Genomic DNA, 144,179 nt, shown 5'->3' on the forward strand with positions numbered 1-144,179 from the left:
TGCTTTACCATTAACCAAACTTCTCAAGAAAGGAATTGTTTATCAATGGACTGAAACTCAGCAGAAATCCTTTGACTTACTGAAACGTGCATTAACCAATGCCCCTGTTCTACAGTTGCCTGACTTTAATAGACCATTCTTTCTAGTTGTGACCGATGCTAGCGGATCAGGAATAGGAGCCGTACTAATGCAAGACAATCATCCAATAGCATATTCTAGTTCTAAGCTGAAACCCTCTGAGCTGAAATATTCCACTTATGACAAAGAATTATTAGCAGTTGTACAAGCATTAAAACAGTGGAAACACTACTTAATGGGTTCAGAATTCATGATAAAGACCGATCAGCAAAGCATTAGACATTTACTTAGCCAACCCCAAATTTCTGACCGTCATATCAAATGGGCTTCCTTCATTCAAAGTTTTCATCCTATCATTCAATACCAACCTGGAAAAGAAAATGTAGTTGTTGATGCATTGAGTAGAAGACCTGCAAGTCATAATATTTCTGTCATATCTTTTGATTCTTTGATTGCTATGAAAGAATCATATCACCAGGATATTACTTTTCATTGTGATTGGCATAAATTAGTTCAAAATAATTTCATTCCTGTTGATTCATTGTCATATAATGATGGATTTATGTTTTTTGAAAAGAGACTGTGTGTTACTATTCCATTCCGATCTTTTGTTTTGAATGAAATTCATTGTCCCCCATATCAAGGTCATAGAGGTATCATATCTACATTATGTATGTTAACTGAAGATTTTTATTGGCTGCATATGGATGCAGATGTATCTAATTTCGTTTCTGAATGTTTGATTTGTCAAAGAGTAAAAAGACATCATGGTAAACAGTATGGATTACTAATGCCTTTGTCTATTCCATCTAAACCTTGGGAACATATTTCTATGGATTTCATTACTGGTTTACCAAATACTAAATCTAACCATGATATGATTTGGACTGTTGTAGATAGATTTAGTAAGCAAGCATATTTCATTCCATGTAAGAAAACTTTAACAGCATCACAAGCAGCACAGTTATTTTTGAAAATTGTTTTTACTAACCATGGATTGCCAAAAGTGATTATTTCAGATCGTGATTCTAGATTTTGTAACAATTTTTGGATTACACTGTTTGCTAATCTAGGCACAAAGATTGATTTCTCATCTACATTTCATCCAGAAACAAATTGACAAACAGAAGCCACAAACAGCACCATTCTAGATCTTTTACGTGCATATACTATCTCTAAACCTCAGACATCGGACACTCATTTGCATTTATTACAATTTGCATATAACAATACACCGCACACATCTACAAAGAAAGAACCTTTTGAAGTCATTTATGGATATAGATTATCTACACCTGTTGCATCTTTGTCTAATAGAATTTAGAGTGCTGATGATATTGCTAGTATGCATAACAGTATTTTTGATGAGGTTAAAGATATGATTGCTAAAGCCCAGCAATCATATACCAAACAAGCCAACAAGAAAAGACAAGCCATGAATTTCAAAATTGATGATTATGTTTGGCTGAGAATAGAAAAACGTAGACTGCAAAGTGTAGATAGACATCCAGTTGTCAAATTAGCTCCTAGATTTTATGGACCATTTAGAATCATTCATAAAATTAATGATAATGCATTCAAGTTAGAATTACCATCTCATTGGAAAATTCACAATACATTTCACATTAGTTTATTGAGACTATTTAGAGACCAATTACCTATCCACCTTGTTTATGAAAACCCACCCTTATTAGAGGAAGAGACTGAAATACTTGCACCAGAAGCCATCATAGACACTAACTACATGACCACTAGAACTGGCCGAAGGTATTCTAGATATCTAGTAAAATTTAAGAACCATCCTGTAGAGGAAGCACAATGGATGCACGCTAGAGAATTAAATGCTTTCCCCACTCTGTTAGCTCCACATTGAGCTATTAGCAATTGAGATCAATTGCTATCCCACCCCGGGGGTATGATGCCAGGAGGCATATTTCACGGTGGATTCCGTGAGGTTTTACGGTGGATTCCGTAAACTTAGATGACCGGGGCTCATACACAAAGAGGATTCTTTGTGCGAGAAGTTGATGGGGACGCCTGTCCTTTTCGGGCGTTTCATTAATTTAGTGTGTGCATGGGTGATTCCATAGCGGGTGATTCCGCAAAATGCATATTAAATTAATAAACGTTTATGATTTTAGAGTGCGCACTCGTAATAAATTAAGGTTAGGATTTATTTCTAACCAGTTGATTTATTTTTGTAGCTAAAGACTGCTAAGTATTCACTTTTGTCGGTTTAATTGTATTATTTTACTAACGATTGTGAATGCTTCAGTTGATGTGTAGAGATAGCAGCAGTGGCGGAGGAAAGCATTGGAGTCTAGTGAGTATTCGACCTTTGGATTATATTTTGATAGGCGCCACCTATATTTTGTTATGTCTATTGAGGCATTGATTATTGATTATTGATTATTATTTTGTATGCGCCTATGCGCACGGATATGTTATTTCTATTTGGACATTGTGTTGGGCATGCCAGACTCTATGGGCACCGTCCATTAGCTTTATTTCCTATTTTTGTAGAAAGCAAACTCAAAAGCTAAAAGCTTGTCATATTTTTGTAAATTGGGCTATTATTGAGCATGAAGATGGAAATATACATAAAATACATGCTTTGTGAAGCGCTCACACAAGGCATGGGGGGAGATTGAACCCAATTGGTCTCTGGCTTCTTGTCGTTCATGCTTTTACATTGTTTTTTGTGCAAAAAGGTAGAGTTCATTGTTCTTGGGGACCTTCCGGGATTCACTACGTGAGCATACTGCGACCGATCTGCGCACCAAACTTGAAGGTGTGAACATGAGTCATCCACATCACAAGTGTCAACATCTACATGTTTTGATATTTAATGGAATTTTGATTATTTATAATTTATGGCTAATTGTTTTACTTCAATTAATTATTTTACTAACAATAACTTTCTACATTTGTGACAGCTGATGTGTAGAGCAAATTTGACAAATTGGATATCTGCAGCATGTACAATTTCATCTAAAGACTACTTCCTTATGTAGTATTTATTTAATAAGACACACCGTCGATTAGCCTATGGCATGTGTATAACCATTTATAATTATTTATTGATATGACATATTTGTTAGAGATTTTATGAATATATTTTATAAATATAGGAGGGCTCTCAATGTCAAAGAGATATGTAACTATTAGCAACCTCTAATTTAGTGAACTCGGATTCTTTTACCAAAAGAGTGATGTAAAGGGCCTACTTTGGGCAAAGCAAGAATCAATAAAAATGTTATAAATATATATGTGGAGAAGCAACCCACTCCATGTATGTGGGAAAAATTATACCCAATAGTGTGTCACTTCATTCTACTTTACTTTCTTTTGTTTTCTTTAATCTACTTTTGGTTTAAGTGAGTCATGCTATTCATTTTATGAGAAAAGAATGAGAGGGAGAGCTTATGTCATTTGCTACACATGGACCAAGCCCACATCCATGTTTTTTCCTGAAGTTGCTCTCTTGCTTAGTGCTCATACACCAAAATTTTATTTCCACATACAAGGCGACTCTTCATTCTTCGACTCAATGGCAACAAGTTCCTCTTGATCGGTTTATCAACCTAGTCATGAGCAGCCAAGATGACTCAAGAAGGATTGTCGATCAATACAAATTTCAACTCAACTTCACCACTTCCCAAGCCAATTGTGGAGCAATTCATGGATCTCCTAACCGTGCGATTGGATGAGCAGTGTCAACACAGAGCACATCTTAAGTAAGAAATCTTATCCCTCAAGTGTCCTACCTCACAAATTTCTTCTATTAACAACAATTCCATGAGTTGTACCATCAACTTGAAGCTCAATCTTTCCGAAATAAATAAAAGATAAACAAGAATATTTTCCAATTTAAGACTTATGATGATATTAAAGATAGTCGCAAGGTTTTGTCATGGCTTAGTTGGTTTGAAAAATCATATTTGGACAATGAAAAATATTCCAAAAGTAATCAAATTAAGTGAGTTTCTCATTATCTCATTGACAAAGCTTCACTTTTGTGGGATGTTGCTCTCAAGAGTGCCAATTGCCCTCTTTTGTGGGAACCATTCCATAAGAAGATCCTTATCAACTTTCTTCCTGCTCAATTTGAACTTTGTATTCAATAACAATGGGGTGTATTCATGTAGCATGAGCTAGAAATTGTTATGCAATGTACTTTGCTTCAACTACAAATGGTGGCACACATAACTGACTCAACCTTCAAACAAAATTATATGGTTGGTGTCCTTCCATTTTTTCAAGCTAAAGTGAATATGTTTAAGCCTAACACTTTGGACAAAGCAAATTTTTTGGCACATGATGCTGAGAAGAAGCAAAACAAGGATCAACGACAACCTCAAACTCTGATGGGTAACAATAATTTCCATTTCAATTCTTTCAATTTTCAAATTGATAAGATTCACAATAATCGTTGACCCTAGATGAAGAATTTCAATAATTTAGGCCACTCTGTTTCAAATTTAAATCCAAAGCCTTCCAATCCTGCAAAACCTTCTGAAGCTACAAATTTCAATTTGGTTGTATCCAATACAAATTCTAAAATGTAATTTGCTATAAATACAATCATCCTAGCCATATCATAAGTCGTCCTATGGGAAATAGTCATGAGTGGAGGAAACCTACAGCCCATCTCAACTATCTTGGACCAAATGACATCACTGATGACATGGAAGTTATGCCCAACTTTGATGAAGCAACACTCATGAGCAAAAATCTAGGCGAAGTCGATGATATTTCTAGTAAAATTTCTATTCATGCTGTGCTTAAAATGAAATGTAATATTCATAATCATGAACTAATTGTTTTACATGATGATTGAAGGTGCTATAATGGAATGAAAGAAGTGCATGGGCTTGAAATTAACATTGGGCCATATCATGAAAATCTTAAATTTTTTGTTGCACCTTTATAGTCTGTAGATTTGATCTTAGGCATGCCATGGAGACATTAATTTAATCCTAATATTGACTATAATACTCACTCTATGCATATCTAGCATGCAAGTCAATCTCTTTTTCTAGAAGGATTAGTTGATTGAATTGTTTCCATTAATTAACTAGATGCAAGCTACATGCAGTCTTAGCAAAGCAACCAAAAGCATTTCTTGTGAGGATCAATGAAATATAAGCTGTTAAGTTTGATTTAACTACACTACAACAAAATTTCCTTCATAAATTTTCTAATTGTTTTTCCTTTAACTTGCCTCTTTAGCTACAGACTTCACGACTCGAAGATCACCAAATAGACCTTATACCTTGTTAACCCTCTAAATGACACAAGGCACAAAGAAGGCTTAAGAAGGAGCATAAGAAGATAGACCGATGAAAAAAGAAGACCAAGAGGTGCAGGAAAATTTTTAAAATCAGGAACCGGACACACAAGAGATGAAGTGCATTTTAGTCCTTTGTTAAAGAGCGCCAGCTCCCTCCTATGCAAGTTGTAAATGAAAAGGCGCATGTAAAGGAGCCATGAGAATGGGAAATAATAGTAAAAGAGGACCTAGGCAAGACGACTGATCATGGAAATGGATTGGGTGCCCAAGGGGAGAAGGACATGTATAAAAGCCAAAAAGTTCATGGATGAGTCCATTCTTGGTGTATGGGCAAACTAGCCCTCCTCTTGTTCTTGTTCTTGATTCTTGCTTTGTGCATGAGAGAGGGAGAGTGTAAGTGTGTGAGAGTGAGGGACCATGGAGAAGCTCTTCTTCTCCTCTTCTCATCTTCTCCTTCTTCTCTTCTCTTTTCTCACGTGCACAACTATGGAGGTTGGAGGTTGGAGCTTGGAGCATGGAGATGGAGCTTGCTTAAGCTAGTGTCTTGAATTGTGGATCCATTGAAAGATTTGAGGAAGAGGACTACAATGGTCAAATTCAAAGGTAAGCTCACCACATCATTGTGTGAGAGCATGCATGACTATGTGAGAGGTTGACATTGCCACTCGCTTGAAACGTCTGACTTGATAAGCAGTTCGTAGGGTCTTGGTGGTTGCTAGCGATAACCACAACATTTTGGTTCCATTGTCAAGACTAATGGATTCAAGCTTGAGTGCTTCCATGCTCCAAATCAAGCAACAGAGTAGGAGTTTGTCTCCGAAAAGGCACTTGGTGTAGGTAAGAAGAGAGAGAGTTGGAAGGTGTTCAATCTCCTTTGTCAAATAGTTTAGGTTTTGGAAACTTTAGGAACATTAATGAGATCAATGATATGGTGTTTTTCATTAGTAGGATGCATTAAGGTTGAGGAAATAAGAAAAAAGAAAGAAAATATAAGTTTCTATAACAACCAAGAAGTAGGGAAAGAAAAGAAATGAGATTTTGAGTACCTTAGAAGGAAAATAGATATTAAGAGAAGAAAGAGAGAGCATTAAAAGAAGAGAAAGAGGGGGAGCTCATTTTAGCATGTGAGAGATTGAGAGAGAGAGCAGTATAAGTCAAGAGAGTAACATCAACAAAAATACGTCTTATCATCACTCTCAATGATTCCATGTATGCTTAGAACCTTCCTTGCTGGTTGAAAAATAAAGACAAGAATATCGTTGGGTGCATTTGGGATTTATTGAGTCATTGTCATCGTTTTTAGTCATTCTGCGTGCTTTCTTGTTGCTCAAACAGTGCCCTAGGCCTCGAACAACTAACCAGCCCCTCAAACGCCCAAATCACTATTGTCCTCTCAAACAACACTTGCCTCGGACTCGAATGGTCCCACTCATATAGCTAAAAGTCCACTTGTACATCTCTTAGCAGTCGGACATCCTTAGACAACCAAATTGTCCACTCGAATGCACCCTCTTGGACTCAAACGGGCACCCTTATCCTAGTCGGATCTTGCCGCTCTAATAGTCCGAATTGACCACTCAAACAACCCAAATTGTCCACTCGAATGGCCGAGTCTTACTCAAACACACAAAAACCTACAATTCAAACGTTCAATTTTGCAAACAACCCCAACTAGAACACATTTTTAGGGACCATCCAAAACTGTGAGCTAATTATTGAGTGACCCTAGTTGGATTCTACATCTGCAAGTGTGACTATAGAGCTGACCAACATTGGAATTTACCTTGACAAGCCCAAGAATCGAGCAAATCAACCAGTCACTTGCAGTTTACTTCCCAATAGAAACATTATTTGACTGCCTAGATGGACCACCCATCAAGAACCCATAGACGATAAAAATTGACCACCATGTGTGATCACAACCCGTATAAAAGAGCTACAACCATAAAAAACTAATAGGCAACGTGTGTGTGTGTGTGTGTGTGTGTGTGTGTGTGTGTGTGTGTGTGTGTGTGTGTGTGTGTGTGTGTGTGTGTGTGTGTGTGTGTGTGTGTGTGTGTGTGTGTGTGTGTGTGTGTGTGTGTGTGTGTGTGATTTCATTGAAGGTTATAAATTGCATTGTAGGCACTTAGGTGTATGAGAAAAGTTGAAAGCCTGATTGTGCATAGCTCACTTTGCATTGCACCATCCAAGTGTGTGAGTAAGCGTAAACTTGAAAAGTGATTTAATTAATAAGAAACACACTAAATGGGATTTAAGCTAAGAAATAAAGCCACCAGTAGGACTTGCAAAACCCTTGGGACTATGGAAACAAATCAAGAAACCCAACACTGAGAAGTGAAAAACCTCAAACCACTTGATAATAGAGTGAAGAAAGGAGTGAACCACAATTAGAGATATGTCCTTAGCTAATCTAATCACCCTCATTGATACGTTAGTGGTTCAAGAGACTGCCAACATCGCAGGTGCTAGCATGAATAAAGGCAACCAAGACCTTGACCTAGGAGATTTTCCAGTTGGCATACAACAACTCATATCATGATACGACCATTAAACAAAAATAGCACACCACGAGAGATCCATAAATGAAATCATAGCTAATCTCGAGGAGGAGAGGAGTCTAGGAAAAGTTGCCCTGCAACGCATAGCCAACTACAACTAGGAGCAACGTGCTTAAAGGCTACATAAGGAGATAGAGTTCAAGAAAATCCAATGAGTCCTAGTCATCACAAGTAGAAACAAAGTAGAAGGAAATGCCAATAGGGAGAGACCGTTAGAAGCGGATCTTACATTGAGTGAGATTTTTATGAAGCAACTGTTAGATAGCACTACCGCAGAGCAAAGTGGAGCAACCCTAGGAACTTCGTTTCTAGTTGGACTGGGAATCACCCCAGATGCTAAAAGCCAAACTAAGATACCTATAGTTGCAAAGCAACTTGAGAAGTATCAAGCAAGTAACAATCCTTATAACTTCATTGAGCAGTTTGAGTAAGTGTGTGAGGCAAATAGCCTCATGGACCTCGCTCAACATGCACAAGCTTTTGGACTCTATCTAGGAGACAAGGAATGAACTTGATTTACTAGCCTAAACAACTCTCAGTGCAAAAATTTCAATAGCCTAAAGGATCTTTTCATTAAGATATTTTCCAAAGCTGGACACTCACACAACCTCATTGTCTAGTTGATGAATGTCAGCCAAAAAGACAAGGAGGAAACCTAAGACTATGTCACTCACTTGAGAAGTCTGAGGATTCCAACGATGGAGCGACCCAATGAGAAAGCAGTCTCAACCATGTTTATCAACAAAATCCGAAATGAAGAACTCTATAAGGCCTTAGCTAGTGACTTGAACCTGCAAAGGGATGTGTTAGCTAGCGTCTTTGAAGAGGCAATATGCATGGACGACTTATTGAGAGAGAGAAGCTCAAGAGCCACACTGCAAGAGAACACCACCTCTAGGAACACTGAGAGAACCACAACCCTTAGTGAGTGATCAAGCCATAGCACGTAAGATAAGGAAAAAAATATTGACCAAAACCAAGAGGTAGATGACTTGAAGTTTGAGTTGGCCAAGCTACTAGAGATGTTGAGAAGGCTAGTGTGACCCCACATGCAATGTGTGCATTGTGGTGGGAATCATCACCCAGTTGAATGTCCCGACCCTAGATCATAGCCATGTGCTAGTTATGGTAGATTTGGACATGATGCAATGCACTATCGATTGCCAAGAAGGCTCCCATACCCACAACCCTATACTCAGCCCTATTGTCTAGGGAATAGGGAGCCCAACTTTGCAAGAGGAGCTCCATCAGCTCTACCAATGTCCAATGACTCAAAACCAATTGCCCCTAGGATTGACATCAACCCCACGAGAATCCCTAGGCCACCTAGACCCATAGTGACCCATCCACCGAGTGATGCTCTGATACACATTGTAAAGGAGCCACTGGAGGACAAAACGTATGTGAACCCCTATGTCTCGTATGACGAGGAGGTTAATCCTATATTGATGGACTTTAGACCAGTGCTGGTTATGGCTTTAGGCAAGGGAATAGATAGAGGTCTAGGAGAGGGCCCAAACCAAGAGCCACTATGATGTTGGACTTGTGGACATCCAGGGCGCATTTCATCTCGTTGCCCTAAAAAAGAGCAAGCAAACAAGGACAAGGCCAACTTGAGATGTATAAGTGTGCAGTTACACATTTGTACATTGATTTCCCTAGACAAAAACCCTCCACTAGTATGAAAATCGTGCCACCAATACCATTTGGACTCTTTAGTGTTGAAACACTTGATGATGAAGCCACACCAATCCCACTAAATGTCATGACTCAAGCTCAAATGAAGTAGGCCAGTATCTCATTATCTAAACCTAGCAACTTAGATGCAACATCTGATGGAAAGAAGAGCTGGAGGAGCAGAAGGAAGAGGGTGGATGCCAAGATAACACTCAAAATGGATAGTGCCACCACACTGACTAAAGGGAAATACGTTATAGATGCAGAGACAAAAACATCTACCCCTAAGATAGTGGAAAAGGGAAGTGTCAAGGTTGGAGAATACCCTGACCCAAAACACCAATTAAAAGTTGTGGACAAAGTCGAAGAGTGGGTGAAAGAAGCTCAAGCACACGTGTAGGATGCAGAGCCTATCATGGAGGATGATATTAATGAGCTCTCTAACATGAGTCCACCAATCCCCTATGCACTTGAGATCAAGAGGCATATCAACAACCCATGTAGTACCACACAAGTAGAATCTAGATGCCACGGACAGATGAACTGCCCAAGAGCATTTGCAAAAAGGCCTAGAGTTAGAGGAAAAGGAAAAGGTTAGCAATTTGATCACAACACTGATATCAACTATTGTAACCTTTCCATTAAGAGAATTGCTTAGGCAAAACCTCATGCTAAGGCAAGTGTTGAAGTAGTGGATAGAAAGACTCAACGCACATGGTGCAGAGATGCATATACCAAACCCTGAACCCATTGTCTAAATCTCTACAAATGAATGCCTTTTGGAAGGGCACAAAAATGCATGCAGTCATACATGTTGTTGCATTAGGCAATGCCACATAGAAGGGAATTGTGGACACAAGAGCATGAGTTAGTGTGCTTAGCCACGTAGTTATGCAAGCTTGGGAAAACCCACCCGTGGAAACTACACAATTTAGTGTTACACTAGTGAATGGAATGAAAGTCGTGCCATTTTGAGTGTTAAAAGATTGGTCTCTAAAGATAGTAGGGATCCAATTCTCGGTCAGCTTCATAGTCATAAAGGAAGTGGACTATGATATTTTGTTAGGTAGGCCATGGATGAGAAATGCTAGAGTGATAAAGAATTGGGGTAATGGCCTGATATTCTTGGGCAATAGAACAAAAGTTATTCAAATAGAGATGGACACTTGGAAAACCTCACTAGTTGACCTTAATGCTATCTTTGCAATACTAATGGGTGACTCACAAGAAAAGCATGAATATGGACCCTTAACTAAGTATATTCCTTTCCCCTAAGGATGAGGGTGATTGGATGCATGTATTGGCAACCATCGACTTATCATTCTCAGACACGATGAGGATGGCTATGGGCAAGCTGTAGAAGTAGCTGGTAAATCGAACAAAGTCGCAACTTCTAAGTTTTGCAAGAATGATGCTACATCATCAATACCTCTTTGCATGATGGCCAGGAGTTCCACCAACCAACCAATTCCTATAAACTACCATGCACCAACTAATAAACTTGAACTCCATAGAATTCTCGAGTACCTGATGAAAGAGGTAGTTGGTAATCAAGCTACAAACTTTAAACCTCTTAAGGATCTCATAGAGAATCCGGAGTGGCAATGGACTAGGGTGCATTACCTAAATATGTTGTACAACTAGCCCCTCATTGCAGATGAGAAAAGTCCTATGAATAGGAACCATGGGAACAATGAACAGTTTGAGTATGAGGATTTGGATGATAAGTATGAAGATTGTTGTTCCAATGGTGAGCAAAGTGAGGAAGAAGCCAAGATCATAGAGTACAACATGGATGGACAAGTAATTGAGCAAATAAGAGCAAACTCTAAACCCCAAGAGGCCAATGCTTTTAGAGTGGAAAGAGGAGTCATCAAGGTAGATTATGATTGTATCTAGTTAGAGCACTTGGACCTAGTGGGCTATGAGCGAGCTGGATTAGTTCAATTAGGTGCCACATCACTACTTAAAGTGGAATCAGTCTTGAAGCTATGACCGCCAAGGGAAACTCCTTCTTCCAGTGAAGGCTATGAGTTTAACTTTGAGTCGGAAGTCAACTCTAAGAGTGATCCAAAAATCCCACGACCATCTAAGACCGAATGCACCAAAGGGGACCTCTCAGACCATCTGAGGCACAAAAGGTCCAAGGAAGAGAGAAGGAAATAATCCAAGTTCTTATTAGAAGCTAAATGACAAAAGAAACACAATACTTACCAAAATGCTTCGCTGAGTATAAGAAGGGCGATTGCGCAATGGTGTTAGGAGGAGCCAAGTTATTGAATCCATTGAAGAACCCGCTAAAGTTAAGGAAGTCAATTTGGCAAGGGAAGGGGACGAGCCTCGACCCATGTATATAGCCGATGACTTCATTGAGCAAGAGGAGGCTAATCTCGTTAATCTCTTATGAGAGTATGTAGATATATTCACTTGGTCCTTAGAAGAGCTAAAAGGAATCAATGCGAGTATTGACTCACAACATTCCTATAACCCCCAATGCAATACCAGTCAAATAAAGACCGTATGCAATGAATCCAAAGCATAATCATACTGCGAAGGAGGAACTAGACAAGCTATTGAATGCTGGATTCATTTATGAGATTGAGCACATGGATTGGGTATCACCCACAGTAATTGTCCTGAAGAAGAGTGGGAAGATTCGAGTGTGCTTGAATTACAAAAAGGTCAATGGAGTGACAATTATCCATTACCATACACCGAACACATACTTGAGAGAGTGGCAAAGGGAAGGAAGCCTATAGTTTCTTGGATGGCTTCTTCGGCTATAACCAAGTGCAAATGCACCTAGATGACAGGCGTAAAATGGCATTCGCAATAGAATGGGGTGTGTTTGCCTACATAGTCATGCCATTTGGGCTGACTAATGTGTCTGCCACCTTTCAATGTCTTATGTGTGCTATTTTCAAGGACATGCTTAGAAAGTGGCCGGAACTACTCGTTGATGATCTATGTGTTGATTCTAGTTGTGGGAGGAGCACCTAGAAAAACTCTGCACAGTGGTCTTTCACTAAACCCCTTAAAATGCGAGTTTTAGGTAAAGCATGGGTGTATCCTAGGACATTGGTCTTGAAAAACAGCACTGCTACTAACTTTTCCAAAGTTAGAGTGATTGTCGATCTGTCGATCTACTACCACCAACCAACTACAAGGGATTTTAGTGCTTCCTTAGCCACATGAGAATTATCAACGGTTTACTGACTTTTCCAAAGTTAGAGTGATTGTCAATCTACTACCACCAATCAACTACAAGGGAGTTTAGTGCTTTCTCAGCCACAGGAGTACTATCGACGGTTTATATTGAACTATGCACTCATTGTACAACCATTTTACAAGTTGTTGATTGTATTTGAGTGGATTGAGAAGTGCCCATGTGCTTATGATGAATTGAAAAAGATTCTAATGACTGCACCTATTCTACGAACCCCAGATAGTTGGTTTGACAAGCATGTCAAATAATGCAACTTTGAACAAGGATACTTAGTGTTGTCGTACTTTGTAAAGGGTCACAAACAAAAGATCTTAAGTTCAGAGGTTTGGGACCTTTCAAAGTCCATAACATTAGTAGAGCAGGCAATGTGGAGCTTGAAACCCTAGAAGGAGAGGGTATAAGCTTTTCAATGGTAGTCGCATCAAGAAGTACTACCCTCCATCACACCCACTACACGAGCCTCCAATGATAACACCACCTATGAATGTTAGAGGAGCAACTATCACATGCATAGAGGATGAGGATGAAGAAACAATAGCACCATCCTACATGCTCATAATGGTAACATCCCAAAAGGCACACACCTTTGATGCATTGATCGACAAGGGACCTATCAACAACATCCTCACATATGATCATTCGACCCTCGTTGGTTAGCCCCAAGTGAAACCGACTAATGCTAAACTCAATCCATTTGGGATGAAATCCTATCCACTACTAGGAAAGCACAAGGTAATGGTTTCCACCAAGACTGAGAGCCTCTTGATCATCTTTTATGTATTACCTACCAAAAAAGGTGTTGGAAAGGAATCACTTTTGGTTCGTGCTTTCATAAAACTAACTCATTGCAATGTTGACTACGACTCTCAGTGCATACACCTTACCATAAGCAATGTCAAGATAGTCACAACTTTTAGCAAGGGTACTTGGCTTCTCCAAAGCCCTTGGCACCACTACTAGTTAAACCCAATGTCAACCCTAAGGAGGGGGTAGTGAACCCACACAAACACCCGGTGTGAAATACTCGCAACTCTTAGAAGCCCCAACCAAAGTTGCAATCTAAATAACCAGGTGGGTTCCTAAATGTAAATCGCAGCCTACCAAGGACACATCCACAAGATCAAATAGCTCTCGTGTCCCGTACACTAGATCCAAAAGAAAAACGTCGCATTACATGAATAGGCAAAGGACCAAACCGTGATGGGTGCCAAAATCCCTATTGCGTACCCAAGGCTTCTATGATAGCAACACCCTGGTGTGGTTGCCTAAATCCATGAATGGCACACTTGCCCATCCACTGTAGCCTCCCAACCAGCATACACACACATGTACACTAACAGGAGGTAAAAACCAAAGCAAGCAAAAAGATGCTCAATCCATGAACACTCAATGGGTCTATCACCCAAAAGTCTGACCCACTATCAAATAAGCCTTGCCCTAATACCTCCAGTGCACCACCCACTACACAAACAAAGAACCACATGCCCCTGAACCACAAACTTAATCAAATGCAATAGATAACAAGCACTCCAGTGACCACCTCATAGCAAAGGTAACCATAGCTAAGCAATCCAGTCAAGTCAAACCCATAGGCCTTAAACCATCTTATCAATGCTGATCCATTCTCAAATTAGCATCCGATATGGCCATGAAACATGAGATGACTTAGTGACATGTATCAAACAATTGGACTCAACTTTTACACTGTTTGCTAAAAGCTATGAATGCTTGGACCTAGGAAATCTTGATGAACAAATAGCAATTGATGTACACTCTTTGCCACCTTATTCTTGGAAGGAAGTTGAATTTACATTCACAAAACTCCCATGATTGCAAAAGAGTTGATTGCTATTGCAATCTCTCAAGAATATGCCTTAAACCAATGGCTAATCATGTCCTTCAAGAAAAGTAGAGTTCTAATGTCACCTGATAAACTTGATGTGTTGAAAAAGCTAGCTGAATCCAAATCCAATTTCCTACAAAAATGGTACACTCTTTGCATCCAATGGGAACAAGAGTGTTGTCAAATCATGACCAATGTCGCAGAGCAAAGACACACCATCAAGCCTTCCGAATATGACCCCACTTATGTGGCCCCAACTTTGTTTAGAGTACTCGCCATGATACAAAAAAAACCAATTAGAAGACAACGTCATGTTGAATCCATACTTAGATAGGATCCTAATAAAAGGAGAACTTCATGTTGCTAGTAGAATGAACTCAGGTGATCTCTTAACCAATGTATTGGCCTATATCACACATGTGGGCATTCACCCACAAGACATGGACTATCATGCTACATAGGAGTATAACCCAAACTTTTACGATTAGCTCTTGAAACCACTAAAGCACACCAAGAGCATAACAAATGCCCTTACCCCTTCATTATCCAATCCTAGGAAGGTTTCTCATCATTCTAAGAGGGGAGGAAGTAAGGTGAAAGGTGAATATGAATTGAAATATTATTGAACTCCAAAGAGAAGGATAATTGAATTTTCATTTAGTGAAAAATTATTCACAAATTTATTGCATGGACTATAGGGATTGATTGACATGAAAAATTTTCATTCATTGACTGATACATTTCACTATTTGATAATGTTCCCTTCTAACCACTTCACTTTTTAAGCAAAAAATATCCTTCAAAGAGAACTCATTGTGAGTTATTATGTTATGACAGGAATCCAAATGGTAGCGCTCCCATTTTTCAAGGAAGAATGAAACAAATATCGCTTAACCACGGAGATGCAGATTTTCAACTAGTTACGATATGGAAGCATAAACAACCTAAAAGAACTTGTGGCAACTGAGGATGCGCCTAGGTAGATTGTCGAGCAATGCAATCTAGCCAAATACCTTGAGAAGGTTGGCCAGCAAATAGATCATGAAAAGTGCACATAATTTATCAGATCCTTTGATGTCAATAAGAATAGTGATGCAGTGAGATGGTCAAACAAGGGGATGTAACTAAGAGTATGGAAGTTGTGCTTAGCTCAGTGTTGGTTAAGGAAGCTCTAGGGTTAGTGGACAAGCCAAAAAGAGGCCAAAGAGAGACATATACCACATGGTAGGGATGAATAAGCAACAACTGTACAGGAATGATGGAATCAGTCAAGCGGACATCCCCGAGCCCACTATCAGATTGCAAGCTAAGATGGTGGATGCTCTCTTCTCGAGCCAGAGGTACGATGCACTCACGAATAGAATAGGGGTACCACTACTCGAGAGTATTGAAACCAAGGCACTAGATGAAGAAAATATGAACTCCTATGTCCGAATCAAAATCCAAGCGTTAGCTAAGGTACTGGCATCAACTCCAAGAGCCATGGACAAAGAATCCCCAGTGTGACGAAAGCTGAGTCAGAAAGGAAAAAACCCCCATCCAAGGCATCAAAAATAGGTTTCAGAGGGGTGCTAATAGCCCTAATACAAGAGACTGGGGGGAGATGGACAGAGAAGAGGAAGCAGAGGAAACACCGGGACAATTGTCAATCCATGAGCATCATTCACCAATAATAGTGAGCCCTCCCATCTCTTTCTCTACAAGGAACCTTGGGGAAGAAGAAGCTAACAGAGTTCAGCAAAGCAAGAGACTAAGAAGAGGGAAGCTGGCCACCAAACTCAACAGCAAGAAACCTCAAGTGAGAGAACAACAAGTAGGGGAAAGCAAGGCTCAACACCATCCAGTCAAGGAGAGGGGCAAAGAACTATGCTGAGGATTCCCATCAGCAAGACTAGAACCACTAATGAAGAAAGCAAAGACTTGCAAAGGGCTAAAGAAGAGTCAAGGAAACTTGAAGAGGAATGTAAAAAGAAATAAGATGAGGTGAAAGAAAGGTTAAGACAAGAGGAGGAGGATCAGTTGGCCATTGCCATCAGAAGATTAGTAGAACAAACCTCTCAATCCCAAGAACTAGCCATGATGATCTCGACACATGAAAATGTGCCTAGAATAACTGTTGTTGCAGAGGAGGCTGAATAGAGACCAATGGTAGAGGGTAACAAAAAGGCCCCCGTGCATGCAACACTACCATTGGCCATGGCTACCATAACCACCTCAACACAAGGAGTCACTGAAATAGTAGTCAATGAAAGTAATGTGATGGCATGGGTACAATACCTACTAGGCAAAGTGCATGAGATGGCACCAAAAACATCTGAAGGGGTCCCAATGGTAGGGGCCAAGAGACCAACAGTAGTAATCGATGCAAAATCCCACCAAGGTCTTAAGGTGCCACGCCTTGAGGTATCGACCATTTCAGTACCATTCGTAGTGTGCAACACAGAGGACTATGATGAGCTAGTGAAAGAGTTTAGTGTTAGTGTGATAGAATGAATGAGAGAAAAGTTGCACTTGCCGAGCTAGAAGTGGAAAAGGATGCTTTTGTATCCTTTTGACTAGAAAATACAAGGAAAATGACAATATTCACAAGGGAAGTGATGGCGTTGAAAGAGGCCTTGAAGGCAAGACAGGGTGACAAGAATCTACAGGACCTGTACGAGGAAGAGAAGGAAAGCCGCATGGCATTAGGGCAACTATGTGCCTTTAACTCCAAAGAAAATAAACACCTGGAGTTAGAAAACAAAGAGTTGAAACAATATAGGGATGAGTTGAGACAAGGGATGTGCAGGCCACAAAGACCCAAAGAGATAAAGAGGCTATGAAGAAGATGGTGGAGCTACAGAATCAACTCCAAGTAGCACTCCATGAGCATGGTATCCTAAAGGAGCAGGTGGAACGCCAAGGCCAAGACAAAGTAAAGATGCTTGCAATATGGAAAGAGCAAGAGCAGTTAATAATCATCCTCTCACGAGAGCAAAACCAAAGGCTTGAACATATGAAAGAGAAAGCTGAAGGATGGGTGAAAAGGAACAATGCTAAAATCAAGGATTTAGCAAAGTACCTAGCGCTATCAAAAAGCAAGCGGATGATGAGAAAAAGAAAAGTGGAAGCAATAAAGACACGGATGCTAGCACAATAGCAAACTTTCTTAAACATTGTGTTGAATATCACTCAAACAAAAGGAGAAGAAACAAACAATGGGCTCAAAAGGAAATTACAACTCACAAGGAGAGCATGAAGATATGGTTTCAATGAAAACATGCCTAGGGCTAGCACCAGCCTAAGTATGGAACATATGGGATGACAATATGGATGTGTGGATAGCTTTTTGCATCACATTGCCATACAAAAGGGATAATTTGACCTACATGCCCTATCCAAGAAGATATGGAGTAGATTTTGATCCAGAGGTGCATGGAATGTATGATTTCCCACAAATTTACAATGTTAATGATGCAACCCCTAAGGAGTGCATGACCTTCAGTAAAAAGATCTTCACACATCTATTGCACACTTCCTCGAGGAGTTTTCTTCATGTCTATTTGGCACTTATCACCACTTGTAACTATCTATATCTCCTAAGAATCCTTCTTAAGCAAAAGCCCACTGCAGAGGAAGAGCGACTACCACCCCTCTTTTTTGATATAAATGCAGGCATAGATAGTTGTGTTGTGACTAGACTCATGATGAGAGCTAACCTATTTCCAGCCTTTTGTATGAACTACTAGAGGACATGAGTGATAGTCGATTCACGAGGTGTAACCACCTATTTTTTTCCACTACACCTTTGAACATGAGAGCTAACTTAAAAGGCTATATGCTAAGCTGGTCTTTTCTAAGTAAGTCATTTAAACCACCACCCAACTCTATCCTTGCAAGAGAACGGGATGCAACTTAATATCATCCCTTGTATTTTTTATTAAAAAAAAAGAAAAACAAAATTTTCTCATTTGTAATGAATGAGTGCCATGAATACTATATCTACGGACTATTAAATCCCTAGCTCCTCCCCACTTCACGCACTTAGGGCACATCAAGGGTAGGACATTGTGATAGACCTATCTCCTTGAGTCATGCGCAACACCTCCCCCTCCATGAACTAGGTCCTTAAGTGTGGGACAACACCTCAAGCTTGCATGTGGTTTGTCGACCCATCTCCTAGTTCCACCACCACTTGCACAATGCATTACACAGTAAGGCAAACACACCCCCTAGGTAGTGCACCTATTCTTCCTTTACATGTACATTCTACAACTGTGCAACTAGCCAACACCTCCAAAGGCCCTCTTTGATCAGTCAACATATGTTTAGTACCAGTAAACTCCGATCATATGTCACAAGCTTATCCTACATGACCAATTTTCCAAAAGCCCCAAGTACCATTTTATAGACTATCCTTAACCTCTCTAATCCATACCATCCAGTGTCATGGGATTGGCACTCAGCCAAGAGGGGGGTAATGTTAACCCTCAAAACAACACAAGGTGCAAATAAGGCTTAAGAAGGAGCATAAGAAGATAGCCTCATAGAAATTTTTTGTCTTGGCATACAATTTCTCCTGTCACAGTTTCTCAAATGTCAACTTTAAGTGTTCTTTGTGCTCTGTAAATGTTTTGCTATAAACTAATCTATGTAAATTATGATTAACACAACTATCTCAACCTTGTATACTCAATCCATGAATCCACAAAATGTTTTCAGCCCATTGCCAACCCCAAATCCAAGGACTGGCCATTCAAAACTTCAATATTTAGTACGAAAGGTGGTCTTTGGGGTGCCTTCTTTAGCCATGCAAATTTGGTGGTAGCCAAATCTAAGATCTATGTGGCTAAAGTATTTGGATCCATATAATCTAATTTAGATCCATATAATCTATCTAACAAAACATCCACTAAGAGCATGGATTATTTGTTTTTCATGATGATTTTATTGAGTGCCCTGTAGTCAATGCACAATCTAAGTCCTCCATCCTTTTTCTTGACAAACAACATTGGGGCTCCAAATGGTGACTTTCTTGGCCAAATGAAGCCCTACTCTTTCAACACATGCAATTGCTTCTTTAACTCCATTAGCTTGGTATAATTCATGCGGTACAAGGCCTTAGTTGGTGGTATTGCCCCTCGGATCAACTCGATCTTATGGTCTACATCTCTCTCTAGGGGTAATCCTTTGGGTACTTCTGAGGGCATCAGATTAGCATATTCCTTGAGTACTTCTTTGACTTAATTATTGCCAGCTTGGAGTTTTGGTGCTTTGATTGATTCCTCCTCCACATGCCTTATCATGCAAAGATACACCATATCCCCTTGCTTCACTGACTTGTTCACTTGTTTAGCACTACATGTCATGATGTGAGGCCTGATGCTTGTGTGCCAAATTCTTGGGTTGATTGTTTTGGAGCTCTTGGGTTATTAGATCCTAACTTTGTGGCTTGGCAAGAGGCTCCTCTTTTGCTATCCTTCATTTATACTTTTATGGGTGCTTTGGTAGGGAATTGCATTATTTCACACGGCACTAGTACATCTTCTCCTTGCATATCTAGTAGCATCTCATTGTCACCTTTCCCAAATATTGCAACAACACAATTGTTATCAAACCCAAGGCCCAAAGTGACTTCAAATTCATCCATAGGTTTCATTAGGAAATTGAGCTTGGCCTTCCATTTTTCTACTTCCATTTGTACTGTAAACACTTGTTTCACCGTCTTTGCTTCTCCTCGTGCAAAGATCACTATTAATCCTTCTAGTGCCTTAGATAGTCTCAATCCATGCTTTGCTAGGGGCATGATGAAATTGTGAGTTGCTCTTGTATCCACCATAATTTCTTAATCCCTCTCACTTAATCTTTCCTTCAAGTACAGGTGGTGCACTGCTTCTACTATTGCCATTCATTGGCGGCAAGCACTCACTGTTCCTATTTTTGGGTTATTTAGGCTCTCCTCACTCCCATTGGATATCTGCTGAATGTATGGGGGTTGTGTCTCGTCTCCTCCACAAGCACTTATGGTTATTACTTTAGATCCACTTGTTGATGCCATGTCTTCCATGAGACATCTATTCTAATAATGTGGGCCACTACACTTGAAACATCTACCTCCTATGGCTTAGGCTTGGGGTCTCCACTGTGATGTATTCGACCTTGTTGACTTGTAAGATATATTTGGAGTTGGTCTATAGTGATTATTACCCCACCTTTCGAATGCTTCCCTTGAAACCAAGGTGGATTGTGATGTGGTTAAGGTTACTCATGAGACCTAACTTCTAATTTTAGGGACGGGTTCTCTTGGGGGGTTTGGTCTCATGGTCAAAGAGTTAGTGGTGAGAGTTGTATTGAATCTAGTCCAATTCCCTTGGGTGGTTCTCCTTAATTTCAAATCTACTAGTCTCTTGGCCATTCTCATGGCCTCGGCAGATTCTTGTCTCTCTACATCTCTTCTAGCCCACTTCTACATGCCAAATAGGAATCCATGCAGCTTCATGTCTATGCCTATGTTTGGGAGTTGAAGTAACAATTGCTTATACGTGCTAACATGTTTTCTCATCTTCCCTTGTGCTTGCTTGAGATTTCTCCACTCACCCCTAATATTGAATTTTTCCATCTTTGGGATGAAGTAGTCCTCCTTAAGCTCCCCTTGTAGTTCCTCCCATGAGAAGATAATGCATCCTTGCTATTATTCCAATAGATACCAACTAGCCACATCTTTTCAAGATAGATGGTTGCCACTTTTAACTCTCTCTTTAGTTATTCTAGTATAATTCGAGTACTTATGTATCTCAGAGATCCACTTTCTTAAAATCAACCCATATCTCTCTCCATTGTACTTGGTAGGTTGTGGCATCTCGAACTTCCCGTGTTGTTTCTTGAACTCTCACTCTTCTCTCTATCATTTGTGCCTTGTCTCTTGTCCTTCTCATTGTGTGATGCTGTGCCCTCTCCTTCTCATTGTTTTTGCCTTTTTCTTCAACTTCCTTCTTTTTGTCCTTCTTTTTCCTCCAACGCTAATCTATCTGCCAATCTATCTATCTCCTTTTGTACTTTACGTCTCTTCTCCTCCTTTTCTCTTACTTTTTTTCAACCTTTCTTATCCTTTCCTCATGTTCTTCCTTTTTATGCATGCTTCTCTAGATGGAGTCCAACATGCCTTCTAACTACCTCTCTAATCCAACTACTTTCTCTTCATAAGCTTCTCTCGATTCTTGACCCTGACTCTTCTTCTTGTCTTTAATTGCCATGGGTGGGTTAGATGCATTCCTTACATTGTATCCTATGGCATTGTTGGAAGCCATACCTGGGCTTTGTGTGGTAGATCATGGGGGAGCCGTTCCTTGGCTCCAAGGTTGTTGCTACGTAAAAACTGTGTTTCGCCTTTGGGTGGTAGTTATGTTGTAGAGAAGTTGTGTCTCACCTTCAGATGGTATCTCATGTTGACGAAGTCATGCTGTGGGGCAGTATGTCACAATTTCAAGGCAATGGTTATTCTCTCTTGCTCCCGTGAGCACTCCTAACTCCAAGCAAGAGTTGCTCTAATACCAAGTGTAATGCATATGCACTCAATCACTCGCTCGACATGGCATAGAAAGGTAACATGATATGTAAGAACAAGGCATAATCTTGTATTATTCAATGAAAGAAACGATATGACATAGGCACACCCTAGGACTACACCTTGGTGACATTATACAAGCGAGGGTTTACCACGAGGTATAAGGAATCACATGTAAAGTGGAAACCAAACAAGGCTAAGAATCACTATAGGTCCATTCATAAATAAGCAACATTACGGTATACCTACAAAGCCCATTATTTTCATATAGGGAGTAGTAGTGACTTTGAGCTCTACTTGGTTTTCACTCTACATGTGATTCTTAATACTCAGTGGTGGTGAATCCTCACATGTGCGACGTCAAGAGGGTGTAGTCTTGAGATGTGTCTCAAGGTTGTATCTTTCTATATCATGAATACAAAGGATTCCTTATTCATATATCTTATGTGCCTTTTTGTTGTGCCATTTTTTAAATCTCGTGATAGGTTATGACTTGAAGTCTCGTGAAGGTCCATACCACTTGGTATCAGAGAAACTCTAGCGCGGAGCATGCTAGCTCGAGAGGGGAGTAGGCTTACGAACACAAGGGAGATTCTACCATAACACATTGCACGATGTGACGTGACAACCCTAACATGACACGACACAGTGCGACACCTCACGTCATGACCCCCCTCGTGTGTGTCTCTTGCTAGAGAACCTACTATGCCAACAAAGTTGAGAGGGAGCTATGCCATGATAAGGACGCGCAGCATACCATTCAAAAATGACTTGGAGAGGGTTGAAGCTATGGAAGGATACTTTCTTTGAAGAGGAAGATGAGCTATGTCATTAGCTCAAAATCACATACAAGAAGAAAGAGTTGTGGCTCAAATAGATAGAGCAGAAAAAAAGGAGAGAGTAGAAAATGAAAGAAGAAACACTGCACTGACTGAAATGAATGCTGAATACAATGATGTGGATTGATGAGTCTCTGCATGTAGGGCAAAGCATCAGTGAGGGCACTAGATCAGGTTGAAATGAATGGCAACACCAATGTTAGAGACGAATAGGAGATAGAGTGTTGAAATCTACAAAAGAGAGTGCGTGCATGATTGACGGTTGCTATATATAGCCCCACCCCCCCAAATCTAGACGACCTATTGGCGGCTAGCCAAAACTAGCTGACTCGCCCTAAATATGGCCGACCTACAAAAAATGCCCTAAAATGGGCTCCCTTCCACCCGAGAAGGAAATGCAAATACATACAAATGCTGAATGAATTGATAGAGCTTCTCTGTATCCTGCAAGACTTTGACAAGAGCCAGGAGATGACAAACTGACATGCTAAAATAGGCAAGCTAACACCCCCTCTTAGATCCTAGGAGAGTCTAAAGGCCCAATGAACTCATGTGATGAAGCAAAGAAGCCTTGGGCAAAGTCTTTGTGAAGAGATCAACTAATTGTCTTCCGTGGGATAGTAGGCCACCGCCAGCTCCGAATCCACAATCCACTCTAAAACATAGTGGTACTGAACCTCAGTGTGCTTTGTGAAAGCATCAAGCATCGAGTTCTTGGCCAGACCTAGGGTACTCTGGTTGTTTACTGTAGCTCCATAGGTCCTATATGTGGAAAGCCAATCTCCGCCAACATACAACAGAGCCAAATTGCCTCCATAGCAATTGAACATAAGGCCTGACACTCAGCCTCTATAGAAGAAAGGGCCACAATCACGCCACAATAGGCTGTTTCTTGCTGCTCCAAGAGATATCTCTCCTGATCTAAGAGAGAAGGTATATCTTGTAGTGGATCGTGTTGAATCCACACCACTTGCCCAATCCAAGTCACTCCATCCGGAAGGATTGACCCCCTCTCCATACATGATCCTGTAGGATCGAATCCCTTGTAAATACCGAAGAACATGCAAGGTGGCCCTCCAGCGATCATGTGTAGGAGTCTTCATGAAAGAAGACAACAAAGCCACCACAAAAGAAATATGTGATCTGTGTGGATAAGCCGCATATAAGGGATCCAACGAGACACCTATGTAACAGGTAGCATCTGTAAGGGGAACTCCAAAAGTGGCTTGGAGATGTATATGTGCTAGGAAATGAAAATGCCTCGTGTCATTTGATAGATCTCTAATCCAAGAAAGAAGTGTAGAATCCCAATATCCGTCATGTCAAAATTTTGCCAAAACTGGATGATCTACCAAAAATGCCTAAAATGGGCTGCCTACCACTTGAGAAGGACATGCAAACACACATAAATGTTGAATGAACTGATAGGGCTCATTTGTCTCCTACTAGAATTTGACAAGAGCTTACAACTAGGAGATGACAGATTGACATGCTAAAATATGCAAGCTAACCGATGAAGACCTGGAGGAGGTTGACTACTAGTTGATCATGGTGCACGAGAGAGCCAAGTTGTGGCAAGCGAAGTAGGTGCGAGACCTTGACATGGAGCTACAAAAAGAAATCATGTTGAGGTGGAACTACGAATGATATCTGGTTTAGAAGAAGCTAAAGAGCGCGCCGAACCATACTTGAAGCAGATGAGAGCTAAAAGAATCCAAGAGCTGAAGAATGGAGTAAAGGCAACCAAATAATAACCAATGAGCTAAGAAAAGAAAAAATAGGTGAAATAATAAGAATAGTTTTGGTGAGATAAAGCTGACAATGAAGAAAAGGGAGAGGATGAGCTCAGCCCAGATCTTGGAACACCTCATCCCCAACAAGAAGGAGCCGATTGCCATATTGCCCCGACTACTATCTTGAAGACTACTACCAGGAAGGTTACTTTGAAGACCAACACTTCTACAATGACTACCCTCCTGAAGAAGATGGATACTACTACCTCGAAGATGGGTACTACTATCTCGAAGATTTTTCCATCAACTTTCACCTAGAAGGAGAATATCTCTGCATCGACTATCCCTATCCCGAAGAATGCCAACTTGAAGGAGTTTAAGAAGAGGAAGAAATGATGGGGTATTATATGAAGGGAGAAGGATGGAGAATAAATGTGCATTCAAAGGTAGAAAGTATTGTGATGGAGTTAGGATATAAGAAAGAAGATGAAAATAGGTGGACATGTTAGAAGGATGAACCCTTGTACCCACAGGTTGCAACCCAATTGAAAGAGGAACTAGTGTTAGAAAAAATGGAGTTTGAGAAGGGGGAGGATAAGCTCGATCCTGACCTCCACCCATTGAGATTGAGAGTGAGGCTAGGTTGGTGCCCTCTTGTGAAGCACGGGATGCCTTTGACGAAGAGGACAATGAAGAAGTAGATGAGGAGATGGACTTAGAAGATGAGAATGAAAGGCCGAAGGCACCTTGGGTAGGGCATCCACTACATGGAGCCAACACTTCTACTTTAGAGGATGAGATCGGTTAAGGAGGAGAAAAATAAAGAGTTAGAAGATAAAGAAGAAGAGAAAGGAGAGGATGACCCAGATCTTGGAACACCTCTACCCCAACAACCCAAAGAAGAAAAGAAGGGCAAGGATGAGCTTAGCCTAGATCTTGGAACACCTAACCCCAACAACCAACCAAACCCACAAAGTTCAATGATGATAGGCTATGAAGAGAGTTGAAGGAGAGAATCATGAAAATATGGGATGAGATAGAAGAAGATGATAGAAAAGAATAAGAAAAAGATTTGTGAGATGGAGTTATAAAGAAGATCAAGGAAAAAATGAGACAATAGAAGAGAAGAAAGGAGATAGAAGAACAAGGAAAGTTAGCTAGAAAGCATAGAAGAGAAAGAAAAGGTAAAGCAAGATATGCAGAAACAAATAGAAGAAAACAAGAAGAAGAAAATTAGGAAAATGTTTGAGCAAGTAGAAAGAGACGAAGGAGCCAAGCTAAAAGAATGAGTATGGAGAGCTAGGAAGCCAAAGGAAGAAGATAAGCTAGAACAAGAAGAGTAAAAGATAGACCTAAGCAAACAAGGCAAAAAAGAGGAAGGAAAGATAGAGAAAGAGGAGAACAAGAATGAGAAGGAGAAACCAAATGCCAAGAGACAAAGGTAGGTTGCTAGAGCCAAGACGAGAGATGAGAATGAAGATGCCTCCAAAATCCCCCAAGCTAAAATTGTGGCTAAGGATAAAGCAAACCAAGCTTTCGATCCAAGGCCACATCCCATCTCAACCAACTTAGATCAAAGTAGGAACCGAGTGCACTTTAGGAATGGAGTCATTGGCTACGCCTTTGAGCCCAAAGAGGCAAACCCTTATGAGCTTGGATAAAATGAGTAAGAGAACAAAGCCTCAAAGAAGGGAGAGTACAAGGGAGTGGTTGCAATATGGTTTGATCAAGGTAACTTAGTGCCATGGAAGGGAACCTTGCTAGTTGAGTCTTGGAAAACTCTTCAACTCACTCTTAAGATGAATATCTTTGGACTATGGAACCCATTGGGACCATACTCAATGTTGGTAAAGATTGAGATCTCAGCGTTCAGGCCACAAGCAATGTAAGGAGTTGTCATCCCGATCCTCTGGATCTGTGACACATCAAGCACTCCAAATATGGGTGTCACCCCAAGAACTTCAATGATACCTCTACTTTTGCAACCCAAAATCAGGTCTAAGTGTGACGACTTAGTCCATTCCCCCCCCAAGCACTTCAACTCCAAACGAGGCTAAGAAGAGCCAAAGAGGTGCCATGCACCAAAACCGCACCTTCCATGTGAGAAGGCAAGCTAAACTAGCCAATTTGCCTTAGTTCAAGGCAAGCAAGAAAGATTTGGTAAATAGGCTAAGGAAAACAACCCAAGTTCTTGACTTGGAGATGAGGGCAAAGTGTCCTGGAAAATGAATCAAGAGACCCAAGTCCCCAAGGCCCAAGGTGATGGCGAGAAAAAAAGGGAAGAACACGCAAGGAGCAACTCAATGGATTGCTTCCCTTAAGGCATGGCACAACATGGCAACAATCGTGTCACCACACCTTGACCCTAACCGTGCGACAACTTGGGATCGCGCTTGTAAAGCTTGGCATGTAAAACCATAAGCGCCAAGTTACATAAAGTTAGGACTATGAAGCCTCCACTCCTCAAATGTAATTGAGTCGAGAGGGGATTGGAATGAAAAAGAATTAAAAGAACTAAGTCTAGATGGGTATACCCTAGCTAGCTTGATAGAAAAAGCTATGTTAAGACCCCCAAGTCGTAGTGTGGCAAAGAGATTGCAATGAAAAAGAATAAAAAGAACTAAGTCTAGATAGGTATACCCTAGCTAGCTTGATAGAAAAAGTAGTGTTAAGACCCCCAAGTTGTAATGAGTTAGAGACTGACCAGCTTGTGTTAAGCCCTAAACTAGCAAGACATTGACTAGCTTGATAGAATGAGTTGTGTTAAGACTCGAGAACGAGTTAAAAAAACCACCCTTAGATTGTTGAGGATAGCAATCCACAAAAGGAAAAAGCTAATTTCAGGATATCCTAATTCAAATAATGCTGTAGCAACAACAACAACAACAAACAACTAATTTCACGATCTCCTCATTCCAATAATGCTATAACAACAACAACAAAAAATAACTAATAGTAGAGTAATCGCATTTTTATAATAAGTACTCCCAGGTGCGCGTTTGGGTGTGCATCGTTGGCTGTACATCCTGATCGGCTTCTCTTGTCTATCTGTGTCCTGCTGCTGCTGGTATCGTCGGGGCAGCCATGCCGTCGTTCTCATCGTCCATCGCTTCTCAGATCGGCTTTTTGATAAGCAGCTTGACGAAAGCCAACTACAAGTCAGTCGTCTACGAGCTTAGCCTGGTAATAAAGCTCTTTCGTCACAGAGAGAGTAACACATCCTTCCTCGTCTTGTGCGCGTTTCTCGGGCATTGATTAACCTTCGCTCAGAGAAATTGTATTGTCAGAGAAGAAATTGTATTGTCAGAGAAATTGTATCCGTCATCATTGTTTTGAGGCTGTTGAATGTCAGAAACTGTGACAAGAAACAACCCTTACAACGCAGAAAAATTTCCACTCGTAGCATCAGCGAAGAAGGAACATCGTCATTCATACATATTATTGTGCTTATCGCATCAAATATCTTATAATGCATTGTCTGTTACACAGCATGATACCAATTCATGCCAAAAATAGTTCCAAGTTCCGTTAAGGTTCAGTGAAATAAAACCTCGAGATGCACCTGACTGGCTTGTATTGCCAGCCAACTATTTGATCTAATCTTACTAGATTGTTGTCTGAAAAATTTTCAGCTGTCTGAGTATGGGCCTGAAAGCAGTCTACTTCTGCTCCGGAGCTGTCTGGAGCAAGTAAATCTGCGCGAAGTGGAAGGTCAGAATACACCATTGAAGTTGGACCTGCTGGGCATTGTGATAAGACATTTACTTCACCAGCCAAATTTCAGTACCATCTTTTGTCAGTCAGTGAGATTTTTCCCTTTTAACGACGGTCTGTTGGAGGATTTGTCACAAGCATTGAAGCTTCCTCTGCTAGAACAAATTGGGCTAGCTTTAGCTCTTGCAGATGCAGAGGAACCAAACTGGCAACAAGAAGGTAAGGGCTACCTAATCATTGCTCCAAAATTGTTTCACTTCAAAAGGTGGTACCAAAGAAGTTAAATGCTCTGCACTGTCTTTCTTGTGTAAAACAGGAATTATGTTCTGTCAGAGAAAGATAACTGAACTTTATCAGAACCCTGACCTTGTTGCATTTGAGGAAATTATAGACCAGATTTTGTTGTTCCTCTATGAAAGCGAGGGTTTGTCCAAACATATACCTGCCTTTGTGAAGGCTCTGCCTATGTTGCAGCCAGCTGCTCAGGCATCACTATTATTGATGCCGCTTTTACAAGACAAGGCTGACGAAGTTGACTGCTTAAGGTAAGTTTGCTGAGGGTATGTAGAATGCGGTTGGTTTTGAAGTTTGGCCTTGACATCCTTATAATTTGAATGTGTTCCCCCCAGACCGTTTGATACAACTTCAAAGTCTTCATTACTGGTTTCTCAAGATGTCATGGAGCTGCTGGACAATGCTATTGAACCTGCAGATATAATGGAAGAGCTTGGCTATAGCTGTACAATGGGGACAACTCAATGCAAAGAAATACTCTCACTGTTTCCAGTATTGCATGAAAGTAATATAGCTCGCATTATTGGGATGGTTGCTCGTTCACATACAGGCTTGGAGGATTCACATGGAACTTTTGGGACTTTTTGTAGTGCATTCAGTGGGAATACCTCTCCAGATGGTTTATGGTCTGGAGGTTGGAATGTTGCCATCTTAGTAGATTCTATAAAGGATGTTGTATGTATACTTTCAACAGACACTCCCTTTGTGCCTTCGTAATGAGTTCTTTTTGCATGCTCACATGTACTTAGACGGTTTATCCCTGTTGCAAAATCCTTGTCTTTGCAGTCTGGCCTTCAAATCCATTTTGCTAACAGCTAGTTCCATCATTCTGGATGCCTGGGCAGCTTTTAATTCTTTTGTTGCTTGCTAAAGTATATGTCTTGTTGCTAAAATTGTTATATTGTGGGGTTATGTAGTGTTGAGGAAAATTTATCCCTGACTGTTTGTGATGCTTAATAGTTTCAGACCCATGAAGAATTAGTGTTTGGTTCATGCCAGGTTCCTGAAATGAAGATGTTTGTGCTGTTGCAGGCACCTCAAACCGATTGGAGGCTTGTGGTGGAGTACTTGGATTACGATGGTTTTTATTTACCTGATCAGAAAGCTTTTAACTTGTTGATGGAAATATTTGAAATGGCTTGCAAGGTAGTGATTCCTCATGATTTACTCTTTTCCTTCCTGCAAACTTTGGTGTGGAGTGTGGATTAGCTTGCTTGAGAGGTGTAAGAAACTTAGTGTTTTCTTTCAAATTTGGAGGGTATGACTCACATGTCAGAGCATGCATGCTGATGGTGGTGGTTCTTGCTTCATCAATTGAAGTATCTATTTCTAATTAGAAATTGGAGTTCTGCATATAGAAGGTCTAATCCAGTAATCATTATGGGAATGAGCAATGCGCCTGTCATTTGTTATGCATCTGTAGTAAGCGAGTCTGGAATTCCAAAGCATAATGCTGTACGGTTTGCAGGACCCATTTCCCATAGAAAAGCTCTGTGGATCTGTCTGGAAAAATGCTGAAGGACAGATTTCATTTTTAAGATTTGCAGTGTTGGCATCAACTGAAGTGTTGTCATTTGCCAGAGTGTTGCCCACCCAGGTACATGTTAATAAGGTGAATCAGAAAGGATCTATCTGGCTGTATGTTATTGCTGTTTTCTGATAATTGATGAATTTTTTACAGTCAATGGAAATAGGAGGGGATATGCTTGGGAGTGGGACATATAATGCATGGTTATCGATCCCGTTGCTAAAAGTACTTTGTCAACTTGCTGAAATGGGACATGCCAGTGCTGTCCGCTCAATGCTTGAGCATCCCCTGAAGCAATGCCCACAGATCTTGCTGTTAGGTTGTGCCCAAGTCAAGGTTAGCTTTTCATGATGTAGTGTCCATATGTTATCGTTGTGTCTACACTGGTTTTCATTTTGGGAATGGAATGCTTAGTTACTTCACAATTTACATTACTACAGACACCGTGGAATTTGATTCAAAACGAGATCTTCGCTTCAGTATTTCCCATGTGCCTTGGAGGGGGTTCAAGTAGTTTTGCTGTCTTACACCGGCTATGGGCCTTAAACCCTTTGCTAGTTGTGAAGGGTTTCTTGGAAATTTACTCAAAGGACTCTAGCAGTATCACAAAAATACTAGATGCTTGCCAAGAGCTACAGGTTAGAAGCAATTCAAGTTCGTGATGTAAATCTATGTGTGCTGTGTATAAATTGTCACATCCGAGCAAAATTCACTGGTCTTACAGGTTTTGCCTCAAGTTTTAGAATCGGCCCCTTTTCTTTTCTCTATTGATCTTGCGGTGTCTGCCTCTCGTAGAGGCTATTTGAATCTTGAAAAATGGCTTCTAGAAAATCTTAACAACCATCGAGATGCTTTTTTCCAGGCAAGTAGAATTAAAGCTGATGCATATCAGTAACATCTTTTCCCCACTTTACTTCCATTGGCATGCTAATTTGTTGTTTGTTTTATCATCAGGTGTGTCTTAAGTATTTTAAGGAGAAGACACAAGCAGATGCTAATAGTGATGGTTTTGGAGTTGCTGGGCATCGCCCTGTCTTTGCAGGTCTTCCACTAGAGATCACAGCAACCATTTTTAAGGTAAGCAGTGCCTCCTTGATGTATCATTTTTCTTGCAAGATATTTTATTTTTTTGGCTGTTTTGGCTTAACTTCAGCAACTCTGCACTTTGGCTGCAGGTTCTTCAAGCTACTTCAAATATGCTGGTGTCTAGAGATGTTTTGGAGGAAATGAAGCACATACACTCACCTACTGTTTATTCGAACTCCCGCCTCCTAAATGTGGGAGCTTCTGAGCAGCCTAACTCTGAAAGTTTCTCTAGTGACATAGAGGAAGAGGCTAATTCATACTTCAGGCAGATTTATGCTGGACAATTACCAATAGAAAATGTTGTGAAGATGTTGGAGCAATTCAAAGAATCCCATTCAAAAAGGTAACTGTTTGTGGCTTGTTTTACTTGATCTGCCTGGGATTTTAATATTACTGAAATATCCTCCTCCTTGTAGGGATCAAGATATCTTTGCATGCATGCTCCAAAGCCTTTTTGATGAATACCGGTTCTTCCCAAAATACCCTGAGAGGGAGTTGAAAATTACTGCAGTTCTTTTTGGTTAGTCATCTGTCCTATCCTTCATTGTGTGGCCTCTCTTTTTATGAAATGAGATGTGATACTTGACTCTTGGTTCTTTCAATGCAAAGGTTCCTTTGATGTCCTGCTATTCATATCAAATACAAGTCATTCAACACTCCTTTAGAGATTGTTAGGTATTTTTTGTTGTACTCTTCAAGATGTTATGACATCCAATGAGCACATGCTTTGATGAAATTGAGTGGAGGATTTTGAAATTGTAGTACAGAGTGGGTGACTATTTTGTTTTTCCTACAAATTTTGACTCTTTCTATGTATGCAATATTGTAGAGATGAGCAATGGCTCGAAAGGCATCGTTTAGTTTATGTGTTTAGGTTCCCTCCCACTTTCTATATTTCTTTTAAGGAGCAGGGATCCTCTATTTCATTGCTCCTCCTCTCCTATAGGGTTGAAGAGATTCAAGCTGTAGGGTATTTAGAAGTCTGTGGTATAAGTGTGAACATGACAAGCTTCTTGAATTTTGCATGTCATGTCTCATCAGCTACTAGTTTTTCTTTGGTTAGCAAACAAGCTAGAGTTGCACTCAAAGCTTTCTTAAGCTCGCAATTGAGCTTTAATATTTTCAAACTAGGATGCTAAGTAGGTTAGAAAGAAGAGGGCACGTGTGGCTCTTATTTATGGGAGGAGTTTAGAAATTTCACATCTTTGAAAGGATGGTTTGTTGAAAATATTCTCTTTAGAAAGGAAGGTTCACTTTTGAAAAGCAATGATTTTGTAGAGTTTTTTTTTTTTTTGTGTGAGAGCTTAAAATATCATCAGGTGCCCCATGTCCTCACTAAGAATATGAAGAATTTGAACATCCATGATTATAAAGCAATATTCTCCTTTTGAATCATGGCCCTCACAAAAGAGCAAAGAGCCAATACTCTAATGGCAAAGTAGGGGTCACTCCGACAAATATACTATACCTTTGAATACACTCATTCAATAACATACAAGATTGAAAAGTAAATGTTTGGATAATAGAGACTTTGAAGCAAGGCACTGAAAGCGGAAAGGATCTAGCCTCATACAAGAAAGGTGGGAAGGGTCCACTCTCTTGCAAGAAAAAGACAAGTATCATTTGTGTTCTCATATATTCAGTTAACTATTCCTTTGAGAGGACTAGTGATGGTGAATGTGACTTTGTAGGTTGGTGGGAGCTTGTAGTTCCAAATCAACTTTTAGTCCTTGCAGTCCCAAAGGACCTTAGTTTGTTGAATAAGAGGAGAGATTGGTGAGGTCTTGATGATACTTAGCAACAAAATGGCCTCTTGTGGGGTAGTTGTAGGCGGTCACCCCTCTCATCAAAGCACAAAATTTCTCGTGAATTTTTGCAGGGTTTTTGAAGGACATTCAGACGTGATTGGTATAAGTGGCATGAGTAGGGGAATTGTTTATCTGATAGCAATTGTGAGAATTGCCAAACTACAAAATCAGGCCAGGGCAGAGGGGCGGGGGGAAAGGGAAGGAGGGAGGGTTCTTCAAATGAAGAGTCTTTGTTTGAAGAATGCTGGTGGGTGGACTCCCTCTTGTTGCTACTCTTTCAAGATGCAGCATTGCCAATGGTTCTTTCTTCTTTTGTACAAACAACCGAGGGGACCTGTTAACATTGATTTCTCTATTGCCCAGTGGCAAGACATATATGGCCTCTTTTGTCTTAGTTTTGGTGTTATGTTCTTGGGGCATCTATGCATCCATAAGATTGGGTCTTTGGCAAACCCAAACTGACAGACTATGTGTAGGCACATTGTCAGAGTGCAGCGATGCGGAAGCGTGGGACCAAGACTGAGAGAGAGAGAACGCAGAGAGAAGAGAGAGAAAGAGACAGTGGAAGATGATCTGTTGTATAAAGTGTGCTGTATACAAAGATATGCAGATATGTACACGGGCGCAGTGCGCGGGACTGCGTGTCTCCACCTCGACGATGCAATCTGCTGTTCATCTCGAAGTCCACTGCAGTCTGCACGATCTCTAGCCCGAAATCTGCAAATAGAGATGTAATCTGCACGAATCTCCAGCCTGACACTTGCGATCAGAAGTGAGAGAGACTGTGCTGGACATCGGCTATAGATAGCCAGGAAATATGCGCCTAGAATAGACAAGTCGGCTGCATTAAATGCAGCCGACTGGTGCAGTACAGTCGGACTGCCACGTGGCAGTCCGACTGGTACGGCGAGGATCTGACAGACATCGCTAACACCCCCTCTCAGAGCCTGGACAGGGCAGAAGCCTGAGGGATCTGGCATGTCTTTGAAGTAGAGCCTGGGGAAGCGCCTTCGTAAACAAATCTGCAAGATTGTCCTCCGTCTTGCAGTATTCCACAGTGATGGTCTCATCCAGAAACTTCTCTCTGATGAAGTGGTACTGGATCTCTATGTGCTTCGTCTGGGCATGGAAAACAGGATTCCGCGCCAAGGCAATGCAACTCTCATTGTCGCATTGCAGCAAAGTAGGACGAGTTTGGGGGCAGCCAAGCTCCTCCAGCAATCTCCGAAGCCACACAGCCTCACATGTGGTGGAAGACGCGGCCCGATACTCTGCCTCAGTAAACGAAAGGGCTACCGTGGGCTGCTTCTTGCTACTCCATGAGATAACACCTGCATCCAAGGTAAAACAATAACCTGTAGTAGACCGCCTGTGGTCCACATCACCAGCCCAATCCGAGTCGCTCCAACCTGCAAGTACAAGATCTGAACCACTTGTGCCTGCTGGATAATGAATCCCTAAGTTAGATGTCCCCCTCAAATACCGAAGTATCCTCTGGGCAGCTTGCCAATGCACCTTCTGAGGTTCACTCGTGAACCCTGCCAAGAGACCAACAGCAAAACAAAGATCAACACGAGTGTTGAGGAGCCAAATCAATGATCCAATCAACTGACGATAGCAGGAAGCATCCGCCAAGGGAGAATCGGAATGTGAAGTGGCCTTCCAGTTCGGATCCATAGGAGTAGAAATGGTCCAACAATCCTCCATCGCAAAAGAAACCAAGAGCTCCTGTACATATCTCTGCTGAGAGATGAAAATCCCCCTCTGAGACTGATAAATCTCGTGGCCAAGAAGAAGTGGAGTAGACCCAAGTCCGTCATCTCGAACGCCTGATGTAAAGATGTCTTCGTCTCTTTGACCTTCTGTGCATGATCACCTGTGACAATCAAATCATCTACATACAACACAAAAAGCACACAACCAGCCTCGGAAGTGTGTACATAAAGCTGCGGATCGGCCTTGGAACGCCAATATCCCAACTGTGACTGAAGGAACGAATCAATCTTCTCATTCCATGCATGCGGAGCTTGCTTGAGGGCATACAAGGCCGTCTTTAACTTGTAGACTTGCCCATCTGAAGATCCAAAGCCAGGAGGCTGCTCGACATAGATCTCCTCCTTCAAATCACCATTAAGGAAGGTCGACTTCACATCCAACTGGTAGACAAGCCATCTCCTATGGCCAGCCAAGGCAAGAACAGCTCGAATAGTTGCCATACGAGCAGTGGGGGCAAAAGTATCATGACAATCAATCCTTGGGTGTTGTGCAAAACCTTTAGCAACAAGGCGAGCCTTGTGCTTGTCCAAAGAACCATCGCTAAGGTACTTGGTCTTGAAGACCCATTTGACGCCAATCACCTTCTTATTCGGGGGGTGAGGCACGAGATACCAAGTGCCATTCCTCTCAATAGCCTCCAACTCGGCTTCCATAGCTTTCTTCCATGGTGCGGATTGTAAAGCCTCCTTCACGGAGGTGGGCTCTCGATCCTGCATAGCACGGGTCATCAAACAATAGTTAGAGCAAACAAGCTTTGTAGAATGCGCCTGGTGCCTACGTGATCGCCGCGGACCATCCTGCGGTCCCCACTCCTCAAGGACCCCCTCGATCCCTGAATCACGGAGTGTGTCACGGGCCCAACGAGGAGGAGGCTGGACCTCTCCTCGTCGCTGTCCATGAAGACTTTGGGATATCCACCGGTGGTAACTCCTCGGGGGTGACCGGTGGAACAATAGACTTTATATCGGAAACAGAATCAGAATCAAAAGGCGCGGGCTCCAAAGGAACTGTCTCGGGAGCCCAACTCTTCCCTGGATCTCCAAGAATGGGATGCTCCTCACCCGCTGCTATGGCCGGAACCTCCACGAACCTCACATCTCGACTGGTGTACACATCCTGCTTGACGGGATCATACAAGCGATAGCCTTGGGACTGAGAGTTGTAGCCAACAAACACCTGTCTTCGGGAAGGTGCTTCAAATTTATCACGATGAGCCTTGGGAATGTGAACATAAGCATCACACCCAAAAACCCTAAAATAAGAAACATCGCGCTTAGTCCCAAAGTAAGCCTCAAAAGGTGTCATCCCATCAACGGCCGAAGTGGGGGATCGGTCAAGGATGTGGACTGCAGTAGCCACAGCCTCGGCCCACAGAAACTGAGGTGTCTGTCGGTGCTCCATTATGGCGCGCGCCATCTCGATCACACTTCGGTTCTTCCGTTCAAGAATGCCATTTTCTTGAGGAGTGTGGGTGTTAGTAAACTCCTGGTGAATACCTTTATCTGCACAAAAACGAGCAAACTCATTAGAAACAAATTCACCACCCTTGTCGGATTGCAAGGTCTTCAAGCGCCGGCCCGATCGGTTCTCCTCAAAGAGAAGCCAATCCTTGAAGCGGGAGAAAGCCTTCGACTTCAACGCCAAGAAATAGGCCCAAGTCATCTTGCTGTAGTCATCTACGATCAACATGAAGTATGAGCTTCCTCTCCAGGACTCGTTCCTCATAGGGCCACAAAGATCCATAGATACAAGCTCCATCGGTGAAGTAGACCGCCGCGAAGCTGTGGTGGGAATTGCATCCCTATGTTGCTTCCCACGAATGCAGGAGACGCATGGCTGCTGGCTCACCACTATGTCCGGCAACCCTCGAACAAGCTGTCCACGTGACGCCCTCCGAAGATAATCATAGTTGAGGTGACCAAACCGAGCATGCCATAGCTCTGACTGTGTCTGAGAGGTAAGAAGAAGAGTAGGGAGGGCGGTAGAAGACGTCAATTTGTAGATGCCGTTCTCCTCATATCCTGATGAGAGAACCTTCCTTGACCCACAATCAAGGACTCGCACTGAATCACTGTCAAATTCCACTAAAAGGCCAAGTGAACAAATCTTATGAATCGAAAGTAGATGATACCCCAAACCTGGCACATGCAAGACCTCTAAGGTATGGGTACCACCACGTCCATCTGGAATAGACTGCATCTCACCCCGTCCTGCAATAGACACCGAAGAGCTTTCTCCAATGAGAATCTGCCCACGCGAAGGTCGCAACTGGACAACACCAACTGATGACGGAGTCATGTGCCGGGAGGCACCACTGTCAACGATCCACTCTCGAGCCTGGGGAGCTGTCATCGCAGCATCAGAAGCCTTCGGTGTAGTCTTCAATGACTGCTAGATGAAGAAACGCGGCTGATGAGGGTGCAGCCACCGCTCCAGAATCCTTCGAGTCCTTCTTGTTGGTGTCCTTCTTGTCTTTGTCGGGGCAATCCTTCTTCCAATGGCCGGTCTTTCCACAAATATGGCATGTGGATTCTTTGTCCTTGTCCTTCTTTGACTTGTTGTCCTTCTTCTTCTTCTTTTGGTCCTTCTCCTTCTTCTGAGAGGCTTGACCTGTCAAGGTTTCCGACTTGGAAGCATGCTGTCCCTTCAGTTGTTCCTCTTGGTCCAGGACCATAGGAACCAACTCTTTCCACCGAAGAGTAGACTCTCGCCCCGAAGCGATAAGGGCGGAGTAAAAAGCACCGAATCGTGGCGGCAACTGGGACAAGAGTGTGATCGCCATGTCTTCGAAGGAAATCGGCTTCCCCGCATTCTGAACCTGCATCTGAAGCTGTCTAAGCTTGTTGATGTGCTCCCGCAACGAAGAAGACTTGTTCACGGACAAGGTCCGCATCTGCACCTCCAAAGAAACCCGCTTCATAAGGGTCATCCGGTTATACATCTGGTCAAGCTCCAGCCATATCTCCCGAGCCACCGTCAAGTGCTCGATGTGAGCTATCACGGCTGTAGTACAAGACAGAAAAAGAAAAGAACGAATCCGGGCATTCAGTTTGTCCCAATGAGACTGTGCCTTGGCCAACTCCGCACGAGCATCGGAAGAGAGTTTGGACTCATCTCTTATCGAGGGCCGGTCGATCTCCTCTTGTACAAGCTCCGCCAAATCGTAGGACTCAAGGATGGCCAACATCATCACGCGCCAGATGCGGTAATTGTCGCCATCGAGCTTTTGATCTGCGGGAAGAGCTGGTAAGACAGGCACCTTCCGGTCCATGATCGTCTGGAACTCCAAGTCAATCTCTATAGACATCTTCACCTATAATGCCTTTACAAACGCAAAAAGCAGCCCCCTCTGACTGTGAAAACGCAGCCTGCTAGGGCTCTTTCTTCCGCGTCCCGAACCTTCTTCACCCGCTGGAGGCGATGAAAAAGCAAAACCTGCACTTGAAAGCTGAAAACTCAGCCTTCTTCCTCTTCAGACAGCAGCAAACAGCAGCAAATTCACCAACTGGACTCCTTTCCCGCGCGCCCACGCTCGCTTCAACCTTGTTCCGATGCGCAGCCCTCCCGCTCGCCCTCGAACGCTGGAAACGCAGCCTTGTGTCGCGATGGAATCTCCTCTTCAGGTTGGTTCTTCACTCAGTCAGCCCTTCTTCACTACTCTGATACCATGTCAGAGTGTAGCGATGCGGAAGCGTGGGACCAAGACTGAGAGGGAGAGAGAACACAGAGAGAAGAGAGAGAAAGAGACAGTGGAAGATGAAGATCTGCTGTATAAAGTGTGCTGTATACAAAGATATGCAGATATGTACACGGGCGCAGTGCGCGGGACTGCGTGTCTCCACCTCGACGATGCAACCTGCTGTTCACCTCGAAGTCTGCTGCAGTCTGCACGATCTCTAGCCTGAAATCTGCAAACAGAGATGTAATCTGCACGAATCTCCAGCCTGACACCTGCAATCAGAAGTGAGAGAGACTGTGCTGGACATCGGCTATAAATAGCCAGGAAATATGCGCCCAGAATAGACAGGTCGGCTGCATTAAATGCTGACTGGTGCAGTACAGTCGGACTGCCACATGGCAGTCCGACCAGTCCGACTGGTACGGCCAGGATCTGACAGACATTGCTAACACACATGTGATGATTGTTTTCACTTTTTGCACTTTTGGGGCTGCTAGCATAATTGGACTATTTGGAATGCATTCATTTTTGATTCCCATTTTGTAGTGCACAATCATAATGGCTGCTTCAGAGCTCTCTTTTATTGACAATGTAGCATCATACAGAATGAAAGCCTCATTTCTAGGGACGATTTTCTTCTTGCATGTTGCAGTCTCTTCAATCTCTTTGTTGTACATATTATTCTTTTGTGACTCTTGTATTTAAACAGTAATTAATACAATTAGAGAGAGGTATTGGGGTTAAGGAGAGAGAAGGAATGATTGTTGGATTGTGTCTTCCAAGCATATCTTTCTAAAAACGAAGGCAGGCTATGCAACTTCCAAGTACTGTTTCCATTTTTGTGATAGTACCCAAGAGAGAATGTGACATTGCAAAGGAGCTAGTATAAGACCAAGTTGCTGAGCTTAAAAATATGACCGAGCAACCCACTTTAAGTGAGGCCATCTAGGCTCTTCTTGATGTAGAGATACAAGTATCTTCAATTGTCTTTCTTGTAGTAAATGAGGTTAGGAGTATTTCTCAGTTTTGATGTTTAAAAGAGTAGATGTTTAGAAAAGCTTAAGCCTTAGACCTAACCTTCGGAAATTTTGTAAAATCTTGTAAATGTTAGACAGCCAATAGAATAATCTCTTTGATGAGGGAAACATATGTAGAAACCTTAGAAAAATTAGAAAAACCATAAAATCTAGATAAGCACTTATGGAAATAGGGCTTAGTTAGGCAAAGTTAGACATAATATTCCAGTGAGAAAGTTAGAGAAGGTAGAAATCAGAACTATCCTGTTCATGAAGTAGCATACAACCAATGGATGTCTAAGAAGAGTTCAATTGTATTACAAAGACAAATTGTTTTAAAAAGATTACTTCATATGATATGAGAGTGGACACCTTTTGGTGTTGTGCATGTATGTAGTTGAATATTAAATGGGAAACTAAGAATGAACATAAGCTTGTTGAATGAGTGGGTGATGATGACCTCAAATTATTGCAAAGCATGGTGAATGATGGAATGGACGATGCCAGACCATTGCCAAGAAATCTTGTGTAAATCCATCTTTGGAGTGTTGAAGCCTGGTAGTGTATGATGGGTTTAATGGAGCCCTGAGATTATGGTTGGATGATGCAGGCCTAGTGAAAGATGAGGTTAATGGAGTCCTTGGATTGTGGTTAAAAGGTTGGAGTTAAAACTAATGGAGTCAACCTAATGCCATGTTGTGCTTATGCAGCTGAAACAAAGAATTAGGCAAGGTAATGGTGTCCTTGGACTGTGGTTAAAAGATTGGACTTAAAACTAATGGAGTCAACCTAATGCCATGTGCTCGTGCAGTTGAATCAAAGAGTTAGGCAAGGTAAATCAAGGTGGAGCTCAATCAAGTGCTTGTTATGAAGAAAGGGAACCCTGCAAAAGGAGTCGTATTTTGCAATGAACAATTAATGTGTTGTGACTACAAAATTGTGCAACAAACCTTGTGTTCAGGATGTTAGAGATTTGGTCACCTCCATAATAGGCACATGCTTAGGCAGGTCAGTTTTGGGCAGTTTAGGCAGCATTATTTTGTACAACGGGCAGTTTGGGCAGGTCGCACAGGCAGTTGGGTAGTGATTTGGGCAGTCCGGGCAGGACAAATGGTTGATTTATTATTCTTTTATTGCTATTTATAGCAGCCTGCTCACCAGTCATTATCACTTTTGTGCTTCTGTAGGGTGAGAGAGATCTTCGTTTATATATACTTACACGACCTTTTGTACATACTGCTTTCTGTATTCAACATTCATTCTTTGCAGTCTTCAATGTTTTATTCTCTCTCTGCCCCCTCGAAACCAACCTTCCTTCCGTGGATGGGTAGTAAATCCTTGATTACAACTTAATTACAGCAGCAAACAATAAATAATCTTCGTTTATATATACTTACACAACCTTTTGTACATACTGCCTTCTGTATTCAACATTCATTCTTACTTACACAACCTTTTGTACATACTGCCTTCTGTATTCAACATTCATTCTTTGCAGTCTTCAATGTTTTATTCTCTCTCTCTCCCCCCCAGAAACCAGCCTTCCTTTCATGGATGGGTGGTAAATCCCTAATTACAACTTAATTACAGCAGCAAACAATAAATACAAATTTACCTACTAATCTTGGACAATGCACACACTTGATTGGCCCCAAAATCGGCGCCTCTTTCGGTATTTCTTTAGCTTTATTGAAGAAGAAGTTAATTTACAATGGGATTCTCTTGATCCCCTTTGCAATCCAAACTCCCCTTGCTATCCCAAGTGACTAGCAAGTCTTCAATCTGATTTGCCCCTTAATTCGGGCATTTAATTGGCCTTCACCCACTTCATAGACGATGGAAATGCCCCAAATTCAATGGCTGGCTAGTCCTCCACCCGAATTTAGCTGAAATTCACCTTCAGCCCTGAAAAATCCAAGTCTTGGAGCTTTCAATTTTTGGCACGCTTCTCAAGGTTGTTGCTAAACCCTAATTTCTGCTGTAAATTAGGGTTTACAGTAGAGAAATTTAAATTTCTCAGCTTCTAAGGGTCCAAATGTTGAGATCTTTGAAGCAAGATGTGAAATGACTGGGAGATGAGAGAGAAAGTTGTAGAGAGAGAAAATTCAAAGTTTTGTTGCGAAGAATGATTGAAAATCAGTCAAATGCAGCTGCTGCCCTCCCACAACAGCATTAAATGCTGATACCTACAGTTGAGACATCCAAATCAACTATCACCTTGTACTTGGATGCAATCGTCCAGCTGTGGAGGATTCAAATCTGCAATCGCCTCCTCAAAACTCACTCGTGGCTGGTTGCAATGGCTGAAAATAGACTGGCCATGGCTGCTCACAGCTCTCCCACATTTGCTACAGCAAGAATGATCTCGTTTTTCCTCTTCTTTAGCCTTTTACTAGCCTGTATGGGCAAGTTTGTCAAGTGGCAGCCTTTCCGAATGGTTTTTCCCACATTATCTATCATTAAATATTAAATTTTAGCCTTTAATTATTGAAAATTAATCTAACAATTATTTCGGTGCCTAGAAATCTGACTGGCGAATAATTAAATTGGCTAGGTATCTTCCACTCCAGAGTTTCTCTGTGCCATCTTTGACCATTAGATCGGCGTTTGGTACCATTAAATGCGACATCTCTAGTGTCACCAAAACTGACACTTATGGCCAAATGAATGACCTAGGCCAACGATTGACACCAGATACCACCTAGTACTTGTGTAACATAACTTATAACAACTTTTGCCTTTGACATCTCGTGATTTTCTGGAGTCCTGGGCATGTAAATTTACTCTAACTCTAGTTGCACCTCACATGCACAATATTTATTTAATCGAGTGATTAAAAATTAATCCACATGTTAAATGAGGTTTCAAAAATACATGTTCTCATACCTCCCCCCCCCCCCCCCCCCATGTTCACTCTTTTCTTTTAGTCCAATCACATGCTTTTGTATCATTGTACTTTGACATGGTATCAAAGCAACATATAAGGGGCTCATCAATCACAGACTTGAAGAGGAGTTTTCAATGCGATACCAAGGCTGCGTTTTTAGTGAAGAGTGCGAGTGGGAGGACTATACATCAACACAAGGCTAGAGTGAGCGAAGACGCGTGGGAAATGAGATTTATTTGTTGTTTGAGTACAAGAATAGCTATCAAGGAGAAAGGCTGTGTTTTCAGCCCTTTGCAATAGGTTTGAGTTTTTAATCGCCTTCAACAGTCAAGTGAGTTTGGGATGAGTGAAGGAAGCCCTAGTATACTTCCTTTTTGGAGTGACTGTCTTCCGAAGCTAATATGGAGTTTTAGGCTATTATGAACCGCAAGGTCCTGATGCTACCAGCTCTTCCACAATATCAAAAACTTGAAAGCAACAATCTACCGCATTTGGCTAGTGATGATGTTGGCCATGTTGGAGTCTTATTATTTGGCGGAGCTTGTGACTAAGGCTATGATCAAGGATTGCTCCATACTTCCTTAGGGAAAGTGCAATTGACAAAGGTACAAGTCCATTGGGATAAGTTGATGGACCAAGTATCAAAAGATGATGTACCAGCGAGACAGTAGGGTTTGCGGGGAGGAACACGGAGTGAAGTCGGCAAACATGGAGAAGAGAAGAGAAGAGAGAAAAAACTTTGATGAATGGAATGATGAAGTTCTGAATCATGGAGTGAATGTGATACAAGGGAACAAGGGTGCTGTAGCACAAGGAAGATGATGAAGATAGCCACGAACCACGAATCACGAACCGCAATGTCCTCCTGAAGGGGTGTGAGGGTAGTGGAGAGGCTGGAGAGAAGAGGTGACGGATTGAATGAATCAGCCGTGAGGAATGAATGAGAGAGTGGCCTATAAATAGGCACAGTCAGTCTAGGATGGCGCCTCTTTTTGGGGCTGCAAAACCTAAACACAAACCCTAAATGCAAAACGCAGAAACACAAAAACACAAACTGCGGGTGAAGGGTTTCTCAACATCCCCTCTCAGGCCCAAAAAGGGGAACAAGAGAAGAGTGAGGTGGAGATGCAATGCTACATGCTGAAGAATGCTCATGCAGCAGGTGCCACTTGGACAATGTCCCTCGTGGGAAAATTGTTCACTTGCCCAAGCACCCTAGTATAAAGATGATGAAAACATGCAATGCAGAGGAGGAAGAAGATGTAGAGGATCCCTAAGATCCAAGATTTCCACTTGAAAGGTAACCTGTAGTAAAGAATAGCAGACAGAGTGAACTGGAGAACCCGAAACTCAACCTCGGGAAAGAAGCCACTAGCTCTGTGCATCCATGTTGGAAGGAATACGAAGGCCTTGTCACCAAGTCGCGGCTGAACCTTCGAAGTCCCGATCTAGGTGGTCCCTGAAGATCCTAGGTATCAGTAGAAGAGACGACCAGTAGAAGATAGCCATCCCAAGAAAGTAGAGGATGGGTGAAGAACTTCATGTGGAGTAGGTTTCCCCGCTGAGGTGGGAGGTGGAGGGGCCCCCGCTAAAGTCGAAGAAAAAGTAGATGCCCCCTTTGACGGCAAAGAAATAACATCCCCCTCTGAATCCCCCTCTAAAGTAGATAGGGAATCCAAAAACTCATGGATCACGGACTTCGAAATGTCTGATGACGAAGAAAGTACTGCCGGTCGTGTCGAAGAAGGTATCTGGGATGCTGAAGAGCTCCCAGAGGTAGCCTCTCGAACCTGAGTAGTCGAGTTTGGGGAAGGGTGGGGCTCAGAATGAGCAAGAGGTGGGTAATAATCGCTGTCTCTCAGTGGAGCGGACTGGGTAGCCGAACAAGAGGAAGGAGTCGAGCAGCCATTGTCTCTCGAAGGAGCAAACTGACAAGGAGAGGGTATCAAACAATCATTGTCTCTCGATGGAGCGGATTGCAGATCCACAGGTCATGGAAGCCACTGTACCCGAAAATAAGTGGGAGAAGACTGCCGTTGCCGTTGCGATGATCTTCAGGAGGTCGTAGCGCCAATCGATCCTCCATGTGCTCGAAAGGACTTAGTGCGCATTGGACGCGTCTTATTGCCTTGATCATAGTACTCTGATAGCCGATGTAGAATGATCTCTATGGCCCAGAAAGGAGAGATGGCACAAGGAGTGCTTGGTGGAAGACGCATATACTTCGGGGGGGTGGGGAGCAAGGGTCGATGTCAATAGTATTCTGTGGGATGACCGTTCGTGCCGTAGTAGGAACACCTAGTAGATTGGCAATCTGTCGGTGGGGACGCCATGGTATCGGTGTGGCAAACTGAAGAAGGAAGAGGTCAGCCACCATGAACCACGGACCGCAATGTCCGCCTCAAGGGGTGTGAGGGCAGTGTAAAGCACGAACCTCAATGTCCGCCTCAAGGGGTGGGAGGGTAGTGGAAGGGCTGGAAGTGAGCTGCTAGTGGGAGGAGGATGTGACTAGTAGTAAGAGACTGCAACCAGTAGAAAAACGCAAGTGAGGAGAGAGAAAGACTAAAAACGTAGGCAGTAGGAGAGAGAAACACTAAAAACGCAGGCTGGACAGCCTGTAGGAGAGAGAAAGACTGAACGTAGGCAAGACAGCCTACAGGAGAGAGAAAGACTAAAAACGCAGGTAGTAGGTGAGAGAAAGACTAAAAACGCAGAAAAAAAGAGCAGCAGCAATCAGTATGCTGAAATCAGCTCCGAATAGTGTGTGATAGGCTGGAAACAGGCGCTAGACTGTTGTAGACAGCAATGGCCAGCTTGGACTGCGATGTCCTCCGTGTCCAAGGTGTGGGCAGCAAGCTGAAATACTTGAAATATGCAAAAACGAGATTGTTTTCTGAATGGAGAGTGATCAGCAAGTCACTTTGCTGTAAACAGCTGCAAACTACGGGTGGAAGGCTGGAAACAAGTGCTAGATTGTAGATGACAGCAAGGGACAACTGAGACTGCGATGCCCTCTGCGAAAGGGGTGTGGGCAGCAAGTTGAAAACATCTGAAACCTGCAACAACGAGATTTTGATTGAACTCGCCATTGGTCTTTGTCGTCACTGGAGTGGAGGATCTTTGCTGCTAAGATGAGCAGATCCAGTTCTGATACTATTATATGATGTGGAATGTAATTTATGGGAAACACTCGAGGGATGACCGTACGGGGTTCTTGGGCGTCCGAACGGGGTCAAGGGAAGCCTAGAAAAGTAAGTGAGTTCGAAAAATAGAATAGCTCACCTCAAGTTGACGGCTGGCAGTCGAGTCACGATAGTTGGGGCCAACAATTTTCTAGGCGTGGCTGGGTGGTGAGACAAAAGTATCTCTCGTGTTGTTTATGAGAGGACGGAGGTTGGACACACAGTCTGAGGGACGTAAAACTGGTATCAGAGTCACGTCCTGTTCGGCCCGACTCTTAACGACCCGCAATTTGTCTAGGTCGTCGCTCGACTTTAGGCGACCGTACTACATTTGGGTAGTCGTCCGTCTTTAGACGACTTGTGACACGTGGCCAGCAACGTTTTAGTTTTCGCCCGTCTCCTCTTTTGGCGATCTTTAAAAAACATAGGGGCCACGTTAATCGTTGCTCCGAATATGGCCCACACTAATCGCCATGATGGCTACGTCCCGCTTTAAGACCAGTTACACTAGCAACTACTCCAGCCACGATCTGGTGACTTGTTTTGTCATTGCCTGACAGGCCTTGTTTTGTGTGCCATGCAACTTGCACATAACCAGTGCAGATTTGAGAAAAACTACATCGATCTTCGCGCTGTCTCTACCATTGAGATATAAAGGCCATCGACATTTGTCCTGCCTTTGTAATCAGGAAAGTACCTCATCTTTGTATGCAAATTTCTTATATTTGCTTTCCAATTCCAGTGTATAGATGGAGAGGAAAGAGAGAGGGGGTAACCGAAGGCTCTAGTTCTGGGGACCACCCTATGGTGGATCCCCATGAAACGGAAATACAAGAAGAACAATGGGAAGAATTTTTTGCTACATGAGAACAATTTGATGATCTAATTGCTCGTGTGCAAGCACAGGGGGTTCAAAATGGAGTTGCTAACTCAAGCACTCACAGAAATAAAATCCCAATTAGCCTTACTACTAGAAAGGGATAAAGGTAAGGTAGAGACCTCAGATATTCCATCTTCATCGAAAGATGTAGATGTAACTATGCGAGACCCTAGGGAACCCCACCAAAAGCTGAGGGATAACCCAGTGTTAAAAGATATGAAACCCCCTTAGTTTCATGGGGAGGAAGAAGACAGAAATAAAGACACTATCTTTAATTTCCTCCAAAAATGGGAAGACTTGCACAAATTAAAGAATACTCCACCACATCTTCATGCGCTGGAGGCTAGTTTAACCTTGGGGCGGAGGCAAATAAAATACCTGAAACTTGGGCTCAATTTGAATCGGTCTTTTTGAGAGAATTCCTTCTTGAAAATGAAATGGAAAGAAATTGGGAAGATTGGGATTTTGTCAGACAAAAGGGAAGACCTTTGTTGACATATTTCGAGGAGTATCGTGAGATAATCCTCAAATTGGAAGGAATAGATGAATTTCAAAAGACAAGAGGATTTATAAGGGGACTAGATAAGGCTTGTAAAAAGGAAGTGAAAAGGAGTTCACCTAAGACGCTTGAAGAGGCAATTAAATTTGCATTAATCAATGAAGACCTTTGCTGATATATTTCGAGGAGTATTGTGAGATAATCCTCAAATTGGAAGGAATAGATGAATTTCAAAAGACAAGAGGATTCATAAGGGGACTAGATAAGGCCTGTAAAAAGGAAGTGAAAAGGAGTTCACCTAAGACGCTTGAAGAGTCTCACCGACACGGAGCCCAAGACTAAGGAATTTGAGCCCTTAAAATTTGTAGGCAAATTTAAAAGGAAAATGCCATTCCTTAAGGATAAGAAACAACCCTTTGAAAAGAAACAATATGTAAGGTCGAAGTTAAGTCAAGTTGACTTTGATAAGGCAAAAAAAGAAAGGCTGTGTTCCAATTGCTTATCCCCTAACCATGTTGCTTGGAATCGCCCTCAAAGGAAAAAGGGGGAAGATAAAGGAAAGGATAAGGACAAGGGCAAGGGAAAAGAGAAACAAATCCATGTAGTGCAAACCCTGGAATTAAAGGGGCATGAAAAATATAAATCTTTAGAGGTCTTGCACAAGGATGCACAACACAGGTGTTGTATGTCAACTTCTTTGTGGCAAGCTATCTTTGGGCCACATGATTTAGTTAGAGTGCATGGATCGATAGGTGGGGAGAGGGTTAGAGTCATGATTGATGACTCTGCCGCCCACAACTTCATAAGTTATGCACTTGTCAAAAAGTTGAAACTTCCCCAACAAAAGAGTGAGCATCAATATGTTGTTCGTATGATGCAAGGTCAGGATAATAAAATATGGGATACAATGGCATCCAATTTGGAAATCGAGATCCAAGGATATAAAGATAAGCTTGATTTCCAAATTATGAATATGGAAAGAGCCGATATTGCTTTAGGGAGGGAGTGGCTATGGGGACTAAAACCATCCTTAAAGCGTAGTTATCATCATAATACACTGAAATTTGAAAGGGATGGTAAGACTTTTGTGATTCAAAGTGAACATGAAGTATCTGATAACCCTTTGATGTGTTCCCTTGAAGTTCAGAAGCTGATAAAGAAGGAAGCTTGTGAGGTATATATGTTATGGTCTCTTCCTGTACGGAACACTTCTACTTTTTGTAATATAAAGCAACAATTTTCCTATATTTGTGAGTTGAATGTAAGTAATGAATTAAGTGGTTTGTTAGATGAATTTAAAGATGTGTTTCCTTCTGATTTACCAAGTGGCCTTCCACCAGATAGGGGTGATGTAAATCACCCAATTGACATAGATAGGGATACACACCCTATTTCTAAACCACCTTATAAGCTAAGTGAAACACATCACCAAGAAATTGAAAGACAAATTAAGAATTACCTTGATAAAGGGTTTATACAACCCAACAATTCACCTTGGGCTTCGCCAATTTTATTGGTGAAGAAAAAAGATGGTTCTATGCGACTTTGTGTTGATTATAGAGCACTTAATAAGATAACGGTGAAGAATAAATTTCCTATGCCGAGAATGGAAGATCTTTTTGATCAATTATAAGGGGCAAAATTCTTCACAAAGATTGACTTAAGATCAGGCTATCACCAAGTAAGAATTAAGGCCCAAGATGTTCCTAAGACAGCATTTTGTACTAGATATGGGCATTATGATTTTTTGGTGATGCCTTTTGGTCTCACTAATGCACCAGCTACTTTTATGAAGCTGATGAATAGTGTGTTACGGCCCTATCTAAGACACTTTGTAGTAGTCTTCTTGGATGATATCTTGATCTTTAGTAAATCAAGAGAAGAACATTTGGAACATTTACGGTTAGTATTCCAATTGTTAAGAACCCATTCCCTTTATGGGAAGAAAACTAAATGTGAATTTTTCGCACAAGAGGTCAAATATTTGGGGCATATTATCTCGAAAGAGGGAATCAAGATGGATCCAGAAAAAGTAAGGGCAATTATTGAATGGCCATCTCCAAGGAACCTAGAAGAGCTGCAAATCTTCCTAGGTTTATTTGGATTTTATCGTAGATTCATTCGAGATTATGCCAAGATAGCTGTTCCAATGATGGACCAACTTAAAGGGAAAGGGAAGAGCTTTAATTGGGAAACAGACCAAAATGAAAGTTTTCAAAAACTTAAGGTAGCTATTGCTACAGCTCTAGTACTATTAATTGTGGATCCCAATAAACTATTAATTGTGGCTTAATGACCAACTGGATCTACAAGGGCGTAAAGCCAGATGGGCTGAACTCCTCCAAGAGTTCGACTATGAGATAAGGTATGGAAAAGGAAAGTATAATATAGTGGCTGATACACTCGGCAGAATGCCCATCATAAATGAATTGAGTTTTACTCAGCTTACTTCCGATTTGCTTGAATCCTTAAAAGGGAAATGCCAGGGTGATCCGGTATATTCCAATATATGGGAAGCAATAGAAAATGGGGATCCAAATGAAAGAGCCTCCACTGAGGAAGGAACATCTGAGGATGTTCAACAAGGAAATGGAGCATTAGGGGTTGCTCAAATGGGATTCAAGTGGAATAATTTTACTGTTGATAATGGTTATTTACTCTACAAGGATAGGGTATGTGTCCCGAAAGATGAAGAAATAAGGCACCATATACTTTTTGAGTGTCATGATACCTCTAGTGCAGGACATACAGGTTAATAAGACTTATAGTCTTATTAAAAAGCAGTTCTATTGACCTGGAATGAATAAGGACGTCCTTGACTATGTAGTCAAATGTAGTAAGGACTTCTATTGTCGCATTACCCAGAACACAGAGGGGGCACGACTCTGTGTGGGTGATTGTGGATAGGTTAACCAAAATGGTTAGGTTTATTCCAACTTCAATTGATGTTAAAACACCAAAATTGGCTAGATTGTTCATAGAGAACATATACCGATTGTATGGCCTTCTGGCAAATATAGTTTTTGATCGGGATAGAAAATTTGATTGTCAATTTTGGCGTGTTGTATTTAGGAAATTGGATACTAAACTTAGCATGAGCACGGCGGAGCATCCACTAACAGATGGGCAAACTGAAAGGGTTAACCAAATCCTTGAAGATATGTTGAGAGCATATGTAAGTAAAAGGCAAACTAATTGGGAAGAGTATTTACCGATAGTAGAGTTTGCATATAATAGTGCCAAACACTCTTCCATTGGATATAGTCCATTTATGCTAATGTATGGGTTTCAGCCTAGAGCTCTTCATGCAGTAGGACTGCATAAGGAAAAGGTTCAGGCAGTAAAGGATTTTTTAGAGAATATGAATAGTATGTTAAAATTTGCTGAAGAAAATATTAAGAAAGCTCAAGGTTGAGCTAGAGCTTATGCAGATCCTCACCGAAGAGACATCTCCTTTGAGGAAGGGGAATTGATCTATCTTAAGGTGCCTGAACAAACTAAAACCATGAAAACGGAAAGATGTCCAAAGTTGTCACTCAGGTATTGTGGCTCTTTCACAATACTTAAAAGGGTGGGAGAACAGGCTTACAAGCTCCAACTACCTGCTGGTAGTAAAATACATCCAGTTTTCCATGTAAGCAAGCTAAGAAAGAAGTTGGGTGATATGGATAATTTAATCTTAAATGATAACATTGAGGAGCTATTTGGTGGTCAATCTATTCCACATGAACCAAAAAGAATTTTAAATGTTCGTAACAGACGAACAAGGCATACTATTTATCAAGAATATTTGGTGAAATGAAAAGATTGTTTAGAAGAAAGCTCAACATGGGAGCGAGTAAGTACTTTAGGGAAAAGGTTTCCCAATTTACATTTGGACCTTCCAAGTATCGTTTTCGAGCACGAAACCGATTCTTAAGGGGGAGGAAATGTTATATTACGTGGAATGTAATTTATGGGAGACACTCGAGGGATGACCGTCCGTGGTCCTTGGGCACCCGAATGGGGTCAAGGGGAGCCTAGAAAGTAATAAGTTCGAAAAATAGAATAGCTCACCTCGAGTTGACGGCTGGTAGTCGAGTCACGATAGAGTTGGGGCCAGCAACTTTCTAGGCCTGGATGGGTGGTGAGACAGAAGGATCTCTCGTGTTGTTTATGAGAGGACGGAGGGTCGATGCACAATTTGAGGGACGTAAAAGATACCATGTCAAAAGATGACGTGGTAGGCTGTACGGCAGCAGGTCTGCACAGGAATAGCAGTCACCTGACTGGAATCAGCTCCAAATTGCGTGAAGAGGGCTGGAAATCAGGCACCAACTGATGGAGACAGTAATGGACAGCTTCGGCTGAGATGTCCTCCGCGAATGGGGTGTGGGCAGCAAGTTGAAACACTTGAAATGTGCATAAACGAGATTTTGATGTAGCGGAAGAAGAAGAGAAGTGGATGTTGAATCCTCCTCCGGTCTTTGCCTTCACTGGAGTGGAGGATCTTTGCTGCTAGGTGAGTAGATCTAGCTCTGATACCATATTAAAAGATGACGTACCAGCGAGACAGTAGGGTTTGCGGGGAGGAACACGGAGTGAAGTCGGCAAACATGGAGAAGAGAAGAGAAGAGAGAAAAAAATCTGATGAATGGAATGATGAAGTTCTAAATCATGGAGTGAATGTGATACAAGGGAACAAGGGTGCCGTAGCACAAGGAAGATGATGAAGACAGCCACGAACCACGAACCGCAATGTCCTCCTGAAGGGGTGTGAGGGTAGTGGAGAGGCTGGAGAGAAGAGGTGACAAACTGAATGAATCAGGTGTGAGGAATGAATGAGAGAGTGGCCTATAAATAGGCACAATCAATCTAGGATGGCGCCGCTTTTTGGGGCTGCAAACTCTAAACACAAAACGCAAAAACGCAAAAACACAAACTATGGGTGAAGGGTTTCTCAACACCAAGAAGTTGTCCAAAGAGCTTGTTTCTATTGATTTGTGTAGATCTATGTGGATGGTGTCTCCTAAGGGGAGTCTTCATTTCATGTTGATTGTGTAATGACTTTAGTAGGATTACTTGGGCCTACTTTTTGGAATTGAAGTTAGAGGTTTTTTCTCATTTTAGAGATTGGCTCATCTTCGAAGAGAACTGTTTGGAGTGGTGGAAGTTAAAGATAGCTAGACTTGATAAAGCTGGAGAATTAGTTAGGATTCTTCGTAAGTATGCCAATATGATACCCCTCAAGGGAATGGGATCTTGGAATGAAAGAATAGGAGTGTGATCAAGATGGATCATGTTATAAACTATGATGGAGCATTAGTAGATACTCTAGTGTCTATGGGTCGAAGTAGTGGTCACTGCAGTTCATATCCTCAATTGGTCACCCACCTTAGCTGTTATTGGTATGACTCCATTTGAGGCTTGCAGCCTTGCTTTGGACTATAGTTGGATGTTTCTTATTTCAAGGTGTTTGAATGTGATGTTGATGTTCACATTCCAAAAAAGACTCTAGACAAGTTTGAGTCAACTCCCAGGAAAGAGGTGTTCATTGGTTATACTTCCCAGTCATCATAGGGGTACAAAATCTGCATCCCAGACTCCCAAGATGCCTATACAAGCTGTGATGTTTGGTTTTTGGAGTTTCCAGCTATGAAGGTTAGTGAGGAGCACCCCATTCTTGGTGATAGTTGGGTGCTTTAGCTAGTGTCTTTGGAGCCTATACCTATTGAGGCTCCTCTTATTGATAAGGAGGTGCTTCTCCATTGGCTGCTCCGCCAATGGATGTTCCAGAGACTTCAATAGAGGCAAAAAGATGGGGGTAGTATCGGCCTCCTGCTCGTTGGGCACGTGATACAGTTTGTGATGCAGGGATTGAAGGTGTTTTTGACCATTGGCAATCGTAGGATTGCCCCACGATGATCTGGAAGAACTGAGCATATTTGATAGAGCTTGTTTGTACTAACCATGGTTTGATGACTCATGCCATGTAGGATAGAGAGCTAACATCCGTAAAAGAGACATTTCAGTGTGTAAAGATATGCAAAGCTTTGCACTGAGGAAACACAACATATACGACCAAGATTGAAACACAAAGACTCAGACAAGGACAATCAAAACTCAAACCCTAAACACAAAATGCAAAAACTCAAAACTCAAACATAAAGATAAAAACAGAGAGTGAATGCTGTAAATGAATGTAAGAGTGTACGGAATGCCCAAGGACAGAGCAATGCAGTGTCGAAGAGTGGTGCCAACTGGAGACGGATCCCAAGTGCTGTGACCACTAGTCGGAGTGTTGGAGTGCGTAAAATACCAAACACTGATCGCCAGCGTGTTAGGGAAGTGAGGTGACAATACGAGGGGTGTTTGTGGATGTAGATGGCATGCTAGACAACAAAAATGTAGGTACCGCAGTAGTCACTTGGTGGGAGAGATGGCAGTAGTTTGTCGCTTGGAACAGTGTGTAGTTGCCATTTCTTGGAGAGAGGCTGAGTACCGCGCAACATCTACCACTTGTGAGATTGTTTGGGTTCAGAGATTGTTAGGTGAGCTTGGATGTGAACAGCCTAGAGCCACCAAACTTCTATGTTACAATGAGAGTTGCATAGCCTTGGCACGGAATCCCGCATTTCATGCAAGGATGAAGCGCATCAAGATACACTATCACTTCATTTGTGAGGAGATCTTGGATGGGGCGTTGGGACTTGGGACCATTGACGCAACTGGGCTGCAATTTGGGCAGTCTGGGCAGGGAGGTGATAGTGCTTTATGGCAGTGGGCAGCAGGTGGTGCATTTATTGCAGCAGTCGGACCATCATGTGCTGTGGTTATTTTATTATTCTTTTCTTGCTATTTATAGCAATCTGCCCTTTGGTCATTATCGCTTTTGTGCCTGTACAGTGTGAGGGAGATCTTCGGTTGTGTATACTTCCACAGCTCATTGTACATACTGCCTTCTGTATTCAACATTCATTTTCTGTGGTCTTCATTGTTTTACAATCTCTCTCTCTCTCTCTCTCTCTCTGTCTGTCTTTCCATATTCACTCTTTTCTTTTAATCCAGTCATATGCTTCCGCATTGCTGCACTCTAACAAAGGCTTAATTAAGGAAGCTGCCTCTAGTGTGTCACAACAACTTGGTAGCATAACTTGCTTAAAAAATTAAACTGTGCAGGTGTGTCAGGTGAAAAGTGGGAGGCTATGACGTTAATGGTCGTCTTCTATGGATGTGTGGACCCAATAAGCTGGGTAGCTTTCCAAGTTTTGAGTTAGTGTTTGTTAGAATTGACAGAGTCTAGCTGTTCCAGAAGCCTAACTATTTTGTTTTTGGGATGAAAACTATGGCTGTGCTTGCTAGTTTGAAATAGGCATCAAATTTTTCTCAGCAATAGTACTTACAAACTTTAAGAGTGATACGTGGTTTATATCGCCAAGAAGTTCCAATACAGTTATGATGCATGATGCGGATCCATGGATGGGTTTCTGATTTTACCAGCACAACTGGTTTATATATTGACCTATATGAACCTTGACGACACACTTGTGAATACAGTGCTCAAAAGCATGCATTTGACTATTCATAAGGCAACGCGAGTAATTGACAGAGAGTTGAAATGATAACTTTTGTGCAGCTTGCTATACATGATGCACTGTATACTTAACTGGTTGTAGAACATTCAAATTCTTCTATTCATCAATTGGTTCAATTGCTCTGCAGGTTCGCTTATTAAACATCAGTTGGTGTCCTCACTTACACTAGGGATTGCTTTGCGCTATGTTCTTGATGCCTTGAGGAAGCCTCCTGACTCCAAGGTTTGCAGTGGTTGATTGTAATGTTTCGAAGCTTACAGCTAAACATCACTTGCACGACTTTATCAACCTGCATATGTGGTGGCTGCAGATGTTCTCATTTGGTCTGATGGCCTTACAAAAGTTTAAGGATCGCTTGGTGGAATGGCCTCTGTATTGCAACCACATTCTGCAGATCTCACACATGCGTGAAGCACATGGGGGTCTTGTGGAGTTTATTGAGCGAGCTCTTGCTCGGATTTCCGCAGAGCAGAATACAACTGTTACTTTGGAACAGAGCCAGAGCCCTTCTATGCAGACAACAACAGCTGTTTCAAGCTCAGAAAGTCAGGAGGTAGGCATGGTAGTCTCCTCTCTTTATTGTTAAAGGTAGTGTGCCTGTTTATATAGGTAATTAGGAAAAGGCAAATGAGTGGATTGATCTGATCATGATCTGACTCCAAAGTACTTAATTTTCGGTATCTGTTACAGGCTCCTGAAGGTCACACTCAGCTGCTCACTGATGGTGCAGAACTGCAGCATCAACAGTCACTGCAGCTTCAACAAAGCCAGAATCAACTGTCAGGTTTTAGTGACGAAAAGGTGAAGAATAATTCTATGCCAGCAGGTTCCGCCTTCTCAAAACCTTCTGGTGCAGCATCCAGCCTGACATCGCAGCATTCTGCATCCACCAATCAGCTGTTTGATTTTGGAAAGACTCAGAAGGTTGTTATTTACCTCAGATCACACCTTCAAAATGTAGACTTAAAGACTTACTGCTGTTCGTAGTCTCAAAAAAAATTTTCTGACTTACACTTCATAATCTCAAAGCAGGTCTCTCAACTTTATCAAGGTAGTGGCAATACAACTTCAGTGCAGAGTCCAGGTTTTCTGCGCTCGTCAAGGAGTAGTGTACCTGGTAGGTTTAGGTCAGACTAATATATCTCTTAGAAGAAAGATTTTAAACATTTATCTTGGAATAGTGCTTGACTTTTTGTGTTAAAGGGCGGCAACCTCCGTCCACTACAGGTTTTGGTCATGCTTTGAACATTGAAACACTAGTTGCTGCAGCAGAGAGACGGGATGTCCCGATTGAGGTGCATTTTCAAGCTCTGGATGCTGACATCCCATCTTTTTGTGGAACCTGTTTAGTGCTTGGCTTCTGTGCATGTTAATATTTTGTCTGAGCGTGCACTAAGATTGATTTCTGTCAACATATTGTTTGCCAGATTGATTTGAGTATAATACAAGGTTGTGTGCAAGATTTATAGTATCAATTTCGCAAAGAATATATTGAAAGAGAACATGGGTTTTCAGGTCTGTGGCACCTGTCATGGTGATTGATTAAGTTTATGGCTTGTAGGCTCCCACCTCAGAGGTGCAGGACAAAGTTGCTTTCTTAATCAACAACATCTCTACCTCAAACCTTGATGCAAAAGCTAAAGAGTTTGGGGAGGTTCTTAAGGAGCAGTATTACCCTTGGTTTGCTCAATATATGGTGATGAAAAGGTACCTTGTTGAACAGAGCTGCTCCTGTCTCTGCTGATCATTGTGTATTGCAGTACTGAGGGTCATGTTTTTGATTCAGAGCAAGTATTGAGCCCAATTTTCATGACACATACCTCAAATTTTTGGACAAGATAAACTCCAAGGTTTTACATAAGGAAGTGGTAAAAGCCACGTATGAAAACTGCAAGGTGTGTCCTCAATCAGTTGCTTGAGATCCTGCAAGCCCTGTCAGGATGATATTGGTAATATGAGCTCTAATCTGTGTCAGCAGGTTCTTTTAAGGTCAGAGTTGATCAAATCAAGCTCAGAGGAACGCTCATTACTAAAGAATTTGGGTAGTTGGCTTGGAAAGCTCACAATAGGCAGAAACCAGGCTCTGAGAGCGAAAGAGATTGACCCAAAGATCCTTATCACAGAGGTAAGAACTGTGGTTTGAATGGCAGTTCAGAAATGAGGATTCCATTGTGGTATTAGTTTCCTTTCTAACATGATGAGATGACGACATATTGGTTTTGCAGGCATATGAAAAAGGCCTCATGATTGCTGTCATTCCATTTACTTCAAAGGTAGGGAATCGTATGCATACTTCTTTGGTGGTGGTATACTTGAGTGTGCTGTTTGTATAATATTTTTGGCTTGCAGATCCTTGAGCCTTGCCAGTCTAGTTTGGCTTATCAGCCTCCCAATCCTTGGACCATGGGTATCCTGGGCTTATTAGCAGAGATATACAACCTTCCAAATCTCAAAATGAACCTGAAATTTGATATTGAGGTAGCATCTTCAACTTAAGCTTTAGTTTTTTGGACGCTGAAAACCTTAGTGGCTTGCTATATGCCTAGATTTGTACCTGTTATGGATTTCACATTGCAACTGATATGCAGGGATATAATTATTTGCATGTGAGTGTTATATATTTGTAATACTTGTTGTCTTTGGGTCACTTGTGCCAGCAGATGCTACTATTTTTGTGCAAAAACAATTGTTGGTATTACTTTTTTGTGAAGATTCCAGTGATTGATGTGTCCAAGTATATAATGTTCAAGGATATATCTGGATCCCCTCCACACTGAACCTGTCCGTTTTGTTGTATGACATTCATTTTATAGTGTGGTGTAAAAGTCAGTGTGGTATAGAGTATACACAGAAGTCACAATGCTAGTACTAAAGCTATTGAACCTAGTGTCTAATAAGTGGATGGGGTACAGCATGAATATAATACTAGTGCTAAAACTATTGAGTGGAGCATTAATGTCCATATAGCTGAAAGTACCCAAGACTGTACCAGTCTTTAGCTGATTCTGTTTGCAACTCATCAACACTTTCCAGGTTTGGCTAAGGTAATGCTCTTCTCTGTATGGCATGCATGTTTCAAAGAATCTCCAGTAAATATGATTTTTCAAGGCAGGGCTGTAATTATATTGCATGCCTCCCTATTTTATTTGATATCGAACCATGTGTAGTTGTCAATCTGACAGTTGCACAATCATGACCCTTATAAATATACTTGTACAAATATGTAACTGTTGCAATTGTGGAGCATACCTCTACATTTATGTGTATTTTATTTTAGACTCAAGTAAGGATTGTAAGGCACAACCAATCGATTATCTAAAATATTGCCCTTCTCATTGAGTTTATTGCCATCATCTCGTCATCTGTACTCAGGATAACCAGTTTTATCAACTGCAGTGGAATGGACATTTTTTTTTTCGGATATCCCTTTGTACATCAACCATCTCTCATGCAAGGACTTTTTCTATTAAACACCCCACATGGATCATGTATGTTGCACTTAGTGATAGTTAATTGTCAAGGCCACCTGATCCTTAATGTTGTGCCACATTAAACAAGTTTTATCCTTGGGATTTGTTTTTTGTTATTGGACTTTTATATCTGAAATTGTCAAACTCGTACTTGTGGCTTGGATTTATGGGGCATTTCCATTTGCTTGGAAATGAGCTGATATGTGTCCTCTTGTCTAGAGGAGCTTTTACAGTCAAAATATGAGTTCCTTGTGCTGTAGTCAAATTGTAGTTTCTTTGTTTTAAGATCTTTAAAAGTCTTCTGTGCCATCTATTTCGTGTTCTGTTCTTCTGAATTCAAAGCCTAGACTTTTACTGCAAGCTTTATGTGGACTCATTTGCTCTTATTTGCTTCTTTTGTCAGTTGTGGCTATAAGGATGATATTAAAAAATACACCTCAAAAGTTCCCCAAGCATTATTTGATATGTTTCTTATCCCATTACTTCAATCATTGCCACTCATTTATGACTTCATCTTCTATACTTTCTCGTGGGAACTTATTCATGAAGACTCCTTGAAGTCAAACTACTGTATTTTGATGACATTATGGATGTCACTCAAACATATTTAAAGTACGGCATCCAGCTGATATATGCGGTCAATGGTCATTCGGATCAAAATACTTGCTGTTTTTGATTGTTCCAGCTTGTCTGTTGGTTGATAAATCAGTGTGGCTGCCAAAGCAACAGCAAGGGCCTTTTGAAGTGAGATTTGTTTTGCTGCTGGATTTACAGCGGTATAAGTTGAGCCAACAAATGGTGATGCAAGCTGACATCTGGTCCTATGCTTTTCAGTAGATTGCTGTTCCTCTGGTCTTTCTTCTCTGCTTTCTATTCTTGCTAAGTATGGAATCTTAGCCTCTTTTGGTTGAAGAGTTCCCTGTTATGTGACTTTGTCAAGACCTTGGAATGTTTTTGAGATTTTCTTAACCCTTGTCCTCTAGAATTATCTGCCTTTCGTAATCAAATACGTGATAGCTACTTTTGAGCTCTTATTGGCTTTGATCTATGCTACTATGTTCTCTAATAAAGAAACTGACGTTCTCCAACTGCTTCTCTTCAAGAAGTTGCAGGATGTCTAGTTCTACTGGTAGGTTTCCACATTCTCAGGTCTGTATGTTTCATTCTTTGCAATTCTGATGAGGAGAGCCCTTGGACCCTCACGATTATGTACATATTAGATGGATTTTCAGTTGATCTTGATGATATAATTGTGGATGGTTGTTACTTGCTATTTGTGCAGATGGAGCTGCAATGTTTTCTTTTGTATTTGCTGGTTTTTTTTAATGGTGCTTTTGCAGCAATTTTTGCAATAGGTCTTCTGTACTTAATATTGTCTGCCTATCTTAAAATCTTAGATTTGCCTGGTTGAAACATTAAATAATTGGCAAAGTTGTCCTAGCTGACAGGGGTATTGTTTTAATAGGTGCTCTTCAAAAATCTTGGCGTGGATATGAAAGATGTCAAAGTTACACAGCTTCTGAAAGGGCGTCCACGAGAAATTGAAGGAAACCCTGATTTTTCTAACAAAGATGTTACTATGGCACATCAGCCTTCTCCTTTCAAAACAGAAAGTGGTCCATCAACAATTGGCAGCTTGGGACACACAGATTTTACTGCTGATGCAAGCATAGCTATAACTCATACAACAGTTCCTTCCAGCACAATGTCCCAGGTACCTATATTGCTGTGTGTGTTTTAGATCGACTTCGGTGTTCTACTAAACCTGGCTAATGTGTTCCAATATTGTCTTTTTCAGAGTCAGCATTTAGCAAGTCACATTTCTGGAGGTCTTGCTCTTCCGGAAGATGAGAAATTGACAGGACTATCTTTGTCAGAGCGCCTTCCAGCTGCACAAGCTCTACCGCCGGCTGCAGGATCACCATCTCCTTATTCCACAAATCAGGTTATTACTTTAGCATATGAAAGGCTTGCAAATGTGAAAATGTTGACATCGATGCTTTTAGATATTGCATCTGCAATGCTGCTACATGAAGGAGAAAGGGCTGTTGTTGATTTGGTCGTTTTTACTACTGCAGCTATGATGCTGCTGCCTGAATAGCTTGTAGTTGTCTTTATGTGTTGTTGATTAGTGCCAATGTTGTCATTCTTCCTGTTGCAGCTCTCTATGCTTCTTCCAAATCTATCATCATATGTTGTGATTAATCCAAAGCTGGCAGCACTAGGTCAGCAGCTGCAGCTAGCCAGGTGCAGACCGTTCTTCTACTGTGCATTGTGTTAATGCTGCTTATAAGTTATCTATGCCTTACCTGTGGTGCTATGTGTAGAATTGTTCCTACAGCAATGGAACGCGCCATAAGAGAGATTATCTCACCTGTTGTTGAGCGAAGTGTGACCATTGCTTGCATGACAACTAGGGAACTTGTAACAAAGGTATGCTTTGCAAAAAGAGCTCTTTTAAGTGTTGTTGTGGGTGCCAAATCTTGTTAAATTTGATCAGTGTGTATTACACATGCACAGCTCCTTTTAAAGTTCTCCATCCTTCTTGACTTCTTTAACATATAAGGTTTAAATTGAACCTACTATTGAATTAGGATTATGCAATGGAGAATGATGATAACCGCATTCGTCATTCTGGAAATCTAATGGTGGCAAGTTTGGCGGGTAGCTTAGCACACGTCACTTGCAAGGTGAGCCAGTATGAACATTAATTTGTTTTGTTGTTTTGTGGATAGTACAGAGGTTTCAGGTTTCTAAGCTTTTGTCTGTTAGGAACCTCTGCGAGTTGCAATGGCAACTCATTTGCGGAATCTTCTGCAAGCCATGAATGTTAGTGGAGACCTTCTGGATCAAGCAGTTCTTCTGGTAACCAATGACAACCTTGACTTGGGTTGTGCTGTAATTGAGAAGTCTGCAACAGAGAAGGTATATCAGAAGCTCAATTCAAGCATCTTGTTCCATGTAAAATGCTGTTTTTATTCAAGTCTGAGCGTAAGTGGCATTGGGCTTGTTTTCAGGCACTTCGTGATCTAGAAGAGGTCATTGGACCTACACTTGCAACCCGCAGAAAAAATAGAGAAAATCTTGGCATAAGCTACTATGAGGCATCTGTGTATTCTCAGGGGAACATGGCTCGTCTTCCTGAGGTTCTTCGACCAAAACCAGGGAGACTATCCAGTGCTCAGCAACGTGTTTATGAGGTTTGTTTGGATTATTTCTCTGGAGCAAGGCTGTGAACATGTTTCTAAGTGAGGATGAGTGCATGAAATTCATTGTTTATTAGATTTGGAGTCTTGAAAAGCCAAATTTCTAGAATTGCGTCACATGTTTTAGTAAATTGCCTGATACCTCTTTCTGTGCTGGGAATTTCCTTTCCTATCTTCAAATACTGCTGGCTTTCCTTAGAACATGACATAGGAAACAAAATTCATGTGAGTTGGTTGTTAGTTTTGATTCATCCAGTTGTTTTAGCTTTATGTCATAACATGGGAAACAAAATTCATTTGACTTGTGGCTTGCCCACTAACTTTGATTCATCCAGTCGTTTAACGTTTATGGAGCCTTTTCATGTAGCCATATTGTTGAATCCATAATCCTCATCTTACCACTCCTTGAACCTCAGTGCCTACATTCCTCAGGTGACAGTGAAGGTAAACATCATAAGGCCAATTCATGTCTAAATCATGCCATGTTGTTGAATCCATAGTCCTCATCTTACCACTTCTTGAACCTCAGTGCCTACATTTCTCAGGTCACAGTGAAGGTAAACATCATAAGTCCAATTCATGTCATAATAGCATTTCTAGGTGAAGTCTTGCTTGGTTGTATCTGTGAGTAATGCTTCCAACATCTTTGATAGGCCATTGTAAACCATGGACATACAGCTTGTGCACATCAGCTAGTCAAGGGCATGATACTACTGCCGGAACTTTTTGGCCCTTCAAATAAGAAGCTTCCACCTTAGAAGGTTTACTCATCTTTTTGTTGTCAAGAATAAATGATAGCAAAGTTACCAAAGAATATGTCAGAGAGTCTGGGCACATGAAGTGTTCTGACTAATGCACCTCCAATAAGCCACCAGATGGACCCTAAGCCAAATCAGAGAGCTGAAATGCTCACCAGATCTTTGTCTGCTCATTGTAATGAGCCTTGTGAGTTTGTACCATGCAAAAGCCATAGGGTGCGCATGTTGCTGCAAAACTGCTCCAATACGTTTTCTACAAGATATGTTAAAAGCCATGGTTTCCGTTTTTGATTAGGATCATTGTGCAGTGGCATATGCCTTGTTCAGTTCAAGAGCCTATCTTATTGGGTAGGATTTCTAGATTTGGTCTAACTATTAGGCCTCGTGTCCATTTTTAACAGGACTTGTCCCAGACTGCAGGGTGGCACTCCTTGGCTTAGTATTGCTTCGGGGTTAAGTGTATGCTAGTGAAGGAAATGATTATGGCAGATGCTTTGAGTAGGTGATGACTCTTACGTGTAAAGTAGTGTGTTTCTTAAGGTAGATGTGTTAGTGGCAATGAATGAGCTTCAGGCAGAGGGCCTAGAAGTCCTGGGTTTCAGCACGGAGTCCGCCAGATTTCAGGATGGGCTATTTTTCTTCAAGGGGCTTTATGCACCTATGGTTTCACCAAGAAGTTGGACTGCCTACCTTGGAGAAATTCACTAGCACTTTTTCCCTATATGAAGAGGATGATGTCCTTATGTAGGAGAATCACTGCTAGACTTCAAAATTTGACACCATGAAGCAGGTGGGGAAGTTGGTTTTATCAAGCTTTACATGGTTGCTTGTGGCGAACATCTCCATGGCTTAGTCATGGGGCTAACCAAGAAAAACAAGTGCTAGAATGACAAGATTATGATTATGGTGGATACATTAAGAAAGTTGGTACATTTAATGCCATACAAGTAATAAACTAATGCTTTATGCATTTGCCTTGCTCATTGTTTGAGATGTTTTCAAGTAAAACTCCATCAAATCACGACAGGATTGTTTTTTTGGGGTGGTATATGTCGCGTTTCGATTGCTTTCCTTAGATTGTTAATTAGATTGACATTACAAACAAGATGCTTATTTTGGAGCCACAATGTTTGTTCAAGGATCAACAAAGTGTATCAGATGAGTACTTACCAATGGTGGAAGATGCTATTAATCACACCATCCATGCCTTACCTAGTGCACTGCAGGTATGAGATTGTGTACGGAGACTTGTCAAAATTCCGACCACCATGCCATAAGAGTCTGAAATGTTTCATGTTGAAACCACTTGAACAAGACATCCCAAAGACTCGATGAAGTAGGCAAAGGCATCAATCAGAGGTGAGGAGTAGAAGCCATCTAAAGATTCATAAGAATGGAATTAAGGAACTTGCAGAGGTTTTGCCCGAACTGCACCATGCAAGAAGGGGCTGTGGAGAAATGCGTAAGCTATCTTCATGTGGAAGATGCATTGGTTTGCTATGTCTACAGTTTGGAACTGTTGCCCCATGTTTTGTTTCATATGAGGAAGGGCAAGAACTTGAGCATTTATCCAAATTTGAATTGGTTGATGTTTGGCAGATTCTAGTTTGGGCACCATAAGACTTGAGCAAAAGTGAGTTTTCCAAGGAGAGACCATCCATTTGTAGGATGCCCCAAGTGGCATCAATACACATGGATCTTGTACCTATATCCCTTAGCAATATAGAACAGCAACTAGGAATGGGGGAATATTGTTGCGAAACATGTTTGAATGCATTGTTGATTGGTGAAATGTTTGTGCTACCATTCCTAGTTGGTGGAATGTTCTTGCCATCATTCCTGATAGGTGTTCCTTGTGGTAGGAATGTTCTTGTCCCAGTCTCCTTGTAGGGAATGGGCAATTATGGAACGATCAAGCAGACACAGAAAATTGTAACAATTTTGGACGTGCTTTTTTGAAAAAATAGTTTTTGCCTTGCCTTCCACCCTTCTTTCCTCGCTGTTTGCTGCAGTTAACTAGCACACACATGCACTCTCTCCTTCTCTCTCAACCCAAAATATTGGATCATTTTTTCTTTGCTAGCATAAATATGTCTCTAAAGTGATTCTTTTGAAGTCTCTTCATATGCTTGATAATTGTCTATTTCAAAATAATGATCAATGTTTAAGTTTATCTATATTTTTATAGAATGGTCCCTCCAGGTTCTTGGAATGGGGCCTCCAGGTCCTACACTGTTCTTGGTAGCTATGGTGTATCTGGCTCTTTTTTTTTGTAGCAATACAATTGATAATTGTGGGTTTTTTCTTTGCATGTAGCTTAACCAATCATTTTCTGATTTTTTTTGACACAGACACCTTTTTTTTGGGTTGAAACCTCTGGATTAATGTCTCACACACATGCACACCCCACCCCCGGGGGGAGTATCATGCTAAACGAAGAAACCATGCCTAGTCTAGTGCATCACATGTCTAGTCCTATCTAGTGGCCAAATCAGTCTATGAGACAAACAAATATACAATAACAATCCATGTCTGAATTATCATGTAAAAAGAAACCAAGCCTAGTCTAGTGCATCCCATGTCTATTCTTAATACTTATCTAGCATAAGAGTGCAATGGACATGAGTAATGAGCAATCTAACACAAGCTCCATTCAGTGGTATATGGGATGTAGTATGTCATACATCGAGCAGGGAACAGGGAGGGCTCTGATATCTACTGCACCCTGTAGTAGTTCGTCTCATCTCACCACTCTTCTCAGAAGTTGTGCCTCAAACTGAGCGATATTAGCCTGATAGGCTTTGGTGGTCTGCATCGTGGCAGTTAGGGTCTCCTAGATGCCCTGATCTCTGAAGCTTTTTTTTAGTCCGAGCCTCTGCTGTGAAGCAGAAAAGGATTTGGAGGAGAAGAGTGTGGTATACAGCTGGGCCCAAAGGAGCTGGTGATCTGTGGCTCAGATCTCTGTCTCTGCATGTGTAGCAGCTCTTCTCCATGTCTCTGTAGTTCCAGGAGGGAAAGGCTAAGGCATCTCTGGCCAGGATAGCCTTGGTGGGCTAAGAAAGCTATTAAAGAAGAGATAAAGAAGGTGATCTGTTCTCGTGTGAGTTTTCTGCTACTCTAATCTGGGTCAGTGGATTCGGCTGCTTTTGGAAAAGGAAGTGAGAAACACAAGCATTCAATCCATTCTATGCATGCCCAGATTGGGCCATAGTAATGCTGAAGTATTAATCTTATCTCTGCTCTCCAGTTCTGGCAGTGGAATCATTGCATGGCTTTTCGAGTCTGTTCTGGTCTTTTCAATCTTTTTACTTAGAAGAGTTTTAATGTTGGTTTGGTATGTTAAGAGTCCTGTGTTGTTTGCGGCTATTAATTTGCAGCTTATATGATTTTCAGGATTTTGCTCGTCTTCCCTGGCAAAATCAGCCCACTCCGCCCGCAAGTGTCACACCAGTTGGTTCTGCTGTTTCATCAAATATTTCAGCTGCCTCTGCTTTCGCAAGAGCAGGCTATTCATCATCTGCGCAAAGTCTAGGATCATACGGTGGAATAGGCGGATCTCAGTCAGCAATGGGACTAGGATTAGTCAACCAAACACTAGACTCTGCTAATGAGGATATGGATCATCGGATTCCATCACCTTTGAGGTTTTCCTAGTCCACTTCAATGAGACCAAGAGGTTTTTGTTTCCTTGTTGGCTTGCCCTTTCCTTTTCTGAATATGTCATTTGGTGCATCGTGCAGCCATGCATCTGCAGGTTCTATTCTAGTGCCAGATTCAGGGTCGCTTCAGGCCTTGGATCCATCGTCTGGGTTGGCTAACCTTTCCAGTTCTGGAATGTTCATTGATGTGAGTTCCTCTGAACGGTTAGCTATTGCAAAGTTAGATTTGTAGCCTAGTCAACTTGTTTCTTTGTTAATCTCATCTATGTTTCATTATATTCAACTAATAATGATCTTGAATGAAAGGAACTTGCTCCTCCAGTAGCAATTTCGGTTTCTCCATCAATGTCCCTTGACCAAGTAAATAAATCTACTGCTGAGCCTTCTTTGCTTACAAGTGAAGCGCTGGAAAAGCTTCAAGTAGTTATGCAGAAGGTAATCATCCCCTTGAGTACTGATATTATGCTATCTTTATATTTCCAAGTTTCATTCCAATCAACAGTCTTGAGTTTTATTAGTGTAGGACAAGTATGCTAGTGGAGTTCGTTGGAAATTACTGATGTTTCGATGTAAATTGTGCAATGCAGCTGGATGGTGCTGTGACAAAGGGTTCTTTAGCAGGCTACTTGATACATTCTCAAGACCAAGATATTGAGGTCCTTACTGTTTAAACTGTATGTTTTGTAGTTGTGTGTCTGACAAGATGGTGTGCCTCAAAGACAAACGATGTTGCGAATCATGTGTATGCATTTCATTTAATCAGGAAATGTTGCTTATGGCAGGGTCACATATTGGAGATTTCAGATATCATTTCCAAATGTGTCAACAAGGAGGAAACAGTTGTGGCTTTTGCTCAGAAAGTATGTGAAGTTTTTGACAATTGGCTTAGTATGCTACTAAATGTGAAGAGGGTACTTTATATGATAAACTTTAGGTTGTCAAGGTTGATAGCTTGTGCTTTGGGTAACTTTGTGTTATTCCTTTCACAACTTTAGTCCCAGCCAGTTGGAGATGATAAAATCCTGGTTGGAGATGATAAAATCCTGATTGATTATCCAGCTGAATCTGCTTCCCCCCCCCCCCCCCCCGAAAAAAAAAAAAAACCCACCGGCCTCCTGATCATGGCCCAAGTGAGATCCAGTTGACACACCATGAACATGGAAAGTTTGTGGCATCCAACGCTGTGACATTCTTCCACCAAGGGCTGTGGTTCAGGGAAGAAGGGGAGGGGGTGGTGAGGGAATGATGATCCGTGTTTCTGGTCTGGTTGCTATTGTATGCACTACCATAATATCTACATGCTTCTGCAACGTGGCAGGTGTTTAAAGGTTTGTATGAGAATACGAGCAGCCTTCATGTCTCCACATACTTAGCTGTCTTAGCAGCTATCAGTGAAAATTGCAAGCGCATTGTAAAGGAGCTGACCAGCTGGGTATGTTATAAATTTTTTTATTTGGGATTAAACTCTCATAATTCATTTAAGCAACATTAAGGTTGACACATTTTTCTTTTGTGATGTCTTCAAGTCACTGCCGCGGGTTTCCATTAATGGTCTAAAATGTGCTTTTGTTTCTACAGTTACTTTCTGATGAAGACCGACGATACAACCGTGACATAACTGTTGGTCTTCTGCAGTCAGATCTGATACATCTAGCAGATTACAATCTGTATATTGCTAAACTAATGGAAGGAGGCAACAATGGTAAATGAAGTCAATATGAAATATAAATATTACTGTCATATACCAGATGCAGATGAACATCTTTGTCGTTTTGATTTGTTTTTGCAGCTGCTGCCACAGAGTTTGCCATATATCTTGTTCAAACTTGTGTCATCCAGGATGGCATTCTGCGTGCAACAGACTTGTACAATATTATAGATGCCCTTGTGAAGGTTGAATTATTCTTCTCCTAATGCTGAACTTCTCCAGTGTGTGCATCTAGTCTTATCTGATATGGTGTTTAGATGATGAGGTTTCTCTTGAAAATCATAACCAGCAATTTTATTGCTTAACTTCTGGAAAATATGTGCATTAGAAGTAGCTTTAGAAGGGCTACATGTAGCATTGGTTGAATCAAATTGAATTGGGAGGGATTCATTTGGGGTTGTGTGCAGGTTTCTCAGAGGCCTGGTTCCCCTGAATCTCTGCAACAACTTGTAGAAATAGCAAAGAACAGCTCTTCGTTATCTGCAGGGCAAGGCATTCCTGTCAGTGGAAAAGATGACAAATCACGTGCATTAAAAGAGAAGAGGGTGAGTTCTTGGACCAGGCCTGTTGTCGGACAACAAGTTTTACTTGTATATTTGGTCTGTATTTGTGATTCACACGTTTGTCTTTTGTTCTTTTAGCAGCCATCCTCTACTCGTGGTGGTTTTAAAGAGGAGGTCAAGGCTGGCAATAAAGATGTTGCAAATGTTGATCCTGCTGGACTTCGTGAACAGGTACTATTGAATGATTCATCATATCTATCTAGAAGAGACTATATGTATGATGTTTTGGGATGTACTCTGGTCTTAGGTAGTACTAGATCAATTCTAATCTTTGTTCACCATTAGGATCAGGCTAGGCTTATACTTAAACAGAGTTGAAATGTATTTTGAGTATCTGATATTCTGTACACATGAACAGGCGCCAGAATCACAGCATGTTTGTAGAGCTGGATAATTTTGGCTGCTTTCCTTTTCTGTAGGGTCATTTCTAGCACGGGATGTTACCTGGGTGAACTTTACAAATTTATTGAAAACTTCTCTAACCGGATGAATTCTTGACAAATACATAGTGCGTCTTGAGGCAGTGTATTACAAAGATCTTTGGTTGTAGAACCTGGGTGTTGCAGGAGGTCTTTTAGTGCTATTTGTGTCGGGAGGTTGTGTGTAGCATCTTTTTTGAGTTGGGATAGGTGAATGTGGGTTTAATTAGCCAGATAATATGTGCTGACTCTGCTGCTCTTGACTCTGATCCCTCCATGGGTGTGTAGTGGTGCTCTGAGGAATCTGGTCCTCTATTTTTTGCATTCTATCACTGTTTTCTTGATACTCCTATGGGTGCCAAACAGCTGCAAATCTCTAACAAAATAAGGATGTGATAAACTGTTCTGAGACCCAAAAAGAATTGTGGTGAAGTGACTGTCTGAAACCTGAAAGGCTGAATGAGCGTAAGAAAGATTGCTTACTGATCATGTCTGTCTTTTGAAAAGAGAAATATTGGTACAGGTATTACTTCTTGCCAATCTTCTTGTAACTTGGAACAAGTAGGTTATACCTTCATTTTTTCCCAAGATAAATGAAAGATTAGGGCAAAGTTATTGCTAATGACAATTAAGGAAAGATTTCCAACATGACTGGAGTATTGCGAAATTCCCAAAATGACAGTTTGAAAATTCCCTAATTTGCCTTATGAAATTGTCATTATGACTTTAGTATGAAAATCAAAACCTGCGATATAGTTTTAGTGACGAAATGATGAATATCGAGGGTCAATTTGGGAATTTGGGAAGTACGAGGGTTATTTGGGAATTTCACGCACAGGCAATACCTCTGTATGTTGATTCATTGTATGCCATACCTTGCTTATGTGGCGTTTCTTGTATCTATTCCTTTATTTTCATTCCATTTATTTGAGTATTATTATTTCTTGATGAGTTTATATTCTCTTTGCAAATTTTCGCACATTTTCAGTTTCCCACTTTTACCCTTGTCTTGACACTGCTTTCTCTCTTGCTATGGAGTTTGAGGAACTGTGTGATGCTCTACAGAGGCCATCCATATTCAATGGTTTATGGCTTAGATGATCTTCCCCTTCTTCATCAGTTATTTGGCAACCTTGCGTCGAGAATCAACCTTGGCCAGTGTTCTAGAGACTTTGCAAGAGCATTGGCATGCTCCTCCCCTTAGCATTTATGTGACGGAGAGAGGGCTTGATTACATTAGCAGTACTAGAGATGGGCAAGACCTTGGAATTGAATATCCCAATGGTTAGAAATGCCCAACTTAAAATTTAGGGCCAAAAGATTGGTTTTTGACTGTTTATGATTATACTAATTTGGTGATTCAATTGTTAGTTTATTGTCTTTGCAAGTTAGTGCACTTGCTCTTTGGTTGATACAGAAGGCCAGTTTCATTGACTGCTGGGAACTTGTTGGAAATTTTTCCATGCTGTTCTGGGATGGTTGTGACTGTAAATGGTAACATGGCAGCTGCTGTATCACTTTCTAGCAGTGCTAAATGTCTGCACGCAAAAATTGAGGGCTGTCAGGGCTGTTTAAGACCAGATCGATGTTAAAACCTGCATTTAAATGCAGTTCTGCTGTTTTGTTTGCTGATGTGGCAGGTCGAACACATTTTGCCTGCTGCTGTAGACCTGAAATGCAGTTATGCTGCTAATGATGCAGTTGTGGCAGCAGATTTGGCAGTTGTGATGGTCCACATTCTGTTCCCCTCTGTACTAGAACAATTGCAGGCTTTGATGCCAATTATAGACTTCCTTTTATTCTTGCTGTGAGAGGGTCAATTCACCTACCACCCTTTGTATGACAGATTTTATCATTATTTTGTAAATAGTTGTGTGCATTGAATCCCATTCATGTAGACTCTGGTCTTAACTCTTAGGTGGTCTTAATTCTTATAATGTTCCCGTAATCATTAGATACATCAACATGACAGAAGGCTTGAGAAACAAATGAATAGGGATTTGGGCCTGAAGCAGGTCTGTTTTATTTTTTTATAGTATATTTTGCCAGAACGATGGTGATAGGACAAGTAGGTTGCTCAGGAAGAAGACGTGAGAAATCAATGAATAGCGATTTGGGGCTGAAGCAGGTCCATCTTATTTTTTTATAGTATATTTTGCCAGAATGATGGTGATGGGACAAGTAAATTGGTCTGGAAGAAGACGTGAGAAATCAATGAATAGGAATTTGGAGGAGGGAACGGGGCAAGGGTAACACAGTTGTGTGAGCTTACTCTGAGGGATCAGCTGCACCTAGAATGAAGGTGTGGCATGCCTTCCAGTGTTAATGAATGCTCAGGTGAATATAGTACTGAACATACATCTTGTATAGTACATCAAACTTGAAAATGGATAATCATTTTAAGCACACAGAAAGTCATAGCAGCAACATACCCTATTTACATGCATGCATTGAGGATAATGGCGTCTGCGAGTTTCACTCACACATGTTTTATATATTCAAGGGTGTTTTTCCAAATTGAGTACGCCAATCTCTATTAAATTTGGGTCATCTATCCAAATAAATAATGGTGCTTAAGGGAAGAGGGCAACTGTATATGGTCATTGTCTTAACCAGTATGCAGGAAGAATTTTAAGAGAGAATCATATCTAGTTGGAGCCCAATCTGATATCCTGTGTACAGCTATTTTCTTTCTGATGTTCTTTTACATCTCTTTACTAACTGCACCCTTCTCTCAACTCCTCTCTTGCTCTTCTCCTTTCCCTTTTTCACTTTGGAACAGTGGTTTTTATATGAGCATTTAGCTCTCTCTACATGAAGTGCTGGATTATCTGCAGGGACTCTTGGATGGTAAAAAGGCTAAAAGTTTATGCCTACCTTTTGCACAGGTGGCTATGTTATTTGATGAATGGGCCTCAATTTGGGATTCTTCTGGAACAGGCAATAGCGACAAAGCATATGCTGTTTATATCTCTAAGCTTCAGCATTCAGGCATGCTGAAAGGAGATGATGTAACTGATCGCTTCTTCCGTATTCTCATGGTGAGGCTTCTGAAACAAATGCGAACTAACTTTATATCAAAAGCTGTTTCTTGGGAGTACAGATTTTCCTGTATTACAATGATGCAATGCGTTTAAGTTTGTGATGCCTATTGTATCACCAGGCCTATTAATGGTTGGACCTAAACCTTTAATGAATGGTTATCCAGGAGCTTGCTGTTGCTCGCTGTTTGAACCTGGAAGCTTCATTCACACATCTAGGGTCACAGCAGCAGGGGGGTCCATTTGTAGCAATTGACATATATGCCAAGTTGGTAGTTCTACTAGTGAAGGTGATTAGTCTATGTTTTTATTCTCTATTTCTGAGCAGTCATGTTTTTTATTAAGTTTTACTTTCATATATAGTGTTTTTAGATGTGTCTTGTTTTTTGTAGTACTATGGAGTGGATCCATCCATGTCAAAGGTCGGCCTTCTGAACAGGGTATGCTTCTCTACTTTGAAGGAATGAGATTTTAACTCTGTGGTGATATTGCACTGATGGCAACATTGATGTTTGACTTTAATGGCAGGTCCTAAGTGTCACAGTACGAGTTATTCAAAGGGATGCTGATGATAAGAAGGGAAATTTTCATCCACGTCCTTACTTTCGGCTTCTTGTGACTTGGCTGATGGATTTCAGTGCTCCAGACCCAACCTTGGATGCCAGCAATTTTCAGGTGAGCTTTGCTTTGCCACTAAGTCACTTTGATTTTGAAATGCTAAAGGATGGGAGAAAAGTATGCCCAAACTGGGAGGGTAATAGAAATGGCAGCAATCATTTGCAAGATTAAGAGTATTACAATACTGGGGTGTCATAATCTGATCAAGTTTAATTTTTCCTGAATGGGATCTATGAAACCAGCCTTCCATCCGTGGATGGATGGTAAATCCCTGATTACAACTTAATTACAGCAGCAAACAATTAAATCAAATCAGAAAATACAAATTTACCTACTAATCTTGGACAATGCACATCCGATTGGCTCCAAAATTGGTGCCCCTTTTGGTATTTCTTTAGCTTCATTGAAGAAGAAGTTGATTTAGAATGGGATTCTCCCGATCCCCTTCGCAGTCCAAACTCCCCTTGCTGTTCAAAGTGATCAGCAAGTCTTCAATCTATTTTGTCCCTTGATTCGGGGACTTAATTGGCCTTCATCCACTTCATAGACGATGGAAATGCCCCAAATTCAATGGTTGGCTAGTCCTCCACTTGAATTTAGTTGAAATTCACCTTCAGCCCTGAAAAATCCAAGACTTGGAGCTTCCAATTTTTTGCACGCTTCCCAAGATTGTTGTCAAACCCTGATTTTTGTTGTAAATTAGGGTTTACAGTAGAGAAATTTGCAATTTCTTAGCTTGCAAGGGTCCAAATGTTGAGATATTCGGAGCAAGGCTGTGAAATGGCTGGGAGAATTCAGAGTTTTGTCACGAAGAATGACTAAAAATCTGTCAAATGTAGCTACTGCCCTGCCACAACAGCATTAGATGGTGTCGCCTACAGCTGAGACATCCAAATCAATTGTCACCTTGTACCTGGATGCAATCGCCGAGCTGTGGAGAGTTCGAAACTGCAATCGCCCTATCATAACTCACTCATGGTTGGTTGCAATGGCTGAAAATAGGTTGGCCATGGCTGCTCACAGCTTTGCGACATTTGCTATAGTAAGAATGATTTTGTTTTTCCTCTTCTTCAGCCTTTTACCAGCCTGTATGGGCAAGTTTGCCAAGTGGCAGCCTTTCCAAATGGTTTTTCTCACATTATCCATCATCAAGTATTAATTTTCAGTCTTTAATTACTTAAAATTAATCTAATAATTATTTTGGTGCCAAGAAATCTGACTAGCCAATAATTAAATTGGCTAGGCATCTTCCACTTCGGAGTCTCTCTGCACCATCTTTGACCATTAGATCGGTGTTAGGTACCATTAAACGCCTTATCTCTAGTGTCACCAACTGATACTTATGGCCAAAAGAATGACTTAGGCCAACAATTGACACCAGATACCACCAAATACTTGGGCAACATAACTTATAGTAACTTTTGCTTTTGACATGCCGTGATTTTCTTGGCTTGGGCTCATAAATTTACTCTAACCCTAGTTGCATCTCACATGGGCAACATTTACTTAATCATGTGGTTAAAAATTAATCAACATGTTAAGCGAGGTTTCAAAAATATATGTCCTCATGACAATCTGCCTATAAAAGGGTAATGACCAAGATTGGGTAAACCTGTAGGCTTTCTATGGGAAGTACTTGCTTGGGCTTGATTGACAGGTCTTGGGTCTATGGCAGCCACATGACAGAATGTGCTCATGCTGGTAGTATAGTCTGTCTACCAGGCTGTTTGGCCTCTGTCTAGCTGTGAGTGAATTTTATTTTGGTCGCATTTTTGGTTTGCTTTTTTGAGGCTCAAAAAATAATTTCCATATAGCTTTCTTCAAGTTCTTATTTGCCTACGGGGTTTGATGGATAAGGTTGTCATTATCTCATTAGCATAAGCAACGATTTGAGAATGTGTAGCTTGTCAGAAGCAGAAATTGAATTGTTTGTAATCCAAGTTGACACCCTCAAATATAGCTTCATTTTAGTTTCGTAAGGTCGATCTAATGAGCTGCAAGCAAGAGGTTACAAAATGTCCCGACTTGTGAAAGTCAAGGGAACACCATACAGTGGTGATAGGCTTTCCCATTGAAGCTGCTTATTTGTAAATTTTCAAGGTTTTAATTGATAGTTTTTAGAGGCACATGTCAAGGTGCCTTTCTTTTATGATTGTATTTATATACTCTTTTGCTTGCTATAACAGAAGTGTAGTCGTTACTAAAAATGTGTACTCTGTACCTGGTTGATGCTGTGCACCTGCTGTTACTTTGGTGCTATGAGTGCTTAACATTTAGCTGGTTGATATTGTACACTACTATTGCATGGTGACTACGAGTGCTTATACTATCTGAATACCATTAGAAATCTGTCGTAGATGCCTGTCTTGTTGAAAGGTTCAAAGTGTTAAGTTGGGCTTTATCTCAGTTAAGTAATATACAATAACTTACTTGGCTGTGGGAAGAGTAGCTTGTTTCGTCTCAGTCTTTAAGTAAGATTACATTTTAAAAGTAAGGATATTAATAAGATCTGGTCTTGAAGAAAGGACTTACGCATTTATAAATGGGTGGCAGGTTCTGACTGCCTTTGCAAATGCATTTATGCAACTCCAGCCATTGAGAGTACCTGGATGGAGGTAAAATCTTTTATTTTTTGGTTAAGTATGAAAATGGCTCTTAAATGCTCAATGTTGCTGCCCCTTGCTGAGAATAGCTTTCGAAACAGCTTTGCCTGGCTTGAGCTCATTAGCCATCGAACATTTATGCCAAAGCTGCTGCTGAGTAACTCCCAAAAGGGATGGCCCTTGGTTCAACGCCTCTTAGTGGCCATTTTCAAGTTCATGGAGCCCTATTTGCGGAATGCAGAACTCAGCGACCCGGTATTTTCTGAAACCAAGGTCTTTCGAAATTGAGAAGCATTCTTGAAGTATGCTGAAGCAAGGTTGTTGACACATTTTGTATCTGCTTATGCTAGGTGCGGCTTTTGTACAAAGGCACACTCAGAGTGCTCCTTGTCTTACTCCATGATTTTCCTGAGTTTCTATGTGACAATCATTTCAGTTTTTGTGATGTTATCCCTCCTAGCTGTATTCAAATGCGGAACCTCATACTTAGTGCTTTTCCTCGGAACATGCGTTTGCCTGATCCTTTTACACCAAATTTGAAGGTATGTAAGCAATCTCTTTCAGCCGTAGTTTACCTAGTTGATAAACTACTCTCTTTTTTCTCTCTGATGTAGAACTGGTCAACATTGAAACTACACTTGACCTTAGCGAAAAGTTAAAAGAACTGGTCAACATTGAAACTGGCTCATTGAAGCTGTCAAGGCATTTTATATGCTCAGATGCTATGGCAGTGAACCAGAAAGATAGAAAGCTGATTTCTCCTTGATGTCGTGTTACTTTTTTTGGCATGTCATATGTGCTGTAAATTTAAATACTCTCTTGATATTGTAAGAGCAGGTTGATCTGCTCCCGGAGATCAGTCAATCTCCTAGAATACTTTCAGATGTTGAATTTGCCTTGAAAAATAAACAGCTCAAGTCAGAGATTGATGACTATTTGAAGGTTTGTGACATCTTTCATCTTGCAAGGATCTGTCTATAAAGAAGCCTCAAAGAAACTCAAGTCAAGTATATTGCATTTTTCCAGACAAGACAGCCAGTATCTCTACTTTTGTCGGACTTGAAGCAGCGCCTTATGCTGCCACAGCAAGAAGTCTTGTCTGCTGGAACTCGCTACAATGTACCATTGATAAATGCCCTAGTGCTCTATGTTGGGATGCAGGTAGATTTTTTGCCATAGGGTTTCCTTTCCTTGTTATTTTTCAGTGTTGATGTATCAGTCAATGTGTTTGCATTTTAGGCGATTCAAATCCTTCAAAGCAAGACCACTCCTCAACAGTTGGCTGTTCCGACAACACCAATTACTCACAGTGCTCCTATGGACATCTTCCAAAAGCTCATCACAGAACTGGACACAGAGGGACGATACTTGTTTCTTAATGCTGTGGCAAATCAGCTCCGTTACCCCAATAATCACACCCACTACTTTTCTTGTGTTCTACTTTATCTTTTTGCTGAGGCTACTCAGGTAAAGCATGGATTAATGACCTTGTAGTATTGGTGCACATTTTGGTGAACCTTGTCTCTGATGAAAAAACGGTGGATGTTCATTTTGCAGGAAATAATCCAGGAACAGATCACACGAGTCCTTTTAGAAAGACTGATAGTGAATCGCCCACACCCTTGGGGTTTGCTTATCACATTCATAGAATTGATCAAGGTGCACTTTCTTACCTTTTAAGGTCTTGATGTTTATCTGAGTCCTGACATGTTGCGCAAATCTTATCTGTGCCTTTCTTTTACAGGTTGTAGTGATGGTTGGTTCAACCAGTTTAGTTTTATGTACCATGGCAATGCAACGATAATGAACATTCTTCAGTGTGTGAATTTGCTATTCTAGAACATAAATGATAATAAAGGGAAAGATTTGCGCTGACATAGTATTTTTTGATGATCTGATCATGTAGGTGTTCCCTTTCATTAAAGCTGCTATTTAGTGGCTTGTTTACTGAAGTCTATAGTGTGGACCCCCTAGGCTTTTAGGTGAGCCTGGTGAAGAGGTTGGCACACTATGGCTATGGTATGTTAGCAGATGAAGATTAGGCTGTTTGAGATACAGAAAAGAAATTTTAATCACAATTTGAGAACTCCAAGAGTTGAGTGAACATCAATCTAACACAAGGCCTGGTTCTCATATGGGTCTGTAAAAACCCCACTCCAAAAGTACAAGGGCTACGTTGTCATCAATAGTAGTATGCATAATGCCAGCTTCGAGCTGTGCTGTCAAGCCCTATATGTGATCTTTTATATATGTGTCTACTCTCTCTCTCTCTCTCTCTCTCTCTCTCTCTCTCTCTCTCTCTCTCTCTTTACATACATACATGTGGATAATTATATTACTCAAGAAAACATAAAAGAAGTTGAAGTGCTTGAGAGCCTAGCTGGAGCTGAGAGTCTACATCATATGAGTACAAGACTTTGGGGGTAGCCAAGTGGAAATGGGGGAAAGAGGCCAAGATGGGGGTATTGAACCATCAGGGGTCGCCATCTTGTAGTGTGAAAAAAAAGCTAGGGTAGTCCTTTCTGTGAAGGAACAATTATTAAAGCTCCCTCTAATGCCAAGAGTCTCTCTTTAGCTGCTCTGAATGCGTGTGAAGAGAGGGAATATTGTTTAATAGAGCTTTCCCAAGGAAGCATAGACTAAATGGCTCTCCTTGTTGAAGATCAACTAGTGACATGCCTGCTGGATATGTCACCTTGTGAGGTTCACAATGGGCTCCCACACCATTGCAACATAGAGGGCTCTAGTGCTTGAAGGCTGGGCAAGGCATCCAATCCTACCATTGTGCATGAGCCAACCTCTACTAGATCATATTCTTGGGGTTGGGGCTCTACCTGGTGGAGAAACTTGCAAGTCCCTCTTCACATGAAATGGGCTATCTCACATCACCACAAACAATGACTTTGGGGCCTCCATGCATTGCGGCGGGCAGCATTGTCAAACCTAGTATTGCTCCATCCTTGCCAACTAGCTACCCATGACCACTAACCAATCAACCATGGCCACCAACTAGCTACCCATTACCACCGGCTAGCCACTCATGACCAGAAACCAACCATAGGAAGAAAGAGACCCTTTGCAGTTGCTAGCTATCTCATACACACTTTCAAAACATACGTATGAGACACTCTAATACTTTTAGCCAAATGCTAGTCGTGGGTGGGGATCTAGTCCATATTGTCCCATACCGGTATATGTTTCTCAATTTGCATGGTGTAAGACAAGAAACTGAAAGGAGTTTGTGAAATTGAAGAAAGGGTTCATCTCCACTCTTATAGGTTGGAATGTACCTCATTCATGACTCGTTGACCCTCCCACGTCCATGACCGTGACTCATGAATGTCTTACCAACCAACATAAGAGCCCATCTTGTGACTTCCCCTGCAACTTGTGGCCCTCTATCCGTGGATAGTTTACCACCCCACCCTCTTAAAATGCAAAGTGTTAGCACATCCAACAGTGAGCGTTGGGTTGCCTAATGGCCACCGCTCAGATGTCCAAGCTCTTTGTGGGCTTTTTGTGGAAGGGGGAAGGGGAAGCCACTCTTGAGGGAAAAAGCATCAAAGTCACCAAGTCCCCTCCACATCTAATGGAGCAGATAGGATGGGAATGCATTGCCAAGAAAACATAGAAAACACAAGTGAGGATTGAGAATGAACAAATGAATTCAGGATTGAACTTAATGAGCACACCGAGTATGTGAGGTATATGATTCAAGGAATTCCCAAGTAGACACACTCTTGTGGGAGTAAGTTGAGAGAGGCTGGCAGAGTGTGTCGTATCCTGATGAATCTTGAACTCGAGAAACCATCAAAGCGCAATGTCAAATCTGATTTAGAAAATCTACATAGTGATGTGTGCCAAACACAGCAGTTCTAGTGTGTGTTGATGCTATTGATGCTGAGAAACAAAGATTGAGAATGAATACAAGAATGAATTCTGCCGAAGGTAGCAATCCTAGTATGTGTGGATGCTACCAAGTGTGGAGTAGCAAAACACACCAGCTCTTTTATGAAAGAGAAGCAGAAGAGAAATGCAGATGCAGCCACCTAATCTTGGCAATCTGATGACAACTGTAGGACATCAAAATGATTTCATGGACCATTTGACATGTCACGAGCATTGACATGTGACTCGTGACATGTCACACGAATCATAAAATCTGCTATTAAGCATTGTTCAAACTTTAAATGGCAATAAAAAGAAATCCCAAACTGAAAACCCTAAATCTTGAGTCCTATTGTCTACACAAGGCTCAAGAGTCGAGCTTCATCACATTCAGATCCTTATCCACACCCATCTCTTCCCATTGCTATTGCCAGAAGACTCTACAAATGCATTCTCAACAAGTGTAGATGCTTTGAAGTACTGGCATCGCTTGAGGCTCCTCTCCAAGATTGTGTGGCATGAGGTGCAATAACCTCCTTGTACATCATGCTCTCTCTCTCTCTCTCTCTCTCTCTCTCTCACACTCGGGAGGCTCGATGGGATAGTTAGTTTGCTCAACCAATCATACATTACAATGGCAAAAGACTTATCTTTCTAATTGTTGTGTAGAAGAGTTTATTCCTCTTCTTGGTATGGTGCAAGGCCCATGTACTCCATTTCCTCTCACAAGGCCCAGAGTTACAATCTTGTGAGAGAGCTCTCATTGCAATGTGTCTTTGAAAAATACAAGATAGAAATTCAATGCTCGTATGAAAATTCTAAAGGCAATATGTATCAGGGGGGTTGGGTGATGGATCAAATGTTTATTATCACCAAGGTAGGTCCTTGATACCGTATTTTTCTCACTAAGAGAGTGGCTGCAATTGAGTCTCTTGTCACTCTTTAGTGCGCAGCCCAAACACACGACTCTAGTTGTGGAAAAGAAGGCCCTCATCCTCGAGAGTCTAGTTTTAGAAGCATATCATTATCTCCCACAAATTTGCATATATATTCATTCCATCTATCCTTCAGTTTTTTGTTTACATGCCATTGCTTCATTTTTCCATAGAGGATAAAGGAGATGGGCAATAGTATGGATGGGCACATGAAACAATTCCCAGTGTTAGTTCCATATGTCTTTCGAATCCATGACGACCCTTTATGTAGAAAAGAAAAACATAATGAAGTAAATTTTGAGAGAAGAAAAACACGATGAAAGTAACTATTTATCTTACAATAATCTTGATTTTAAAGAATGAGTACTTGGTAGATAGCAAACAATGCAATATTTCAGTCCAAGGCCTTTTCAATTTTGTCGATAAACTCATACAGAAGGCCAGTGGTGCTCCCTTCTAAACATATATGCAAGCCTTGACTTGTAACACTTAAGAAGCTCTAAATCACTGTTTGCCCTATACGTGCTGAGAACCTTGGGTCTCTTGCAAACAAAATTATGTGTCTTACATACAATAGAGAAAATATAATCCACCGAAGGTAGTTTGCTACAGTCTCAATTATGAGGTCTAGGCTATGTGTAGCACAAGGTGTCCAAACAATGGCAGAGAACTCTTCTTCAAGCATCTTTGGTATAGAGATACAATTTGATCCGTTATTTGTAACAACTTGCACAATGTTGCTTGGACCTATATCAATGATTGCTTGTTGTATATGAGACCATATATCTGCACTTACGAGTATAATATTTGCAAGTACTGCATCTATATGGCACACAGAAACATGGTACCTTTGTGAGAAGAAATCAATATGTTATAGGCATCTCTATTTTGCTCATTAGAAACAAAAGCACCGTGCATCTATACTTTTCTCATGTTGCCTTCAAATGCTCTAGCTCTCTTGTTAAGGCCTCTTTTCTCATGTGGAAGCTTCTTGGTGTGCAATGCCTCATACTTGGACCCTCCTCTTCACACAATGTGAGAGATGGTACAAATTTTGACTTACATCGAGGTGTTTGAAGAGTGTAAAAAAATGAATCACATTGTATAAATAGCTTTGTCATCTCTCTCGTAGCCTTCCTTAATCCTTATCTTTTGCAATGATGCTTTCATGTCTTCTTGCTTGTGTATGGATAGTCTAGTTCTCTTACTGGAGGGCATGATCTGCATGGAGGAAGAACCTATAGTTTGTGACTCTATAGAGTCAACAACACTGTCGACATCAACAAAGCTCCTTTGAAATGTAGGGATTGTTGTGAGGTTTGACTCTCACTTATCCCATGCATTCACTCTTTCAATGTCTAACATTTGGACTTTTCATGGTCCGAGATTGTTGTACACGTTTTTGAGCACTCTTGAGCAAGGGCCAATTCCAAAGCCCTTTGTCCGAAAGAAATGAGCTCTCAACCTTTGTGCTACACCATGGTGATGCTCTGTACAAAACTTGCCCACTTATGTTGCTATTCCACATCCACCATAACTTGAAGTATCCAAGGCGACATTACTACTCAAAAGAGTGTTCTTCTTCAACATGATGATAATTTGAGTTGTTTAACAAATAGAGATGTCACGAGGATATGAAATTTTGAGATGCGTATAAGCACATGAAATGCATATGACGGATATTCCATAGTAACAAGCCAAGGACCTCGAGGATGCAGTGCGTGCCAAAAGGCAAAAGTTGTGATAAGTTATGCTAACTGGGTTTTGTTGGTCAGTTGGAATCATATTCGACCCTAGGGCAGTGGTTTGGCCAGTAAGTGTTAGTGGTGATACTAGGGACTAGCATTAATTAATTAATTAATACTAGTCTAAGGGTCAACAGAGGTTGGGGACCACTTTAGGTTGCAAATGGTCTAGCCAATTTAATTATGGATGGGCACATTTAATTTTGGTTAGGATTAAAAGGGTTGAATTTATTTTTTAAATGATTAAATTTTTAAAATTAATTAGATGGCTGGGTAATACTGGAAAATGGGTTTAGAAGGTTGCTACTTTTGGCAAAAATGCCCATGCAAGACTGAAAAAACGTTTTTGGAGGTTGAAGAGAGTGGTTCATTCAAGTTGAGGAAAAGAGAGAGAACAGGTTGCTGGTCTGAGTTTTTCTGTTGTGGAGGACCTTTTGGAGGTTGGACCAGCAAGAATCAAGCCATGTGATGCAGGCGACAACAATTTTGGGACCTTCAGGAGTTGGCGACAGTTGAGGCAGACGACCTCAGTTTGAGGCCTCCTGGCAGCTGGCCACAGTGTTTAATGCTGTCTGGTACTGGCAACAATCAGATTTCAGGCCTTTCTCGTGGGAAAATCAGAAAAATCTCTCTTTTGGCATTGTCTCACCTTTTCCAGCTTGTGCTTAGTCATTCTCAACATTTCTCAACATTTTGGATCAGATTTCAGTCAAATTTGGTGGACAATATAGAGATTTCTATTGTAAACCCTAAATATCTCTAGGAATTAGGATTTGATAGCCACCTTAGGACCCGTGCCAATTGATGAAGGCATCGTTCACTAAATTCAGCACCTGAAATTTGTGTAATTGTTAGGGAATTTAGATGCCAACCCATTCATTGTAAATTGGGGCAGCATTTGGCTAGTTGGTGGTTCACTTTGTGCAAATCTTGGGTGAAGAATCAAGGGGCAATTGGCCCGAATTGATTGTTGATTGTTGCTATAGCAAGGGGCTTTTGGAATATAGCAAGGGAGATTGTGAATCTCGGTTTGTACTCATTCCATTAGCAATCAAGCTAAAGAAATACCGAAAGGGGCACCAGTTTTGGGGCCAACAATGTGTCCGATGTCCAAGATTATTAAGGTAATTTGTGCATTTCAAGTTATGTTCATTTGCTGATTGTTGTAATAATTAAGTGCTTAATTAGGAAATTACCACCCTTTCCAAGAAGGACGGCTGGTTTTAGAGAACTGGTTAATAAAACCAAGGTTGATGGCATCATGGACCATGGTTATGTCCAAAGTGGTAGAAGAGGGAAAATAAGAGAGAAACGAAAAAGAGGAATTTGATAGGAAAAGAAAAGAGAGAACTCCAAGCTTGATAAACAACTTAACATTTGTGTCGGCCTTGTTACTGCAATTATCTCTGATTCAAAGTGGCATTCAAAGTGTGAATGTTATCATTCCAAAGCCTACTGAAAATCTGAGCTCCACAGCCTTCAAATATCTAAACAGCTTTGGTTGAGAGTTCAAGCTGTGTAAGCCAGTGGAATCTTCCACAATATCTTGGAGCATGATGTATTCATTTCTCCTTACAACCAATGCCTGGGCTTTTATAGCATTACAGCTCCAGTTCTATTAGGTTTTCCAGGCTATTTAACATAACACACATTGGGAATGCCTCTTATATAAAAAGAGATGACTTGTATGAGTACCGAGAGATGACCTCCTGTGAACTAGAATTCTTGTACGTAGCTAGTTAAACAGAACCTTGTTTTGGGCAGAGGCATCCAGGCATGGTCACACCCACACACCTCTCTTCTCTGTCCTGCATCCCTCCTTGCCTTGGGCCGTCTGAGAATGCCTAGTGTTGGGAAAAAGTCTTTAAAATTCTGCACAGGTGAATGGTCCTCTGAAAGTTTCCACACAAGAATGAGGCGGGAGTTCGACAGACATTGTGAGGAATGCATGACGTCCTTGTATATGTTTGTGGATGGTGCTGCAAGCAGTTATTCAAGAAAATCTGGCCATAGATACATGTCTTGTGCTCTATGCATGGGTCTCCTATTTTACATTCTATATATGATCAGTCTCCATGCAGTTATTAGTTGATACTTCATACATTTCCCATCTTGAGATCATGTTGTGAAGCTTGGTTCAAAAGTCTACTTTTTGACAACCTGTGCACGACTGATTAGAAATCATCATGTGAAGCTCGTTATAAAATATGCAAAACCTTGATTTCCGAGGTGGCTTACCTGCTCACAAAGTTTCCTGATGTCCATGCTAATTTTATTTAGGGTTGCTCAGTCTTGTTGATTGTCGGTGTGTCCCAATTAAAGCTTCGCTGAGCTTTTTTGTTTGGCAGTTAGATTCTTATTTGAAATGTCTTTTGATTTGCTTGTTTTAGTTGTGGGTGGGTTTCTTTTTTTTTTGGGGTGGGGGGTGGGGCTGCCGGGGGGCCTGGAGTGTGGGTGTTGTCTCTGTGTTGTAGCCATGCTGTTTAAACTAATGCCACTGCGGCTGGCTGGTGTTAGAGTCCATACATACAGTATGTATATGCATGCATCCGTTTTGGTGGCAAGACCACACTTTCACGTGTGCATTGGTTGGCACACCTAATAAAATACTATTGTTTTTCTGTAGAACCCTCGCTACAACTTCTGGAGTCATGGATTCACGCGATGTGCACCAGAGATTGAGAAGCTTTTTGAGTCTGTTGCAAGATCTTGTATGGGACCTCCATTGAAGCCCATTGAGGATGATCTTACGTCAACCATGGCAGGCGATGGCATGAAGGCGTAATGTCCAGGCGCTGCTCCTGTAAGGCAAACCAGTAATCATGGCAAATGATTGATTGCACCTATTGAATTTAGTGCTTATGGGGGAATCGATTGTTCCCATGCGTCGGGTGTGGTGTTGGAGTACCGCCAATGGAAACCAAGGAATAAAAGCCAAGATGCAATGTAATGCTGATGGTTTCTGGTAATACTAACTAAATGTATACTAGACTTTATGGAGTTTTAATGTATGGAATTACCATTTTTTGAAAAGAAGCGGAGACACGTAAAGCAAGTTGTAAACTTAAATCTGCATATGGTCATTTTAGACGTCGCATGTCTTGCCACTCTAAAAGATGAATTTGGAACCTTTGGAAGAGTTGGAAACTCCACACATCATGAGTCGATATGAAATGTTGGTGAATTTTCATGGAGACGGGAGGGAGGGTCATTGGATGTATCGGCAAGGAAGCCCGTTTTGGTCTGAAAGGGCATTTTGGGCTGTTGAATATGCGAGCTTATGAGAAGAAAGGCGATCAATCACATGTGATACACAAGCTCACTACTAGTTCCATATTTAGTCCTTTTGAATCCAGTGGAGAGGCATATACTCGGTACTCAAAGTTAGAGAAGGATGCCCGCGGGGCAGGAAGGATGGATATCATCAGTCCAGCTTGCATTCAGATGCAAAAGTGTGCTGTTTAATAGAGATGGTTGAATTTGCACCCCTAATGAACTACGAACAAATTTAGAGACGAAACCACCTCTATAGAGAACCAACTCGTTGAAAAAGGTTTATGCAGGTCTGTTTTACTATGAACATTCTAGATGCCTCTTTTAGAGTGAGGAAAGTTAAAATGAGTGAAATTGCCAAGAAAAAGTGCACACATATTATGCTCCCCTTCAATCCTCCTTGTGGAGGATGATGGATGGCCTTGTGTCATGGAAACGTTGCTCTTCCTCAATGCCAAGATTTCCTAGGTCGCAATGTTCAAGTCCTTTTAAGTATTTATATACATAATGCATGACATCTTTTCCTTGCAAGGTGTAGTAGAGCCAATGCCTAGAGGTTCTTGTTTGTTATACGAAAGCAATCAAATCTGCCTCACACTAGTGATGTGTAAAAGTCATTCTAAAAAAAAAAAGAGCAATTATTTGCCAATGTGCTAATTTTGTTGATGCTGCCTTGATCTCTTGGGGCGTTGTCTTAGATCCTCGCTCAAGTTGTGGCCCTTGGGTGCCATACGATGCCAAACCCAAGCCCCCATCACATCTACGTCTTGGAGTGATGGCGGTTTCATGCATCTTAAAATTGGGGTGATTGTAATGAAACTAGAGCAATGGGAGTGTAGAGAAGGGATTGGGGTTTTTTTAAGGTGAGTCCTAAGTAATCAAAGATAATGTGAGCTTGAGAAGCATGTGAGAAGACTTGGAGTAAGAGAGTGTGATTGGCCACACTTGGTATGCCAACCTAGGAAATGTATATTGACATAATGAGATGCATTATAGAGAGTTGCTAGCACTCCAGCAATGCAATTTTGCTCTCTAAATTGTTAGTAATTAAGTATCTAGGGTTGGTTGCGAGAAAAGTACCCATGGTATGGAAATAGTCATCATTTGAGCGCATTATCTACAAGACAAATTGCACGGATATCTGGCTACAAGCATTTCCCATGACAACCATTTGAATATATCTCGATTTGCTCTAAGGACATTTGTGCAAATAAATCCAATGTGGATAGGAAAATTAAAAATTTTAGCCATGTACCAAGCCAATCTACCACTTGCATAGACCACAAGCCTATACAATCCTTGAAATAAAGGAAGGCAATGAATTGATACAATTTGAGTTGTATCATTATGCTTGAGTCAGTGTGGTCACTATATATGGGATGAACTAGTGAATTGCAAGATTATCCAACTAGGTCTTAATGTTGAGCACAGTCGTACTGACAGCTTAAATGTCAATGCGCTTACTAGTTCTCTTTTAGTTCAAGCTATATAGTTGGTAGCTTATGTTTATAGCACCAATGTCGACGCACTCATTTAATTTAATTCAAGATGAGATATACACATCAAATGCACTCATTTGTTCATCCAACTCAATGTAAGGGAGGTAAGCATCAATAAGTTGATTAAATAGGAGTAGATTCACATAGATAAACACACGGACATGTGATCAATATGTATACTGATGGACATCACACGATAAAAGCATGATGCATGCATATAAGAGTTTACATAGTTGTCATATTGGATGCCAATAAGGTATGCAAAAATGTTGTGAGGTTTAGTATCAAAGCAATGCGGGCCTTTTTCACTAGCAAACCTTCGAAGGCGATCGAGGTCGCCTTCGAGAATGGTTGAATAGCATTCTTGAGTCTAAGGGTGTTGTGGGTCAAATTGACCATGGTGGAAAAGGGCTTTTTGGAGTTAGGAGGCAATGGAGAAAGCCTTAGCGCAGAGTGTGTACTATTTATTGGGGGCTGGATCTCGTTTACTAGTGGAGATTGGTAAAGATTGCATTGCATTAGGCGTGAATGCCCAACCTGGGTGGAAATTCCGGACGTTGTCTAGTTCTTCATATCTCATATGAGGGTGAGCTTGTGATGTGAAATACCTAGGGTGATGTGGCCTATGATAATGTGCACTTGCACACGTGTTCAACTTCTAGACTAAGGGGGCATGGTAGAAAGCTATGTAGGATTGATTTGAATGCACCCACGGATAAAATGTTTAGGAGATGTGACTTGGGTGCCCAAGGACGAGCTATATTCTTAGCGGATGGTGTGGGCAATGGGACCTATCCTAAGGTTATGGGGTGCATGCTTGGACCCAAGGTTAGGCCGGTTGTGCCTAGATCTTATGTGATTGGACCCTAATGTTGCCCTACGTGCAAGAATGACCGTTACCCTTATGCCTTGAGTGTGTGTGCAAATGGTGGATGTGACCTAGCCTAGGGTTGTTGCAAGTGTATGTGCCTGTAGGTTTTGTGAGAAAATCCTAGGTGTGAGGTGATTTGTATGTGTTGAAGGTACTCTTATTACATGACTAAGTGCACTTGGAGTTGACCATCGATATGTGCGTATCTATGCTGTCCTTATATTCTTCTAGAGATATGCTTGTGTGTAGAGTGTGTCCTAGGAGAACTGTTGAGGTTGAGTGCCTTATCCTAAGGTAATGTGCCTCTATTTGTGCCAAATGACCTATGTGCACCTACATGGTGAAGTGCCTCCTAGTGTAGGGGTGTGCCCTAAGTGGAATTAGTGTTCATTTAGGATTCCTGGCTAACTATGTCACAAATTTGGAGTCCAATGGAGTGCGCTAAACCTAGTGTGTTGAAGCAAAGTGTTTGAGTGCTTCTTGTGCTATGTAATTAAGTGCCTTGTGAAAGTGTCGAAGTGATCAACTGATCTAGAAGTGGTTGAGTGGAAGAGTGGTTAGTGCTTAAGGTGACATGTTACTAGTGGTTGATGAAGCCTAAATGTGTGCCTATTGGTAATCGAGTGCCCTCCTAAGTTAGTGAAGTGGTGTCTTAGTAATCTAATGGTCTAATGTATAAGCAGCCAAGTGACCTATATGCCTGTGTGATTGAGTGTAGTATTATGGTAAAAAGTGGTTAAGGTGGTGCATGTCCTCTAGTAATCAAGTATCCTTACTAGTTACATCATGTGTAGTTACAATGGTTAGTAATCATATGGCCTAGGTGCACCTAAGTGATCGACTAGTCAAGTGCAATGGTGAGCATGTGGTTGAGCTACTATGATGGCTAGGTGGTTGAGCAGACACAATTGCAAAGTGGTTAAGCAAACCGTATGCAAGTATCGAGTGGGTTATGCATGAAGAGTGTTGGGGGTAAAGGCGCCTCCGCCTAGCACTGACAGTACCTGCCACTGCACATTGCAGGTGGCGGCGCCTGTCACAGTCACTTATTCTTTATTCTTTTAGTGACAGTTTGATTAAAGGAAGGCCCGGCCACACATTGTGGTGGTTGGAGTTGGTATCAGAGCAAAGGCATTGGAGCTTGTCCGACATTTTCTTCAGCCTGGATTTGAAGAGCTTCAACCCGAGCTTCAATGGCAGCCATGGCACCTTCATGTGAAGGTATGTTTTGATCTCCCGCCTCCTTCCCGAGCTTGCGGACCTTCATTGGCTTCTTCTTGGGCTGCATTGGAGCCCCCTTGACATTGCCAAGTGCCCCCAAGGCCTATAGAAGACCTTCCAGCCCCCAGGAACAGTCGGCACAATTTTTGGCGCATTTTTAGGGGGCTAGGCTGACTTGCTCCTGGCATTTCCCTGCTTCTCCTCGGCTTCCTGGCACTCTTGGCAATCTTTTTGAGCATTTCTTGACTCCCCGACATTAGTGCTTGACTCCCGGTGATCGATTCGAGTGCTTCCCCCTTTACCCCTTTACTGTATACACAGTCCCAGGACTGTCAAAATATGGCAGCACTTGACATTTACTGTTTGATGCTTCTTGGCATTGCCTGTTTGATGCCTATTGATGCCCAATGATGCTCGGATGTTATGGGATGCTATGTCTATGCTTTGGAATTGATTTGGAGTAGTTTCGAGCACCGTTTGAGCTTCATTTAATAGTAAATTACTTGTTGTAATATAGTGGGATGAAGCTTATTTACTTGGTGTATGCATTGGTTCATGGATACAGGGTGCTTACTGGAGGTTTGAAAGATCACAACGATGTATTTAGAGGTTGTCAAATGCTTCTTCTTGGTTCCAGAATGCTTTTGAGCTTGGATTGGGCTCCGACTTGGTTGTCCTTCACTGGCATTTGGCTTCAGTTGGCATGCTTTGGACCGGTCTATACCTATTGTCACTGCTTGACATTTAGGCCTCTTGCATTTATGCTTTGGTCAGATATGGATGCCACTTGGTTTGCCCATGCTTGAAGTTACTTGGAGCTTCATCTTCAAATATATTTGAGCATTTTGGATCTACTGGGCATTACATTTGGTTGTCAGTTACATGCTCTTTGAATACTTTCAGGCTTATGCTTTACGGGTCTGAGATAGCTTGGGATTTATGCTCCGGATGTACCCTACTGGGATTTGGCATGTTTGATGCTATGTATTTGATGTATTAGAGCATTGCTTGCTCTCTTTGCATCTGTCTTCACTTCCAGTGGGAGCCTCTTGGTATATTCGGATATACACAGAGTCTTATTTACAGATGAGCTTGAGCTTGTGGGACAATTACATGCATTTGCTCTCTTGAGAGCTTTATGTCTGCAGTTTGTCTGTAGTGGGCTGATTTGATATGCCTATTGGGGCAGTCACCTATCTCTATCACAGGTTTGTCAGTTTTATATGCATCTTGGATGGTTATGTATTGAGCTTCTTGCTCTATCAGTTGTGCTTGTGCTTGGTCTCTTCTCTTACCCCGAGATCCATTACATGTATGACTTCTAGACCTATGAGATGTCTCTTGCCTGAGAGGTGATTGGTTTTTGGTATCTTCTTGCCCCTGGAAACTCACTATTGGATGTATCTTGCTACCTGATAGTTTCAGTGACATATGTATCAGTGATTGCTTCGTTTTGGGACAGTTTTACATACTGCTATCATTTATTACAGCAAGCTGAAATCTGCATATTTTGAGCACTTCTATGAGGGTAATGCTTACTATTTGATGTTATCTTAGTCATATTTGGTGGACATGTGCTTCTCTTGGTGAAATCCACTCTTTTAGATAGTTTTAGCCGTGGTTTTAGTGCATTTTCTGCTAATTACAGTAACATGAAATTTTTCTTTTTTGCTTTGATTTGGGACAGTATGACTGGTCATCTGAAAGATATAGCTCTCTTTAACATTGCCAAGTTGGATGGTACCAACTATGGGTATTGAAAGTCCCAAATATGGTAGGTTTTGGTGCAGAAATTGTAGATTAAACCCTTACGTTTCAAGGGTGTTAAACTTGAGGATATGGATGATGATGTTTGGATGGAAGTTGATGAGCTATGGAAGTCTACCATTATTTTGTCACTCTCACAAGAGGTCCATCATAATGTTGTTGAAGATGAGAATCAGAGTACATGGGATTTATGGGAGAAGATTTAGGAGCTCTATGCGCAGCAGAGTCCTGCGTCACAGATGTATTGGCTTAAGCAGCTAATGGACCTTCCATGAAGGAGGGAACCTCCCTTTCATCTCATTTCAGCCAGTTTCATTCTATCATGAAAAGTCTGTTGTCACATGGTATTGAGTTCAAAGACAACTTGTACCCATTGTTTTTGCTTGGCACCTTGCCTGAATCATGGGATGTCTTCCGTATTGCTATATGCATGAACAAGCTTGATGGGTTGAAAATTAAAGATGCTGAGAGTGCTTTATTGACTAAGGAAATCAACAGGAGAAACAATGATGCTTATCGCTCTTCACATGCATTGATCGTTAGAGATAGTAGACATGGCAGGCATGATAATGATCATAAGGGCAAGGACTCTCAGAAGTCCAGGTCCAAATTACATGGTCGCAGTAAGTCCCGTGGACGGAAGTATGATCTTGTCTGTCATTATTGTGGGAAAGTAGGACATATTAGGCCATAGTGCCATAAAATGCGTGATGATAAGCGCAAGGAAAAGGGAAAAGAAAAAGTGCAGGAAAAGTCTTTTGAGCGCAGTATGTACCTGCAAAGTGCAGTGTGAAGATAGAAGAGGTTAATGTTATGCAGGCCACTGATTCAGATGATGATTACATACTTGCAGCTTCTTCATGTGATGCCTTACAGACTTCTGAGATACATTCTATGTATGCGCAGTACTGGATCTTGGATTCGGGTGCGTCCTTTCATGTGACACCCTGTAGAGATTGGTTTTATACTTATTGTACCATGTCTGGTTTCTGTGCGCCTTGGTGATGACAGGTCTCTTGACATTGTGGGCATTGGAGATGTTAGATTGCAGTTTCCTTCTGGCACTTCTTTTGTTTTGCATGATGTATGCCATGTACCTACGTTGACTCGCAGCTTTATGTCAGCTGGATAGCTCAATGATGCAGGGTATTTTGTGTCTTTTGGAGACTCTATATGGAAGATTACTTGTGGCAGGCTTGTACTTGCAAGAGATGCCAAGTCTGGCAGCCTTTATCCCTTACTTGTATCAGGAGCTACATTGGATTATGTTTTGTCTATGGGTTCTATTCCCCATGTATCCCTTTGGCATGCTCGTTTGGGGCATGTCTCTTAAAGGAATGAAAATGCTCTGTGCTTTGCAATATCTTCCGCCTTTCGACTCTTCACATTTTGATTCCGTGATCATTGTTTGTATGGCAAGCAGGCTAGAAATACGTATAAAAGTATGGTAAGAAACGCATGGATGAGCCCTTGGCTCTTGTGCACTCAAATGTATGTGGGCCTATGCCCTGTCAGTCACTTGGTGGGGCAAAGTACTTTGTTACTTTCATAGATGATTACTCACGTAAGGTTTGGGCTTATCCCATAAAGAGAAAATCCGATGTCTTAGACACATTTCAGCGTTGACTTGCATTGGTAGAGAACCAGTCTGGGGAAAAGGCTCAAATGCCTAAGGTCAGATAATGGGGGTGAGTATGTATCACATGCTTTTGAGCAATTTTGTGATGAGCGGGGTATTAAGCGTCAATTGACCGCCCCTTACAATCCACCCCAGAATGGTATGGCTGAGTGCATGAATAGGACCATTCAGGAAAGGATCCATAGCATGCTTAGCCAGGCTGGCTTACCACAGTACTTTTGGGCTGAGGCAGTTACTACTGCAGTGCATCTCATTAATAGGTCGCCTAGCAGTGTCATTGACTTTTAGGTTGCAGAGGAGGTATGGGCAGGTATACCCCCCTCTTATGATCATTTGTGTGTCTTTGGATGTGAGACATTTTGCTATGTGCCCAAGGAGAAACACAATAAGCTGGATCCTAAAAGTGTCAAATGCATTTTTATTGGCTATGGAGATGCAGAAGAGATGGGTTATCGTCTACGGGATCCGCAGGCGTGAAATGTGATCCACAGCCATGATGTCATCTTTCGTGAGGACAAAATGCATATGTAGCCTGAGAAAGTGGTTGAGTTACGTCGAGTTATCTTTCGAGAGGAGCCACCTGCTCCCGTTCAGCCCGCTCCATGGCCAGTTAGACAGTGTGCAGCATCACCTTGATGCTCATGGCCTAGATGTTAGATATGCTGATGTTAGACAAGATGTCGGTCAGGCAACAGAGCTTGGGTAGAGGCATTCTACTAGAGATAGACGACCTCCTAACCGTTTTCGCTCTCTATGGATTATGTACTGGTTACAGATGTAGGTGAGACTCTCACTTATGATGAGGCTATGCACAGGGGTGATTGTCACTCTTGGGAGAGGGCTATGCAGTCTGAACTTGACTCATTACATAAGAATCAGACTTGGGATTTGGTTTCCTTGCCTCAAGGTAACAAGGCTTTGCCATGCAAGTGGGTGTACAAGCTAAAAGGTACCCCTGGACATCCCAAGCCGGCATACAAGGTTCGATTGGTTGCTAAGGGTTTAAAGTAAGAGCATGGTATTGACTTTGATGAAGTCTTTTCTCTTGTGGTCAAGATGACCACCCTATGCTTAGTCTTGGCCTTGGTTGCACAGCTTGACCTGGACTTGTACCAGATGGATGCCAAGACAACTTTTCTACATGGGGACTTGCATGATGAGATTTACATGGAGCATCCTAAGGGCTTTGTAGACCTTGGTAGGGAACACCTAGTATGTAAGCTAAAGAAGAGTCTATATGGCTTGAAGTAGGCACCTAGGGAATGGTACCATAAGCATGATACATTCATGCAGTCACAGGGCTACAGTCGCAGTGCTATGGATCCGTGCTTGTACATGAAGAAAGCCCGTGACGGTTCTTTACTGATTTTGGTACTCTACGTGGATGACATGCTTTTAGTAGGGACAGCTCATGAGGAGCTAGATGCTCTTAAGGCTCAGCTCAAGAAGATCTTTGAAATGAAAGATCTGGGACATGCCTCTTATATACTTGGTATGCGCATTACATGCGATAGATCTCAGGGACTACTCTATCTGTCTCACAGAGGGAGTACATTCATAAAGACCTTAAGCGTTTTCGCATGTAGGATGTTAAGCCTATTGGCTGTCCATTATCTTCTCATGTGAAGGTTTCATAGGCTGATTGTCTGTAGACAGATGAGCACAGGGCCGACATGGCCAAGATTCCCTATGCATCAGCCATGGGCAGTCTTATGTATGCCATGATAGCCACCCGTCTAGATATTGCTTTTGCAGTTGGGGATGTGGCACGTTATATGGCTACACCTAGCAAGAAACATTGGGATGCCGTAAAGGGTATCATGAGGTACCTGAAGGGCACAACAGATATGTGTCTTTGTTATGGCAGTTAGGATACACGAGTCATGGGGGACATTGACTCTGATTATGCAGGATATGCAGATAGTAGGAAGTCCACTTCTGGCTACGTGTTCATTTATGCTGGAGGGGCTATCTCTTGGATGTCCAGGGCGTAGAAGTGTACGACCGTTTCTACTACAGAGGCCGAGTATATTGCAGCCACAGAGGCTTGCAAGGAAGCTATCTGGTTAGACCGTTTGATTGCTGACCTTGGTATGACAGATGCTATGCCTACACTGCATTCGGATTCCATGAGTGCTATTCAATTGGCCAAGAGTTCAATCTTCCATGCAAAGACGAAACATATTGAGATGAGGTATCACTTCATTCGTGAGGTCGTTGAGGACAAGTCTATTGACCTTGTCAAGATTCCGATTGAGTAGTATCCTGTAGACTTGCTCACGAAGAGCCTCACTACTGAGCGCTTTGCCTTCCTCAGGAGATTGATGGGCATTGGATAAGCTGATGTATTTTTCCTCATCTTGTTGTACGTGTGTACATGTTGTACTGGTTCCACTTCCCTTTCAAAGAGAAGCATGGCAATTGAGTATGTGTGATTGTAGTTGAGTGCAACGATGTAGTCTAATGCTCACATGTGGTCGAGTGCTTGCTTGCTTAATGTATTTGAGTGGACATAAAGGTGATCTACACCTAAAGGTGTGTGCTTGACCACTAAGGAACACCCCACGTGATTGAGTGGAGAAAATATCACAAGTGGATGAGTAGAAGGTATGTCACGTGTAACGGAGTCGAATTATTGCTATATGTGATCAAGAAGTGTAGCAATGGATAATTTGCCATGACAACCTCAACATTCGATTATTGCAATACATTCCAACAATCAAAATGACTATCAAAATGAACACATGCACATGCATACATAACTCTTTCGTTTCTCTCACTCTCACTCACAAACAATGGAAGCTAGAGGTCATGATGGACTTCAATGAAACCAAGTTTAATGCTACGGTGAGACTAGCAAAGCTTTAAGGAGGTTTTAATGAGGGATGACTAGTCATGAAAGAGGTTGAGCTCATGGAAGAGGATGTGTCGATTATCGTCTCAAGTCATGAAGTTGTAAAACAAGCCCAAACCTTATGCCCTACTAATGCTATAGTCGATCAAACCTTCAATAGAAATATAAACCTTATACCATGAAGGGAATGGAGATCAATATCCTCATAGGTAAGTGTCATTCTCTACGAGATTGATGCTGCATTGAACACACTCTTATTATTTTAAGAGTTCGATGTATGCAACCTACAAGTGGCTCTCACCTAGCCTACTCACACGAGGGATCCATATGAGATGCGAGAACACACTATATTTACCTCCTCCATTATAGTTTATATATTAGTTTGCCTCGTTCTTGATCTAAGCGTATGCTCCTTTGCCTTCAGTGTCGCTTCCTTATCACTGTGATGAAGAAGGGATACCTACAATAAGCTCAAGGAGAAGAAAAGAAGACGATTTCTCACTACACATCTCTCACCCTCTTACACTCTTGCTCATGAAGCCACTCACCATGGCAGGATGGAGAAGAGAAAATAGCATGCCAAAAGCTTCACACTACATGTCCCTCACTCTCTCACAAGCTCTCAACTCACTCTCCTTCACTCAAGTAGGAAATAGTTGCAAGAAATCAAGAAGTCAAAGTTTGGACACACACATGAATAGCCTTTTCTCATAGTTTTAACCAGAAATTGACTAAATGCGAATGATGACTTCAAAGTATCAATTGATTGTTACAATTTGCATGGGTAGGAGCCCGACTCTCAATAAAATAATAACATAAGCTATTAGAAAATCATTTCTTTTTCAATTTGGAATTAACATCATCCCCCCTTCTAGATGAGTGCCAGTCCCATGGCACTTACGCCAAAGGTATGGCGTTGCTAATGGCAAGAGGGTTTGGGATATTTGACCAGAGATCCTGGTAGGGAAGGATGGTGTGTTGTTACATAAGAACTTAGAAGTAGGCTCAGAGTGTAGTGGTGTCAAAAAAATTGATGCTAGGTAGGTTGTCTTGAAGCGGGAAGGAGTAGTGATGGATGATGCTCGAGGGATCATGATGCTTACAAGCCATCAATGTTGACAAGCTTCACTATACCAGTTAAGTCACTTGTGTTCCACCTATGGGGGTGTCAACCTTATTTGTACACACAATGGTTTATGCACATGTAGGTGCAACTGGGAGTTGAGTCAAATTCCAAGCAAGCTTGGATCTTTGTCCCACACTTAAGGACCCATTTGGTGAGAGGTTGTGGTGTTGTGTTGTTCTCAAGGTGAAATGTCATTGAGCAAGCTGTAGATGTCTTGCCCTTGATGTTCCTTGAGGTTATAACATGGGGAGTGGGCTAAGGTGTTGTCCTAGGTGTAGTGATGAGGGTTAGTGTGCTATATATTCTTTGACAAATTCATGTAGTTGGAGTGATGACTCTGTGCAGAAGGGATGCATGCACATGGCCAACTTGTTGTCCACCATGTCCTCTACTAATTGAGAAGGAAACGTTGGCAGCAGTAGACCTTGGAGGTGAAGGTGAACCATCACTCCTCAATTGATTTCTGCATTGACACAAAAAACTAGCGATGGCAACCCGTCTTCATAAGGTGTTACTGGTTGTTACAAAAGCTTGATGAGAAGTTTGAGATAATTATAGCCAGTGATGAAGGAAGGATCATGATAGTTGTTGAATTGTTTTACAAAATGGCCAAAAGAAGGCACTAGGTTAGTGGGCTAGAATAAGTAGGTCTTTTGAGCATTAGTCACTTTGATGTTAGGGATATTTGGAAAGTTATATGTAGCATGTTCATTCTCCTAGTAATCTTGGCCATGTCTTCGTGAGTAGGGATATTAGAGTGGATCTCCTCACTTTTCTTTCCCAGACTAAATAAAGGCTTCCTAAGCCCTCCTCTTGTTTTGCCAAATGGGATAGCACCATTTTGGTAAGCCTAGCCACACTTCTTTGGGCTTGATCTTGAGGTATCTTCCCTTGCTTCCTTGAGCTTTGTAGGATTTTTGATAGGCCATGACATCTAAGGGATCTAACCATTTCATTGTAATATATTTTGTTGTTTGTATGAGTAGCTATGATGTACACAAGGGAATTGGCCTTCTAAACCTACTCCATTTATTAACTTTGAATTTGAACATGAAGGAAGAGCTAGTCTCCTGCTTCTCTTAGTATCTCTGCATAGTTTCTTCTAGGCTCTCTTTCTCTTCTTATGGTAAAAGCTCAGGGGGAACGAAGTTTATTGCTTTCTATGAGATTGAGCTCTCAACGTTTGCATTTTGGTTGAGTAGGTCTCCTTTAGCTCTGAATCTTCCTCTTCTTTATTAGTAGAGTGCTCTTTTGACTCACATGTATCAAACTTTGATAGCTGGGACATGCCCATAGGGGGCACCATGATATTGGGTGGATATAGGTGAGGGGAGAGGTTGACATGGGTGTGCGTCTGGCTGTGTGAGGCTTGCAACTTTCATATTGTGCTCCTCATATCATTTCTTCCTTAGATGGCAAAGTAGATCTTCCTTGGTCTACTCCTCATTCATTAGGGCAATCTCCTTGATTCTCTTCATGCTTTCCAAGGTGTTTGAGATAAAGTCTAATTGAGCCTTGAGTTCCTTTGGGTCATTAGTGTGTGGGGTACATGCCATTAATGCTGCTCCTTTAAAGAGCTCTTATTGCTTGACTATGACAAATTTATAAGCCTCCAAATGTACTTTGTGCTGACTTTCACTGAATAATGCTACACCTAGGTCATTGGAGAACTTCATCACAGATGTTTCGTGTAGCCTTTGTGTTTCATTCTCTACTTGGCCCACGGCTCCTATCAGGCTATCAAAGGTTTATATCATGTAGCCTGCATATGTAGCCTTCCAATTAGCCTTTGCCTATTGATGATCTGATGATGTTTTCTTTTCATGTAATCTTTTCTTAGCTCTTTCTTGGTTCAACTCAAGGGAAGTCTTTGTCCATCGCTGGTTCATGTCCATGATTTTCTTGCACAATTTTTATCTATCTTTTTGTTAGATCTCAAAATTCTTCTTCTATAGTTCCAAGTACTTTTCCTTGAGGAGACATGTCACTTGTTCTCCTGATGCAACCAAAAAATTCCTATAAGCTTCTTGAGTTTCTTAGTGCCTTGTCTTGCCGCTAAGGCTTTAGCTTTATCTCTTTTGAAATCCTCACATAATCGTTCCAAAGCTTGCACCCTGCTTGTTAAGTATCCTCTTAAAGCTGGTTCATGGGTGCTTTTGGACGATTCTTATGAGTGGTATGTTATCTTGACTTATCATTGTGGTTTCCTTTGCCTTAATGATCTCATTGATCTGTGCTTTCACACTCCCTAATTGAGTAATGAACTCAAGAAAATCCATTGACTTAGATGATAGTGACTCTTTTGAGACATTCTCTTTTCCTTTATATGACTCTTCTTTCTTTGCTACGATTTGCACTAGTTATTGGGACATTAATTGATCTTTTTTGTGCAAGAACTCCTCAAGTGAAGCCCTTATTTTCCACTCATGTTCTTCTTGGCTTTTTTTCATCTAGCATGATAGGTTCTATTGCATTGTGGTGGGTAAGGAAGTGTTAGTAGATTTAGCCTATGACTCTTGAGTTGCAGTAGTGCCACAAGGCTATTGAGTATGTGTGGTTCTCAAGTCTAAGGTGCTTAGGGAAAGGAAATTGACTCTAATTATACCATCACATTGGCATGGTTTTCTTAGGAAGCTGGAGGAGGTATGTGCCGCCTTGATAATATCCGTGTGCACCTTGGCAACCTAGCAAGGTGTTGGTTAAGATCTATGATGGTTAAGACGGTGCTTACTGCATGTTTGCCGATAATGAGTAGTGGCTTGTGGAGGTTGGGATCTTGTGTGAAAAGTGGATTTGGATTCTTGGTGGGGTTAAACCGGGTGAGCATTGGTGCTGATAGGCTATTGATTTTGAGCCTGCACGATTAACTTTGACAAGAGGGCCTTTGCAATTGTGGGGGTGTTTTGTTGAGGCTATATTGTAGAAGTCCTATTCGGGGTGGGCCTTAAAGTTAGTTCTTAGGGCTAAAGGTTGAGATGTCCCTTGCACCTGGAAATTTTAGGTCCATGTGCTTGTCAATGTAGTTGACATGGTAGTCTCTGTGATGAATTTAAATGAGCTTCCCAATAGGATTTCGATTCCGGCTCCTTCTTTGCTTGTTATTAGAACATAAAAGGAGACATGAATCCTCTTTGTTTTCATTGTTAGTTGTACTTTACAATTACCCAATAGTGAATGAGGTTGGCCTTTGTAGGGTTGTAGCTTTGTGTTGGCATGCTATAGTGTTGATTGGCCCAATTCTAGCCTATAAAAGTATGGAAGGGTGTAGTAATCAACACCTTTGTCAATGAGCGCATTGACTATGATCTCTTTGGTGGAAATCAATAGGATTTGGAGGTAAGCAAGGAGAATTATAATGTCATCACTATTCCTAGGTCATTGATAGGGGCTGCTCGAATGTTGAATTTTCTAGGAAGAAGACTAGTTGTGCATTCTTAGGGTGTGTTGTGTACATTGCTTCATTTATTCATACCATGTTTGCTTGGTCACTATGATGCTTGGTACGGGAACATCGGGCTCCTTCATGGGTAGCTCATCCAAATAATGTCCTAGAGGGTAGTAGTGTTTAATGCAACTTCCATTGAAGTGACCAATGCTTTGCATGTCTAGGGTTTCTAACTCTACATTGTCTATCTTGTTGATTATACATATGCGGTAGGGTTCGAGGCCTTGAAACTTACATTTTCGCTTATGGCCTTTAATTAGATATAGAAACATGAGGTCACCTTTCTCAAATGATCATTACTTGGCATGTTTATCAAACTAGGTCTTTCGTAAAGTTTTTTTAGCATAAGTAGGAAGTGAGTTGGGAGTAGTCATGTTTCAATCAATTGTTCAAGTTTTGCAAGGCACTCAGTCCAAGCTTTTGTATCTTTCCAACATTCCTACACTACGGTATACAAAGACTTGATTAAGGAACTTGACTGGCATAACCACATGGGTTTTGTAAGTCAACCTGTAGGGTATTTGGATTGTGGCCATTTTATACGCTGTATGATAATCCCAAAGTATAGCCACGAGTTTCTACTTTAATCTAGAAGACGAGACAATCTATGTTAGAATGTTAATTGAGCTTTCATAGCTGCTTCCACTTGGCCATTTGCTTGTGGATAGTAGGGATTAGACTTTTTGTGTGAACTAGGAATGCAAACAATACATGTTCAATAACTTTGTTTAGGAAATGAGTTCCTTGGTCACTAACAATCGTGATGGGGTAGCCAAGGTGTGAGATGTCTTGCTTGCACAAGAATAATGAGACTTTTTGGGCATTTGTATAAATGGACTAACAAGGCCAATAACATAACTCAAGTTTGGCCTTGTGATAATCATGCAAATTAGAATCCCTACTATCCTCATGAACATGGTAGGGTTCTATCTCATCTCCAACATCAACACTCAACTTCACATTTTGCTTCGATGGTACTAAAAGAGGCTTACACCCTGTCATGCCATATTTGGACAACATATCCAAACCATACTGCCTTTGGGATAGCCATATACCATCATCACATCTGATCATGTCAATATCAAGAAAGTACCTTAACTCACCCAAATCCTTTATCTCAAACTTCTTCTTCAAAAGATCCTTAACTTTAGCAATCCCATTGTTACTGCCACTTGTAACAATCTAGTCATCCACATAGATGCTTATGTTGGCCAAACTTGCATCTCCCTTTCTCACATAAAGTGAGTGATTAGCACACATAGAAACATAGAAGCCAATGTTGATAAGATACTCTCCGATCTTTTCAGACCATGCTATGGGTGCTTGCTTTAGTCCATAGAGTTGCTAATGCATCCCATAAATTCTATTCCCCACTTTTAAAGGGTCGATGGGAGATTACATGGAAGAGCTCCATTTTATCCTTTCTAATTGGAAGTTTAGTGTGCTAACACTCATCACAGTGTTTGATGAAACGGGCCCTATTTCAAAAGAGAATGGGCCACATAGTTGAGAATGTAGAATTTTTCTTGTTGCGGTGTTTGTGTCAAAGCGTCTCCTTGCAATTCCTCCATGTGCTTCTTGCCATACACCCTTGATTTCATGCTCATAAATATATATTTGAAGAAGAATGTCCTACCCTAATTGATAGAGTTGACTAGCAATCATCTCATAAGGTTGGGTCTTGATCAAAAGATGGGGTGAGATGCACTTTTTTGATGCGTCTTTTTGGCAATTTGTTTTCTAACATATGAATGATGTAGTTTGCGCAATGAGATGTATGGTACGAGACATGTGGATGGCAATCGAGTGTTACTTTCACTTCTATATGACCACAAAGAAATCAAATTTGAGTAGAAGTAGAAGCCATCTAGCAATGTGACATGTGATGCAAGGCTTGTAGAACAAATAAAGCAATGACTAATGGTCTATGAAAAATATGAATGGGGTAGCATGTTCTATTGTGGATGATTCATTTGAATTCAGTGAATTGTCTACTAGAAAAGCTCATGGGAAAATCCATATTACACTTACTAGGTTGGCATAACATAGCTCTAATTGTGATTTTGGAGGGTGATTATTTAGTCCTGCACTTGTAAAATGGGTCTTATCACACGAGTCTTTATCAATGCTTCATACAAAATTTGACATTCTTATATCCATTCCCAAATAAGTAGCAATTTATAAAAAGGTTGTGCTAAGGAAGTGTAGTTTAGCACAAAGGAACAATGATAGCCAATATGTCCGAGGAAACATTACATGCCTTTGTGGCTTGTGGGTAGCGAAAGGTCCATTATCACCTTGAACTTGGCTGTATCTATCGCAATTCCATTCCTAGATGCTACATGGCTAAAATGATATCGTGTTTAACCTAGAATTGGCATTTCAAGGGATTTAGAGATAGGTAATAGTGTTGACAACACTCAAAGAATAGTTGAAGCTTTTTGAGATGTTCCTCCTAGCTGGAGTGGACACATAGGTCATCCACAAATACTTTAAGGTAGTGTCTTAGCATGTGCTTAAAAACAATACATGAGTCTCCAAAAGGTGGGTGGTGCATATCTCAAACCAAAAGGCATGATCATCTAGACGAGTGCCGCCCATTTGCTGGCAAAGGTGGTCTTGGGTTGAGCATCTAGATGCACTTGTACTTGGTTATAGCTCAAGAAACCATCGAAGAAGATGTAAGCTTCTTTTTCAATCACACATTTGATCATATAGTCTATGTAAGGCAATGGATAATGGTCTCTTTTGGTGATAGTATTTAGTTTCTTGTCGTTGATGTATACTCGAATTTGTCATTTTCCTTGAGTACCACACTGATAGGTAATACCTTGTTTGTATGCTAAATCTCATAAATGAATCTTTCTTTTTTACAATTTCTCGAGCTCTTCTTACACATGGTGTGTGTAGCAAGGATTCATGGGGTAGGGTAGGCTTGGCATTTGGCTGCAAAGGAATCATATGCATCAATACTTGGGGTGGAATGCCTATAAGATTAGAACATTCCAAGTGAACACATTAGTAGATCGATGCAGTTGTTGTTCATCTTCTACATTGAGGTCCTTGGCTACATATATCAATTTAGGGGTCTTCCGTGGTTCAACAAGATCGATCTCCTTAATCTTTGCTGAGCCCTTAATGGACTCATTAGTTGGACCCTCCCTTTTCGCACCAAGAAATACAATAATTAGATCTCCTTTTTTATACCATGTAAAGTGTTTAGGGAGATCATGTGGTTTTTTCTGCTCTTAATTTTAGACTCATTTTTATGTGTGATACTTTTAGAGCTTTGTTCTAGCCTTGCGAGACTTGGATGGTGGTTTTTTAGGGTTTGAATTGTCACTCTCATCTTTCTCTAAGTTTGTATTCTTTGTTGGCGGATCATCAAATTTAAGCCTAATTACACTCGAATGAGTAAACCTTTTGTTTGTGAGAGATTTGGGTCAATTGAGATCTGCTCTATCATTTGGCCATTGGTATTGTAGTTGGGTGAGTCGATGTTTGTGGCATTGTCTTTCCATCATTCATAGATTCATTATTTTCTTTCTCAATATCAACCCCCTGCTCAAACATTAGAGTGATGAAGAGGTCATTGTGATTAAACACGACTTGATGGAGGTGGGGCTATTGAACAACTCTTCAAAGAGTAGGGGATTTGCTTTAGGTTTGTCACGAAAGCATGACCACCGTTGGCTCAACAACTTGAGTAATTCAAGCGTGTTTGTTGGAATTAGGTAGCCCTTGGTGAAAACTTGTGGCACTAAGTTAGGGGCCATCATAAAGAGAGGCATAAAGACGAAGTCTAATTGAGGGTTGATTCTTTGAACAATAGGGTATCGTGCTCCTTATTGACTCAGACATTCATGAGCTTCTTGATATTTAGGTTCCTCCATGAACAACAATTCTAGAGTAGCAAGTATATGTATCAAGACTTACTCATCTTTGAGGAATGTAATGTATTTTGTGAGATATTGTTGGACATAAGGGTAGTTGTGGCATCTCCTTGTAGATGCTAGAAATTGCATCTAGGTTAACTGGAGAAGATTTCCAAGTCATTGTTTCTATTGATACAGTGTCCTTCATATTCTCGATGAAGACTAGAGTATTGTCCCAATCCTTTATGAGTCGTGCATTTTGAATTCAAAGATGTCTAAGCAATCAATAATATTCCAAAAGAGAATGCACCTAGAATAAAGTATTTTAAGCCAGCTTCTGTAGAAAATTCTAAGCAATAGATCATAGTCGATCCCTTTCATTACAACAAATTTAAATGAAAAATATACCATGCATGTATGTTAACTGGATAAGATTTCCAAGTCTCCATTTCTATTGGTATTACGTGCGTCCTATTCCCAATAAAGACTAGACTATTACCATAGTCCTCTATGAGTTGTGCATTTCGCATCCAAGGATGTCTTATGATGACAAAGTTAATTGAAAATTGTACCCTGGCTATTTTGACTAGTCAATCTCTTAATATGCCTTGTGGGTGGACCTTAAATAATCAATGATAGTCTGATTGAATTGAGCATGTTCGATTTGAGGATTTCCCTAGGTGCAAAGCATGTTCTCATTATCTATTCTAACTTTAGCTTGAGTATGGATGATTCCCTTCCTAGTAGAGTGCCCAAGGCTTCTATTAGAAGTATTGCATGATGATTTTCCCCTTTCCAGAAAGTGTTAAACCCCAAGGATCCTAGGGTAGGCATGTTTGTTTAGTTGGATTGTGGATTGCGAGTTAATGGTGTAGAGCTTATGCCATCCATCAAACTTTTGAATGCCTACCATAACCTTAACACAATTACAAATCAACCTTCTTATTTATGTTCACATTAATTTCCCATAACTCTGACATGATCCATGAACAAAATTTCTAACTGCTAGCAAATTCCTCTTCAATATTGACTTATCTACCATATAAAGTCACGCTTCCAACAAGGCTAAGAAAGCCTCTTGGTTCATGTCCCCCTAGATTTAAGACAAGAAGACAACTACTCCCTCCTAACATAAGGTAGGGGCACCATGACTTCTTCCTTCTACCCAAGGCAAGAACTCAATAACTATCCCATTATGATATTTAGTTTATTGTTATGATAAGAAGATGTTGTTCATTTGCTTTGTGGTAACTATCCTGTTATGATATCTAGTTTATGGCTATGATAATAAGATGTTGCTTATTTTCATTGTGGATTTTCATTATTATTTTCTACTTGTTGCATAATAGTGACAATGAGAATGCATGCACAACAAGTCAATATTATGCAATGTATAGAAAAATATGGATATCCAAAAAATAGTAAAAATTATATTATTTTCATAGCCATAAACTAGATATCATAGCATATTTTGTCTCCTATAAAACTATGGTACAACGATCATGACTGCTATCAAGACAAGCCAAAAACATCATTAAGATAAGATCCCATAATAATCACTAACCTAAGTGTGTAACAATCCTTGCTTCTATCAAGAATAGGACAAATACTTTTCATAAGACAAAGAAACAACCAAAATCATATTGCAACCAACTCTCTTTCTATAAGACACCAGTACTACATGAAGAGGATGACCATCACTACTACCACATGTGCAAGGATAATTGCACCTTCACCCCCCGTGTGAGTACAAAAGGAATAATGCATCAATGTTACCTTCCTTCATAGCCTCTAGCAAAACAAGGACATCTCTACAAGGATATTCCATAAGGGAAAATAAGAAATTCACAATTTTGCATCAATGCATGATTGAATACTTCCTCCATTGCTCGAAAACTATGCTTGATCTCCATAGAGCTCCACAAACATAAGTTCAGCAGCGTGTCATCACTTTGAAAACAAGGAGAACACTTGCTTGCTCCTCTAGACAAGAACTATGCTACCTTAAAAAAGTAAACAAAATCTCCATAGCTTTATCCCTCCTAATTGCAAGAGAAGCTAAACGTATTGCTCTCATATTAGCACATTATAAGGATTCTTAACATCTATCCAAAAAATGATCCAAGATCAAGCCAAAATTATCCAAAATTTCCCAAAATCCAACTAGTAGTTTTTAGCCATAATCATACTTGAATCATACCCAAGACCTTAAGGTATAACTGAGCTTAACAATAAGATACATACCAATCTTTTATGTATAGAACCATACAAAGATATGGCAACCTCTAATGTATTTCTAGAAATCTTATTTGTAAATACCCCCAACAAGGAGGATAAATCTTAAGGCTAACCAATAATCATATCCATAAAACAAGTTAGTAACCATAATCATGTGTCCAATAGTAGAGCCATAATAGTGACATAACTAACAAATGATAAATATAGATTTTATCATTAAGATTTACCATGAAACTAATTTATAGTCTCAAATCACAAGTCCATCAAATCAACCATGGTGGTAAGATTGTTAGTAAGTCCTTGACCAATAACTATAACTCAAGGGCCGGCCCTTTAGCTGTAATCATAAATTCACCATTGTTAATAGCAAATGTGGAAAGCCAAGGGTCAAAGTAAAGTCAAAGCACAAATGCCAGATTTACTTGTTGGTGGTTATTATGATTTAGAGCTTCAATATATTATTTTGGGTACTTGTGGTACTTCATGGACACATCGTATTCATGGTTGTATTATTTTGTGAAAGATGCATGTACATTGTATTTATCACTTTTAGTTGCATTTATCACACTCGCAATTATTATATGGATTGTGCATGTACTTTTAATTTGAATAGTGTAGGCTAGGTCTATTTAGGTTAAGGTGCAAGCATGCTTCCGGCCTAGAGCCCACAAAGGGGGTAGGATAGCCAAACGAGGGTACAAACCCTAATTCACAATGGTAAAAACCTTAAAATGTAAAGTGGGATATAAACCCTAAAAGGCAAATGGAGCACAAAACCTAGAGAAGTGACCTAACCCAAACCCTAATTCTGGTCTATATAAAGGTAAGAGGTCTTAATTGTATTTACCCTTTTGGTGCATTTATGCTGTGAAAACTTGATTAGTGTGATTGTTGAAGCTTTCCCTTCATATTCTATCATTTTTTCTTCATTATTGAGAGTGAGGGAGAGAGAGTGAGAGGTATGTGGAGCAAGGGGTTGAGGGAAGGTAAAGCGCTATATCATCTTCTTGCTTTTCTTCCTCTTTATCTTCTTCTCTTATTGTTGGCGTAGTTGGTGTGGTAGATTCGAACCAATGATGGTATTGCATTGTGTTGTCTAGGTCATTGAACCATCTTTGAACCTTTAAGCTTTCGGACTACAATGCAGGAATGTAAGTTGGTGAGTTTGCTACACCTTGAAGCTAGTCTTATGTTCTTACTTTCTTGGGATAGAGAGAGGGATGCATGTTGGTTAGAGTAGACTATTGAGAAGATAAGGTGAGTAGTTATCGCCAAAGCACGTTGCAGCTTCAGAAAGAATAGAAGCCCCTCCAATATCTCGAGTGTTATGCGTTTATCCTAATATTTTAGTTCTATTGTTGGGACTAAGGATGTGCAAGTGACAAGGTTTTCACACTCCTACCATGTGATGGGCTAGGAGGCTTGATGCAATAGAGTGGATTAGATTGGTGGTCATCTCGCATGCTCTGAGATGTGCATGGGTAGGTTAGGACAAGGATCTAGTTGTGAACAGAAATTGAAAAGAACAAAAAAGTTTGAAATGTTAAAATAGGAGAACACGAAAACTCAAAAATATAAACAAAAACTCAAAACTCAAAGCTAAATGCGATAACACAAAAACTCAAACTTTCCTGGTAGATGTAGTTGTGTGGTACTATTGCAGCTTGAATGTTGTTATCCTTGGTTGTGAATGCAAGAAATACCCTAAATGCATTGAAGTGCAAACTCAAAACGTAAAGTTTGTAAACTGAAAAATGTATGGTCATGGGATCTCATCATTATGCGTGGCATTTAAAAGGGGGTAAAGCTGATAAGGAAGAATAAAAGTGAGAAGAAGATGAGGTAGATTGTCAAGGGATCATTGATGAGGAGTTTGAGACGATCAATAGGAAAGAAGCAGAAAACAATATTGTGATTAAGAACACTCGGAGGGCTAAGGCTGATTTGACTAAGAAGAACAGAAGTTGATAAGGAAGAATAAAAGTGAGAAGAAGATGAGGTAGATTGTCAAGGGATCATTGATGAGGAGTTTGAGACGATCAATAGGAAAGAAGCAAAAAACAATATTGTGATTAAGAACACTCGGAGGGCTAAGGCTGATTTGACTAAGAAGAACAGAAGTTGATAAGAAGAGGCTAAGGTTTTTTGAGGTTGGACTAAGAAGAAGAGATAGTGAGGAGAAGGGGTCAATGGAATAGAAGAAAAGAAAGTGAGGAGAAAAGGTTAAGGTTTGTATCTCTTTCATCTAAACTAGTGCTTTGCACTAGGACTTGTACTTGGGATGCCTGTAAAGTGATGGCATTTAAACCCCCTCTATTCCTTCCCCCCCTCCCCTCCCCCCTCTCTCTCTAAACACCGTATTAACTATACCCCAAACCCTAAAATTTCTTGCAATATACAAATAATGCACCATCCTCTCTTATTATTTCCCACAACAACATAATGCATGCTTGTGAGAGAATAGGGAAAATATTGAATTTTTCTTTTAAATATCTGTACATAAAGCCAATGCAAGCAAAAGATCAAAGCACCATAAGTTATAGTGTGCATGTGTATGCACATGTGCATGTACTCGGCAATTAACAACCTACCTTAAAAAAGGTTGGAGAAAATCCTCCCTCCCTCCCTCCCTCCCTCCCTCCCTCCCTCCCTCCGTGTGTGTGCGTTCGTGCGTGCATGCCAATCCCCACATCTATGCAAGGATATTGGGTAATGGCACTATGAGAGCCATAAAACCTCCCCATTTCCATGCCACTACTTTCTCTGTGTGTATGTGTGTGTGCAAGCATATTGAGTACTTATACTATGAGCACCATGAAACCCTCCCATGACCATATAAATGCTACATATTGCAATCTGTGTGTGTGTGTGCAAGCGTATTGAGTACTTATACTATGAGCACCATGAAACCTTCCCATGACCATATTAATGCTACATATTGCAAACTCTCTCTCTATCTCTCTCTCTCTCTCTCAACTTTCTAATTCTTTGAATGTTTGAAGCCCATATATAGCCACTCCACCAATAGGGTTACATTGATGTTATCATACTCCCAATGACTTAGGCTTAGGTACACACACACACACACACACACACACACACACACACACACACACACACACACACACACACACACACACACACACACACACACACACACACACACACACACACACACACACACACACACACACACACACACACACACACACACACACACACACACACACACACACACACACACACACACACACACACACACACACACACACACACACACACACACACACACACACACACACACACACACAGAGGAATGTGACCAAAACTACTGGCTCTTTTATAGTAGATATTTGCACATGATTGTTTGAATATCATTATCATTTATCTCTATACCTCTTACTCTTATGTTGACCAACTTCCATCCTAGTTTGCGTATCCTTTGTTTGCACCACCCCTTCAAGAATGTGGTATCAATATTCACAACATTCAATGACCCTCTTATAATGTTGTCTCAACACACACACACACACACACACACACACACACACACACACACACACACACACACACACACACACACACACACACACACACACACACACACACACACACACACACACACACACACACACACACACACACACACACACACACACACACACACACACACACACACACACACACACACACACACACACACACACACACACACACACACACACACACACACACACACACACACACACACACACACACACACACCCATGCACGCACGCACGCATGTGCGCACACACAGGCACAGGCACAGGCACAGGCACAGGCACAGGCACATGCACGCACACGTGCATGCACATGCACACGCACACACACACACACACAGAGGAATGTGACCAAAACTACTGGCTCTTTTATAGTAGATATTTGCACATGATTGTTTGAATATCATCATCGTTTATCTCTACACCTCTTACTCTTACGTTGACCAACTTCCATCCTAGTTTGCGTATCCTTTGTTTGCACCACCCCTTCAAGAAGGTGGTATCAATATTCACAACATTCAATGACCCTCTTATAATGTTGTCTCAATTCATATCTCAATTTGTAATTATTTTTGAACTCCCTCTCATATCTAGTTGTCCACCACTTTGACTTTAGCATCTAATACTAATTAAATTATAAATTAGTCCTTTGCTACTATAATCCTCTCTAATGGCTTACCAATTGTCATGCTTTTGATCATATTCATGAGTTTTTGCACCTCTTGCTCTAATTTTTGCCAACTTGACCACTCAAATACACTTACACTAAGTTCTCAATGCACATAGCAATCTTGAAGCACTTGTGTTACCTAGTAATTCTTGTAAATAGTTACATACATAATCACCCTTTCATCTGATATAAATTATAACTTCCAATTTAATCCACATAATCATATGATTATTTGAGGCTTCATAAGTCATTTATTTGTTTTTACATGCAAAAAATGAGATCAAAGCATGAAAATTGTTTTGTATATCAAATACACTTTCCTATTTCAACTACAATAAGTCTCCATCATAGTAGACTCTAAGATCACACAAGTATATTGAATACCCATAGCTTAAAGGCCCTTCAATATAAAGGAAAGTTTTGAAAACACATGGCTTAAGCCTCAAATGCTAACCATTTGATTTCCTTGAATTGTGTGCTCAAATACTAACCATTCGATTTCTTTGAATCATGTGCTTTGGAACCAATTATAATGCAATTAATGGTGTCATGAACTTATAGGGAAAAGAGAACCCTCAACATAAAAGATAGGTTTGCTGCTCACATGACACCCATGGCATCCTCTTAAACCCACCATACTGACCTATAAAAAATAATCAAATGTGGTGTCATGAACTTATAGGGAAAAGAGAATCCTCAAAATAAAAGAGAGGTTTTACTCTCACATGACATGAGCTCCTCCCATGGCATCTTCTTAAACCCACCACATTGACCCATGCAAAATAATCAAATGTTGTGAGTGCAAGTAAAGCAAAATCTACAGATTAATCAAGTTAAACATTTCCAAAATACAAAAAAGGATTACAATTGTGTTTTAATGTCAATACGCTTTGAAAAATAGAGAAAAAATAGATGGGACACTAAATCTTTGCTCACTTCTAGGACAGTTTCCTCTCTCCTAAGTGAGACTTTAACTACCTGTAATCAACGATTTCATCTCTCGTAATGATACTGGTGCTTGGATCCTTTACCACGTTGATGGTAAAAAGAAGACACGAGTGATGGTGTTGGGGTTGGAGAGAACTGGGGAGAGAAGCGGTGGCCGTTCCTGTGGGTGAATTGTGCAGATGGTTGTTGTAGGTATCTAGTTAAGGGAGCACGTGGATGACGTAGCTATTTATATAGAATATTTTCAGGTTTGAGATACTCAAATGGTGGCTCCTTTCTTGAAATATTGATGTGATTATAAGGAAAACATGGATGCATAACCACATGGACTTGGTGGGCTATCACTCACACTCCAATCCTACTTACAAGGGGACTTAGTAGGTGGTGAAGGCCTTGCATGTGTTATAGCCTTCACTATACAATAAGCACTTATTAACAAGACATTGAGAGAACACAACTTACAAAAGAGAGAAACTAGAGATAAGAGTGAGTGAAAAGAGAATGGGTACAATCTTCCCCCATGCACATGAGTGAGCACCTTCCTCATGCATGCATTTATGGATTTGTATTTCTTTGTACTAAAAAATAATGAAAAGCATCATTTTTGGGCTTTTTTCTTTCCTTGTATGAATGACATGTCTTGGCCTAATGATTTTCTAATACCTATTTAATAGCTCTAGTACTACAATAATTTTTGTCATACTCTTAGGTCTTATTACAAAGACATAAACCCATGCATAAGTGCATGCTAAATAAATTAGTACAATAGAAGCTGAAACAATAATGATTCTCACGCACCAAAATGCATCCCATTGATAATATAATTTCATCTACATAACTCTATCTAATAATTTACTCACCAAAAATGCAAAAGACAGTTGATTCCTTGCAATCTATCCATAAGGCACAATGTGACCAGTGTCACATGTAGTGCTATGCATAACAACCAACTATCATGTGCCGAATAGAAAAATAAAAATCCGTAAAATAGATAAATAAAATCTTATTTTCATAGAAATAAAAAACAAATTGTAATAATAGCATGACACTCTTGCACCCTTGACAACTCGACCAAGATTGTTGATTATTTCTCATCTCTTGAAAAAGCAGGTAGTTTGCAAGGGCAACCATGGTATGATGGTGAATGTGTGGGAGCTTGAGAAGGAGTCTTCATCTTCTTCAAAGTAGGAACTTGTGGACAAGATGAGCTTGGCATTAGTGTGGAAATTTGATATTCTCTTTTCTTGGGTGAGTTATCTTGGGAGTTGTCCCATTACAATTGGAGGATGTGCCATGATTGAGGTAGCTCCAAGAGTGGAACCTCCCTTGAAGGCACCCTACATGATGAGAAAGAAAGAGCTTGAGGAGCTTTGTGCATAGGTTGAGGTCCTTTTGGAGTAGAAACTAATTCGAGTAAGCTCTAGCTCATTTGATGCTCTAGTGTTATTGGTCACAAAAAAGGATGGGTGCTCTAGTGTTATTGGTCACAAAAAAGGATGGGAGCTCAAGCCTACGTGCATTATAAGGTATTCAAAGAAGGTCACTATAAAAAACAAGTTTATATTGTGGCGGGATAGATGAGACATTACATTTGCTGGCAAGCTTGATGATTTTTAGCACCTTGGATTTGAAGTCTAGTTATCACCTAATTTAGATTGCTTTAAAAGATTTCCAAAGGGCAACAATGAGGATCTTTTTGATAACTTATAGGGAGTCCTAAAATTGTTGCAAGAGAATCAATTGTTGCTATATAAAAACACCATATTGGGGAATATGGGAATTTCCCATAAGTTTGGGATGCATGGTCTAATCTTTGGATTTGCCATAACTTGAACACCATAACTCCAAATCAAGCACTCTATAGCTCAATAGATTCAAATTTTCAAGCGCTTTTCAATGATAGGTCACATCATATGGTTTTGAGAAACTTACGGGCATGTTATCCGCATGCCACCTTTTTAATATTCAAAAAATGAAAATCGAGAGATTCCCAAACTCACTAATATTGTGTTTAAAGGGGTTATTTATAGATTGAATAGAAAAGGGGTGTGCTTTGTTTAGAAAATTTTCATAGATAAGGGTATTTTTAAATAGGCTTTGAACAGATTTGATATAGAGGATTTGCATATAGTGAACCCATTGAGCTTATAGATGCTAGAACATAGGAGTTCCAATGGACGTGGATGTGAGATCCTCCAGGCTGTAAACTAACTAAATGGCTAAGTCCTAGCCCAGAAAATGTTTTCTCAATTTACATGGCATTTTTGCCAAGTCGCAGCCTTCTAAATCCATTTTTTAGCATTATCTAGTCATTTAATTAATTTTTAGAATTAATTAATCCTAAAAACTAATTTCAATCCTTTTAACCTTGTCCAAAATTAAATGTACCCATCTGTAATTAAATTGGCTATGCCATTTGCAACCCGGAGTGGTCCCCAACCTCTGTTGACCCTTAGACTAGCATTAATTAATTAATTAATGCTAGTTCCTAGTGTCATCACTAATACTTATTGGCCAAAAAATTGTCATAGGGTCAAAAGTAACACCAAATGCTCCCTAAAGCCCAACTGGACTAACTTATCACAACTTTTACCTTTGACACCCACTATATCCTAAGGGTCCTTGGCTTGTTACCATGAAATAATATCCGTGTGCATCACATGTGCTAAAAAACCTTGCACATTCAAACTGATTGCAAAAATTGATCAGTAACTAATGCAAAACTGATCCCAAAAGTGATCTTAACGGTTCTCAATCAAAACCTGAGCTAAAACTAATAAAAAATTGATCTAAAAACTGAGGCAAAAGCTCATGCCCAATTGATCATGAATTGATTCCAAATGGATGCAAAAATATAGTTTTAAAGGCGTGGTAACAACCATACTCATATGCATACATCTCACACTGACTACTACATTGAGTAGTGACCTCATGGTAGACATACTGTTAGCATAGTATATTAGATGTATATTGAATACATCCGAGATCCACTACATATACGAGAGCTTTCCACAACTTGAGGAGTGGAAGTGCTACCTCCCCTTTCTGAGTATCAAGAAATACTCTAGATCCTTGCTCTATTGAACTAGACTGAGCTTGAGAATCAAAGCCGGCTCTAATTGAAAGGCATCTAGGTAATGCTGCAACAATTGAGGATGGTTTGCCAAGTCATCCTCTTCCATCCATTTTGCATCTATCTGTGAAACAATGCTGAAGTTTCACCAAGAAGCATATGGAAACTTTACCTCTAACTTTACTTGCATCAAATTACCACTAGATTGTAGGCCTTTCTTCCCATTAAGCATTGTGATGCTTTGTGCTTTCACATTGCTACAGTTCCATCTTAACTAATATGCAACATTGCATCCACAGATGACTATCCCCTCATGTATACTCAACATGTGAGGAGCACTAGATGCATAAGGAAACATTTGTGTTTGCATACTTTGGACCATTGCAATGAAATTGTGCATGGGAATTTGCATACTATGAGCCAGACCAAGATACATTTTTCCATACATTGCATGCATTACTAGCAACATTTTTCCTCACGACCAACACTATACACAACATTTGTATGACCAACATTAATACCAAGAATCCCAAACACAATGGGTTGCATATATGCATTTCCAAACTTGTCACTTTGTGCCCCAACATCATGCCAACATTGTTATACTTGGGGTTATGCATATTACAACCCATACTTGAATACATTGGGCCTTGCACACCATGCATTGGTTGCTACATACCATAAGGAGTAGTGCCACACATCCTCGTATGTAGTCCATGACCAACTATAGCAAGAAAACTAGTGCCACCACCAAAGTACCCTAGCTGCCCCATCATTGCATGCATGCCATGCTATCCAAAAAGTACTGGATTGGCACTTCCAAGTTGGCCTTGCATATGCATCAATTGCCCCACTGGCATCATTTGCTTATGCTCACTACCCACATTTAGAACATCGTGCTGCTGTATTGGCTCTTTCTTTGGTGCATCTTGCTGTCTTGAAGCTCTTGAAGATGATTTTTCCTTATTGCCTTTGCTACCCTTCTTTTAGGGGCTCAAAAACCGTATGAATTGAGGATAATTTGCCAACTGCACAAACATTTCAGCTGTTTTCCTCAGCTGTGATCTTTACATTGGTCATCAAATTCCTCTTCCTCTTACTAGGCATCAACTTCAAGAGATCTAGAAGTACCCACATTTTGGTCTAAACCAACATTATTAGCTTGCTATCCATCCTAGGTGCCTTGTCCAAGATCAAGCAACATGACATTTTTTCCAACACTTTATGAATTTTCAAATTGAGAGGCATCATCCCTGCTTGATCCCATCTCACTATCTGAAGACAATATTGCTATAATGCTTACTTGAATACAATTTTAGCACTAGAGCAAAGCTTTTAGCCTTCAATCAAGTATCTCGGGTCCACCAATTTGAGGGAATCAATGGCATCTTGATAATGGAACCTTGAAACCTTTCTATTCAGATAGGGTGGTAAAACCTGATTAAGCACTTAATTATAGCAATTAATAACTGACCATAAACTAAAATGCACAATTTACCTTAATAATCTTGGACATTGGACACCTTGTTGGCCCTAAAGCTGCATCCCTTTCGATATTTCTTTAGATTTGATTGCTAATGGAATGAGTATAAGATGAGATTCAACAATCTCCTTTGCTATTCCAAAAGCCCCTTGTTGTAATAACAATCAGTAGGCAATTCAGGCCATTTGCCCCTTGACTTTTCACTTGGACTTGCACAATTGGAACCACAAATTGGCCAAATGCTACCCCAATTTACAATGAATGGGTTGGCATATGAACTCCTTGACAATGAATGAACTGTCATCTAAACTCCCTGATAGTTATATAAATATTAGGTACTAAATTCAGTGTACGATGCCTTCTCCTATTGGCATGGGTCCTGAGGTGGCTGTCAAATCCTAATTTATGCAAAAATTTAGATTTTATAGTAGAAATCCTCGTGCTCTCCACCAAATATGGCTGAGATATGCTGAGAATGGCTGAGAAGTGTTGAGATCTTTTGAGAAATTACTAAAGAAGATGAGAGAAAGCCAAGATGAGAGAGAAATATGTTTTTTCTGTGAGAAAACCCTAAAATCTACTAGCTGCCTACTCCAGCCTATATTTAATATAGTCACCCCTACTGCTAGGCACCTCCAAAATGCTATCACTTGATTAGCAATATTGTTGTCAGCCCCTGGAAGGTGTCTCCTTGCCATCCCCTATTTGTTGAGGCACCCAAATGACTATCTTCTATGGCTAAGTGCTATTCTTTGATTTAAAAAATGAACCAATAGTTTCCTCTCTCTCTCTCTCTCTCTCTCTCTCTCTCTCTCAGGTTGTAAATTAATTGAATGGTTGAGACCCAGTCCCAAAAATGTTTTCTTAGTTTGCATGGGTATTTTTGCAAAGTGATAGTCTTCTAAATCCATTTTTCAAAATTATCCATCCATTTTGTTACTTTTAAAAATTAATTAATCCTAATTTTTAATTTTAGCCATTTTGAACCTGCCTAAAATTAAATGTACCCATCCATAATTAAATTGGTTAGGCCATTTGCAACATGGAGTGGTCCCCAACCTCTATTGATCCTTGGACTAACATTAATTAATTAATGCTAGTCTTTAGCATCACCACTGACACTTATTGGCCAAACAATTGTCCTAGGGTAAAAATTGGCACCAACAACTGATCCCCAAAGCCTAGATAGCATAACTTATAATAAATTTTGCCATTGCATGCTCGAGGTCCTTGGCCTATTACCATGAAATAATTGCCATGTGCATCACATGTGCCAAACAACCTTGCACATTTGATTAACAACTTAATCAAATATTATCGACAAGATTAAAGCGTCTCAAAATTTCAGGTCCTCGCAATAGTATCTGAGAGTGCCTTCAAGCTTGAAGCTTCATGAATCATGATAAAATAGATGGAGAAGAAGTATTAATGCTGAAATTCCTTGTTTAACAAATATGCCTACTTTGTTTCAGCCCAGAAAGCCTCCTCCTTACACTTGCTTTGATGCCCTCCTTCTATTTGCTACTCAATAGTCTTTTTTCAATAGAGAATTTGATGGAGAGTTTACCCACAAGAGAGAAATAGCAATGTTTAGCATACATCAGACAAGTAGAGGCTTGTAAAAAATGTGCCAATTTTCAACCCTTTGTTGTCCACGTTCTTTCTCTAAGACAATGCATTCTTTTTATCCCCAAAATAGCCCAAAGGCTCTTGCTTAAAGTCCCATTTAGTCCCTATCCCAAGGTCTCATGCATATTTGCCCACAAAATCCCACATATTAAGTTAACACTTGATATATGATCTCCTCCTCTTCTAGTTCTTTTCATGACATAGCAAACACTTGTAATTTAACACACAAACAAGATACTGAAGTGATTGATCTTCTTGTGAAGCCCATACACTATATCCCACATGCATACCACTAAGTTCTTTGAGAAGCAGTTCTGTCTATGGTTGCAACTCCTAGACATATAATTGTATGATATCCACTCCCTCCAAGCATGCACATCATTCGACATGCACTAGAGAATCAATCATCCATAGGTTTGGAGCCCTCATTATTCACCTCCATGTCATCCTCTTCTTCCTCTTTTGCACTACCATGAGTAGTACTTGTCTCCAGATCTTGTATCTCGTATGCATCAAACTCTCGTCTCTTAAAGAGTTTTATCCACTTCCTTGTAATGAGTATCCTCAATGTTGCCCCATCCAACTCTATCAAAGCATATGTTAGAATGAGTACCTTGCATCCGTCAGAATTAGTCTCTCTTTTCTCTAAAAATTGTTAGCTAGGACCACCTTGCAAAAAACTGCTCATAACTTTTGATCCGTAACTTATATCACCAAGCTTTCTTCTACAAAAGTGTAGCTCCACTTCCAATTGTAGAATTAACGAATCATCACTGTCCATTGGTGCTTCTCTACAGCTTCTGTGAAGATATCGGTACCAAATTCCAAAAGATTCTGCCCCAAAAAAATTCTATGCAGCATGCAACTCTCTTTTCCTACACACAGTTCTAGTCAGACATCGACCTTCCAAAGCTTGTAACTCTTGCATATACTAACTTGGATATCAAAATCAAACTTGGTAGACCTCTTCCGAGGGTATAGAAGCCCACCTTGGAAGTATTGGCCACTAAAGCTAGCCTAAATTGCTAACTGCAATGACAAGCATCCCATAATCTCCACCTAGGTCAAATGGCCATATTGTAAACACCCATACTCCCTCTTGGATCTCTTAAACTTGACTAATTTGACATTGTCTCAACCATCCCATTAGTGCTAGGGGGTAAAGGCATAGCAATTGGCTTAACCTTTTTGTCAATTGTTTTGTACATCATCTCCACAAGTGTTTCAACCCATTCTTGCTGGAATTTACATTCTTCATTGTCCATACAATAAAGAACCACTAGAATAGAACCATGGATAGCCATCACCAAGGTGACTTGGAGAGAATTGGATATCGATGTTTATTGTACTAGAACCTAGAAGATAGAGAAGAGTCATAAAAAATCTTTGTGTCTATCAACAATGTCTCGTAGTAGCATACAGGACCATCTTGTCAAAAAATGCCTATGAACATATGTGACCATGGATTTTCTGCCTTTGGCCTAGACCACCAAAGTATCCCCTCATGTGAGTTCGAACTAGGAGCCAATTCCACTCTCCATCACATAAAGCCCATCATGAACTTGGATGTCAATCCTAGATCCATGTTTTAAACCTGCCTAATGCATTAGGAAAGTCTCTCTTTAGAACCTGTATACTTATATGGATGAGGCTCACTTGCTATATCACTCCATCCTCTCTCACTCCCTCTCTAGCATAGGAGAGTTGTGAGGAATGACCGCATCACTTGTACTAGAAAGCAAGAGGGACTACCAAGCCCTTCCCATGATCCAAAGAAGATGATCATGTGCATGCCTTGGCTGGAGGATTTGAGTTGGAGTCTAACAAAGAAGATTACTCAATAGAAGAGTCCAGATCTTGCTTCTCCTCCTCCTCCTCCTCCTCCTCCTTTATGAATTGTATTATGGACTTGTCCAAATTATAAAGACATGCATTAAGATCTAGACTTGTCTATTTTATTTTTTTCAATACAAAAATGGATCTAAAATTGTGAAAGGTAAACACTAACAAAATAAGTGTTGCTTATAGGAGCTAGGTATAGGGCCATAGACACCATAATACTTTGAATCAAGAATGGAATGTGCAAATTTGGTCCCAAATGACAATGTTAATATTTGAGACAACTAAGAAGAGAGGAGAATGTTTGTATGACTCAACGATAAAACATATGTAGGTGTGTGTGTGTGTGTAGAGAGAGAGAGAGAGAGAGAGAGAGAGAGAGAGAGAGAGAGAGAGAGAGAGAGAGAGAGAGAGAGAGAGAGAGAGAGAGAGAGAGAGAGAGAGAGAGAGAGAGAGAGAGAGAGAGAGAGAGAGAGAGAGAGAGAGAGAGAGAGAGAGAGAGAGAGAGAGAGAGAGAGAGAGAGAGAGAGAGAGAGAGAGAGAGAGAGAGAGAGAGAGAGAGAGAGAGAGAGTGTAGTTGTTTATGGATAAGCAATTTTTATAGAATATGAAATTTGTTTCTTGCATGTTGAATGCTCATAATCGGTTTGATGTGATAGGTTTGAGATTATGATGTTGAGAATGATGTATGCCTACCCTCTCACGGCATCTCTCATATGTCAATTCAGTGCATGCAACACCTTTGCAGGAGCAATCCAAACAGTTATGCCAATTTGAAGAAACTATATGACTCACAACTTGTCGACAAGGATGATGTCATTGATGATGATGATGGCATGGATGATTTTATTAATGATTGGTATGGAGAAAGTGGCACACATGACAAAGAAAGTTTTCTTAGGGCTGAAGTGCTTGATCAAATTTACAAAGGCTCAAAATTGACATGGCTAAGTGCGACTTTGCTTATTCTTAACCTCCAAAATCATTATGCTTGGAGTAATGCATCCATTTCAACATTATTAAAGTAAGTGACTTCTTGATTGTCAATGTTAATTGTGTTATTTCCAAATGTCTTAATACTAAATGTGGTGTTTGTTCAAAATGTTATAGATTACTATCTCAAATTTTTTTACCATAAACAATGTCATTCATACATCAAGAGAGATGAGGTGAAGAAGTTGCTAACCAAGCTTGGTCTCAACTACAACAAAATACACACATGTCCCAAGGATTATATTTTGTGTAGAGGCAAATATGAGAGTGAGGAGAGATGTCCAAAATGCAAAACAACTCGTTATAAATATAAGACTGGAAAGACTGCTTGCAAAGAACTTTGGCATTTTCCATTGGCTCCCTATATTCAACATATATTTTGGACTCCACACTTAGCAAGATGATGGACAAGGTAGCAAAGAATGCAAGTATAGATGGGATTATGCAAATTCCCTTGGATTGTCTTGCCTTATCAATTTGAAATGGCCAAAATTTGAACAACAGCCATGAGACATTAAGATGGGTGTTAGCTTGGATGGTGCAAATCCATTCTCTATGCATTCAAATTCTAGGAAATTACCAATTTAAAGATATTATCATATATTTTGTACCTCTTATCGATGATCTCCAAGAGTTGTGGAGTGTTCAAGACGTTATCTATTGTCTAGGGAAGCTAGCAAGGTGTATTTGTCGCTTGCACATCTTTATTATGTGCTTTTAATATAAAGGTTTCACACTATTCACTTCTTTTTTTAATATATTTGCTTGGTAGAGAAGGAGCTACCAACCTTTTTTTGATATTCAAGTCCACATACTCATCATCTTATGGATGAGATGGAGATTGTAAGTGTTGTTAGCACTTGTTGGATGTTTTGGATTGGTAGATTCATGGGAGTTTTGAAGGGCCTTTTCTTGCCAAAGAGCGCAACCAGAGGGTTTGATGTTTGAGGGATGGGTGCTTGGAGAGTGCATGTGCTACCTTGAAAATTTCCTTTAGCATGTTGATGATGATGCTTCCCATGGATGGATAGTAGAAGAGTCACACTTTTAAATGAGGCTCTATGCAAAAAGGGTGCAAGAGAACTTGTTGATGTTCATTATTTACAACACACAATGTATGGAAAGATTTGTCGATGTTTAGGGCATTCACAAGGAGGAAGCAAAGAATACATGAACACGCCATGGTACTAGAATAAAGAATATAAGCATCAACATAATCTCTGCATAAGCCTCAGTACCCATAACCGAAAACTGTTTATGATTTTGCAATACACAAACAGAGATTCAAATACTTAAAGAACATGACACAAACATTGAGAACATCCTACAACGACCATGAAGACCTGGTGATGACTCTCTCTATATTCAGAAATCATGTGACTCCCCTCTAGAAAATACAACTACCTGCATATTAGAATTAGCGCCTGACATATAGGTATTTTGTCCCATGACATTTAAAGACACAATCACATAGGCTGATCTCAAACCATTATATCCATATATGAAAGTAAGAGACTAAGGTCATTAATGGAATTCAAGGCCTAGGGATTTAGGCCCCTAACACCTGGACACACTGGCACATGCATGACCCGAACCCACAAGCATAGAGTAAGAGATTGAATGCAATGACATAAAGAATATACTTATACCTTGCCAGAGGCCTTACACCCCTAAACAAGCCACACTCAGCTATCATGAGTAAAGCTCCTCTCTGCCATGACTGTTTTACTTCCAAAAGCAAAGCATCATGAAGTTATTCATACTCTGATTTAAGCATTACTACCCCATCTACATCCACATTCAAATTTTGAAGAATCTGCTGTGCAACAATTTTCAAAGGAGCAAACCTATCCTACAAAAGTTTATGATCAACTTGTAACTGTGCATACATATCCATGAAATTTTGCATACTATCCAAACACTGAGATTTCAATTCTTCGGTCCATCTTTCAAAGACATTAACTGAAATTTTGGTTATGCTCTATTTGCCTGCTGTAATGCTAACACCTGCTCATGATGTTTAGCAAATAGAGCATCATAATCTACTGCTTTCTATTATAACCCCTGATCCAAATCCTCAACCCTCATCCTCTCGGCACTTAGTTGGTGCTAGAAACTCAAAACCTATGCTGCAATATGTGAATGGACTCAGTCATGTTGTCCCACATAAACCATGATTTTCTACATCATCCTTATGACATCAGTCATACTAGTAACCTGAGAAACATCAATATCCATGTCATCCGAGACCAAAGAGTAGGAGGTACATGCTCAGACTCAAAGTCTCCATGTAAAGCCTTTTTAACAGTAGCAGAAGCATCAGCCAAAACCTGTTTTGGCTGCTCATCCATATTGCATTTACCCCTCAACCAAATTTTACCTATCCTTTCCTTCTTTTTCCCTATATTACCTACAGACTTTAATACATCCCCCCTTGCATCCAAATGCTCCATCTTCTCGTCATACATTGACTTCCCTTGATCTTTTACAAAATCCATAACAACTTGTCTTGCATAAGGCTTTTGATAACCTCATTGCAACAAATCTTTGTAAAGAGCTAATCTCTCTTCATCACCAACAAAAAGATCAAAAGCATCAACACTATCTTTCCCATTACCGATATCCTTTCTCACATCATCAACATGCCCTGCATCTCGAGACATAGAATTAGGTGTCCAAGTTAATAAAGAGTCCATAGTCAAACTAGGATATTTCCTAAAAGTGCACTCATATAGGGCTGCCAAGAAACAACCCATTTGGGATTAATGAACAACCTTCTTAGTATAAAAATCAATTTTTACTAGCTTTTATAGGAATCAAATATTTAACTGATAAGTGGAACTTTCACATTTTGATGCTCATACAGTATTATTTTCATCCTTGGATGCACCTTCGTCAAATAAATATTAAGAAATTATCAACGAGTTCTGTTTTATTATTAGCTTATTCTTTAGGTACTCAATCAATGACTAAAAAAGTTCAGCACTTTGATCTCTGTCATTAACCTGTCATAAAAAACCCCATCCCAATTCGGCATATCCACATTCTCAGCATAATAAATTAAGCCATAAGCCCCCGAGCGATGGAATCGGTCTTAATAAATAGCATGAACTTCTCCATAAACCATCGAAGATGCATTTTCCAATTACCATCAATATGTTTCATACCATACACCCTACGTGGACTCGTAACATCTCCGAATACTTCATGCATTTGCTCATCAGAGCATCTCCACAATGTCGGGTTTACATTCATTGGTAATGCAAAAACATGGCTTACAACAGTCATTGTAAGCTCAAGGCGACCCGTAATTTTACCCTGGGATTGTTGTAGGATATCTAGTTGTATCAAAGCATGTATATTGGCAGCCCAAGAATCCCAAGGAAGGAATGCGAATTGATACAATCCGATTCTTTCAAGCCATGCCTTGGTAGATGCATGCTCAACATCCAGTGCCAAAGTAGAATCTACAAACGGTGTAGACGTAGCTCTCAAAGCAAGTACCTTAGGTGAAGACCTTGATGTTGATGCCGCTTCTAACTGCTACGAGCACTCCTCCTCATGCAGATCATACTCAATGTCGTCATCATCCTCCACACGAGCTCTTGTTTTCCTGGAAAATACTTTGGTGGATGTACACTGAGTATGTGTCATGGCTGGTAATGCAGTTTGACACACAAATGAATATGGAGAGAAAGAAGAGGAAAAGAAGAAGAACTCTTCATCTCCATCTCAAAATTGAAGTCCAAGTCTTCTATAAGTTTGAATCTTTTTGTGCCATTTGTCATTTCAGTATCTACTCCTCTATAACATTATCTACTCCTTTCTTATACAAAACATTCATAATAACCTGAAATGATCGACTTTTTAATGCCAATCTTCTTCTTTGATCTGAAGTAAGGTGTGTGGGCATAACTCCTTCCTTCACAAGAAATGTAACAACTGATCATAATATGAATCCGGATTAAGAACTTGTACTTCAAACAGTTCAGCATCTGGAAGCTGATCAGGAACCCCAACTTTAGGATCATCATCATCTAGTCTACTCAAATAATCTGCCACTGCATGCTCTTTACCAGGAGTATGAATAACCTTAAAATTGAACTCTTGTAATAGCAACATCCATCTAGCTAACCTTCTAGTTAACTGAGGTTTGTTAATCAAGAACAACAATGCCTGATGATCCACATGAGAAATCACTTGGTTCCCTAACAAATAATGCCAACATTTCTGCAAAGAAAAAACCATACTAAGTGCTTCTCTTTCCATAGCTAAGTAATTCCGTTCAGCAACACTCAATCTCTTGCTAGCATAGTAAATTGGTCTAAACTAGCATGATACTTTATCCTGCATAAGCAGTGCTCCCATTGCAATGTCAGAAGCATAAAAAAATACATGAAAAGGAAAATCCGATATTGGAGGTTGCAATATTGGAGCCACTACAAGCATCTTTTTGAGAACATTAAAAGCCTTGTCATGATCAACAGACCTCCACACAAATTGCATACCCTTCTTGGTCATTGTAGTAAGAGGAAAACAAATATGAAACAAATATCTCAAATATCTACTATGCCATTTCACTTGGCCCACTAATCTCATAACTTCTTGCACATTAGTTGGAGCTTTTGCTTTCTGAATCATAGCAAACTTCCTTGGGTCTATGGCCATGCCTTCTTCAGAAAGAATGTGCCCTAGAAGTACTCCCAACTTTGCAGCAAAAACATATTTAAAAGGATTCAAAGACATACCAAATTTTCTACATCTTTCAAAACATTGTTGAAGATGCTTCAAATGATAACTTTTTAGGCCAAACACACATAAATTATCAATAAAGACCCTCATAAAAGTTGTTTGATAGGGCTCAAAACTTTTATGAGCAGCTCCTTGAAATTTGGGAGGGCCATTCTTCAAGCCAAAATTCATCACTGTACTGACATAAGCTCCCCATTCAATGATAAAAGCAATTTTATCCATATCATCAAGATGCATTCTGATATGATTATATCCTGAAAATCCATCCAAAAAACTATACATTTCATATCCTGTTACATCATCAAGCAAGGAATCAGTAAAAGGTAGTGGGAAGGGACCAGTAATTGTAGCTGCATTCAACTTCCTATAATCCACACAAACTCTAATCTTGCCATTCTTCTTAGGTACAACAACAATGGGGGACAATCAAGTCACCTCATTGACTGGTTTAATGAATCCAACTCTCAACAACTTATCAATTTCCTCCTTAACTTGCTTAGCATAGTTAGGATTCATCTGATACCGCTTTTGAATAATTGGTTTAGCATCCTTTTTCAAGTTGATTCTATGTTAACACACACTACTGGGTCAAACGCTTTCATGTCTATATAATCACAATAAAAAATATCCTGAAATTCTTGACATAATTTGATAAGTTCCAATTTGAATACCTCATCTACATAAATGCTCATTTTGATAGGATCTCCTCTATCAATTGCTGATTTTCAGGTTCAATGCTGCATTTACTTTTAGGAGAACTACTTGCTGGGTCGTGAATCACTTTTCCTTGATCAGTTCTCCTAACCTCTCCTAAACATCAGGTTGATTCTGCTCTTCAGGAAGAACACTAACGAATTGCTATCCAAACAGATTTGGGACTGCAGAATAACCTGCATTCCCTTTCACCAGAGGAAACTCTTGATATCCTTGAATAATAACATCAACATCGATCTCAAAAAATGGGACTACAGAAGGATTTTCTTGCAAAAATAATTCCTCATTATCTTCCACTTCATCCACCAAATTAATGGTCTAAGCCACTATAGGTCTGACTGAACTTTTCAACATAACTTTATTCACTGTAGACAACCTAACCTCCTTAATGCCCCTAGGAATACAAACATAATCATTTCCCCAATCCCGTTTCAACTTAGCCAACTTAAACCAAGGTCTACCCAAAAGCATCTTGTAAGAATCTCCTATTTCTGACATTCTTAGAACCACAAGGCTTACTTTGACCTTGAAGCCTGCCACTTTGATCAATTGATTCCGTAGAATACCCCAAGGTTGTAATATTCTCTGGTATGCCATCCTAACTTGAAATGGAGCTAGTAGCACAATTGCTCTTGCGTTGTTGCCAAAAATGTATGCTCAGGTAGTATATTCACTCCCAAACCACCATCCAACAATACATCTTCAAGATTCCTTCCAAAATATTCCACTTGAATTGTAGGAACTTGATAGTCCACCACCTCTTGTGCTGAGTTGGAATAACTGCTTGACAATTAGGAAATTCTTGATCTTGCACTATTGTACTATCAAACACCTCGTATTTTTGTTTAAGCTTCAACAATAGCTGTTCCTTAAAGCCAAGAATTAAATCCAAGATTTGTTCTAGGGTTAAGTCCAAAGAACACTTTGCTAAAGCATAAAATAACTCCTCAGAGACACCTTGCTCTGACATTTCAAAACTTAAGCCTTTAAAAAACTGTTCTTGATGCTTAGGGCACTGCTCCTGCAGTTCTCTTCTTGATGCTTAGGGAACTGCATTCTAGAACCTCTAATATCATATCCAATTGTTCAAATTGAGACTTTTCAGCAAGCTTTTGAAACTTTTAACTTTCCTTTTGGCTTTTTTCCTTGTCTTCTCTTGTTCTTACCAATCCAGCTTTGGGCTTGCTTGACTCCTAGTGACTGCTAGTACTAATGCTTCATGAGGGCATTCTTCCACTTGAATGCAATTAGAACAATCACATTCAACATGCAAACTTACAACATTTGATATTCTTGACACATTTTTTGACCCTTTGGGAACTGTTTTAGGATAGCTTTCATCATAACTAGCAACATTTGAATCTTCCAAAGGCTGCCTTTGCTCTTGTTGGTCAAGAAGCTCTATGAGAACTATTGCAATCGGGGCAGGAGGTTGCTGTGGATGAGATGCTCCTGTAGGTCTTCTGTCATTGCGTGACCTTGCTACTTGCATTCCTCTCTCAGTCCTATGCCTTGCCCAATGTTCATAGTTGGGTCCAACAAAATGCCCTTGACCACCACAATACTGGCATGCTCCCATTTGTGCAGGTTGTTGTAGTGCTTGAAAATTTTCCCAAGGCTATCTTGCCCGCATTCTTCTGGGTCCCCTAAAAGGCCTCTGAGGCACTATGTCAAACATAATTTGATTAATTGCAGTAGTTACATAGGTCTAGGCCTAGGTTGCATCATTTGGGAACTTGCTGTGCTATCTTGACATTAGGATTATACTAGCAATTCCGAGTCTCATGGCCATTTCTTTGGTAGATGTCACAATACTTATCTTTCTTCTTAATATAAAAAATACCAAAATCTTGTAGCTTCTGTTTAATCTTTTTGTCCAATTTACTTTCCACAACCTTCGCTTTAATTTTATCTTTTGTTTTCTTACCTTTGCTTTTGATTGAAAGAGATTTCTTTTTCTTCTTTTTCTTATGCTTCTTCTTCTTCTTTGAATCATCCTCATCCTCTGAATCATTGAAATCATCTTCTGAATCCAAACTAAAATCACTTTCCTCTTCTCCCATATCACTCTCAGATCTTGAATCTGAATCCAAATCTGAATATGAAGAATCATCATCTTTTTGGACTTTGACCTAGAAGTACCCAACCTCTTTTCCACTCTCATAACAACTCTAATCATAGTATCCAAAATATCATTCTAGCCAAGTTCCAAATTGACTATAAGGTTCCTCACTTGACTTCTACGACCCTTAATAAATTAAGTAATTTACATTTCTATGGATGGTGTATCAACATCATCTAACATGTTAATGAGATTTTTAAACTTCTGAGCATAATCCTCAACTAGCATACTCTTTTGCTTAATCTTCTTAATCTTCCTCAAAATATCTCTCCAAGAGTTTTATCCTTCCTAAACCTACTTAAAAATGCAAAATTCAGTGCATCATATGTAATAAATGCTCCCATTCCATAACTACTGAACTAGTCCAGAGCTCTTCCTGAAATGTGGCTACAAATTGCTGCTTCTTAACTTGATCACCATACATCTGGTTAGACCCACTTGCTGTCCACCTAGTTTCAAATTGGGCTACATGACAATCATGGTCTTCTTTTTTCTTTCCTGAAAACTTAGAAGCTCAGACCTTTGGGTTGACAAGTTGATTGGGATTCATTATGTTCGGCTTATGAGGCCTTTGCAACATGGTGGTAATGGATTAAATTTTAAAGACTTGTTAACTTGAAATGCTATACTTCTTAGTAAAACTAATCTCCCAAGCACTATATGCTGCAGCCTCTCCAGTGCCCGCTTAGGAGGAGTTTCTTGATCTTCAGGTGGCAGTAATGGTTCCTCAACTTCTGAAACATTAGGTGAAATTGAAGGAGTTGAAGGGCTTGGAAAAGACTCTTCACAACCAGCAAGAGAATTATAAATAGTTGTTGTACCCCTAAAGGGACACACATCCTGATATCCTTGACTATCAAGTACAGCATGTTCTTCATCCAACCTACCTACTGCTGCAACTACCTCTACGCATAATTGCAAGAACCTTCCTGCTATCGTGCCATGCCAATGCCTCCCTTAATTCTCATGATCTACTCTTGGTAAGAATGGGATTGGATAAATAAGGATAATTGTCTGTCATAAATGCTGCCTATAGAAGGCACCTGATACATCGTTAATGCCATTAGCATTCCTACCACCTAATCTTGCAACCAAATTTCCCAGAGATTGATTCCAGATCTATACCTAAATCAAGAGATTATTTCCCTCAAACTGGTAGGGATCGCCAAAGTGTTTAGGGCATTCACAAGGAGTAAGCAAAGAATACATGAATATGCCATGGTACTAGAATAAAGAACATAAGCATAGACATAATATCTGCATAAGCTTTAGTATCCATAACCAAAAACCATTTATGATTCTACAATACACAAATAGAGATTCAAATACTTAAAGAACATGAGACAAATATTGAGAACATCCTGCAACAACCATGAAGACCTAGCGCAGACTCTCTCTATATTCAGAAATCATGTGACTCCCCTCTAGAAAATACAACTACCTACATATCAGAATCAGTGCCTGACATACATGTATTTTTTTCCATGACATTTAAAGACACAATCACATAGGCTAATCTCAAACCATTATATCCATATATGAAAATAAGGTCATTAATGGAATTCAAGGCCTAGGGATTTATGCCCCTAATAGTTGAAGAGTACCATGAAGTTTGCAACCCACAACAAAGATAGATAGTTGGCAAATTTACCAAGATTGAACCTTCATCTATTCTTTCATGGTTATTTACCCATATTAGAGATAGAATTATGGAAGGGGAAGACATCACAGATGAGAAAAGAGAGATTGGATTTGATTGTGATAGAGAAGTAATATTTCTCATATTTATGTATATTTTTTAAGTTGTATGAAATTTTAGTATTATGCTTAACATTTATGTACTCAATTTTTGCATTTTTAGATATGCATATATAGCAACATGTTGGCCTATGGACAACATCTTCGAGTCAACAAGATTGATGTTAGACTCAAAATTCTTACATTGTTTCATCTTTTAGATAATAATCATGTGCAAGTGTAAGAGACACATACCTTGTTGATGAGCTTGGCTATGTGGGAACCATAGTGGGTATTTATGAATTGAACTACCATTTGTGCAAGAAGGTAATATGAACTTTTAGATATATAAAAATTTTTAACACTTGGCTCAAACATTTCTTCAAAGATATTGAGAATCTTTTATGTAACAGGTTGTATTTAAGATTATTAGTTTCATGCTGAATACAAAGGGGTTGGAGCCATAATGAGATAAGAGCCATTTGGTTTTTAGTTAATTGATTCTTCAAAGCCATTACAAGAAACATGAGAACCATATATTCTACCTGCACATTGTAAGAAGGCTTTCTTCTACACTGCCTAGATTCTCTCGATCCATGGTGGCAAGTTGTGCATATTGATCCTCAAGGAAAAAGGGTTGTATGACCCCACAAGCTAGGCTTGGATCTCGAAAGTTTCAATCCAAGACAATCACTTTGAGGATGACCCAACTTCTACACAATCCCATCCCCTCACAACATTAGCACATGACAACTACTCTAACTAGGAGGAGAACAACAATTGATGCAATGGATGATGAGATGGAGAATCTTGCAATAGAATTGGACATCAAGACTTTAGCAGAGCCTCAACCATCCATTCGTTTACCATCCACTCTCAATGTAAACATAGAGTTGATAATTGAGAAGCTTCAAGAAGCATTGAAGGACAAGAAAGAGATCAAACAGATCATTGATCTCTTTCCAAGTTTGATCAAACTTTAAAGCCCAAGGTACTATATCAAGCACATGTTTGCAAAGTCATTTTCAATTTCAAGAGGAACTAAGTCTTAAATTCCTAAAAAGTTCTAGTGGATTGCATGCATGATAGTGAGCATTTTGATCTATTGGTAAGAATGAGCACTCAACTCCATTGATAAGCACAAACTCCCTTGATTTTAAATTTCTCATTAATCTTTTTTGAACCTTACTAATAACAGGTGGGTTGGGCAGGGAGCCTTATGGTGATAGCCATGTATGGCTAGTTGGGGTTCGATTCCCCATAGACTTGATTTTGTCTTTTGGAATCGATTGAGAACGAAATGTTGGGGAGTCATCGAAGAAGATTTCAAAGGCTAAAAAGAGGGGCACATATGAAAATAGGGTTGAGAAGAGGCAAAAGAAGCAAATGAAAAACTTGGAAAACACTTGCACAATGCAAAGAGTTAATGGCTACAAATAAATGCTTTGTATGCAAACAAGAGGGACACATGACAAAGGATTGTCTCAATTGGCAACACATTGAAGATGAGGAAGATCAAAGATAAAGTTTCTAGGAGGTACTTGGTGACAATTTTACATTGTTAACTAATGGATACAAATGGATGGAAGAGGGTGACGACCTATTGTATTGAATTTGAAGAGGGATCAACTTATATCTCTTTGTACTTCAAAGTAGAGCAATACAGTTTGTTTTTGTCACATGTAGTGCAATCGATGATGATTGCAAGGATTTCAAGGGGGGGTAATGCCATGAGGATGTGTATTTTTAATGCTTAGCTTTGGCAGTATTAAGTTGTGCACATGTGATATGCATATGTGATATGCACATGTGAAAATGCAAGTTAGTTAAGTGGCAATAGGACCTTAGTAACCCCCATTGATTAGTGGGTGACATTGGTGTTAGCCATGGTTTCACTCTTCATGTATTGTGCCCTTAGTCTAGTTTTACCTTAAGTCATGTTAGTTGTATATGTGAGGCAGCCCTTAGATGCCTCATGAATGGATGCCTCATGAAGTTATGGTTATGATAGGTAGTTTTCAACGTGGCCTGATGAGGCAAACCGGTGTCATTCTTGTTTTTTTGGACCATCTCTAATGTTCACGACCTGTGTATGATGGATTCTCATTATTATATAGTTGATGTTTATGCCATCATTCATTGTGTTCCTGTTCTATTCTCAGTATGTTCTCTGTGTTCTACCTCTCATTCTCTGATTATTAGTGTTGAAGTATGTGTTATTATGTCTCTATGTGATTATCTTTGAGTTTCTATGAGTTGTCTGATATAATATTAGGTATTTTCCCTATGAGGCACTATTAGTCCTACTATGCATTCTGTATAGATTAGAGTAGCAACACTTTGGCGATCCTACCATTGCGCCCATGTATCTCTGTGTTAAAACGCAATTAAAAATGGCAAAGGTTGAGACCAACAAATCGATTTTTTTGCATGAAGCAAATTTCTTGTATAAAGTAATAGTTTTTGTACGAATTAGAATTCCTACATGAAGTATAGATCACGTATGAAGTAGAATGTGTTGTATGAAGTAGTAATGCATTGCTAGAAGCAACATGATACAACCCTTCTTATGCTATTCTCTATTTCTAGATTTAAAGCTTAATCAAAATACTCTTCTTTGATGTTAGAAATCTAAAATATTTGTCAAGACCTTAAGCAGTAGTAGAGTGTATGAAGGAGGATGTTGCAGTTTAAAGGTTTAATTTTGTATTTCTACATTTATGTCAGAGAATTACCCGCATCCATCAAATGTTATCTTGACCTGAAGCAGATACAAAGAATTAATAGAATTATTGTTGACAAGTCAACAACAGGGTTTGTTGTAGAATGATGACAGTGAAGTAGGAGGAATTGGCATCCTGTATGAAGAGGAGTTTCCACCATTTGAAGGGGAATTTTGGGATGTTGGTACCTCTGCTGGTATTGTTACAGTGTATCATTCCCCTACTACATCTACAGAATCTCCTCCAAGTACTCTTGAAGGTGAAAATGAAGTCCTAATTTGGATGATACCTCAACTCCTCTAGACCTTGTAGTGGAAAGATTACAACATACGGTGCTGGGAAGTGCAATGCTGTTAAGGAGTAAAGTAATCACTGCGAAGAAGTCTCTTAGTTTTGATCCATTGCCTCCATTAAAGAAGAAAAAGTTGAGAGCCATAAATCCCAACCCACCACTCAATCCTAAGGTCAGGGCATCTAAGTTTTTAGGCAAGAAGAAAGAGGACCCAGACTACTGTCATGTGGCACAGTTTTAGACAAGGTGGGTTGCTAGTGGTTTTAACAATATATTTGGGGATCAAATCAAATTATAGCTATTTGCACCAACCTTTAAAGGTAAAAGATTGGTATAGTACCTATGATGTTGGACACTTTACTACATATGATGGACTTAAAAATGATTTCCTAAGCATATTTAGAAAATATAAGATAGCTACATATGTGTTAAAGAAGCTAAAGCAAATCAAGAAAAATACCATGTTGGTCTAGGACTATGTACAAAAATTTAAGAACCTTGTGAACAGGTTGAATCAACAAGACATGCATTCTTTGGATTTATGCTATTCATACTTTATTAAGGGGTTGGATAAAGCTACTGCAGGAGCAATTGCTAATGTAGAAGTTGGAATCAATAACGCCATAGATGCACTGGGTGGCTGAAGTTACACAATGGGTGGAAAAAATACTTGGCATGAGAAAATCTAAGAAGAAGAGTAAGGGGACTCCTCAGACTCTGATTCTGATGATTTTGATTCAGGGGATAGTAGTGATGAAGAGGATACCTCATTGGGTTCTGAGTCGAATACCGAATCAAGTGACTCAGATGATGAACGCAGTAGACAACGTCAGAAGAGGCACAAAAAGAAATCCAGGAAGGATAAGAGTTCTTCTAAGGATAAGAAGAAGGGGAAAGAAAAAGAGGAAATGATAGCTTTGGAAAAAATGTTGGAGAAGAAAATAAAGAAATAGTTGTTGGATATGGGAGTTATGAATACTTTCCAGAATGTGAAGCCATGTAGTATATGTCAGAAGGTAGGCCATGAGGCTAGAGAATGCTGGTATTACCTAGTGGTGCAGAATGCAAGACAACAAACATCACCATTAGTGGCATGGTAAACCAAATTACATCTTAGATGGCACAACAACAAGGATTCAAAGGTTTTGGCAAGAAGGGTCAGCCACCTAAGCAATGGGGCAATGACCAGCCAAGGATGTGGAATAATGCCTAGTAGTAGAGGCAACAAGGTCCTTGCTATTACTATGGCAGACACAGGGACATACATCAAGACTTGACTGTGAGTTATGGGTACACCATAGGATTGAAAGGGGAATGTAGATTGGAGAGCAGTAATGAATACAAACGACAAGACTACCCTGTGGATAGCAACCACTGGCACTTGCAGCAATCGTTCTTGTTGAGATACCTACAGAAGTCATGAATGGCCAGGCATCAACCTAACAATTGGGAGCAGCAAGTTAAATAAGTTTTTCAAAAAGAGGTGCCAAGCAAGGGTGTTTTAAATGTAACTAAGCATGGGTTAGAGCCATAGGTTGACTGTGGTTGCTCAAATTGTATAATTTTGGAAGATTTTCTATAAGAGATAACAAATTTAGCCATCACTAGGGCCAAAGCCAGCTAGGTGGACTAAGAAAAGGCTAGCGAAGTGGCCTACAATGAAATTCTAAAGTTGCAAAGGAAGAAGCCATTAAAACAGTATGATTCCATGGAATTGCTGCATGAGGTCCAAGAGAGTCAATTACTGTATGAGGAAAAACAACATGATATGTCGCTAACAAGAATGTAGTTTAGTGACTAGCACCAAAGCCTGAATTCATATGATCAGTTTCAGGGTTCTCATGAATTATTTGTTGCATTAGCTAATTCCTCATTGCAGTTAACTTTGGAACAAATCCTTGATTTGATTCTAGGATTCAAGGAAAAGCTCAAAGCAAAGATTATGCTAAATCAAGAAAAAGTGTGGAAACACTATGCTATTGATAGTAGGCAGATGTCAGAATGTCAAGCAGTTATCCCCACACACATAGAGGTGGTGGATTATAAGGTTCCAACTATTCAAGTGGAATACTTGGGTAGTAAATTTGATGATGTATTATTAGATGGAGGTTTAGGAGTTAATATATTACTTGAAGAGTTGTATTTGGCACACAAATTACAAGGATTAATGGTGGCACTATTTCAAGTTAAAATGGTAGACCAGTGTAGACTTCAGCCATTGGGGATACTAAAGAATCAACTTATTTGAGTAGTAGGGCAGAAGTTCAAGTTAAGCTTTGTCATTCTCTGCATGGAAGGTTTAGAGGATTCATATAACATGTTGTTGGGAAGACCTTGGTTTAGATTAGCCAAGCTAAAGTAGGATTGGGGTTCTAATATGATAATCATTCCTCATGGTGGTAAGGAGGTTAAGTTATCTTCAATTAATCCATCCATTGGTTGCTCAAACAATAAATTGTGCACCTGAGATTGAAGATGATGAAGAGGGACTCTTTTTATAGGCTAATCCTACTATTGTACTAATCTTTGAGATAAATGTTGAAAAGATTTTGTCTCAATATAATGTGTTTTGAGTAGTACCTTTATTGCATGTGACTCCCTATGAACCAATGTAGGTATATTGAATGGTGCTCAAATCTCAACAAAGGATCCTAGTGAAGGTGTGGCAGATGTGTGGGGAATTAACGAAGAGGATGTGGTAGATGTGTGGGGAGTTGACAAAGAGGCTATTGGGGTTGTAGATGCATTTGGGATCATCAAGGTCCATCGTCATCATCATCCATGAGGCTCACTATATGCATGGATAAACAAAAAGATAATTAGAGAAATAGTTTTTAAAAACATTATACATTTGTAGTGATAGATAAAATCCTACCATGTAGCGGGGTCCTACTATGTGATGGCATAGAGGAGAATCTTGTTGTGTTGTCTTGAGTGGCTTCGAAATAGGAGTTTTATTAGATCCACAAGTTAAAATTTAGGAAATGGTATAATTTATACACATACATAAAAATAATATATTCTTTACATAAACTGAGATTCAAACCAGTGTGCTCCTTGTCCTGCATGTGGATCTTGTGAAGAGCCCTCATTCGGGTGTCACAAGGGATTCACTAGTAGTAATAAGGAGACGTCACCTGCGTGCAAGAAATATATGAAAATACCCCTTATCTACCCCCTATTTATGGGACCTTACCTTATAAAATGTACATTCCTTCCCTTAAATAACTCCCCTCCCTTACACTCACATGGTACCATATGGTAAACCCTAGTGGACCCCTCGGGTCGGCTGTACATGCCTCAATGGGTCATGTAGTCTATGGATAGTCACCTCGAACTCCTCATCAGGAAGATGCTCATACTCCATAATATCCTCCCATAACCTCCTTCTTCACGATGCCAATAGCTCACAATAGGCCCTTAGGGCCAATAGTAACCTCGCTTGGCCAAGGACCCCATGCATAGAAATGATTTGTTTGAAGAGAGAAAAATGCGAGTTTTTCATCATGCATTGGATGTCTTCATGTAGTTGAAATACACCTAAAGTAGTGCTTAAGGTGGAATGATTGATGAAAAGACATCATATTTAGGGTTAGGTCTTGTGAGGTAACATTTCTTAGTGAAGGATATACATTAAAATCGTGTATTAGTGTGAATCATGTCTTAAATAGTGCACCTGCAAAAGCACTCAAAATGATCACACCATTTTAGGCTTGGCATGGTTCGATAGAAACCTAAGGTTGATTAATTTCAAGTGTTTGGATGCAAAACATATGCACATGTTTTGGAGGGACTTTGTGGTTGGAAAGCTCAAAGATAAAGCAGTAAAATGTATTTTTATTGGCTACACTTGGGAGAGCAAAGGCTATCGTTTGTATGATCCATGCAGTAAGAAAGTCTTTGCTAAAAATGTAGCATTTTTGCATGGTTAGTTTGAGATGCTAGCCAATTATGACATAGGTGATGTATTTGAGGGCCTTCAACTACTATATTTGGGGTCCGAGCCTACTGTAAATGGCTTGATAGACTTATTATAGTAAGTTGTTGCTACACTACATGCTCCCAAACAACATGCACTTGATCTTGGATTGTCTCATGTAGTGGAATATGTAGTACAAATATTGTAAAAGCAATAGAAATAGTCCCTAAATGGCTATTGCAAACTCTCAAGGGGAATAGTTTGGATTCTCCCTTACCTCAGTGTACTACAAGGGATGCTACACATACAACACATATTGCAAGGCAGCCACATTTGGCTACAGAAGTAGATGATGTTTGTGATGAGCATGCGTTCATGAGCTCACTGTTACATGATGATGAGCCTACTTCCTTGGACAAAGCCTAGCAATATATGTACATTGGATGCATGCCATGTAAGAAGAGTTAGACTCTATTTGAACTAACTTTACATGGGATCTTGTTGATTTGCCAACTAGTAAAAAAGTTATTAGTACAAAATGGGTTTCTTAACTCAAATGCAAGGCTAATGAAACTATTGAAAGATATAAAGCACATTTGGTAGCAAAAGGCTATGCATAGAAGAAGGGCATAGATAATGAGGAAACCTTTGCTTCTACATCTTGTATGAGCATGGTGAGATGTTTGATCATGATGGTTGCAAATTATGGTTGGAAAGCACATTAGTTGGTGTGAGGTGCCTCCTCCAACAGACTTGGAGGAGTCCTCTTAGTAGTCGAATGAAATTCATATCCATGCACATCACCATCCTCTCTCCCCATGGGAAACCTTGGACTTAGTTGAACATGGGAATCTCAGTTCTACTTCACAAGGGAAGCGTGGACAAGTTGCCCCTAACAGCAATCGTGTAACTTGATCCCCCTAACCATAAGGTAAAATCTCAGCTTCGGCCCCCTAAAACAGTGTTAAACCTGGTAACTAATCCTACTGATATTGGGAGGGTTATGATTTTATCGGCTCTATCTAATATTGGAAAGTTACTTGACATATTGGGTCCACCGAGCCATAGGGGTTCGGTCTTCTTAGGATCGAAGCCTCCCACTATTCTCAATGGGGTTTTCTTAGTTTTCTAATTAGCAAAGCATACTACCATGTTGTTTGGACATATAAAATCAGCTTCTTTTTGTTACTCCGTTAAACTGGGTTTGTTAAACTCAATCTTTAGCACATAATAAAAAATTTAGAAATTAGATACTTTATTCCACCATCACTTCGTAGAGTGGTACAAAACCGTCCTTCCGCAGAAAAACACTGTTCAGCCTAGCATAGGACCTTCCAATCCCTTGAAATTGGGCTATATGTGATCGCACTCCATCCGCGATCAATAGGGAATTTGCTGGCTTAGAGCCCCTCTAAGCTTCCTTGAGCTTCCAGAGCCATCCTACATAACAGGGGCACTTATTACTCAGCCGTTTTCCCTCTTAGGTGCTCGACTGATCGAATATCAAAAACACCTATCTCCCTTAGGAGCATAAGACCCCCAGCCGTAGGTGAGTTTTCCCACACTTTGTAGAGTGTTTAGGGAGCATTGGGTTGGGGACCCCAATGTCTTGAACCACCACAATCCACAACTTGTGTGGCTGTGCAAGCCCAGAATCATAAGAGCCATAAATCATCATTCACAAATCCAAAAGCAGTCATAACCATAAAACATTTTTAACACAGTTGTCAATGTATGCGATGCATAGAATCTATCCCTTTCATTAATTTTCGTGTTCCTTCCTAAAAATCATTTGACAATACTAACATGCTTTTACAAGTTTAAGTAAGTTCTAACTAATCATGATCCTTTTCTTATGTACTAACTTGATTATCTCTATTTGGCCATCCATCGCATGATTACGATTTATGGTCACCGCAACCTCGGTTTATTGTGGAATAACTAGTCCTTCAGGTTGAATGGATTTAGGGTTAACTTTTTCTTGTGCTTTAGCCAGTGACCACTTTCTCGCATTGGGGAGCTCTCTGAGTGTGAACTTGCTTAGTATCTCAACATCTCTTGGGAGCCATGGAAGAAGCTTGATGGGTTCAAGTAGCGCTTCCGCGTAGGTGTAGAGAGAGAGAGAGAGAGAGAGAGAGAGAGAGAGAGAGAGAGAGAGAGAGAGAGAGAGAGAGAGAGAGAGAGAGAGAGAGAGAGAGAGAGAGAGAGAGAGAGAGAGAGAGAGAGAGAGAGAGAGGCTTTGTTGATTACATCAAAGCTTCGTTGCATCAACAACAGCAGCAGAGAGACTTTTGCACGAGTGGTTGTTTGTGTCTTTGTGCGTGTGTGTGTCTAACCTGACGCTCTACCCCCGTTTATATAGTAAGGGGGAGGGGGTAAAGAGGACACTTGATTTTTAGCGTTTTTGATTATGTCATCGATGATAAAGAGAGAACACTTTCTTTTAGCATTTTTTACGATGTCAAGGAGGGGGCTCCATTTTTGTAGCGTGAAGATAAAAATTGACAAATATATGGGTGAGGACACAACACGCGTTGTGTTGTCTCACGAGCGAGTGTCACTCCAACGCATATGACCAAGGATAGTGATCAAGGCATAGACCTTGGCATCTTGGGCTTGGCATACTTCCCAACGGGCTATGAAGGGTTTGTTGGCACTGTTGGCTGTACGTGAGAAGCTCCCACTAGCTTATATGAAAATTATCCCGGGAGGTCACCCATCTCGACAGTGTCATCAACTTTTCATTCATTTCCCATTTGTAAAGCTGTAAAACAGAGTAGTACTCTGTTCTATCCATCTCTTCTTTAGTTCTTTCTAGGTTTGTTTTTGAGGACAAAAACTTTTGGGAAGGGATGGATTGTAAGAAGCTGGGAATAGTTAGAATGCTAATAATATGCCATGTCATATAGACACTAGTATATAAGGAGAGAAGTTGTAATTTTTCACATCTTTTGGCAAATCAATACATTTTACAATCTTTCTCTCCCTTCCTGCTCTAAGCTTCCATGGCTTCTTCATCTTTCCTGTCTTTCTCTCTCCAATTCTAGTCTTTCTCTCTCCTCGTCACTCTATTTCTCTCTCTCCTCTGCAGTCTTTCTCTCTCCTCTTTCTCTCTCCCTAATTCTCTCTCTGACAAGTGGTATCAGAGCTTCAGTCTTTGATCCATTATTTTCTTCCATTTTCAGTCCTATTTTCCTATTTCAAAACCAATTTCAGACAAAAAATGGTACAAGACAGTGACTAGTGGAGTACTGCAGGACAACTACAGTTAGCAAGTGACTACATCTGGAGATATCCAAGGTCAGATATGGCGGATAAAGGCTTAAATGGCTGGACGTCACCAAATTTTATGCAAAATTGAAGGTAACTAGGGTAAAGGATGGTTAACCGGGTTTAGTTACAGACTAAACTACAGTTACTTTTCAAAAGAGAGCTTCTCTTCTCTCTCCTTCAAGCTTTTGGCTGAAGCTTTCATGGTGGATGCCAAGATTTTCACAAATATCTCTCTCTATGCTGAACATCTCACTGCCAAACCATGGGGCAAGGATTCTTTGTGTTCTAAGCTACAGGAGGAATACCAAGCTTGAGGATTATTGAGGAATATTGGCCAGGAAGCAGCCCGAAAAATGCGCCGAAAAATGCGTTGAATTCCCTGCTCTCTACTCCCTGCTCAGCCTGCTCCACATTCTCAGTCATTGATCTCAGCTCTTAAAGGACTTATCAAGCACTTGATTGGCAACAATCTTCAGCCTCTGAAGCATCCTGATCAGTCATTCTCTTGCTCAAACCCTAATACACAGCAGGGCAGCCATAGCCACAGACATGGAAGCTCAAATTTCTCAGAACTTTGGACTTCCCCAACCTTCAAGGCTTCTCTAAAGCTGAATACAAGCTGGATAGACTTCAAGATTGAAGACATTGAAGAGATTTCAGCCCGTGCATGTCAATGAAGCTCAAATGGAAGGATTATTTTGGGGCTTTTCATCAAGGAGCTTGAATCTTTGAGGTTCAAGTGTTCAAGCAAGGCTGGAGTATTGATTCTTCAAGGATTTCATCATATTGAAGTATGTATAGACTGATTTCATGGAGATTTCAAGCTTTATGTTGGATTTATGGTGGATTATAAAGAACTCTTGCATCAATGGGGTTGAAGCTGACATCCATTATCATTTTCAAGCTTAATGGAGGTATTTTCTCTTGCTAATCTCTGAAATCTCTCAATAATCCTATTGCTAATGGCCTTCCACTTGTTGATGAGAGGTTATTGATCAATTAATTCACTGGATTGATCAATAGATCAGAGAATAGTATTAATTTTCTTCAATCTCAGCCTATTTCATTGAATTCCTTTTGATTCAAACCATTACTCATCATAGGTATCATTTGATCAGCTTGATGCATAACCTTGATCTGTTTTGTTGAAATTTTTTCTCATCCAAGCTGAAATATTGTAAAAGGGTAAGTACTAGCAATCAGTGAGTCACTGAATTGCATAGGTGAACCCTTCTCCCATTACAAGTTCTTTTATCTCAATCAATTGCATCTCATGAAAGGCTGAATGAATATTTTTGGAATTGCATATCATGCTGATTTCTTAGCACACTAGCCTCTGCCATGTTGATATTCCCACCGAGGAAAAAGGTGGATGCTGGGGGAGATAGTGGGACAAAAGAGAGGTGACCCTCCCTCACTATCAAAGATCCCGAAGGGGTGCAACCAACCGACCCGGGGGGGACTTTGCCCACCTCCCAGTGATTCGGAGCCCGTATAGGGAGCCCGTCCTGCCGTTTTATCCCTCACACAGGTACATCGAGTGGAGAATTGAAGATTGAAGACTTTCCAACGACTCAAGTACCTACTGGATTAAAACAGGGTAAAACAGGGCATTTACAGGTTACCCACAGGGTATTTACAGGTGGATACAGGTACACCCTTTGATACTGAAGCACAGGTGCAGGTACTACAGGGTACCCACAGGTCCTATATACCCCTTTGCAGGGTTTGGTAGCCATTTGAGGTTACTCTCTTGCATTACAGGGTCAAAACAGGGCACTTACAGGTCTAAACAGGGTGCAGGACTGGACAGTTCAGACTCTGAAATTCAGTTACAGACTTTTCTGTCCTAAACCTGTTATAGCGTGCTATAGCTCATCTCGAAGAGGGAATTGTAAGCTTCGATTCGCAAAAAAAATTTTTGTAATCGGAGTTTTCTAGCCAAAGTTATAGCTGTTTTACTAACAGGGGGTACTGCAGGACTGCACTAGTATGGCAGGACATAAAGGTAAAAATAAGGTCCAGGAGGACTATGCACAGCAAATCAGGGATTCCATGATGGATAGCGCACTTCAAGAGAACCCTGAAGAGCCTCAACAATAAGGAGAAATCAGTATACTCACTGATACCTTGTGTGCCCATGAATTGAGACATAGGGAACGACATGAGGCCATCTTGTCAAGAATGGAGCAGATGGTTCAATCTACTGATTAGACCAAGGCTTCTATTGATAAGTTGGTAGAATCCAATGAACAACTCATGGCACAAATTGCAAAATTTATGCAGTTGCAAATGGCATCAAAGGAAGTTAATGAGAAAGCTTGTTCAAACAGTGGCCCTTCAGTCCCACTTCAGCCATCTAACCAGAATGGTCATGGAAATGGGATCATTGAAAGAAGAGGCATTCCAAATAGTCAGTATGAAGTAGGAGAAGCTTCACAAAGGCATGATGACTATTTGGGCAGTTTGAATGGAGCTAATACTCAAGCTTTTGGATTGCATACTCAGAATTCTAGGGGTGCTTTACCAACAGGAAGATTACATGGTAATTCTCAGCCACCTGTTTGAAGATTTCAGTCCCAATATGGAGGTTCTGTACTTGGAAATCCTGATCAGCCAGTTTTGGGACAGCAACCCTTCCATGATAGAGAATTCAAGGACAAAATTGTTTTATCCAAATTCAATGGCTAGTCATCTTCACCATCAGAATTAGAGGAATGGACCTCTAAGATGGAGTCTTATTTTGACATATTCCCTAAAATTGATGATATGAAGATACACTTTGCCTCCTTGCACTTAGAAGGATTTGCCCACACTTGGTGGAGGTATATCAAAAAAGAGAATGTACTTATTGAGAATTGGGAAGCTTTCAAGGCACTTATGGCTGAAGTCTTTGTTTCACCTCTTGAAAAAGAGAAGTTAGAACGAAGATGGTATGGTTTGGAACAAAGGGGCCTAAGTGTAAGAGAATATACAAACCAATTCCTCAACTTGACCATGTATGTGGAAAACATCAGTGATGAGGCCAAGTTACATAAGTTTATGTATGGTTTAGAACCATCCTTGTCAGCTGATGTTATGGCGCAAAATCCTACTTCACTTTTCAAGGCTATTGAGCTTGCAGGGCGCTATGGAAGAAAGTATAGGAAAGAGTCTTTATTTCAGCCAAGTTATGAATAGCCAAGGACTGTTTTAAAGCAAGGGCAAGTTGATAACAATTATGGCAACAATCATATGCCCAGTGGGAGCTTACGGATACCAACTTATCCTCCATTTAATGCTTCTAGGCTTCAAAGCAATTTCAGGACAGCAAACAGTCCAAAGATTGAATTTAAGCAAGGTGACAATAAGCCTAAGTCCACTTCAGCCATTACAAATTCCAAATCTATTCCCATGGATCTTTACAAGGAAAGAAAGGACAAGGGCTTATGCTTCAAATGTGGAGAAAAGTATACTCCTGACCATGCTTCAAAGTGTGTATATAAGAATATCAAGCCAAAGCCTCAGAGTATGCTAGTCTTTGAGGACTTTGAAGATGACATAAAAGAGGCTAATGCAGTGATAGACAATGCTTAAAATGAAGATTTTGAGGATGATGGTGGACAGGAGTACTTTTATGATCCATCTGACTCTTTTCCTTTTGATCCAGGCAGTGATACCCCATTTGATCCTGGTGGATTTTGTAATGAGTTGCCTGCTGCCACTAATTGTTCTATCTCTATGGATGCTTGGACGGGATCTAAGAACCCTAATACACTTCGTATGAAGGGAAGCATATGTGGAAAGCCAGTGTTCATCCTGATAGATAGTGGCAGTACCCACAGTTTTGTCAATAAATCCATTATGTACAAGTTGAATTGTGTTCCCATCGACTTACAACAGCCCATTAGAGTACAAGTGGCTAATGGTGAAGAGGAAATCAGCACTCAGATTTGCCCACAGGTTTCTTTGCAGATGGCTGAAAATTTTGAAGTCAAAGTAAACCTGATCACTTTGGAAATGGGGCCCATAGATATTGTACTTGGTTGTGATTGGTTGATGACCTTAGGCAGGATTACTATGGATTTCTCACAGTTATATGTGGAGTTTTTCTCCAATGGACAGCTCATTTGTTTACAAGGAATCCCTAGTAGATCTCATTTTCAGCTTATCACCATTCAACAACTCAAGAAAGAGTACAAGAAGCGCTCACAGATATTTGTATTGCATTTGAACAAAGAAACACAGGATCAGCCCAATAATTCAGCAAACCATCCAGCCTTGACAGCTCTTCTTGAGGAGTATAGAGATTTATTTGAAGTACCTACTTCATTGCCTCCTAAGAGAGCGGTGGATCACCCCATTGATTTGGAACCCAACTCAAAGACAATCAATAAGCCACCTTACAGACTATCAAAATGTGAACGAGAGGAAGTAGCCAAGTAAATCAAAGAGCTTCTTGAAATGGGATTCTTGGTTACACTTGGCTGAGTTTGCTTATAACAATTCCACTCATGCGAGCATAGGAGTTTCACCCTTTGAGGCTTTGTATGGTTACAAGGTGCCCTTGCCCACAGTCATTTTTAATGAAAAGATCAACCCTCATGGGAAGGAAGAGCTGGAAAGAATGTAGACCCTTCTTCAGCAATGCAAGGTGAATCTAAGGAAGGCTCAAGATCAAATGAAGATGTATGCTGATGAGAAGAGGAGGCCTTCAGAGTTCCAGGAAGGAGAGCTGGTTTTGTTGAAGGTGCCCAAATCCAAGTACTCTACATTGAAAGATGGATCCAGTAATAAGCTTGCCCACAGATTTTATGGCCCTTACAGGATCCTTAAGCGGATTGGAGATTTGGCATACAGACTAGAGCTTCCCTCTTCTACAAAGATTCATAACGTCTTCCATGTTAGTCAGCTCAAGCCCTATTATGGTGATCCAGTGGATTTAGTTGATGAGCTGCCACCTATTGATGAAGATGGTCTTGTTCAGTACATTCCAGAGGCTGTTATAGGTCAGTGCGAAAAGAAGCTTCGATCACATTCTATTGTGGAATATTTGATTAAATGGAGAGGTTTACCTCCTGAAGAGGCTTCTTGGAGACCTGATTCAATATTGGATGAGTATCCATACTTGAAGGATACATTGGTGGCTGAAGCCTATTGCTTATGGAGCTAGTATTGATGCAGACTGGTTCAGGACAGCACGCTGTTTTAGAACAGTTTTTGTCGTACTTCATTTTCAGAATTGAGCTATCTACATGAGCTTAAAGTACTCTTCAAGAGCTTCGTTTTGATATGTGGTACATCTCGTTTGGACACTTCTATCAAAAGTTATGGCAGATTTAGTCCAGCAAGGA

The 144,179-nt window shown here is 40.5% G+C and overlaps 1 protein-coding gene across 4 annotated transcripts; it reads left to right on the top strand.

Annotated features, from left to right (window-relative positions):
* Positions 1-27,763: 27,763 nt before the first annotated feature.
* On the top strand, positions 27,764-84,472 carry LOC148029552 (transcription regulator). 4 transcript variants are annotated; one of them, XM_087688414.1, is made up of 51 exons: positions 27,764-27,976; positions 28,426-28,726; positions 28,824-29,052; positions 29,137-29,476; positions 29,834-29,947; positions 30,270-30,398; positions 30,483-30,665; positions 30,770-30,967; positions 31,054-31,191; positions 31,284-31,406; positions 31,505-31,758; positions 31,832-31,935; positions 54,844-54,938; positions 55,027-55,278; positions 55,407-55,640; positions 55,749-55,833; positions 55,920-56,011; positions 56,278-56,423; positions 56,503-56,611; positions 56,695-56,841; positions 56,942-56,989; positions 57,066-57,194; positions 59,652-59,900; positions 59,985-60,131; positions 60,348-60,433; positions 60,514-60,619; positions 60,781-60,876; positions 60,959-61,111; positions 61,204-61,386; positions 65,544-65,794; positions 65,891-65,996; positions 66,116-66,244; positions 66,397-66,465; positions 66,592-66,669; positions 67,128-67,241; positions 67,388-67,511; positions 67,599-67,702; positions 67,925-68,062; positions 68,159-68,251; positions 71,388-71,540; positions 71,708-71,830; positions 71,933-71,980; positions 72,069-72,215; positions 74,712-74,773; positions 74,863-75,016; positions 75,112-75,303; positions 75,599-75,703; positions 75,788-75,922; positions 76,001-76,228; positions 76,319-76,420; positions 83,956-84,472. In XM_087688414.1, exons 1-51 carry the CDS (start codon positions 27,878-27,880, stop codon positions 84,112-84,114), a joined length of 7,383 nt encoding a protein of 2,460 aa, XP_087544540.1. In that variant the 5' UTR covers positions 27,764-27,877; the 3' UTR covers positions 84,115-84,472. The 4 variants fall into 4 exon arrangements, with proteins under 4 accessions (XP_087544540.1, XP_087544541.1, XP_087544543.1 ...); XM_087688415.1 differs by having other exon boundaries at positions 68,162-68,251; XM_087688417.1 differs by having other exon boundaries at positions 55,944-56,011.
* The last annotated feature ends 59,707 nt before the right edge of the window (positions 84,473-144,179 follow it).

This window comes from Lygodium microphyllum, chromosome 11 (assembly GCF_053477565.2).
Source record: "Lygodium microphyllum isolate KBCC chromosome 11, Lygodium_microphyllum_v1.1.10, whole genome shotgun sequence".
Lineage (NCBI taxonomy): Eukaryota > Viridiplantae > Streptophyta > Polypodiopsida > Schizaeales > Lygodiaceae > Lygodium > Lygodium microphyllum.

Excerpts from the sequence above, each read along its gene's own strand:
- LOC148029552 (XM_087688414.1), top strand. The coding sequence starts at position 27,878 with ATGCCGTCGTTCTCATCGTCCATCGCTTCTCAGATCGGCTTTTTGATA. Across the intron at positions 55,834-55,919 it reads GTCAAGGAGTAGTGTACCTG|GGCGGCAACCTCCGTCCACT; the intron begins GTAGGTTTAGGT and ends TTTGTGTTAAAG. Across the intron at positions 59,901-59,984 it reads CTTCCAGCACAATGTCCCAG|AGTCAGCATTTAGCAAGTCA; the intron begins GTACCTATATTG and ends TGTCTTTTTCAG.